At 36.5% G+C, this 144,179-nt stretch overlaps 1 protein-coding gene across 1 annotated transcript; it reads right to left on the reverse strand.

Annotated features, from left to right (window-relative positions):
• Nucleotides 1-3,343: 3,343 nt before the first annotated feature.
• Nucleotides 3,344-111,789, reverse strand: LOC149531237 (protein ESMERALDA 1-like). Its single transcript, XM_089811811.1, has 10 exons — nucleotides 110,681-111,789; nucleotides 74,684-74,759; nucleotides 57,248-57,315; nucleotides 57,028-57,116; nucleotides 40,140-40,337; nucleotides 31,929-32,133; nucleotides 31,597-31,764; nucleotides 23,952-24,119; nucleotides 23,583-23,773; nucleotides 3,344-4,366 (listed from the first exon to the last, which is right to left on the reverse strand). The coding sequence occupies exons 1-10, from the start codon at nucleotides 111,083-111,085 to the stop codon at nucleotides 4,234-4,236; spliced, it is 1,701 nt and encodes a 566-aa protein (XP_089667937.1). The 5' UTR covers nucleotides 111,086-111,789; the 3' UTR covers nucleotides 3,344-4,233.
• Nucleotides 111,790-144,179: the final 32,390 nt, after the last annotated feature.

Below are 144,179 nucleotides of genomic sequence, written 5' to 3' on the forward strand. Positions count from 1 at the left end.
TCATTGGCTATCTCTTCCAACCAACCATTATATATGGTCATACAAGGAACAACATGAATTGATAAATCCATGTCATCATTTGCATAAGAAGTAGACTACAGAGACAAGGACAAAAAGAAGTAAACAGACTCCTTGTTCTTTCTCCAATAGCAATAGTTGTGTTTAATACAGAAGCCTCAACAATACAGGAAACCCTAAATATTCCAATCAGATACATGCAACCTCTACAAGCACAACCATTAACAGCTCTCCAAGAAAAGATGAAATATATAAGATAAGTTCCCACTGATAAGGTGAGCCTTCATTGGGCCAGTGATGCTTCTACAACAACTAGAAGACTCTATTAAGTAATACCCCAAAATCAACATCTTTGCTTCAGGGGCATTAGTATCATACTTGTAGGTGACTTTGCAGAACTATCGCATGTGATGGAAAAACCTATATATGCATCTCATACTGCAAAAAATCTATGGTTCAAATTTAATATGGTTATAACATTACAAAAAATGTACAGACAAGAGGGTGGCAATCAAATGTAAGTACAATTTTGAGAAACCTTACAAAATATGTGCAATGCAAAACCAAAACAACCATATTATGAATTGTTAATGATACACATCAAAAAGAACCTAACAAAAATTGAACAAGAAGATTTTGACCTATCCATACACTTCTTCGCAACAAATGAACTTGTAAAAATAAGCAATAGAAAAAGGTTGCAACAACTAAATGTACCTATTGCACTGAGCCTTGCAACAAACACACAACGTAAATCATGTAATACTGATAATGACAAGAAAGTACCCCCAAAAGTATTACTAAGAAAATCGCAATGTGTAATGTAACGACAAACATTTGGATCCAAGATGACCTTGTAAATGGTTCACTTAGAGAAGTCAACGATATTGTCTACTACACAAGATCAAAACCACCAGAATTGCCAACATGTGTGACTATAACATTTGACAACTATAATGGTCCACCATGGGATGGAAAAAATACATACAATTAATAACACGAGGTAACTGTAGGTACATTCCTCTATCAATAACATGTACTATCAGTATATACAAATCAAAAGACTCGACACTCGAGAAGGCAATGATTGATATTGGTAAAGTCAAACACTAAGGCCTCATCTTTACTACAATATCTCTAATTAAAAAAACATACAAGGGATTCAGATTCAACCGTCATTCTCTTTTAATCGCTATTCCAAAATTAAAAAGGATAATACAATTACTAAAATGGATTACTTTGATAAGTTGATAATTCTAAAAATTGTGACATACAAAGTTGCCTATCAACTATTCCCTTGCACCTTCTATGGCGCAAGTGCTAGTATAATTTATAGACCTAATAATGTTACTCTTTCTAAATTGAAAATCTAAAATAATACTTTTAAGTTATCTGGCTAATAAGGAGAATTAAATGTTATGTTATAAAATAATGTTATAAATTTGTTAATTTTAATATTGATTTAATTATTTATTAAGTGAAAAAGGGGTAATTTCACTGGTCACCTTAGATCTTCTTTTTTTTAAACTAAAGTTGTGAATTATTAATCCATGATTAATAAAGTAAGAGTAGCAAAATTTAGATTGAATCCTAAAATTATAAACTGCAATATTATTAATTAAAAGTATTCTATATTTTGATATAGATAAAATTAAGATTCACAATTATCAAATAAGATAATCTAAGAATGTGGTTGAATTAAAACCATTTTCATTAGGTTGTCTATTTTTGTTATCATCATTAAAAAGTTGGTGTCTCTTGTTATTTTTTAGCACAAAGTTTTCTCAATATAACCCTATTATTCGTATTGTTAAAATTAGATATTCAAACATGATGTTATATGTATTGCTAGAATGTTTTATTTTACTTATCTACTTTAATAATTCACTATGTACATTGTAAGGTATATAACATCATGGAACATGGTTATCATCATTGGTGTTGTTCTATCATTATTTTCACCATAGTTCTTATTAGTGTAAAAGGTTAACATCATCTAGATAAATTGGTTTACCTTCCTTTATGGTAAAATCTCTATTTCATGGTTTTCCTATATTTAATTGTCTTGTAAAGTGAAACCAAATTTTAAATACTCATGTATTAGAATCAGTGTTACTTTTTATCTTAAATCGACATTGATGAACTAAAACTCTATTTTGAGTTGATAAATTGGTATCAAATTATTAGTTGAAGTCTACAACTTCTCCCTTTGGGTGACAATAGACAAAGAATTGTTTGGAGAATCAAATCTTAGAAAGGGTTGCATACCTTCTTTTCTATAGTTGAGATCTCTAATCTTATTTTTTTAATTTTTTTAAGCAATCATAAGTAATTCAGTTTTCTTAGTAAACTTCAATAATGTGTTTTTATTGGGTATTGATCAACATCATCTGCCCTCAATTTATCAATACAAAGCCATCAATCACTTCACAATTTTTCATTAGGTCTTCAAGAAAACTAACACCAATATACGTATTATATATGACTGGTATATTGAACTAATGATTACCCTATCTTGTAAGATTTTAACTTAATTGTCCTATTGCATTAAATTAAGATTACTCACTGTATCTATTCATTACGCCTGGTTGGAGTGCACTTGCTCGTTTTATTTACAATTTTTCATTAGGTCTTCAAGGAAACGAACAGCAATATATATATTATATTTGACTGGTGATTACCCTATCTTTTAAGATTTAAGATAATTGTCCTATTGCATTAAATTAAGATTACTCACAATTCTCTCTGTATCTTCCTATCGGTGTATTGGATACGCCAGGTTGGAGTGCACTTGCTACTTTTATTTGGATAAAAAGCTATACAGGAAGCGCAAAAGTAGTCCGTTGTATAGAAATTACAATTTGGTGGTATCTCTTTCAAAAGGTTAATAGATGCTTGCGATTCCTTTTCATGTTGTTTCAAGGAAGAACTTAGAATATCGAAAAACTCAAAAGATCTTTAGGCTAATTATGCATGGCACTAATATAGCCTCATAATTATTGTAAAATGAGAACACAAGAATAAAAGATCTTCAACATCCATAAGGGACAGCTAACCTAATTATTTTAGTTTTTTCCTTGTTAGATACTTCCAATTTATTTTGATAATTAGCTCTCTTGTTTCTCAATTTCTCTTTGAAAGATCTTGAAAAAATTGTAGCAACATAGCTGCCCTGAACTTCATTTAGCTTTTATATTGATTTTTTTTAATTATTTTATTTTTTATAATCAGTTTTTCTTGTTTTCTGAGCTTTCTTCTATTTGAAAAATCTGGAAAATATTGCAACTGAAGAAGCAACATAATTGACCTTAATGTCATTGGACGCTTTGCACACTAAAAATAGTGTTCTCAGATTCAACTCTTAGCTGTACACAAGAAAAACGAGAAAACCTCCGCCTCTTCCACAACTGATTTAAAACCTTCTTTGCATTGTGCTGTTCCTTCGAAAAACAAGAAAGCCTCCGCCTCTTCCACGACTGATTTAAAACCTTCTTGGCATCGTGCTGTTCCTTCTCTAACTGATCACGAACTCCCTGTGACTGTTCAACACTTTGAGTTCAATCGAATCATAAGATTATGATCGTCCCTACCCTTTGGATTCATTATAATCAAATTTTAGTTTTAAATCAAAAAATTATAAATATACAGAAAAGTAATGCCATTTAAACCACTTGGCAAAAGAATCTAAGTCAAGCAGTCACGAAAATCTGCCGACAAAAATATTACAATCTCCCATATGTATGGGCATTATTGGAAAATTTTGATTCTTGTACAAGGACAAAGCACTGCATGCTCTTGTTCTGCTGCATGCACAATAGGGGGCAAGCCAATCTTGTAATTTGGCGCCAAATGAAGGTTCTTTCCCTGGAGGACTCGTAAAAGTACAAATATCACAAGTGTTGCCTTCATCCTGATAAGTAACATGTGACGCTTCTCTGGCAGTATCATCATGTCATGTATCACTGCAAAACCTAAATTCAAATTAGAGCCAATGTGCTCCACAATCTAGTGCTGATGTATATAACCTTGGTCCATGTCGACTTCCCTTCTCGAAATCAATATATCCAATAAAAGAATTTGTGAAGATCCAAACAAATGCTTTTGTGTAAAAACAAAGAATCCCTCTGAGCAGCACCTGTGGGATGTATTACCGAAGATACAAATGTGCCTAAACAAACATCCTCCATTATGTACCATGTGTGCCACATCCATTTCCTAGGTTTTTTCACGGCACATACAATCTGGTGTAGGAAAGGTATATATTGACGCATTAGCCTTCCGAATTTCAACTCCTTTAACATCACTGTGACGTCGCATGGCTTGCAAATGTCGTTGGAAATTGTCCCATCTGCAAGAAAACCACTAAGCTTTGATCAATAATTTTGAGACACATTAACTGAAGAAATACGAAACAGAAATGTGATTTCCTTTTTATCCAACCATTAGAAATAATATTGTGAGTTTGGATTTACAAACTACAACAAACGAGAAAAATAAAATTTAAATTGAGTTTGTAGCTGATCCTCCCGTCCCTTAAAATTCACAAGGATTGCGCACTATTTTTTCAGCTACCCCAATCAATGATGCTCGGAAATTTAACTTTAGAGAGCACGGAATCTTTAAATGTTAGTCTGTAAACAAAAGCACTTTGGATTACCATACTAATTATCTCCTTGTCTTTCCACAGAAATTCTTTGGACTGACATTAAATCAGCTGGTCTTTGCACGGAAATCCTTTAACTGCCACATTAATTATCTCTTTTCAATATATTCTAATGTTTGGGGTTGTTAAGCATCAGTTAGAGGCTACAATCGCCAATACAAATGGTAATACTAGTGAATGACATCCTCCTCCACTAGTCATTACAGGAGATCCAAAGGAGCATTCATTGCTAAGATTCTCTAGGAAATGTTCTTTGCATGTTTCCAGTCTTTGCTCAGTCAAGCTCAAAGTCCAGATCTATCTACTATGGGCATAAACTTATCTTGCTTTGACACCTTCATGATGATTGGTGAAGACATGGGTCCTTTTCTTCTTTAAACATGTGCAATTAAGTCAACCTTTGACCCCCAAGTTATGATCTTCATATCTTCTTTTGATGAGTACCAATATCTCCTGTTATTCGTAATACTTAGTACATAGTGTTACTTATGCATGGGATTTCAAGCCCTGGCTATCACTTGTTCTACAGCTTCTAGTGTCTTAATTTATATGTGGTACATAAAACATTAACCTACAAATCACTACAAATTGGTTGTGCTGAATATAAGAAAGCAAGCATGATGAGTTTATATAGTGAACAATTATCACCAAACCTGTGCTTAGAAGAATGTTCATTACCAATCCGGTTGGAATTGTATTTCAACAATTGAGGCTCAATCAAGTACTTATCATCATTACCAATATTGTTGGGATTACAGCTCCCTAATTAAAAACTCCAACAAACTCATCATTCTTGGGCCCTGACTACAACAAATAGGTAATTAAATAGAGTTGAGCCTGATCCAGAGGTCCATGCACATCTACATCAAATGCTTGTGGGCTTAAATGTATAGTCAGGTGCCCGTAGCACATTAATATTGAACCAGTACTATGATCTTCTGCATAGATAAACATACACACATGTATGACACTTATTGCCCATAGGTTTAAGTTATAATGAGAACAGTATCCTATGGTACAAGCAAGAGCAAGGTATGACTTTTACGGACTAAGCCTTCATGATTTCTTTCTCATAAACATACACATTCTTGTAGTTTTTAAAAAAAAATTGAGGGCATTATTCATGAATTGTTTTTCATAAGCTTACAGATTTCTTGTAGTTTTTATTTTTTGGTGCGCATGTACCATGAGGAGAAAACTTGTCAGTTGTATAAAAACAAGTGAAAAATAGTACCGTCTCTGATCCCAGCCCTCTAGACCAGGACAAACTGACAAAATGGTGCAAATGATGCATACATTGTAAAGAGAAACAAATCTTCAAACAATAATTGTGAAGTTCACATAAACAAGCCATATAATACAAATCAAAACTAATTATAGAGTACATGAATAGAATAAACAAAGCCCTATTTGAGTTATGAAAACAATATGAAGATTGAGAAAATTCTCATTTCTACCCTCCCATGTTGAAGGGATTATGAAACCAAACCCACAGAAATAGAAACAAAAAAGTATCCCATCAATCACGGCTTGCATCAGTCATTTCTTTTGTGAAAAACAAGATTAAGTTTCAACGATCATTGTAAACCTCAAGCAAGCAGGTTCTTGAATGGTACAATAATATTAAAACCAAAGAAGTTAGTGAAAAAGTGAAAGAAGTTGTGGATATAGAAGGTACCCTACCAAATGACCTCCCAGAAGATCTTAAACCTTTGCAAACACTGCTCAATTTCCATAACACTCTAAACAATTATCTATCCCAAAACTCTAAAAAGTTAATAACAAAAACACAATCTGACTTGTATACAAAAATAAAAACCACCACCACAGGAACCATGAAAAGAATTTCAATCAGATTATTCAAGAATAAGAATGGCAATGATGTCAATAATCGGTTGTATGAAGCACACAGGAACTGGGAGTGATGGAGTTGAATGTAAGCAGTATTAAGGAAATGGAATCAAACAAATGGAACTTGACGAAAGAAACTCCCACAAGTGGTGAATGATTTTCTAGACATCATATTCGAACAATAAAAGCAAATACTCCAGAGTCACGACCATCTGTTATGAGGCGGGCATATACAATTACATGCATTGATACTTAGCATGAGAAGATAGTGATAAACAACACTTACGAATTTCAGTGGCATGAATATCCATGATTAGCAATATGTCATCGCACAGGCATTGAAGAAGAGCACAAAATGACAACCCCCACAGAAGAGACGAAAATATGAGTAAAGAAAGAATAAATAAAACATTTCATTGTCCCCTAATAAAACTTGGTGACGGAACACCTCTCACCATTATGAAAGAATAAAGAAATAAAAAAGGAATGACCATAGAATCGACGATAACATGGAATAGAGAAGAGAGCCATGTTATCATAGAAAAGTGATAAAATAAGCTAGATAAAGTATGGCTCAAACAAGCTGAAAAATGGAACTCACAAACCGACATGAGAAAAACACACGACCAGCTGAAACCATATTATCCGCAAACCAATATATTGACTAAACATATAAAGACATCAAAATGAAGAGAGGCATCAAAGAGAAAATGAATAATAACAAGAAGGCATAAAAGCTCTCGCAGAGATAGACGACAATGAATTTCTGAGTCAGCATAGAGAAAAGTATATCAACAAACTTCAGAAGGGTAAGATCTCAAACACAGCAACCAAATTCGAACATTTACAGATAGCCTGAAACAATTTTTGAAATCTACAGCAGAAAATATGAACTAGAGGAAAAGAAATGTTCCTTAAATGTTGTTATCAATCCTGGCTCTGAGACCATGTTTAAGTTTTGTGCAGAGAATAAAGATAAACAGCAATAAAAGATATAATAAAATGGCACAAGAGATTATTCTTGAGAAAACCCTTCCACTTGAAGGGAAAAACCTAGCCACACCAGAAAAATCTCTCTATTATCGATAATAAATGTTCCAGTACAATGCTTTTCACTTGATACCATTGTATGTACACACAAGGCAATCACACGTATATACAGAATTGGGACTCTTCACATCACAACTGAAGGTATCTTCAATTTCTAAAAAATCAAGTCTTTTCATATTTCCAAACACGACTCATGTTTCTCCAATTAATATATTATCATAAATATATTCTCCAGTTGTTTACACAATATTATCCCTATTGCAACATATTGAGACGAAGATTTCCATCGCAGCTACAATCTTCAACATGCCTCATTGCAAATGGGAACCCCCCTCTTTTTGCTTTAGCAGCAGTGGTGGTGGTCTTGGGTGGTTTTAGTTGTCAACATTTTCAAGTCTCCAAATCGAGGAACTGAGTTTGGGCAATTTTCAATTTGACCTTAGAAAGTCAAGAAAAGTTGAGGGAGTTAACATTGTTGAAGGCATGTTGAATCCTGAAATTTGGCCATGTCTGGAATTTTTCAAAAACCCCTGAAATCTAGATTCTTTATTATAACCACTATGAAATTGAAACCTATCTCAAACATCTGGACTCTATTTATACAAATGTAACTTAAAAGTATAAGAAAGGAAATCAATGTAACTTATACTGTTGAATCACAGTGTTAACATTAAGCAAATTGCCCAAAACAAGTCATAATCCATCTTTCTTTGGGCATTATTTCCCACGATGGGCGAAATTTGCCCACTTCAATCACACTACTTAGGCGTAAAATGATGAAAACTTGCAAGATTTGACTGAAGAGAAGAAGAAAGGGCATGTTTAAAAGCTCCAATACTTGGGTTTTTTTTTTAAATCCCTGGGAATGCCCAGAACAAGTCAGAATCCAACCTTTTCCAGAAATTAATGCCCAAAACAATGCAATTTCCAATTATCAAACTTCAAAATGTGAAAAACATAACAAATTTGGTTAAGGAGATGGCTTGAAAGAGTGGAAATTTAGTGTGTTTGTGGACTTGGTTTTTTCTGATACAGGACTGAGAATGCCCAAACATGGTCAGAGTCTGTCCTAATTTGGACATCCAAAGAACCCGAGATTTCCAACCTTCCTTTCTAGCCCAAAATATAAATATCTTTTGAAAACTACCTTATTATTGGCGAATCTGATGAGAAAATAGCTTGGAGAATGAACTTTTTGGCAGCTTAACACATACAAAATTTTGAGTTTGGCTAGGATTGCACAAAACAGGTTGAAATCCGATCTATGGGCATTTTTGCCCAAAATCATGAGAATTATGACCTCCCCTTCTAGCTCAATTTCGTTGATGGCAGCTTAGAATCAAGAAAAGTTGGTAAATTTGATGGAAAAGTCACTTGAAATTGTGGAAATTTGGTGGGTTTGTGGATAGCTAGGATTACTCAAAACATGTCGGAATCCGACCTTTTTTTAGCATTAATACCCAAAAACCCAAGATTTCCAACCTCCCACTTTGAACAATTCTTTGCCTAAAGCCAAGAAACATTGAATATCTAACAAATCTAATTGAAAAATGATTTGGAAGGCAAGAAATTTTAGGGGAGATTAATCAAGTTTTATGAGGATTGTCCCAATAGGATCGGGATCTGAACCTTCTCCAAAATTTCCAATTTCCTAATTTGACTCCAATTGGGGGCTTGGATCGGATTGATGTAAATGAGCGAGGATTTGAGCAAAAAATTGATCAATCAGGATATGCAGATTGAAGCTTAATTTTAAAGTATTGTCAAAGAAGGGTCATCCTTGGGCATCTTTCCCAAAATGTTGCAATTTATGACCTCTAAAAATCTGACCTCATTAGGCAAAGAGCCTACAAGACAACAGTAAATTGTGAACCTCTTATCTCGGAGGTCTTGGGTTCGAGTCCATTTGAGCTTAACACATACTTATAATTAATCTCAACAAAAAATAGTAAATAGAAAATAAATAATCTAGGCTTCGGCCCATTACCTATAAAAAAATGGCCTAATTCCTTCTTTAATAGTATTTTTGTTGTGAAGTTGAGGAGTCAACTTTAAGGGGAAATTTTCAGATTTGAATTTCGGATTTGGAAAGAAAAATCCAAATATTAAAGGCAATTTATTTAGGTCGGCCTTCTTGTAGTCATGCCTCCTTACCCCACTCCCAAACACATATATAAAGGGGCCAGATCAATTTCATTTTAATCATGCCACAAAACATATTTGTTCTTTGCTCTGCAACCAGTGAATCTGGAAGGAAATGGCAGCAAAATTTTATCATTTTCTGGGCAGTGACTTTCTTTGAAAGTTGACAGCGATTTTCTTCCTCCATTGACAGTGATTTGCTTCCTCCATTGACAGTGAATTATCTCCCTTCAAAGGCAGCATGTTACATTTTTGGGGCAGCTATATGATCATCTTCTGTGATTCTTTCCATGAGTTAGAGGTTGATGGGGAAATAGAAAGCTAAACCTGGACATGTTCTTTCAGCCCAAGATCCATCTAAAGTTCAGAATTTAGCTAACTAATTTCAGAATTGCAATAGGATTAAATTCTAGGAGATTCTATTTTGGGAAAGAGAATTTGATCTCAAGTTAAAAAAGTTTCACAATGGAATTAAAGGAATCATAGGGGCCATTAAAAGAAAATAAAATCTAAAAGAAGCTTTAATTCAAAAAAACAAATCTTAGATTTCTTTCATTTTATTTGTTTGTTCATCAACTCCACAACTTAATGCCCTCTTCTCTCTTTCACGTTACAAGGCAAACTGCTCAAGGGGAAAGCTAAAAGAGACTTCAAGAAATTCAATCAAGGCTACAAATCCAAAATGCAAAACCAAGTTTTGAAATGATGATTAGAAGGTTCAGGTTTGCAAATCCAAATCAAGGCATGAGAAATTTCAAAGGGATGTAAAAGACTTGAAAGATGTAACAGTTCAGGAATATGAGCCATCACAATTATTCTCAAGGATTGAAGGGTCACTCAAGGTTGCTTTCTGACTATCGAACGAGAAATATTTGCAGTTTTAAGAGATGTATTTCACAAGCCAAGATTCAAAGCACATGATTAAATAGATCTCCAAGGGTGATGAGGTAGCACTAAGTTGTCTCCTCCAATCAGAGAATTCAAGACTCAGGCACAAGCAATCAAACCGTGCCAAGTGTCCTATTTTTCTCATTGGTTTTAAAAAAAACATTATAATTGTCTTATTGGTCCATGATTTGGTGCCCTCTTGTGTTGTCAGGTAATTACGAATTGTTAGTAATTGTTAGTTAGTTCAAAGGGGTAGATAGTTGGGATGGTTGTGATGTTTGGCTTTAGAACCCTTCAACCTTTATATATGTTACGTAATTACCTCTGGGAGAGAGAAGGACAAAGAAGTGGTTATTGACATTATCATAACTGTAATTGTAGACGTTGTAAGCATTTGATGAATCAATAAAGAAGCTTGTCTGTTCTTTTAAGCATTGTGTTCTTGGTTCTTCTTTTACATTACTGGTTCTTGTATGCATTAACTGAGTCCCTCTAGTGCAAACATTTGGCGGCATTGTCAATATGGATTTGGGAGTGATGGACAATAGTACATGGCAAAGGGAGAATAATGGAGCAACCAATAAGCAAGGGTAGTAACAATGAAGACGATGTGTTTCAAGAGTTATTCGAAGGAGAGAGAGTATTGACGTCAAACTTCATATCAATATTGCAAGCATCAATTGAGACCCAAATCTATAAGGAAGTGGCACATGAAGTTCCTAAGAGTTTAGTGTTGAATTGCCTCAAAGTGATCCTTGCAGTTGACTGGTTGGTGAGTCGTCTCCCACATCCCTTGATACAAACGTTCTTGGCGGCCCTACAAAACTTAAGGGAAGAGATTAATAGGGAGAACAAACACCAACAAATCCTTTGAAGGTTCGAGGAAAATAGACAAAGGGAGGTAGAGGAGTGTGAGGAGAATAGATGAAGGAAACACACTCTAAACCCTTAGAAAAAATAATTTATTGTAAATCTTCTAAACAAAGACAAAAACCATAAGGAGTGGACAGTTAACTTTGAGGTCGTCCAGATGGCCTTGAGACTAAAACAAGCCAAGCGAAGAAGGATAAGAAGACTTGTCAAGGGACAGATGAAAAGAGTGTTTACCGGGAGGAACCAAGGAGGTGTCGAGGTAAGTAAACCTACAAAAGGTGAAGAGTATGTGAAAGGTACAGAAGAAGGATATCGTGCAGAAGCAAATGATGATAAACTAATTGAAGAATCTAGAAGCCTAACCCCTACACTATGTACAAAAGCAAGAGAAGCTCGAAGGGAAGCAGAGGAGACCAAGGACAAGGACGTAGAGGATATTGGTGCAGCCAAGAATGTCAAAGGGATACTGGGGCACAATGGTCAAAACATCCCATCTAATTCTAATACACCCAATTCAAGAACTCAAGCAACACCAGCGACAAACAAAACCATACTAATTTCGTAGAAGTAAAAGTTGCCTAAATTCATAGTAGATGGGAAGGAGGATCTCGTACGATCCTACCGAAGGTGTGAAACAATTTGGTCAGGGTGACCGACCACGATGAATGGGCTTGACAGTTTCCACCAACTTCGTAGCCATAGATTGGTACTTTGACATTGATAAAACAAAAGTAGGTATGTGGGATGATTTGAGGAAACAATTTTAGGGAAATTACAATTGCTTTGGGATGACAACAAAATTATGGCGAAGATCTAGAGTACAAAGCAAGGAAAGAATAAGACCATCAAAGCACACAGTTGGCAACTAAAAGAACTGCTAGGGAAGATGAACAACCAGCCAGCAAACGGCTTGAAGAATAGGTGGTTCATAGGACTAAAACCCTCCCTCAAGAAGAAGATGAAAATTGTTCCCCCCACATCGCATGCAAATGCATACAACTAGGCCATGGATCTTGAAAGTGAAAACAAAACCTCAAGAGAAAAAGAAAAAGTCATTGGATGGTGATGACTCCTCAAATGAAAGTAGCAGCAACGAGGAGTTCATTAAGGTATAAGTCCTTCAAAAAGACATGCATAGGATGATGAAAGAGTTCAAGGAAATGAAGGAGAGCACTAGTAAGAATGACGAAGGGGAATTATGGTACACTGATTGCAAGGAGGGTGGTCATGCAAAGAGGACATACCCGAAGAAAACATTTTGTGGCATTTGCCAACCCGTGGGACATTCCACCAAGAAATGCCAATATAATATAAAAACATGATGTCAAGAATTGCTTTTCACATAGGAGTAGTCGTCCACATCCATAGCCACGGGCACCTCTTAGCAAACACACCAACATATCTGTAGTGAACACTAAAACAGCCAACACAGAGAGAAAAGAAACAATTGTAATAACAATAATTATAACCAAAGTTAGATCCAATATGATGCAAAGGGTCGGTCAATTATCAATGTCGCACCTGTAAACAATGGGAGCACTTTGCATGTGACTTCACAAAGGATGAAAGCCCACAACATTTGTATGGGTCTTGTAGTTTGGGTGACCAAAAAGATGCCAACTGTCTAAAGCTTGGAGTGTAACCATTGAGAAAATTGGTGTGCATAAAGGAGTGTTGGCAATCACTTGGGTACATGGAATAAGGCGACATCCCCTGACCCTTGTACGAAGAAGCAAAGAGTATGGGAAGCTAAGGCAGACATTGAAAAGGAAACGATGAACCTGTGGAGGGAGACGCATGAGACTACAACCACCTCATCTCGGATAGAAGCAAAATGAAACAGTCTAAGGCAAATATTGGGAATGGAAGTACCAATAAAGATCAAAGACCTCTTTAAGACCATGCCATAGTTAAGAATCACCTTCTTGAGCACCGTACCCATACCAACCCATACAACAGAGTGCATGGTGTTCCTATCGATCCTTAGGTGGATCCAATGTTACTAGCAGTAAATAGTGGTTGTCACCCCGCAGTTGTCAAGATGGGCATCCTCAAAACCACCCTTATGGATACCATCATCGACAGAGGGTCGAGGGTGAATGTACTACCAGAGGAGACACAAAAAAAATTGGGGAAGTCGATACTGTGGCCACCAACCTTTAACCTAGTGGATGTCAATCAACACTACATCAAGTCAATTGGGACACTGATGATGCACTAGGTGACAATTGGTACCCAACCCTTCGTCTTGGACTTTGTTGTAATCCCCCTAAAGAAGAACGGATATGATGTCATCTTGGGAAGATGGTAGCTTGTCACAACATGCATAACCATAACTAGAAGAACACTCTATCAATGGAGAGCGAAGGAGAGAAATATGTCATTGACCTAAAAACCCAGATGGCGAGTGAGGAACTCCCATCTTTGGAGTCAAAGTTTGAAAGTGAAATGAGTAGGGTAGACGAAGGAAAGCATTGAATGGAGCCGAATGAAGAAAGCATACAGAAACTTGAGGGATGCTCGGAAGATAGCAGTGATTCCATGAATACTATTAATAGAAGAAGAGACGGAGAAGAACTTGTTACCGTTGGAGTAGGAGGAATACAAGGAAGGAGAGGCTAGATTGAATGAGACTCTGGCGCATAAGTTTGACAGGGAGAGACCAATGTAGTACGAAAAGCCCTCACTACAAATCACAAACCTTGCAGATGAGGTAAACCATGAAAACATATCGATAGGGAACAATTGGAGTCTAGAGTTAAAGGCAGCGACATTCAAGTTTTCCATCGAGTACAAGGATGTCTTCACACGGATGTGCATGAACCAAAAGGGAGAACCTCCAAAGTTTTGTATACACTGCATTCTATTGGTGCCTAGAGTTGTGTTGGTACAAAAGATATTGTACCGGATGAATAAGAATTATGTTGTGAAGGTCAATGAAGAAATAAAACGAATGTTGGAGGAAAGCATCATCTTCAAGGTCCTGCTGAGCAAATGGGTATCCCCCATGTCATATCACTGAAGGAGGCAAATAAAATCTGCATTTGTGTGGAATTCAAGTGCTTGAATGTCGTCACCATTAAAGACCCCTTCCCCATAACATTTACAAATGGCATTCTGGACACTGCCAAACATGAAATGTATTTATTTATGGATGGGTTTTCAAGGTACAATCAAATGTCCATCGCCGAAGAGGATAGACTAGGGTAAAATCGCTCCTTGGAAACATTGGGTACCACAGAAAACTTATCAAGAGCTTCGCCCAAGTCTAGTACCCATGGGATAAACTCACGCAAAAAGGTGAGCCATATGCCTGGGGGACGATGCAAGAAGCTTTCGAAGAGTTGATGACAAGGCTCATGGATACGTCAATATTCATGTACCTGAATTGACATAAGGAATTCCACATCCATGTGGATGCTTCAAATTTTGCTAAAGGTACTACACTCGCTCAAGTGGGTGACCATGGGTTGGTCCATCCCATCTACTTCGCAAGTAGATTGTTATCAAATATTGAAAAGGACTACAACACAACAAAGAGGAAGGCTCTCGAGATGGTATATGAATCCAAGAAGTTCAGGCACTACTTACTAATGACACCATTCACATTCTACGTGGACCACCAAGCACTAATGTACCTACTAAATAAACATATCATCCAGGAGTCAGTAGGTGGTCACTCTTTTTGCAGGAATTCACTTTCACTAATATCATAAGGGAAGTACCTAGCGATTTTTAGACTAGTTATCAAGGAGAAGGTTCGAAAAACTGCCATAAGGGGTCAACAGCAACTTTCTCGATGCCCATTTGTTCCACATTGCAGTACTATCATCATGGTATACAAGCATCAGTGAGTATCTATCGATGTCCCAATTCCCAAGGGATGTGCCACTAGGTGAAAGATGAATGCTTGTCCTCAAGAGAAGAACATTTTAGTTAATTAAGGGACTACTATACAAAATGGGGCCTGACTAGTACTATGGAGTTGTGTGATGGAGGAAGAAGTTCCAAGTGTAATAAGGGAAGCACATGAAGGCCCAACAAGTGGACACATGGGACCAAACACAACAACACAAAGGTGTTGCTTGCAAAATTGTGGTGGCCCACGTTGTACAACGACTAGGGAATGGGTTGTCGTTTATGTTACATGCCAGAGGGTCAGCAAACCGCTAAAGAGGGACTTAATGCCTCTGAACCCTCCCACGCCCAAGAATTGTTTGAATGGTGGGGGTTGGATTTTATCAAACCATTGAAGGCGAATCATGCTTGGAGGTGTCGACATATTGTTTGTAAATTTGGAAACCTTAGGGTTTGTGGGGATGAATCTCAACCCTTGCTCTCCAATCAGTCTTGCCCCTTCATTGTAACTGGACATCTACAAAAGGCCAAGGCCTTCTCATTTGTAAAGTTAGTAGTGATGGAGTTAGAAGGTAGAGAGCTATTAAAATAAGAGTAGATTAGGCTAGTTAAGGGAGAGACTTGATCAAATTGTTGCTATGATGCTTTTGAAGTAAAGGATAACTCATTGTTGGCTTTTAATGGTGGATTATTTAAAATATTAATTTGAATGTTGCATGGTTTCCTCAATCTTTCGCTTGGAGTAGTTTTCATTTCATGTTAAAGTAGTTTAATTGGATGAAAGTTATTGTCGATGTTTGCTTGCTTGACTCGAACAAATCTGACCCACTAGCTTCTTATTGATGGTAAGAGTGGCTTGTGAGGTGAGTTGGTGATTGAAAGAACTTAATTTCAATTGATATTAAATCTTTAGTTTGCATCTATTTGGTGGGATTAAAGAGGAGATCTCAGTATGAAAACCATTCAAGTGTTCCTTAGAAGCTTGCACTAGTTGGGTGAAGTCATTGATTAAGCTATATCTAGTAAAGTCCAAGTGCATCTATGAATCCTTGCATTCATAATTAAGAGAAGTAGAAGTCTAAGTTGAAGTGGAAATTTGAAGACCAAAGCTATATTTTTGTTGCACATTGTGAAGCTAAAGTTTTGAAAGTGCAAGTCGTTGATATCCATTGAAAGAATAGCTTATGCTGTCCTACATTTTGTCGCCACAAAATGTAGGTAACAGTACAAAACTTTTTCAACTTACTTTCACATTTCTCTAAAACAGTTCGTTATTTGATTGGCCAACGTTTATCAACCAATCACCCCAATTTGCATAATGAATCCTTTTACTAAGGCTTCCCTCAAGTCCTTTTCATTTTTCATTTTATTAAGCTTATGCTTGATATATGAAGCCTTCAATGTCCTCTTTTGCGTTTTTGAGTGTGTTTGATTGCTTTTGGTCTTTTTGTTTTGTTCAATCCCTTGCTTTTAATTTTCCCTTCGATTCGGTATATCTTAGGACTTAATCAGACCTAGCAATCAAAAGATATGATCATTTAAGTGCCCAAAAGGTGGACTCTCTAGATGCAATTGCATATTTAAAATATCATGTTATATTTTAATGTTGACATTCGTTTTTTTTGTATTAAATAGCATAAATTGACTTTATGCTATGTTTTTAAGTTACTTTATCATTTAAATTTATCACTTAAGTGACTAAAGAGCACTTTATGTTATATTTTCATGTTGAGTTGCTTTTTAAATTTTTCACTTAAGTGACTTTATTAACTATATAGTTTAATTTATTTTTTTTAGCTACTTCATGTATTATTTTAAAACATCTAAGTTAATATTGCTTTTTGATTAATATTTGCACATGATATCTTAAACTATATAGTGTAAATACTATTTTGACCCAATTAAGTGAATAGATTGACCGGCTTTTCTATATGACATGGCTAGTGGGAATGACAATGCAACAAGTTCTAGTTCAAATTAAATTGACTATATGTTGACTATTGATGAAGAGGAATATCAATTATTTTTTATGGGTACTCAAAATTATTAAATATTGATTGTAATTTTTATTTTGTATTTACATTTGAAAAATCATTGAATTATCATACTATGAATTCAATATTTATGACTATTTTCATTTTTGCAAATTATAAGGTATTTAAATATTTTGTTTATTAGCAGTGTGAGTATTACTCTTTATATAGTTTTAAATTCTTAATATATATATATATACCAAAATCCCCAAACTCGTTGCGAGTTGGGCAAGTTGTCGAAGTTGGTGAGCTTGGTCAACCCAGCTAAGTTATGCCAACTCGACTCACCGAATTTTGGGCCATGACTTGCGCAACTCGGCAAGTGGACATAACTTGCCCAACTCATCAAGTCCCAACACACAACTCAGTCGACGACAATGCCAAAATTGGCACTTTAAAAAAAACATATTTTAATAGTTCTTTTTGCGCATTTCTTATGGCTTTAACTATAAAAGGTCTTCTAATTGCTTGGTATGGGAAGAAGAGAGGAAGAAAAAAGAGAACCATAGGTTTGAAACCAACAAAGAAGAAGAGCATCAAGTAGACCAAAAATCACTTTGGGGAGTTCATAGGCTTGCATTGGGAGCATTAAAAAGTCAATACCAATGCTTCTCAACTCATTTGATTTGAAAGAGGTAAGTGTTAAAATTTGTAGATTTTGTTCATTTTGTTTCGTATGTTAATGTATTTTTCATTAATTTCTTTTTGAAGTTAAAATCTCTAAATCTTGAATTTTTTTATTAAATTGCATAAGAGAAATAGAATAATAGCAAAGTGCAAAGTGCAAACCCTCCAATGTTTTTAGAACAAATTTGTAAACATGTATTTACATTTTTTTCTCAAAAAAACTGTAGGGTTTTCTGTTTCTTTATTAGTTTATTACTTTCTAAAATTTTGAATTTTCTTATTGCAGCTGCCTTAACATTCATTTTTCACAATGCCTCCAAAGGATCTGGCTTGGAAATATACTAAGGAATTTCCTGGCAGCAAAAATAATCAAACAAAAAAAATTTTGGTAAAAAAATCAATTATGGTGGCATCAATAGATTAAAATACCATGTTGTCAGCATACCTGGTATTGCTGTATACAGTGAAAAAACTGCCTGAGGCAAAAATTTCTTGTTATGTCCTCTTAGAAACATATGAAATTCCAGGCTTCTAAATTTTATTCTATAAGTAAATCCCAAGAATTTTTCCACAATTGCCAATTCTGACTATAGGTTAAAAGTTATTCCAAATAAATTCTGAATACTGATTCCTTTAGCCAGTGCAACATTTATACTGAATTGAGTCACTAGATTGAAATGCATATAACACTGAAACATTTATTTTGAATTCAAAGACATTTATTTTGAATTCAAAGATATGCACCTGAAAGATATAATGATATTAATCCTTCACAAGGAGTATGCGAAATTTGTGAGTATGCACCTGTGTCGTTGAACAGAATATAGACGGAACCCGATAATCCTCTTGTTAAAATACTCGTTCTATTCAATCAGGAAATAGGAATAGTGCTAGTAACCATCCGCACCCCAGTACTAGTATTACTCTGGCCACAATGAATTTTATTGATGAATTAATCTGACTGCTTAAGCACGCCCATACAAGATATTTGCCAGCATACAAATGGTAGTGCCCTTAGATACAAACCATATAATCTGCCTGGTCTCTACCTCCAGTTACACATGTCATCAGATTAGGAGTCGTAAAGTTCCTCGTCTTTTTCCAGAGTATGCCTGCCACCGCACAAGGTTTCTCGTCTTTTTTCAGAATATATTTGCCACCGAGAAAAGACAACACAATATTATTGACTTTTTCTCAAGATGAATTCTTCCACATGAAAGACTCCTTCGATTTCTTCAGAGATGAGACCACCGTATGAGAAGCTGTTGCAATGGCAATGCATTCACAATGTCAATACTTGGCACAATATATCGTATGGTTGACATCAACTTCCTTGTCGTTCCTCCACTAAGTCAATTCTGGTGTTGACGAAAGGAGCACATAACCCATATTTCTTTACCTGAAACCAGGATCAATTTGATTTCAAAACCTTCGATAATAATGCAATTCATACCACTTCCACTAGATCAGAGGATATCTAACGAAAGGAATGTTCTTCTACCACCCTGGCTATAACACCACTTCACCACCCTGGCTATAACACCACTTCAACTTCATTCATCCAATAAAATATGCTTCCTTGATCTTCACAAACAATTATTTCAATTGTGAAATTCCCGCAGGAATTTCATTCCTTCAACTCTTCAATTGACTCGTAACAAGGTGATTAGGAAATACATAATTAAAATTCAATGTTTTATTTTAAATAGATTAAATAATTTATATTAGTTTATGGATATTGAAACTAATATAAATAATTAATATATAAGAGTGTGTGTGTGTGTGTGTCTGTGTCTGTGTCTGTGTTTGTGTCTGTGTCTGTGTCTGTGTCTGTGTGTGTCTGTGTCTGTGTGTGTGTGTCTGTGCGTGTGTCTATGTGTCTGTGTCTGTGTGTGTCTGTGTGTGTCTGTGTGTCTGTGTCTGTGTCTGTGTGTGTCTGTGTCTATGTCTGTGTTTGTGTCTTTGTGTTTGTGTCTGTGTGTGTGTGTGTGTCTGTGTGTGTGTGTGTGTGTGTGTCTGTGTCTGTGTGTGTCTATGTCTATGTCTGTGTCTGTGTCTGTGTTTGTGTCTATGTGTGCCTATGTGTGTGTGTGTGTGTCTGTGTCTGTGTCTGTGTCTGTGTCTGTCTCTGTCTCTGTGTCTGTCTGTGTGTGTGTATTTCTTTTATAAAAACAATTCTTCTGGGACAATACAACATTCTTGTTATGTCCTCTTAGAAACACATGAACAAGAAAAGTTAGCTAAGAAGAAGCAATTGGAAGAGTTAAGTGTTATTGGCTCTCATGCTTCCACGCCTGCATTCGCATCCACAGGTTGTGTTCGAGAGGGTTCTACTAGGCCTCCCTTTCATCCTAGTGCTAGTGCTAGTGCTAGTGCTAGTGCTAGTGCTTCTGCTCCTGATAGTGGCACTATTACCTTTTGTCCTAGAGTGCAGAAGTCGAGATTGGATAGTTATTTTGTATCGTGCACTACTCTTGGCACACAACCCTTGCTTGAGAGCATGCATTGAAACAAAGAGATTCATGATGCTACTGAAAAACAAATTTGCAATTTCTAGTACTTTTGCAACATTCCATTTATTGCGGTCAAATAATTCTTTTTTATTTGTTTGTTTTAAGTTTAAAATTAATTTTTTTTCAATGTATAGTTTGAATTTGAGCTTGTGAAGTTGATGTTTACTTTGTCTAATCATAATGATTTATCATCTAACCATAATCTATTTGTAATCATAATCTATTTGTAACAGGTCTCCTTGTTAGCAAAGCATCACAGATGTCATAACTATTTGTGGAGTGGGGTTGAAAGTCCCTACTTATGTTGAGTCGAGTGGCCCTCTCTTAGTAGAAATGGTTGAGGATATGAAACTTGAGCTAGAGGACCATCAATAGTCATGGAGCCAAATGAGTTGCACCATCATGACAGATGGTTGGACGGATAAGAGGAATAGAACACTCCTAAATTTTCTTATTCTCCATGGAGGTGGTTGATCATTCTACTTCCTTACATGCATTGAATAATTTAAATTTTGATTTGTTGATTGATCCATGATAATTAGTTATTTTGCTCTATTTAAATTTAGTAGGATCCACCATGTTCTTAAAGCCTATTAATGCTTCCACATGTTTAAAAGGCCACATACTTATGTGAAGCTATTGAGGAAGTCATACAAGACGTTGGGAAAGAAAATGTGGTGCAAGTGGTGATAAATGATGCAGCAATATATGTTGTTGCAAGTAAACTTTTAAGATTTAACTTTTCAAGTTTTCAAAATTTGATGGAGAGACATCTATAAATTTATTTAAAATCTTCTTAACATATCTAAATTTCTAATTAATTTAAAATTGTTGTAAGTAAACTTTTGATGGAGAGCCACCCCAAAAAAAATTTGGTTTTCATTTGCAACCCATTGCCTTGACCTCATGTTGGAGGATTCATGTGAGGTTGATGGGTCAAATCACGCATTGAAAGGGCCAAGAATATCTGCAAGTTTATCTACAATCACGCATTAGTATTTAGCATAATGAGTAAATACACGGGGCAAAAGGAGTTGGCTCAACCTGGTATCAAGTGGTTTGCCTCAAATTTCCTCACACTAAAACCTTTGTTGATATCAAAGGGAGTTTTGAGGTGCATGTGTTTTGTGGTGGAGTGGACTTCCTCATCCTATGCTACAATGACTACAAGGATAGATGTGGGAAATTGCATTTTTTATGAGGCGGGCTTTTGGACCCCTTCTCAAGAAATTTTATAGGTAATTTTATTACAATTTAACATTTTGTATTTGTTAAATAATTTAGTTTTACTTTTAATTCATATGCATATTTTTATTTATTTTGCAACCTTGCAATTTTACTTTTTTTTATTTAAATTGTGAATTAACCTTTTTTTCCTTCACATTATATGCAAGTCACTGAGCCCCACGTAGGTTTTCCTACAAATTGTTGATGGCGAGAAGCCCTCTATGAGCTACATGTATGATGGCATGGATGGGGCCAAGAAGGCCATTAGATCCAGGTATGTAGGAGTGGAGGATAAATATGGCCCTATTCCGAAGATCATTGACAAGAGATGGCAAAACCAATTTCATAGGCTCATCCATGCAGTTGCTTATTACCTCAATCTGTCATTTTGTTTTTGTCCTAACTTCAAGGCAGCTGAGGACGTTCTACTGGCCGATATACAGTGGTGCATAAGATGTGTAGTGATGGCACAACCTCAACTACAAAGATTGAGCTAGATAGATATAATAATCAAGAAGGGGTGATTTTCTCAAGCAAGATGTGCATGGATGCTAGGAAAAAATTACTCCTATGGCTTACAGGTTATGCTATTTTTATTTTATTTTGTAATTCAGCCTTAAAGTTGTACTTGTAAATGAGACTTTTTCTTTTTGTTTTCCTTTTTTCAGATAGATGGTGGCAAATGTTTGGGCCCTCAACCCCAAATCTTCAAAAAAATTCCATGTGAATTTTGTGTTAGCCAGGCAAGGCTTGTGGATGTGGGCGCAATTGGTCCATGTTCAAGCACATCCACTCAAAGAGGCGTAATAGAATGTTTGTGGAGAGGTTGAATGATCATGTCTTTGTTTATTACAACCCCCATCTTAGGACCAAACAAATTTTGGACACTGATTCCTCTTTGGTCACTCTAAAGGAGAGTGATCCAAAGTCTAAGTGGCTTACTAAGGCTACCAATCCAGACTTCACTGAGGACCATGAGTGGGTTAACCAAGCAGACATAGAGGTTGAGGTTGTAGCTATGGAAGAGGAGGATAGAGCACATTCTAGCGCATGCACATGCACTATTGATGTTGATCATGACACCTCACAAGCGGGAGTCATGGCTTCTCAGCCCTCAAGGACCTACCTTAGACACCTTTGTAGAAGGCAGAACAGCTACTCTGAGGCTGAGGCTGAGGCTGAGGCTTGAGCTAGAGCCTAAGTGGATAGACTTATTTTTTGTTTACAATTACAATTTTCACTTACACGTGCGTGTTTCATGGAACATTTGATGTCATCGGTTTCATGGATTTTACATACATTTGACAACATTTATAATTCTTTATATCTATGTCATATGATTCTACGTTTTCTATTTCCTTCAGCTACAGTTTACATTTAACATATGTGATGGATTTATCATTTATGGTCCTTGTTTATATATGTGATGACAAATTAGCTTTTGTTTGATGATATTATAGTGTCTTTAAGTTTTATTCAATAAAGGGTGAATAAAACAAGTTTTAAATTGTTAAAAATCTCTAAATTTCAAGGATTTTTTCAGTTTGCCGAGTCATGGCCAAGTCATGAGTTGAGTCCACATTGCCGAGTCCGAGTCCGGGTCCAAGTTTGGAAACTATAATATATACACAAAGCCGTATCCATATCGAAGGAAAAAAATTGTTAGTTCTTCACATTTATTTTGGGACAGAGATAAGATCAGATTTATCATCAACAATCATCTTCTATTGTTCGTCTGCAAAGTTGACAATTTTACACAACTCACATATGACATAAAATAGAAACCAGGACATTTTTTATATTTTGATTTTATAATGAGAGAAAGTGGTAAAAATTAACCTGATATCTGGATTATCTAACAGAATAGCCAGTTTGCGTTTGTCTGGCTTGATTGTCTTAGAATGTCCTTTATAAAGATATCTTCTGTGACCCATCAGAAAATGAGGAAAGTTGCCTCCTTGAGTGGTAACAAATACTTCACTGTGCAGGCAAACAGTGTAGTCTAATGCAGCCATCCTTGATGAATAATCCTGTAGCCACGGGCACTCATTTAGTTACTTCTTTAGATCTAGACAAGCCAATTTCAGAATTTCTTGGGCGAATTGAAATAACTTTTTTCAAAAGACAAGAAGAATCAAAGTACTGAAATTTGTTGGTTTGCATTGTTGATAGTAGTAGGTGGTGTTGAATAGAATCAAAGTGCACCACCTTAAAGAGTGCAAGTTCTTCTGCAGAAGCAAGTGTCTCTTTGGTCTGTAATAGTGGAAACATCCGTAAAAGTGGCACCATGTATTTTTCTGCCTTATAAATTTTCCCAGATGCTAAGTAGATTGATGTATTATTGTCAAAACCCATGCCTCTTAGCATCAAACCAACCTGCAAATTCAACAAGATATTCCAAAAGATGAGTTTTCAGCAAAAAAACAAAGATTCATCTGTGCATAAAAATCTAGGAATCAGAATGATAATCAAAATAAACTTTTAAGACTGCTTCTCCTGGATTGAAAACATTAAAACCACTGCATTATGAGAATTCTATCATTAGCCATTGAAATCATTGTAAAGTTGCTAATCACTGATAGTTACAGACAAAAAAGAAGAAATCACCGATCTGGGAGTATTTTTCCAGATTTGAAATGTTGATTTCAGTTCCTTAACCTGACCATACTAACTCAAACATCTTTTCATCCAAAGAAAGCCTGTGGCATATTTCTGCCGTGTAGACATAGAATTGCTTGCAGTATTTTTACTGTCATTAATCATGAATAGGACAATTTTGTTCTCATATTGATTTCTGTTCAGCGCAGATCTACATTCATGTTTGACAAATTCATAGTTATGAATTCCAATCTAGCATTTTCACGTTTAAATAGTGCATAATTCTGATATTCTTTGTCTTATAATTCTAGGAATTTTGAATTTTATGTTTAGTATATTGGTACATACTGTTGTTAAAGTTTTGCACAGAAAATAATGATAAACAGCAATAAGAAAACTATAATAAAATAGCACAAAAGACACAAGATATAATCCTAGGAAAACCCTTCCATAAAATAAACACCAGAAAAATGTCTCTTTTACTGATAAGAATATTCAAGTAAGATGTTTTCCACTTGATACCATTGTCACAATGAAATCACATATACAGAATTGAGATTCATATCACAACCGAAGTTCTCTTCAATTTCCAAATAAAAATTTTTTTATATTTCCAAACTCATGACTCTTTGCATGACACATGTCTCTTCATATAATATTATCTCAAATATTATCATGAATATCTTCTCCAGCTATTGACACAATATAGAGGTATTTTCTCAATAGCAAAATCAGAGATGAAGATCTCTATCGCAACTACAATATTCGACACTCTCTCTTAGCAAGAGAAAGATCTTTAACATGGCAGGCACACATAGCTGCCACCAAAAATGTTAATGATAAATTCTTATCGCATAGATTCTCATTAAAACATGTTATCTCAACATAACATAAATCACCATATAAGCACATAAAATTAAAGGCATGGAGTCGCACACATGACTTCCACTAGGCATTCTCGTAGAGGGTGGCCCACCATACGTACTTGCAGAGGGTGGAATGAGGGCTTTCACCTCAAACTCCTCCTAGAGAAGAATGCATTTCTGCCATGCCTACTCACTGAGGGTGGTCCACCATACCTACTCGCAAAGGGTGGAATGAGGGTGTTCACCTCAAGACTTCTCCACAAGCATAATGCATTCCACCATGCCTCATCACAGATAGTGGATCCACCATACCTATTCGCAGATGGTGGAACAATGTATTTTACCTCAAATTTCTCTTACAGAAAAGAACTCATTAGCATCGTGTATAAGAATGACTGAGTTTCTCTCTAAATAGAGATTCCCTCTCATCAGGGACCACTTTGATCATTACAAAAAGATAGTTGATTCCAATTTCATCAAATAAGCTTGCAAAGAAATTAGAAATCACCCTCTATTATATAAGCTCCCTTGAAAGCTAAAAATACTTCCTCTAAATATCACTTTATATATCATCAAATCTGTCCTAAGCAACATTCTCATCTGTGTACATTCCCTCATCAACCCATTGCATCTTTGTCCTATATGTATAAGAATGACTAAGATTCTCTCTCAACAGAGATTCCCTCTTAGTAGGGACATGTTTTGATCACCACAATAATAACTGATTTCAATTTGACAAAATGGAGCCTCAGCAATTACACTGCCACATAAGCTTGCAAAGAATTAGATGTCTCCCTGTGTTACCTAACCTCCCTCTAAAGCTAAAAAGTCTTCCTCTGAATATCTATATGTCATCTCTCGTGTATGATATGCATCATCAATCGAGTCCCATGACTACATGCAACATCCTAATGTTCATGAATCTCTCATCATCTCATTGGTGCATCGTGCAATGAATAGAAATTAATAATAATTCAAAACATCAAATCTATCATGAAGAGATATATAGAGAATAATGCTCAAAGAAAACACTATTCCCAATGTTATAGTAGAAATTCAATATTCAAGATATAATCATAGGATGCTTATCTCTTTGTAGTCAAATCTTCCTTGAGAAGGATCTTAGCAATCACACAAATTATGGTAAAATACACAATAATCTCATAGATAATTCAGCTTTGCTGACACTGTCTTCATTCAACTGGCACTTGAATAAAGCAAGGCAAAGCTCAGATAGAAGATACAAACCCCTATTTTTAACTAAAGAATTGAGTGAATCCAAGCCAGAAGACACTTTGATGGAAAAACATATCACACCAAATTACGTTCATCAATTGCAAGCATCAAACAAAACAAAGGATAGGAAGACAACAAAAGATCCACAAGACCACTAGTAGAGTAATCGCATGTCTAGGCAATCCAACCACCACCAACATAGTGTTGAGATAAATCTTTGAATCTGAAGATTTTTTGAAGCAAGGCAGGAAAACAAACCACATAGAATTGATGACAATGGTCTGCATTATGCCTCTAAATAAACAATTCCATGGTGTGGCACAACTTTTGAATGTTATCCGGTTAAGAGATGCTCAACAACAAAGTGTTTAATTCCTTTTGATGTTGCCACTTTGATTCATCATAACTCCAACTCAAATGCTTCATCATGCACTCCATATATGAATTTGTTTTTGCAATTGATACACGAGCTAGAGAAAAGAGACTTCCTTAATTGTTGTTGACCTAGCTCTGATACCATGTTAAAGTTTTAACTCTAACTCAAATGTTTCATCTTTTGCTTCATCATGCACTCCATATATGAATTTGTTTTTGCAATTGATACATGAGCTAGAGAAAAGAGACTTCCTTAATTGTTGTTGACCTAGCTCTAATACCATACCTATTCGCAGATCGTGAAACAATGTATTTTACGTCGAATTTCTCTTACAAAGAAGAACCCATTAGCAACATTTATAAGAATGACTGAGTTTCTCTCTAAATAGAGATTCCCTCTCATCAGGAGCCACTTTGATCATTACAAAAAGATAGTTGATTCCAATTTCATCAAATAAGCTTGCAAAGAAATTAGAAATCACCCTCTCTCATATAAGCTCCCTCGAAAGCTAAAAATACTTCCTCTGAATATCGCTTTCTATATCATCAAATCTGTCCTAAGCAAAGTTCTCATCTGTGTACATTCCCTCATCAACCCATTGCATCTTTGTCCTGCAACATGTATAAGAATGACTAAGATTCTCTCTCAACAGAGATTCCCTCTTAGTAGGGACATGTCTTGATCACCACAATAATAACTGATTGCAATTTGACAAAAGGGAGCCTTAGCAATTACACTACCACATAAGCTTGCAAAGAATGAGACGTCTCCCTATGTTACCTAACCTCCCTCTAAAGCTAAAAAGTCTCCCTCTGAATATCTATATGTCATTTCTCGTGTATGATATGCATTATCAATTGAGTCCCGTGACTACATGCAACATCCTAAACTTCATGAATCTCTCATCATCTCATTGGTGTGTCGTGCAACGAATAGAGATTAATAATAATTCAAAACATCAAATCTATCATGAAGAGATATATAGAGAATAATGCTCAAAGCAAACACTATTCCCAGTGTTATAGTAGAAATTCAATATTCAAGATATTATCATAGGATGCTTATCTTTTTGTAGTCAAATCTTCCTTGAGAAGGATCTTAGCAATCACACAAATTATGGATCAATACACAATAATCTCATAGGTAATTCAGCTTTGCTGACACCTCTTTATTCAACCGACACTTCAATAAAGCAAGGCAAAGCTCAAATAGAACATACAAACCCCTGTTTCTAACTAAAGAATTGAGTGAATCCAAGCCAGAAGACACTTTGATGGAAAAACATATCGCACCAAATTATGTTCATCAATTGCAAGCATCAAACAAAACAAAGGATAGGAAGGCAAAAAAAGATTCACAAGACCACTGGCAAAGTAATCACATGTCTAGGCAATCCAACCACCACCAACATCGTGTTGAGATAAATCTTTGAATCTGAAGATTTTTTGAATTAAGGCAGGAAAACAAACCACATAGAATTGACAACAATGGTCTGCATTATGCCTCTAAATAAACAATTCCACGGTGTGGCACAACTTTTGAATGTCATCTGGTGAAGAGATGCTCAACAACAAAGTGCTTAATTCCTTTTGATATTGCCACTTTGATTCATCATAACTCCAACTCAAATGCTTCATCTTTTGCTTCATCATGCTCTCCATATATGAATTTGTTTTTGCAATTGATACACGAGCTAGAGAAAAGGGACTTCCTTAATTGTTGTTGACATAGCTCTGATACCATGTTAAAGTTTTGCATAGAAAATAATGGTACACAGCAATAAGTATAATAAAATAGTATAAGACACGATATTATCCTCGGAAAACCCTTCCACGTGGAAGTAATAACATATATTGTGGCATAAATTTTATATAATATATCAAGATATAAATGCAGGTAAAGGCACACAACTATATTATCATTAATATGATATTTATTTATATTTTCAATATGTTTCATTAAAGGCATTTCCAGGGTTTGACATCTATTTGTTGGCATGGTCCACATACCAACAAAGGATCCAAAGACTCCGGAGATGGACATTTTGAACAATAGATTGTACAGAAAAATAGGTTTGAGCAGAATCGGTAACCATACAAAGGGATGAGGACAAATCTGATCAACTAGAAACCAAACATATGCACTAGGATTTGGATATATAAAACAAATTAGTAGGAACTACACAAAAAGGGAAGCAGTCAATTAGCTTTTCAGCTTCTAGCTTACTTGGCACAGCTGTATACCAGGCTACACCAATTGCAAATTCTCTAGATTTTCCAAAGGGTGGCATGCAGAAAAGCAACTTGCACTAAATCCAGCATTACAGTAACAAGATTTTTAGCATCACAATGCTTTCGTCAAAAAACTTAAATGTCACTTGAAACCTTCTTCTTCGCTTTGTAAATCATACGTGAAGTGATTTATACCACTTTCTTAAGATTTGTAAGCATGGGTCAGGGTAGAATGTACCTGCTGATGCGAGTTTTATATTACTACAACATGCAGAATGAAACACTTAGTATTTCAGGATATGACACCAAATATCAAATCCTGTCTTGAATAAGGAAAGTCATATGCTAAACTAAATAAGGAAACTCACATACTAAACAATGTATATAAATTGTGTGATCAAATGAGACAACCCCAAGGTTCCATTTCTAATTATGGACTTTCACTCAGTTATAATGATATGACATGTTGGATATCACAAAAGGACTTACATTGTTCAATCAATTGGCATCAACTACTTCAGCTTATTTCCAACCAAACAAATTGCAAAGGATAAGGATTTAGAAATCTATTCTACTCCTACAATGTAAGAAATGATGATAACTTTGTGACTTTACTAGAGTTAGTTCAGCCATTAACATTAACCAAGCTATGCAACTGCCAGGTTCTTTAAATATGTTGTCCGATAAGGTATAGTAATATGAATGAGAATCATTGGCCAACCATCCATGGTCTTCTTCTCGATAATAATTACATGAGCAAATAAAGACATATTTTACTCTTGCATCTAGTACACAATGCTATCTTTATTCTTATTTCATGTATGTATTTATCAGATATAGCAGTAAACACTCCTCATACTGTCCAATATACACAAGGGTTCTCCATGTACATTACTTACATTCTCATTGCAAATGATTTGTGCTAATTTTTAAAAAATGCATTTTTTGACAATCCCTGTGCAATGGAACTTGATGCATTGTAAAAAGCACAAAGTTATTAAGTGCCAAATTCTGAAGGGGTCACCAAATATTACATCAAGGGGGGGTTTGTCAGTGCTTATAACTTCCTTCTATCTTCCAAATTTTGCAATCACACACCAACATTCAGATTGTGTACGTATTTATTCCCAATACTTCTAATTAGGCCTTGAAAACACCCATTAGGAAGGTCTGAACTAAATAACACCCCTTGAAGCATTTGCAAAGTTCTGCGGAAAGGTTGAACAACTAAGAAGTCAAAAGGTAAAAGATAAATCATCAATTGCAACATTTCAAAAAGGAAAAGTTATTAATGGCAACCACACTACATGAAGATGAACAATGTAGTCTATCGACATGCATTGTTATCTCAACACTTGTGGAAGGGAACATACATTGTTATCTCAATACATGCATTGTTATTCTGCATAGTCTCTCATTTCTCTCTTATAGAAGGGAACATTCATTGTACCAATGGATAGAAGAAGTCCTTGGGGGGGTGTCGTGAGTCCTTTCTTCTATGACCTATCTTCTTCACTTGCACATTCATCATTGTATAATTTCTCTTTTGGAGAGAACTTTTGTTCCCTTTATGAGAAATTTGTATGCGAGTACCTAACATGGCCTACTAGCCCAAATGCATAATCATGCATATATTATTCCCCAAGATGCACTTGAGGGAGGTGTTGGTGTAAATAGTGACTTTATCAAACTAGTTAGCTATTAGCACGTCTAGAGATCGTTCTAATCAAATCACCTAAGTATCCAGTTAGGGAGTTTTTGCATTTTCTCTCAACTCATCTAGCCAAGACGTGTTTTCACTTAGTGGGACACCTAACACATATACACTTGTCACTTGCACATACAGTTGTCAAGTGACCTTACAAGTGTTTTATGCTTAGAGGGTTAGACGATTGGTGCATCCAAGTGTCTACCTTGTCATCCTTACCCATATATGCAAGGCTAGCCATGTACATTATCTACACTCTCATTGTAAATGATAGACGTTATGTGTGCTGATTTATTTTCTCTTGGAAAGGTTGTTGTGCATTCTGATTTTGGTAAATTCCAGCATTCACCTCATTCTTGTGCTTTTCTGTTCTGTGATAAGTTTTTCTTCTTTTTCCCCTTCCTTTACGCTCTCCTGGTTGAGGTTGGTAGTAGTCTTCCTCTTGTTTTACTATATTCATTTTTTTAAACCAAAAGAATAGTATTGCACTAGAATATTTAAAAATAGGAACTCCAAGTTCCTCAAACGGTTGAATTTCAATTATACCATTTTACAATACTTTTGAAGTATTGCACAAAAATCCTTGTAAGCACCATGGTTTGCCATTTTTATTTATATACAAGTGATTTATTAATAGAAATATATTTCGTATAGTAATTCCCAACACCAGTGTTTAGATAGGTAGGATTTGTTTAACTACTTGTACACCTAAGTTGGCTAGCAAATTACAAATGCATCTTTAAATCAAAGAAATATAGAATTAGAGTTCAATGGCTTCAACAAAAAAATGAGTAACATCCAAAGAATAAAAAAGGAAATGGTGCCTTCAGTAAGAAACCTCTAATGGAGTAAGAGGGCATTTTCCATCCATCCTGATTGCACCAGGCCTAATAACTCGCCCAGTTCTGTTAAATTTGCCTCTCCAACCTCTTTCACGTGCATCATCCATTTCTTGTTTTTCTTCCTTCCCTCCATCATAGACACAGCAAGAGAATGCTACCATATCCTGCAGTGTATACTCAAATCAGAACTGTCCAACTGCTTAGAAAACTGACATTAACATAACATATTCAAGCAAAAAAAATTCAAACTAGCTACTGTTGATTATAAGTTAAACTTTTAATTATTGCTCAACCTAAGAAAAAATTATTGCAGAAAAAGTGTAAAAACCTCTTCAAACCGAAGGTGCACAGAAATGTACTTTCCACGACTGTTGGAGCTGTGCTCAATCATACGGTCCACTAATTTACTGGCAAAAGAAGAAATGGGCTCAGAAAACCTTAAAGCTTCATAATCAGCTAGGCACCTTAAACGTTGAACCCTCAGTGGAACATCAGGAGACAATCGATTTGCAAATGGAGCGATACGTATGACTCTGCTCATGAACATCACACCTTTTAGAACCAAAGAAATTAGATTGCAATGGCTTCTTGTTATACAATATGAATAAGCAAAAAAACCATTAAAATACAGAGCATTATTGTAGGACTTCCTTTTAAAATTTACATAAAAACTCACAATTTTAAAACATCCTATGGTTCCTTTTTATCAAGTTTGAATTTGCCACCAAAAAATGTTCAGCATAACTAATAAATTAAGAGTGAAATATTATATAGCCACTCCATTTGAGAAAGATTGAAAAGGGCTATCTATATTACTTCCCAAGAGAAGGAAAATTTGCAAACATAATTATAATGTGTTTTTACAGAGAATTATACTACTCTCAGTTTTTTGTAACTGAAGCATGCTAGCAGGTTCCTTTCGCACTAAGGAAGCCCCAGTATTTTAAGCAAGAGTTGGGTAGATGCCAGAGTTAAAATTCAACTGTTCATGTGAAGAGGATAAAATTGTGAATTCTTGCCCCTTTTGGCCATCTCAAATTATATCATTTTAAACATAGATATAAGACTTGGATTGCTGTGGTTTGATAATGCTGACCCAACTTGGTACTCGGCAAAAAATTCGCAGGACTCAGCAAAATACCAGTTTCTAGCAGGTCTCACCTAGAGCGAGTTCCTAGAGAGTCACAAGCCCCTGGGACTTGGCAAGGGTCACTTGACTTCAGACTTGCTCGAACTTGGAGAGTCCTAGAAAGTCCTGGAACTGTATTTCAAGCTTTTCTAGGAGATGAAATAATAAAATGTCTGTTCCTTGAAGTAATACAAATTATATTTTTTTTAAATAAAATATAACACAGATATGATAACTACAGTATCCTTTAATTTGATATATGAAAAATTGTTCCTTAAAGCTATGGGTTTACTTTTCTCACATAGAGGTTTCCGCATAAATCTTGTGCTCCTCTTGTGTTGCATAATTGTTAGATCTTGTGTGATTGATATTGTTATGGTTGTTTTGAAAGGGCCCGCACAAGGGTTTGCCATATTTTTCACAAAATCACAATTTCCAGTTTCGGCAACTAATTCAGAGGGATAGCTTTGTTACCCAACGTCAGGTTGGATGAATTCTTGTTCATTAACATTTTGCAGATCCAAGGAGGGCCTCAGCAGCAGCAAAATGTTCTCATGAGAAGGGAGAAGCCTTCTTTCTATTTGTGACCAAAAGACATTGTCTCTTTTGCAAGATAGTAAAATGACCATTAAGAGCATTAAAATAATCTCCTTAGTATTTCTATCTTAATGGTCACTTCTAAATTGTATATATCCTATATAAGAGATTCTTTCTACTATTTGTATGCTTCTTTTTAGAAACATCTTGATTCCAAACTCTACAAGAACAATTTTTTCTTTCATTATTTTTATTTTTATTTTTATTTTTGGATAGGTAAACGGCCGAAGCCTAGGTTATTTATTATTATTATTATTAAGATTAATTATTATTATGTGTTAAACGTGAGTAGATTCGAACCCAAGACCTCCCTGATGAGAGGCTCGCAATTTACCGATGCGTTGTAGGCTCTTGCCTAATTTTTTCTTTCATTATTAATCATCCAATATTTTACTACTATTCGTCTAATATGGTCTCAGAGTTGGAGCCAATATTATTCGAAAAAAGAATAGTTTCTTTCAGAAATTATTTGTCTTAAATTTTTCAAAATTTAATGGGTAGGTACTATTTTGCAGTTTTCCAAACCATCCTAAGCCATTTGCACTTGTGTCTATATCAACCATATCCTTGGAGCCAAGTTTTTTGAAGTTTTTTTCTGGTCTTTTCTTCACACGAGTTTTTCGTTAGACATTTTTGTGGCTTTTTTCGTCAACCAGCATTATTCATATCTACTATTCATGTCTAGATTTAGGACGATTCTACAAACTCTATATCTGTTAAACAGCCCCAGATCTTTCTTTTGACCCTTTGTGAGTTGGTTACCTGCAAATTGAGAGTAATTTTTTCTAGCTCAAGCTTAGGATCAGTTTTTGTTGCAAAAAGAATTTTGTGATCATGGAAGGATTTTTTCGGTCCATTTTTTTATTTGTTTGGCTAAGATATTATCTCCGAAGGCCTTCAACCTGGATCAGATGAGATTTTCTGGCATTTTTCTGCTGCTATACTTTTTCTTATTCGCTTCAAATTCCAACTATAGATTCCTGGGAGACTTTTGGAGATCTCAACAGGGTTGCTTATAGATTTTTTGGGGTGCCTAATTTTCTGTAACTCTAAAATCGTACCAGCCAGAATTTTATTTCGTTCACTGATAACTGGTAAGTTGGTGGGTTTTTTTGAGATCTCAATCAGGTTGTCTTCAAAAACAATTGGGTGTCTCAGTTTTTGTTCCTTGAATTTTATGCTCATGGATTCACGTTGAAGTATCCATACCTGCCTCTGTAAACATACATTCAAAGTTGTGCATCCAACCATCCAGTCTTCTTGGTTTTTGTGCCTCGAAAAATGTGCAATGGCTTTAACCAACATTCTGTTAGAAGGCACTCAAAAATTCAATGGCAAGAAGTTTTTTGTGATCATGAAAGGATTTTTTCGGTCCATTTTTTAATTTGTTTGGCTAAGATATTATCTCCAAAGGCCTTCGACCTGGATCAGTTGAGATTTTCTGCCATTTTTCTGCTGCTATACTTTTTCTTATTTGCTTCAAATTCCAACTATAGATTCCTGGGAGACTTTTGGAGATCTCAACAGGGCTGCTTACAGATTTTTTGGGGTGCCTAATTTTCTGTAACTCTAAAATCATACCAGCCGGAATTTTGTTTCATTTACTGATAATTGGTAAGTTGGTGGGTTTTTTTGAGATCTCAATCAGGTTATCTTTAAAAAAAAATTGGGTGTCTCAGTTTTTGTTCCTTGAATTTTATGCTCATGGATTCACGTTGAAGTGTGTGTCCGTACCTGCCTCCGTAAACATACATTCAAAGTTGTGCATCCAACCATCCAGTCTTCTTGGTTTTTGTGCCTCTAAAAATGTGCGATGGCTTTAACCAACATTCTGTTGGAAGGCACTCAAAAATTCAATGGCAAGAAATTTTTGTTGCAAAAAGTTTTTTGTGATCATGGAAAGATTTTTTTGGTCCATTTTTTTATTTGTTTGACTAAGATATTATCTCTGAAGGCCTTCGACCTGGATCAGATGAGATTTTCTGCCATTTTTCTGCTGCTATACTTTTTCTTGTTCACTTCAAATTCCAACTATAGATTCCTGGGAGACTTTTGAAGATCTCAACAGGGCTGCTTATAGATTTTTTGGGGTGCCTAATTTTCTGCAACTCTAAAATCGTACCAGCCAGAATTTTATTTCGTTTACTGATAATTGGTAAGTTGGTGGGTTTTTTTGAGATCTCAATCAAGTTGTCTTCAAAACAAATTGGGTGTCTCAGTTTTTGTTACATGAATTTTATGCTCGTGGATTCACGTTGAAGTCAGTGTCCGTACCTGCCTCTGTAAACATACATTCAAAGTTGTGCATCCAACCATCCAGTCATCTTGGTTTTTGTGCCTCAGAAAATGTGCAATGGCTTTAACCAACATTCTGTTGAAAGGCACTCAAAAATTCAATGGCAAGAACTGCAGTACCTAGAAGCCGTGCATGCTGACAATTTTTTAGTACATATGTCTTGACAAAATTGTGTTGGGCACAACTAAACATCTCAAGGAAGCAACCACAGAGCAAGATAATTTGATGAACACAATTGAGAAGCTATCATGCTCATCAAACTTTCCGTTACTAATGATCAGATCCCGCAAATTCCTTCTGGTAAAACAACTGCAGAAATTTGGAGGCATCTGAGATGTTTGCATGAAAACAACGACAAAAATCGTGCATTCTTTCTAAAGAGCATGCTCTTCTCAATCATTATGGATGATCAGGTATCTCTACAAGAGCATCTCAATAAAATCAAGGACATTTGTGATCAATTGGAAGCCATTAGACACAAAATGGAAGAAGACATGGTGGTAATCACTCTGAAAAGTCTCCCTTCCTATGAGCATTGCTTTCGAACTATCAACGTTACTTCCACTCATTTTGATATTTTGTTTTCCAATCTATGTCTAATGCTTCCTCAACAAGATTGCTGGAAACAACGTTTTGGCGGTGATATCAGCTCACCTTCTAACAGTCAAGCCTTCTCAGTTATATCCTCATGCCACTATAAGTTTTCTCAGTCTTCTCAGCAAAACTTTTTGCTCAATCTTCAGAAAGTCTAAAGAAGAAAAATGTTTGATGCACTTACTACCATAAGTTTAGTCATATGAAGTTGGAGTGCTGGAAACGCTTAGCTGCTCAAGCAAAGCAATCTAGTCCACAGCCTCCACTGTATGTTGCACAGCACACTGAGCCATGTTAATCTACCTTCATGACTAAAAGAATTGCAAATCATGTAAAATTCTCTGCCTGGAATATTGATTTAGGTGTTGTTCTCAAATTTTGAAATTCAAAAATTTCCAGCCATTCTCAGATTCAACTATTTTTAGAGGAGAAGAATTCACCGTTGCTGAAAGTGTCACTGTCTAGATTAGATCTAGAGGAAAGAACCTAATTTTCCTAGATGTGTACGATGTTCTAGGCATGGAACTCCATCTTCTCTCCATTAGTCAGATTCTGAGACCTTCTCCCAGGCTTGACGTGACCTTCAGTTCACATAAGTGCAAGCTTGACACGACCTTCAGTTCACATAAGTGCAAGCTTGACGTGACCTTCAGTTCACATCAGTTCAGTATCACTGATCGCAAAACTCAGTTGACACTAGTTGTTGGTATTGAAGATCATGGTTTTTTCAGGCTTGTTTACTAGGGGGATTCTCAAGAGCTCGCTATGGCAGCCCATCGGTCCTCTATTAGTACACTCTGACATCAGTAGTATGGGCCCTTGAATGTACACTACCTATCTTAGCTTGTTCAATAAGATCTTGACATTGGACTACTTAAGTTTCAAACCCAAAATCTTGGAGTTTTGCGGAGCATGTCAGACTGAGAAGCAACATCACACTCCTTTTTCCAGTAGCAACTCCAAGAGAGCTTCTAAGGTACTACAACTAGTTCATGCTGATGTTTGTGGACTTATGTCCAATTGTTACTAGGTCCAGGTATTTTTTACTTATTGTTGATGATTTCAGCCATTAAATATGGGTGTATTTTCTTCATCAAAACCAGAGGTGTTTGTTGTATTTCAAAAATTCAAATCATTTGTAGAGAAAGAGTTTGATCTGGTCAACATATTAGTACTCTCAGAACTGACAAAGGGGGTGTATTCTCCCATTTCTGTGATCAACATGGCATAATGCACCAATTCACAACACCCTACACCCCTCAACAAAACGGTGTGATTTGGCGAACTTCACTCAAGACAAAGCTTTGGAATTCTTCATCTCTATATATCTCTCTAAATGCAGCCAACAGCAACCTCCCCATCTCCATATGGTGCCACCCCCTTTGGCAATGAAAGTACCTCTCTAATAGAATACTTTAGTTACAAAGCAAACGCTAAGACATGTGAAAGGGTAGTCCACAATAATCTTTTGCACAATTCTGAAAAAATGTTTTCGTTGAGTCATGTCCTTGGCCTCTTTTATTGCTCTTATTTTCCCCACCATGGCGTCCCTGTCGTCATAAATTCTACACAAGCATGGCTGATCAATATCAGCATACCTAATCATGCTCATAATGGACTAAGTGAAATTCAAAACATATTCCAAACACTCTTCATCTAGGATCAATGCCTTTACCTTTTGGATTCTTTGTGTGTTTGACTACCTCCACATACTCCACAGGTTGTTGACCATAGAATCCATGGTATAAAACAATACACGTTACATATCAACAATAAAATAAAATATTAAAAATATAATTTAATTACCTTCAACACCTCCAACTTGGAGAAATTCCTGATTATGGCTTGTGAAATATGATGACTACTCACAAACATTTAAATTTCTTCAGTCGTTATGTAGACTTGTTTGACCCATTCAGTTTGTGTGCCCATCTTTTTCAATATCCAATTGAGTGAGTGGACTACATGTGGAATCAAAAAATATGACCATGTCACCTCCACTAGAAACCTAGTTGCCCTACATGTTTTAGCATTGTTTGTTATGACAGAATATTTTCAAGCCTCACCATTCAATGGATTCTCTAAGATAATGACAATGAAACTTACATCTTTTACTTGGCCCTCACAATCCACGCCTTTAGTCAACATTGCTTTAACATTGGTCAATGGTCTATTTTGCAATCTTCCCATTCATCAAAAATGATGGGCACACATGTTTCAAGCCATGAATTGTTGATCCCTCTCAATGATGTCTCTACCAAAGCTTTCTCCTTGTCCATTAAATTGGCTCACAACTTTTCATACCTAGGACTAACATAATCGGAAGGTGTACTGCAAAGGATATTCACCATGTCCCACCAATAATTTGATCTAACAATCTTGAAAATAAGCCCACTGATCTAATACTTATTGAAAGCTTTGTCCAATGGGCCACTATTTTGTGAAATCGAAACACTCTTTTTCAAAAGATAGTCTCATTGGTATGGAAGGGTGTGAATTAGTTAGTTTTGTGTAGCCACCAAGACGTTTTTACAAGATTTTCTTGGCGAGAGGATGTGCAAGAGTCTTTGATATATTACTTCTCATATTGGAACCCTCTTGTACTTTAACATAGGCCAATAGTATATCCGTTACAACCCTTTTTAATTGGTCCCAATACTAATTTTTTTGTTCCTTGTAAAGAGATGATGCATAATTGAGCTTTCACTTGAAAATATGAGCTCTTATACCATTTTTGACAATGGCCACACTACAAAGTAAACCCCCTCCATCAAGGATTTGTTGAACTCTTGTCATATGGCACCAAAGAGGTGACACTTCAACAAATTTATAAGGAAATCTCTTAATTTCAAGAAATTAAACTAGCATTTCCAGCCATTCTATTTGAACCTAAAACAAAAATCATTTCAAATTAACAACACCACAATTGAAAAAAAATAAGAATAATTTGCATTATAACCCATTATTATGCATAAGAAGTACAAATGAAAAAAATTAAAACTTACTAATAAAAAGTTTCAAAATCTTTGAAATTTTCTTAAAAATTGAAAAATCTTGAGAACTAATGATTCCTAAGCTTTTAGTATACATCTTTCTCCTTTGTACCTTTCACCTTTGATTTCACCTTTGAAATAAAAAAGTAACCTTGAAAAGCCAACAATGGAAGCTTGAAGGGGAATTTTGGTTTTCTTGTTGTTCTGTGTTTGTGAAATGGCTTCCAAACACTAAATAGCTAAAGTTTAGGGAAAATTTATGCTTTGAGGGGTATGAATGAATTAAAAGAATGGTTTTTGTTTGAAAACTCCTCATTTGGGGGTCTCTTTACTATGGGAATAGTACGCTAAAATGCATTTTGGGTACCCAAGTGTCTGGGCAGTACCCTGGTCAAACCTGAGATGTACCCAATACTGGACCACTGACCAAGATTTTTTCAAACACTGACAAACACTTACAAACATCAAGTTTTTTCAAGTTGCCACATTTTGTAAACGTTTGTCAAGTTTTTTCAAGTCGCCAAGTTCGAGTCATTATTAAGTTTGGCAAAGTCTTGCAAAAACACAAGTAAAACTATCCTTCCTAGCAATACAAAAGAATAAATACCATGCCTCACAGAATAAAGTGCTCTTATTACGAGATTTTTTGTCAAAAATGGTTAACTTCTACAACCACATATAAATCATTGTTGTCTATAAAGCGTAGATTTATGCATCAACATTTAAGTTATAGTTTACTTGCAACTAAAAAACTGAAAAAGATTTCCACAACACGAAACTATGGAGTTCCAATGCCATACTACATAGATTTTAAGTTATTAAATATTTCAAACCTGCAGCTCAAATTCAATATAATCAGCAACCAGTAATTATTCTCAAAATTAAACTGCAAAAATAAAGAACAGACAAATATAAAAGCATATTGCATACCCATTCTCAATCAATTTTGGAAGAACTTTTTCCGAATAGTAACTAACAGGAGACCAGGCTTTAACCCTGAGGTTAAGGACAGTGCTCATATTGTAGTTGAACCTCTCCATTACAGCATCTGGAAGCTTCCTCACCACCCTCACATCATTTCTAAGAGTATTAATAAAATGCTCCTCATCAAATATATCTCTAAACTTGCTGCAGTGCACCAGTAAGATGAGAGAATTAATGACCATAAATTTTTAATTGACACAACCAAAACAAGAAAGCTTGCATATATAAATACCTAATGCATGTATTTTCTTTTAAAACTATCTTTGTGTTTAGATCACAGTTCTTTATAGACAATCTAGTAAGATTTGTTACTGCACAAACTAGATTGAAAGATTTCTCTAGTTCTATCACATAATATGAAACACAAACTTAACCTCCAGCAAAGAACATAAAGAAAGAAATGTCCTTCAAGAAATTGCATTGGACAACAAACAATGCAGCACCATACATATTATCAAAATCACAATAAGTGAGCCCCACAAATTTGGCAATAATGGTGAGTACTTAAGAGTTTTAACACTATAGACCCAAGATCAAAGCCCACTAGACAGACCACCCCTTAGAATGTCTATGGGCCCGCCTAGAGGTATGGGTCACACTTATGGAAATGCATAGAACAAAGCCCATACCTATGCTTCGTGGTGGGGGACCTTGAGTTACATTGAGTCTAACCATATCATGAAATCAAGCCCACTTCCATGTCTACAATGAGATGCGCCACAATTTGTTAAAACATGTACTGGAAACCATAAAACATCGAATTTATCCTGGGAAAAACCCTCTGAAATGAGGGAAACAACCCAGCCCCACCAGACGAATTTCTTTTATTAAAGATGAAAGAAAAATACAGTGATGCAGAGACACAGCTCTTAGGTTCTGAAAATCAAATTGCTAATTTGCAATATATCATCATAATAACTGATAATTGCTACAGCATTTAGCAATTTGAATATAACAAAACTTAATACACATATAATGAAAATCCTAAATACTTAATCCCTTGGACAGTAATCTCACATAGCTAAACACGATACTGATATACAAGTATCAAAGCTTGTATGATTTTACAAGAATGACTAACGCAGCACATATATAAGTTGTCATACAGAAACATGGATAACTAAATGCAAATCCTTCAAGCATATACGAACAGCCCGAACCGTCCAAGATTATATGAAAGAAACGACACATGGAACCATGAATTCCTGAGCGATAACAGCAATCTTTGATAATCTTTGAATAATATATATATCATGTGAATGGTTACCAAGGAATGAATAGACGTGAGACTTCCAGAAAAACACCACAAGGAAATCACTCGTCTTCAATGAGTGGTGAAGAAAGAATGCCCAGAGATGACAGTTATGAAACATGGGACCCAGACAAAAGACACCTGTACACACATAAATAAAGGATTTCTTCACAAAAAACATTAGCTCCTGTTATAATACATTTTAATGCTTATTAATAATGATTTCCATAATTTCATATGACGCTAAATATTTAACACTCCCTCTTAGCTAATATGAAATTTGAAAATTAAATAAGTATACATACTCATACTTAACACAGTAACTCAAATATTGACAATCATAGAATTGCACAATATAAAATTTTCATAACTAATAACCATGGAGTTTCTCAACATAAAAATTTGTAAGACTCACAGCTAATCCTTCCACACGGAATCTCTCAATGTGAGTAGTCATGAATCTCTCAACATGACATTCAACTCTTATGACGGAATTACTCAACATGATAATATCATGGACTCTCTAAACATGATATTCACTATCGCATAGTGAAAGAGTTGTCATAGCTGATCTTACATTATTTATTAGTTCGCACATCGAAAATGATAATAGATAAATCTTACAAAAAACTAGACTTTATTCCATTTAAATCTTAAGATTTATCCTACCAAGTTTATTTCTAAAATAAAAAAATTTCACCTTAGAAAGAGGCTTTGTGAAAATATCTATAGTCTGTCTGATCATCAGTGCTAATATACTTCAGCTCCACAACCTTTCGAAGTACCATGTCTCTTAGGAAATGATACTTGATTTCTATATGTTTTGATTTGTCATGAAAAATTGGATTTATAGAAATCTTTACGCAGCTCTGGTTATCACAGAAAATTGTAGTAGGTTCAACAGAATTTCCAAACAATCCATTTAGAAGTTTTCGAAGCCAAACCGCTTCTCGAGCTGCTGAACAAGCTGCTACATATTCAGCTTCAGCAGTAATTTGAGCTACGCATTTTTGCTTCCTACTGCACCAAGCAATCATGGCTGAACCAAGACTAAATAAAAAAACCTGATGTCCTTTTTCTATCCGTAATACAACCAGCCCAATCAAAATCTGAGAAACCATGAAGTTGCAGATCATTAGAGCAAGAGAAACTTAATCCAAACTGTAGAGTTCCCTTTACATATCTCAGAATATGCTTAGCTGCAATGAAATGGTATTTTCTTGGTTCACTCATAAACTGACTCAAGGTATTTACAGCAAAACAAATATCAGGCCTTGTATTAACAAATGAGAGAACCAATGAGCTGCCTATAAGGAGTGCAATCAATTAATTCTGAATCAGCCGAAGTTCCTTGAAATTTCTTCAAATTTGCTTCCATAGGAGTTACATTTGGCTTGCAATCAAGCATACCAAATCTCTTAAGAATCTCTACAGCATATTTACCTTGACTGATAATAATCTCATCAGATTGTTGCCAAATTTCTAGACCAAGAAAGTAGTGCATTAATCCCAAATCTTTCATCTCAAATTCAGAAGTTAAATCATTTTTGCATTTATCAATCATTTCATCATCTCCTATGATAAAAAGATCAACATAGAGTACTAGAATCAACATAGGAGTTTTATACATTTTGAGATAAATATTTGAATCAGCCTCATTTTTTGTATATCCTAGACTCAAGAGATAGCCATCAATGCACTCATACCAGGCTCGAGGTGCTTGTTTAAGGCCATACAATGCCTTATTTAGTTTACATACATGAGATTCTTTTGAATAAACAATTAAACCATCAGGTTGCTCTACATAGACTTCTTCATTAATTACACCATTGAGAAAAGCTGTCTTAACATCCATATGATGAAGCTTCCACCTTTTATTAGCGGCATTAACAATAATGGTTCTAATAGAGGTGTACTTTGCTACCGGAGCAAAAATTTCATCATAATCTATACCTTCTTTTTAGCTGAAACCTCTAGCTACAGATCTGGCTTTGAATTTGTCCACACTTCCATCAGCAGCATGCTTTATCTTTTATAACCATTTAGATGAGATGACAGATTTATCTTTAGGACGAGTAACTATATCCCATACTTTATTTTTTAGAATAGACTCATATTCTTCCGGCATGGCATCTTTCCAAACTTGCTGAACTATTGCTGATTCAAAACAAGAAGGTTCAACATCAATAAGATTGCACAATAGAACAGAATAATTATCAAAAGTTGAAGGTCTTTTACTTTCCCGAAAGGTTCCTTTAGGAGCTGCAAAATTTTCAGCTTCTTGCATAATGTTTCTTGCCCACAAAGGTCACTTCTTCTCATTAACAGGAACATTAGGACCAGCTTCAGAGTTGTCAAGAATCTTAGGAGAGGAGGGAGATTCTTCCCTCTCAGGAGAGGAGAAAGCAGAAGGAGCAACAAAAGGGGAATTTTGAGAAACCAAGGGAACATCCAAATCAGAATCAACAGAAGAATCAGCAGATTTGCAACTGTCAAGATTTTCTTCAGAAGTAACATCTCTACTTAGCTCAATAGATTTTTTACCTGGAATGTATATCCTATAAGCTTTTCATGAATCGCTATAGCCAACAAAGATTCCCTTCTTACTTGAAGGATCTAATTTGGATCTTTTGTCTTTGGGGATATGAACATAAATTGAAGAACCAAACACTCTCAAGTGACTTACATCCAATTTAATGTTGGAGAAAGCTTCTTTCGGAGTCATATTATTGAGAATATGATGAGGGCTTCTATTTTGAACGTAGACAGCTGTCCTGCAAGCCTCTGCCCAAAGGAAAATCTGCAAATGTTGATCATGAATCATAGCTTTACCAACCTCAACAATAGTTTTGTTTTTTTTTTCAGCAACCTCATTCTGCTAAGGATTGTAGGGGACACAGAACTCCCTCTTAATTCCTGATTCAATACAAAAAGATTGGAAAGATCCTGAAATAAATTCTCCTCCATTGTCAGATCTAAGAGTCTTAATTTTCTTTTCCGAAAAGTTCAAAACTAAAGCTTTAAATTCCTTAAATTTGGATAGAACTTCATCAAACTCTTTAGATCTAAGAAAGTAAATCCATGTCTTACGAGAACAATCATCAACAAAGGTGACATAGTACCAAAAGCCACTTAAAGAAGCTGATGATATTGGTCTGCATAGATCTAAATGAATAAGTTCTAATACATGCTTAGATCTACTATCACTTGAATAAAAAGGACTCTTAGAAAATTTTCCCAGAGAACATCCTTTGCAAACACCATCATGAGAGGGATTGAGAAGAGGAAGACCTTCAACAAACTTCCCTAGGGAAGAAAGTGACTTAAAATTGAGGTGACCAAATCTCTTATGCCATAACAGATTATTATTAGAATCAGCATGATTTAGAACAAGAACTTGATTAGCTGAGAGCTTATAAAGACTTCCATGACGTTCTCCAATAGTTTGAGCAGTACGGAAATCAAAATCTTTCTTCCAAGCCATCACACTTCCATTAGAAAAGGCAATATTAAAACCTTTATCTTCTAAAGCTGAAATGGAAATTAAATTCCTTTTAATACCATAAACAAATAATACATCATTGAGATGAAGGGGAATACCAGATTTTAATTTTAAAAAAGAGTTGTCTGCCCCTTTGACAGAGTAAGATGTATCATCACCTATAACTTGAAGATGAGAATCCGATTCAATCAGATTCGAAATATGTTGCTTGAAACCAAAGATGTGACGAGAAGCACCACTACCAATTAACCAAGTATTGCGATCAGCTTGAACATGACTAGATAAAGCTGAGATAAGTACAAGACCTTTTGAATAATCATAAGAATCCTTTGATGGAGAAGAGTCTTTTGAATCAGACATAGTCACATCGTGAAGATTAAGTTTCACAATGCAATGCTTAGCAAAGTGACCAAGTTTTTCCCACCTAAAACATTTAATTTTGGAGAAATCCTTTTTTCTTTTAAAATCAGAAGATGAGGCAGGATACTTATCTTCAAACCTTTTGAAATACTTCTTTCTTCCTCTCTTCCTTGACGTCTGAGATGTAAGTACTTGATCTTCTACATTGTGAGATTTGCGAGAGCATCCTCTTGCCTCCAACCGACATTCCTCTTGAATACAATCAGTCCTCAATCTTTCAAAGGATGGAAAATCACTTCTACTGTTAATACCTTGAATGAATGATTCCCAAGGAGGAGGAAGACCATTCATAGCAAGCAAAATCAGTTCTTTGTCATTGACAGACTCTCCAATTGTATTTAACTGATCCTTTAACTCAGAAATCTTTGAAAAGAAAGATACAATGGAATCACTTTTACTCATCTTAATGTGCAGAAGCTACATGTGAAGTGCCAATGTTCTGCTAGTGTTATTTATCTCATATACACTATGCAGAGAATCAAACATTTCCTTGGCTGAGTTTAGCTTGGAGATGGTAGGAAATAAATAATCCTTCATGGAATCAATAATAATTCTTTTGGCCAAAATTTTGTTCTTTTTCCAAGTAACTTTTTCTCCAGGATCAGTAGGTTCTTGAACTTCTGATTCCACAAAAGTAAGAAGATCATTTTCCTCAAGAACTAATAGAATTCTAGATTTCCAAGAAATAAAATTAGATGCTCCTTCTAATCTATCTTCAACCTTCAAACCAGGCACCATGATGGAAATGAGAAGGCAAGATTTAAGGGCCCGTTTGGTGAGCGGAATAGGAATACGTATTCCTGTTCTCCGTTTGGTTCAGCCAATATTTGATGGGAATTCCCGAACCCAAAAATTTATGTTTTCTAAAATTTAAAAAAATGGAATAGGAATACGTATTCCAATAATACCTATTTGGATGGAATTGAAAAACCCCATTTTTGGGCCAAAATTGGAATACGTATTCCTATTTTACCTCGTATTCCAATCCCGTTTTGGTGCATCCAAACAAGGAATTCAAAATTTATTCCAGAATACGTATTCCTATTCTGCTCACCAAATGGGCCCTAAAGAAGAATATAAGCCCAACTTGAAGGATCAAAAACACTGCTCTGATACCATGTTAAAACATGAACTGGAAACCATAAAACATCTAATTTATCCTGGGAAAAACCCTCTGAAATGAGGGAAACAACCCAGCCCCACCAAACGAATTTCTTTTATTAAAGATGAAAGAAAACTACAGTGATGCAGAGACACAGCTCTTAGGTTCTGAAAATCAAATTGCTAATTTGCAATATATCATCATAATAACTGATAATTGCTACAGCATTTAGCAATTTGAATATAACAAAACTTAATACACATATAATGAAAAATCTAAATACTTAATCCCTTGGACAGTAATCGGATAGCTAAACATGATACTGATATACATGTATCAAAGCTTGTATGTTTTTACAAGAATGACTAACACAGCACATATATACGTTGTCATTCAGAAACATGGATAACTAAATGCGAATCCTTCAAGCATATAAGAACAGCCCGAACCGTCCAAGATTATGTGAAAGAAAGAACACATGGAACCACGAATTCCTGAGCGATAACAGCGATCTTTGATAATCTTTGAATAATATATATATCATGCGAACGGTTACCAAGGAATGAATAGCCGTGAGACTTCCAGAAAAACACCACAAGGAAATCACTCATCTTCAATGAGCGGTGAAGAAAGAATGCCCAGAGATGACAGTTATGAAACGCGGGACCCAGACAAAAGACACCTGTACACATGTAAATAAAGGATTTCTTCACAAAAGGTTAGCTCCTGTTATAATACAGTTTAATGCTTATTAATAATGATTTCCAGAATTTCATATGACGCTAAATATTTAACACAATTTACCCCAAAGTTTAATGGGAAGATTACTTCATTGATTTAGTGATTATAATCAAATGTGATTCAGAATAAACGGCAAAGTGTATGAACGGGCAAGCAGAGCACCAAAAATCTTGATGGGGACTAGGAAGTTGTCCAATTTAGACTAACTTGCAGTGTCTTATTAATCAGCTTAAGTGATGTTAACCATATTAAAGAACCAAGCCCAATTTTATGTCCACTATGAGACCCGAAAGTATAATGAGAAAATTGCTTCACTGATTTAACAATTATAATGAAATGTGATAGGGAATCTGATTTTCCAGATGATGGAGCATATGAACAGGCAAACAGGGTACCAAGAATCTTGATGAGAGCAGGGAAATAGTTCAATTTGGCCAAACTGGTGGGGCTTTATGAACAGCCGAACTCAGCAAACTTGGGTAATGAGCAGGAGGGGTGCCACAAGAACCACAGAAGAAAATAGGTAATGGTTGGTAGATTTGGTGGGCAAAATGAATGGAGAAGAAATGGTTGCAACCATGAGTGAGCTGGAGAAGAGCAAGGTGAGTCAAAAGGGCAGGAATCAGGCTAGGCATAACCACCTGCATTGCATAAGTGTAAGTAGCACCAGAAGGTAGAAACTTAGAATGATTGCAGGGATAGTATTTCACTCTACAACTTCAACTGCCAGTGACAACTGGAGCAGACTCAATACTCATGGTAAATGGAATTAATATCTCCCTTGATTTTTCATAACCTGAAGTAGAGGCACTCAATATCTACTTAGACTTGGCAATGCCTTCTCACGCAGTGATTAAAACTTTGATATGCAAATCATAGAAGGCAAGGAGCAATGCCCTACATTGGGTCTCCAAAAGTTAGGAAGACTCCATCAAAATTTCTTTCTTCCAAAAGGGTTTTTCATGGAAAAATATTCAGATTGTGGATGTAAAAAGAAGATGCCTTTTATTGAGTTGTATATTATCATGGCTCGGGCTTGTTCCTACAACCGAATATGAAACCTTTGGAAGGAAGGATGAAGATGGTTCTCATATGGATCAGACATCACATTTCCCCGTTAAACACTGTGAGAAGTCAATACAAAAGAAGACTAGGACCTATCTTTGCAACTCTCAAATGTTGAGGAAGCAAACACCATTTTCACTCTGATTCATTTCAAAACTGATGTCTCACTCTCATTTCTCACCTTTTTTATCACGAGTCAAAACTTGGATCCTGATAACAAAACATTCAAATTCAAGACCCAACCACAGTGTGTTATCTAAGTAATAACATCAATCCAATCAGGAATTTTTGCTCTAACTTTGTTAAGGGGAGAGGGGATATAAAAACTCTCTTCAAAGGACAAGGTTGTGAATACTTACCCTACTTTCAAGCCCCAAAAACAATTAATAGCCCCAATAATTTCTCCTATGTTTGCCCACTCAGCATTAGAATGACAAGAAACCATACCTTGAGGTAGTGACATTGAAGCTTACCCCTGATTTGGTGTATTAAATTCTTAACTCAATGATTCAAGGCATTTTTGAGGCAAGGGGGGAAGGATTCTTAGAAGAAGAAAGAATGAAATTCGAAAAATAAACAAAGACTTCATCGAATCTACCAGGCTAATCATCTCTCAGTCAAACTCGCATAGGCTAAAATAAGAAAAGAAGCAAAGCAGCAAACAAAGACAAAACACTAGAGGGATGTTGATGCAAATAACAAGCTATCCTTGACAAACTAAACAAAAGGAGAGCACGTTTCTTTCCTAGAGGGCCATGTTGATCATCTCATGGAAGGCCAAGGGCATTAGATTACCTAAAAAAATACACTAGGTCAAGTGTCAATTAAATATCAAAACAGTAAAAAAAAACCTTTTATAGAAAACAAAAGTTGAGCACTTAGGAATCTTCATATTTGTTGTATGGATGGCATAGTTCAAGAATTAAAATAGCAATTCCCATGTAGGATGTGGTATTTGTATATGCTTTAGTAGCTTGTGGTGGATTAAGCATCCTTTGTCCCCTTATGAAATTAGGGTTGTGACCCATGACTCATGACAACTAGGGTTCATATCATTCAACATCTATGGCTTATCGGGGATCATCCCCAAAGATCATCCACGGAGCAAGCTAGAGTTGATCATGATTAACTTCCCCAATGCCCAATTTGTCTTGGGTGGTGGCTTCAACGCCCTTCTCGAGGAGAAATATGGAGGTGTGAGGCATGTGACTAAATCTCAAGTAGTCTTCAATAAATTTGTCAACAATAGCAATTTGTTTGACACCCCTCCGAGAAATGGTAAATTCACTTGGTCCAGGCAGTCGTCTAATTATAGTTTCATTACAAAGAGACTAGACCATTTTCTCCTCACCCAGACAAGCTGGACCATTGAATTTGTCAACAATAGCAATTTGTTTGACACCCCTCCGAGCAATGGTAAATTCAGTTGGTCCAGGCAGTTGTCTGATTATAGTTTCATTACAAAGAGACTGGACCATTTTCTCCTCACCCAAACAAGCTGAAACAAGATCTAATTGAAATCAGGTAAGTCCCTTCGACTTTAGATTTTGATCATTTTCCCTTTGAGTACAATGCCCATAATAAATCTCCTTTCAAATGTGAAAGCATGTGAATTACAAATGAGAATTTCTTATCCTTTCAAAGGTTGGTGGTTGTGGGCACCTAAATCTTTTGGGTCAAAAATGTTCAAAATTTCTACAAAGTTGATCCAAATCAATAATTGTATCAAGCAGTAGAATAAGGATTCCTTCAAGAATATTTTTGGAAGACTCAAAATTGAACAAGGGCAAAGCAACCTCAATGAAGTGGTTATGAATATTAAGATGGTTCAAGTCCTATGCAAGATAACTATTTAGGTTGAGCTTCGAGAAATCCAACTCAGGGAAGAGAGGTTTTCTAGAAATAGGAATCCCAAAGCGTTATGGTTACATGAATGGGATCAAATCTAAAGTTATTCCATACTTCTACCAAAGCTAGAACACCTTGCAGTTGAATCTTCTCTATTTCCTCTGTAATGACCCTCCTCAAATCTGCTCTCAAAAATGTTGATGAAAGCTCAAGGAATTTCATCAAACAATTCACATGCAAGGGACGTACGACTGATATAGTATTTCAGCTGGCTTTAAATGACTCTTTCTTCAATTTGCATCAATGAGAATCTTGTGCTAGAAGACTCCAAATGGACTACACAATGATCTAACATGAGTGTGCTACTAATTTTGACAATATTCAATGCATATATATGATCTAAGCATGAGAAATGAACACCTACAGCCAACTGGCATTTTTACAAACAGTTGGTGTGCAAACTAACTAACTGATAAATAATGATATTAAATTGCTTAAATGACACCAGCAACTATTATCTTCTTAATTGCAATGAAAAATACAATGCTCATGAAATATGGCCAAGACTTTTGGCATTTACATGGATTACAAAATGATAATGCTGGTATAATGCACACTTACAGCTGAACTTATAACACCTAAAAAAAACAATACTAACAAAAGAACCTAGTTATAGATGGCTGTAATAATTTCCTTCAATGCTGCCCCTTCTGCTTTGCTTTTCCGTTTTGCTTTTTCGAACTGCTTTTTTCGGATCTTCTTTTTGAGCCTGCTTTTTCGGTTCCGCTTTTTTGGATTGCTTTTTCAGCCTGCTTTTTCGGTTACGCTTTTTTGGACTGCTTTTTCGTATCTGTTTTTTCGGACTACTACCATGTTAAATCTCAAGACCATATCTTTCAATGGCGTCAAGATTTCTAGCTTGAAGGGATTTCGTCCTACAAACTATTGAGACATAATCTCCAGAAAATTTCTCAATTTCTTTGATATTCCCAAGCATGCATAAAAGAAGCTCTTCCATTTCTTTTATAGTGTTCTCACAAGAGCTCCATCCTTCGTTTTCTCAATGTGGGATAAAAATAACTTCCTTTATGTAACTTATGTCTCCAATGTGTTAGAAAATAAAGGGGACTCTTTTAATTAAAATATTTCCCACAAACTATAGTCTATGCATTAATAAAGTTAAATATTTAAATTTAACTTTATAAAATAGTTTTATCAATGCATAACAAATCTTATCAATAATAAACAAGTCTTCTTGTCGATTTTAAACAATTACCATCGACATACCGTTGCCACTGGATGTCCGCCCATGTCCAAGATGACTTACTATAAATAGTAAGTATGCCCAAAGTTGCCTCAAAACCCCTCAGAAAGACCTGCAACTGAAACTATCTAGGCCAAATGGCCTCCAAGCCCCTTTAATGTCCTAGTTAACCTACGGGACCGTGGGGAAATAGGCTAACGACAACATCATGCTATGAATGTTAAAAAGGGGACATTACATCCTCCAAATAAGTGGAGGTTGGGAAGCGAAGAGAAGATAAGCCAATAAAATATATCAAAGAATTGTTAGGTGGAAATTGAGCTATTGATGTCACATTCTAGTACTCCTTCAAAACATCATGGACTTGTCACTTAAGTTTAGGATTAATGTAATAACATATTGTTGATGTTGGTTTTGTACCACTACATAACATATAGCAATTGAACACTTGATAGGGGATATCAAACGCTCAATTCCTCTCTTGAAAAGTTAATATTCATGAAGACATGAGAATAACTCCAATGTTCCTTACACTTGTGGATACTAACTCAGTTATCAATGTGATTTGCTAGTAATCACGTAGGCAGGCTTACATTATTCATTCGAAGATAACTTGGTGGTACTTCACTTGCTTGACTTGTTCTTTTCTCCTTGATCACTTTCACTTTCAACTACTCCTACCATTAAATGCTTATTGCTCTACTACTACTCCTGTGGATGGAGAAATTAGGAAATGGACGAGGACCTAACCAAATGAAAGCTTGCCAGCGGCACTACCTCCATTGGTGCGATGATTCTAAGGGATACTCTTAGGATTTTCACACTGACACCTATCTTCCAACCCAACTTGAAGTACAAGCAGAAAGATGATATGCAAGTAGAACTTAGAAGTGATTGGACTAGATTACCACACAAGGCTTCCTAACAAGCCGTTAGGATGCTAGTGGCCTAGTATATAAGTCCCTATCAAACATTCACTAACATCACCATACAATTAGCCATCTACTTCTACTCTAGCAACATGAAATGAAATCCTACTTTTAATTTGAGAGATGAAAAGAACCATGCAATACATCAAAATGATCATGTATATCCACCATGCAAGCCACAACAATGAATAGAGAACAATTTTGATAGTATTTTGGCAACAATTCTCCAACATAACTCCCTTACAAATGAGAGCAAAATGGCCTAAGAGGCAAAATCAAGGGCCAAGATTATATCTTACAAACCCTAATTAGGGTTACCATTATTCAACCAATTACACGAGGGCACCAACTTTGTGGGCCAATGAGAAAATTACAATAATTTGTCAACCAATGAGAACACAGGACACTTGGCATGATTTGATTGCATGCACATAAAAGTGCCACCTCATCAACCTTATAAATTTATTCAATCCTTGAGATAAGGTGAAGCCTTGGATGCTTGAGCTTGTCCTTAGAAACTTCCTCATCACCACTCAAACTTGCTTGTACTTGATGTCCTGACCCTGAAAGGATGAGGTCTTCATGCACTTGGGGTAATCTTGCCTTGGCCTCAATGGCTTCCCTAGATGTTAACTTCTTTGCAACTTGAGAGCCTTGCTCTTGGCCACTACCTTGAAATCGAACTTAACCTCTCCCATTATCCTTGCCTTCCTTAACCTTCCTAGTTTTCCAACCTTCCCATTCAAATCCAACCAAGCTAGCTTGTACGAATAGCCAAGCCTTGCCTAGCCTCAAATATTTTCAAATCTCTTCTACTAATCCGCTCTTTCTTGAAATTACGAGGCTTCTTGAATCTCAATGTTCAATCAAATTCGCCCTTCACCCAATTTCATTCTTCACCAAAGCTCGTATTTCAACCTTGGCCAGCTTGCAATCAAATAGAAGGGCAAGGACCCCATGTGGAATTGCTTCTAGTTTTGCACTACCCTAAGTTGTAATTCTAGATTATCACTTATAATTCTAGCCCAATCAAATTTGCCCTTTCCATTTGAAATTTCATCAATAAAGTAATACATCCAATTCTCGAATTGCATACCCTATGCGACGCCCATGACTCAATTGAGCAGCACAATGAGGTCGCCATACTCTGATTTGAAGTCTGATCAGATGAACCTTGACGCCCTGGTGACTCCCTTCTTGCCTTCATGTATCCAATTTTGTTTTAGGAGAGTCAAGTAGGCATCTTGATTATCCTAGTGGAACTTGGTAGCCTGATCCATCATTTGGTAGCCTGATCCATCATTTGTCTCTCAACTTTATCATGTTTACTGTACTGATATTGGTATCGATAATTCACCTCATTTTTTAGAAGGTGGTTTTGGGCATCATATCCTCTTTGTCTTTCTTAGTATTTGTTCCCTTAAGGTCCTTGCTTGCACTAACATCTACCATCCTAAACACTTATTTTTGCCCCTTCGTTCTAAGTGATATGGACTACCCTTATCGATCTCCAACCTTCTTTCTATCGATGGATTCTAACTTATTTCTGCCTCGCCAAGTCCTATCACTACACTTATCAATCTTCAATCTTCAACCTAGGGGTGGGACTACCACTTATTTCTACCTCTACATGCCTTATGATGGACTACACTTATGACTCCCTCTCCAATACTTAGGGTGGTCTAGCTTATTTCTGCCTCGCCAAATGTCCTATCATGGATTCTACACTTATCTTTCCAATCTTCAACCTATAGATGGAATGATGAACTGGTGAATGATGAATGCAAGAAGAACCAAGAGAAACAAAACCAGATAAGAACAAGGAGCGAAATCTGCTTAAGGACCACCTTTCAACTCTAGAATGAATTGAATTCACCTTTACCAATAGCTGGGTCTTCTTTAAAGTTCGGATCAAACCTGAGAATTTCAAGCCCTTTGCAAATAATGATGCCCTAGCTGAAAAAATCAGAATTCTGTCCTCTTGAGATTGCCCATGCATGTGCCAAAAATCAAGGCCTTGATCATGTACTTCTTCACCAACAAAATTCATCCAACTCCTAGGAAAATCAGACCTCTACAAATTTCAGCTAGGGCAAAAATCGCAACTCTCATTGGAAGAAAAAATCAGACCTCAAATATGAAAATCTGCTCCTTGCAAAAATCGCCCAAGCAAAGAAAAATCACCCAAGGAAGGAAAATCGCCAAACACAAGGGAATTTTGCCCCTAAAAAAATCGCCAAGGCCCTGAAATTTGCTTCAAGCACACAAATCTGCTCCCAAAATTTGCTAAGTAGAAGCCTGCTCCAAAATCGCCAAGTAGAAGAGACCTACTTGTGAAATGAGAAATGATGAAAGGAGGAAGCCTTCTTATACCCAACTCTACACACTCCTCCTAGCTGGCCGACTAGCCCTAGGAGAGAGAAAATTTAATTAGTGCACAATTCTGGCCCAGATCAAATGCCAAGCTAAAAATTAATTTTGCCATAGTGAAATTTGCATTTTTAATTGCCGGTTAAGACAAAAATTGCAAAACTAAAATTAATAAAGCCTTGGAGACGCTAAACATTTTCCTTTAATGACGTTTTAGTAATTAAAATATCATTTAATATCAGATTTGGCAAGCCAAAATCGATTTTTCAATTTTAATTTACCAATTTCTTAAAAGATTTTAAAATCTTCAAGGCAAGTTTAACCTATTTAACACCAATTTTTGCAATTTAATCCAAAATCAATTTTGCAATGCAATTTTAATTTTTTTAACAAAAATAAATCATTTCTCTAGAATCTAAAATCGATTTTCCTAATTCAATTTCACCATTACAAAATCAATTTTTTCACCAAAAATTAAAATTTCCGAAACAACTAAATCTAAAAAAATTATTTTGAAAGTGTTCAAGTCTATACAATTATATCCAATCTTCAAAATAAAACCGTCTGAGTCCAAAATTTTATAAATTTATCCTACCAAGTATAGTCCAAATTATTGAGAAAATGTTGTCTTTGAAATTTGTTCTACCGAAGGATAAAATTGCCAGTTCCGGAAAATCAAGTTAAAGTCGGCTGAAAAACAAATCTAACCTCCTCCTTCCTGGCCTGAAGGCGTCCAAGGCATAAAATTTTCTAAATCTAAAATTTTTGGACATCTTCAAAAAATTATTGCCAAGGCAATCAAAAAAGGGGGTCCCCAAAAATTTTGGGACGATGATGTGAAAACTTCACAACACATATTAACAGCATCCTTCTCTTTGCAGGAAATAAACACAGTCGTCTTCTCTTTGTAAGGGATCAAAGCATCGAGCCCAAATGGTTTCTTAGCAATTTTCTTTTAAATGTTGGGACTTTGTGGACAACCATGTGTCACTAGAAGAGGAGGAAGCAAGGTAATAGAGGAAGATCCTTAAAGATATTAACTCCACTTCCATTTCTTTTATTCAAAAGGCGCAATACTAATTCCTTCCTCCTTTGCTGACTTCCAGCACATATCTCTGTGCAACATCATATATAAGATTCTTTCAAAGGTGAGACATTTCAGGCTTAAGAGCATCCATCATTGTGTTGTTTCATAGGTACAAGAGAGTTTTGCACTAAAAAATGGGGATTTGGTGGAAGGTATCCTAATCAAATATGAAGTTGTGGGATTGGTGATCTAGGCAAAGGTGAAAGCCATAGGGGCAACTACCTATTTATTTCTCCCCAACCTATAAGAGCAAATTCATATTACAAGTTTCTTTTCCACTACAAATATTTCACTAGCCTTGCATGTTAGAGAAGTACCTAGAAGAGTATTTTGCTTCCTCTTAGGATCACCTAGCTTGGCCTATCTAACCTTGGATACTCCCCACCAAGCATTATCAGATTTATTTAAGTGACCAATAACAGCTAAAATGATGACTTGAATTATAACACAAACAAAGATATTTGATCAGATTTCATTCCAATCTTCATTTACTCATACCTCTGCTGATCTTGTTCGCCCTTCATTGTTATTTGTCAATGGCACAAAGTTTTATGTTTCTTATGTACTTATATCAATTTACTTATAGGGTTAGGCAAGAGCTTACAACACAATGGTAAATTGTGAGCCTCTTATCAGAGAGGTCTTGGGTTCGACCCTACACAAGCTTAATAAATAATAATAATTAATCATATCATATAATAATAACCAATCTTGGCTTCGGCCTCTTACCCATCAAAAAAAAAAAATGACTTATAGGGTTCTCCCTTCCTAGAACATTCTGTTGTTAACTGATGTATCCTCTAGTCACACTGAACTACATTTCATCTTCTATGGATATTAATATAATTTGATTTTTCCTTTGTACATGGAATAGGAACAACAAATATTTCGTTCAAACTGGAACACGGCAATCTATCCACCTATAACTATAGAAGCTCACTCTCAAGTAACCAAGGATGAACTAAATTGTCTTAACCTCTGCGAATAGTCAAAATTGAACTCACAAGGTACCAGCAGTTACAAAAGAGACCTAAACATAACACACAAAATTATAATAAATAAGTAGGAAGGATAAAACAGTCATTTTAAATTTTTTAATGCCTGCAGAATGCGTTCTCACAAAAACTTTCTAAGTGTTCACAACCAAGAGTTTGAACACATGGATATATATTAGCGATGAATAAGATGATTTAACCACCATAAAAATATAACTCAACAAAGAGGGCATAATCAAATAAAAAATCACCAACTTACCTATGATCTTTCCACACACTATTTAAATGGAAGCTAGGAATGACAAGGGTTGCATTTAAAACACCAGCAACAGCTACTGCATTGCAAATCTACAAGAGAAGAAGAACCAATAAGTGGGGAAAGCAACAGTAAACAGTATGATATATGCATTCAAGGTACTAACAGCAATCCACTGATTCTCTGATTTGAAGATCTTATATAAAGTGAACAAGCAACATACTGAATTACGCTGCTGATTCAGACCACCATTTGCTTCAATCACTAAATAACCATTTGAAATAGGTAGTCCTGTCAATCCAAAAAGTATATATCAGTAGACATTGCAATAGTATTTCTTTGCTTTGATGGGAGTATTTGAATTTAACTATGTAAATGATGTTGACCCCTATGTTCTGTTTATCTGTCGAAATTCCATTCACAGTTACAGAGATTATTGTGTTTTCTTGTATATGCAACCACTATTAATCCATAAGCAAATGTGGTCCTAGTAAGGACACATAAATGATCCCAAGCTAAACAATATGTGCACTAATTATATTTCCTTCAAGTAATAAGAGGTAAAAGTATTTATTCTTAAAGAAACCAACCCATATTAGCAAATTACATCAATGTTCACTGCTACAACCAATATAACTTCTAAATTTCAAACTAGATAAACCCTAATTAAAAGAAACTAGCAGTGCTATAGGATTGCATGCACTTCTGACCACAAAGAGAACATTAAATGAAACGTTTTCATTTCTATGCTATCAAGCTCTGCAGACAATATAAGTCTTGGTGATGTCAATTTATGTTTCATGGAACATCCAGCATTTGAATGTTCCATACTTAACCAATGATGATCTTTATCTAGATCCTTTTGATAACTGATTAAGATAGAAGACAATTGTTATTTTTTATTGTCAATTTTGTAGTAGTAATTATTTTCTTTTGAATCATGATGTTGAGCATATATGATATATGTTAGATTGATATGAAATAATATTGAAATTCTGAACTATCAATTGGCATTTGGCATTGATTGATGATTAAGTATCATACTATAAAATGTATTTTGTTTCACAATTATGTATATTTCTTTAATATTTTTGCATATAACGGGTGTGTGTACACACACACACATGTATAGACATACCCAAACCCATGCACCGCAGGGCAAAACCAATTTGCCCATAACCATGTACTGAGTTTTTGTACCTGTACCCCTAGCAGCAACTTAGTATAAATAAAACCTAGCAGCATGTATCACTTCTACCTTATAGTAATGATATCTGTACAGCAACTCAAGTTGAACTGGACTTGATAACTTTCAATTCAAGTAATGAATGAAATCACTTCTACTAATTCATTTTATTTTTTTCTAAATGCATGGGAACTTAATCTCTTGGAATCAGAATTCACTCTTTCAGAAAACTCTTGTTTCTTCCAGATGCACAGTGAAGCATATAAATAATGATAGATGTGTCAAATCCAGACCAGAATTATGCATTAAAGTGTTGCTTCACAATATTCTTTTTTTTTTCAACTTTCCAATTCTTGAAGTTGAATTGTTCCCTTTCAAATCCAAATTTCAAACTTCTGGAAGAATAATAACAAATCCTACTTTGCAGAAAAAATAGTAAATATGTACATTTTTTTCTAAAAAATGTAGGGTTTGTTAATTTCCCTTGAACTTTGAGGTTTGACTTTGACTTTTAAAAGGAAAAGAATCAAGATTGAAGAATTGAGAAGTTTTAAAAACCCTACATTTTTATTTTTTTAATTAATTTATAAAACACAATATACAAATGGTAATTTTTTCCTAAAATTGTCTTATTGCATCATCTGACATTTTGAAAACCACATTTTTAATTTTTCCCAATGTCTACTCCTACTCCACCTCAACCTAGGGCTAAGAAAGTAGGTCAAAAGGATGTAACATGGAAATATACCAAACAATTTCCTGGTAGAACAAGAGGGCAAGTGAAATGTAAATATTGTAAAGAAATTAATACTAGTTGTCAATGGTCCTCCTGGAGCAGAGAATGCAGGTGCGGATGCCTGCAGAGGCTTGTGCAGGTGTGGGTGCCCTGTGGATGCCCAGGGTGAGCTTCTGGCAGGCACCCACAAGGCACCAGGCCCATCCAGACTCCAATATAATGAATGCATGCCTCAGCTCTATGACAATGATTTCATGGCCATAAATGATATATTTTCATACATATTTGTGACACTAGCTAGAAACTAACTACAGACTTCACTTTTTAAATATAAATTTTTCATGATTAATCATTGCATTATTCATGGTATTAACATTACTAATATAAACTAATACATTATTAAATTGTCAATGATGTATTTTGAATTTTCAAATGGCCCAAAATTAAAGAATAACTATCGTGCAAAGCATCCACCCATGCATATAAAACACCTGGAACTGTATTCAGAGATTTCTCTTGAAAAAAAAATCTTTCGTAATTATTATATAATTGAGAAAAGATTGATGGGAGGATTAGACACTTCCTAAAATATTGAAGAAATCCAAACCTAAGGTTTTGCCTCCACAAATAGATTTCTTCATTGTCACATAAAAGGAAATAAAATTGGGGTCCTTCTGCATGATCTGGGAATTAATTTGGAGTATAATCATTTGGCAAGTAGAGTCGCCAAGCCTTTCTAGCATTTCATACCATTTTCAACAGATTTCATCGGAAAGGCAAAAGCTATTTTTTGTTTGATAAATTTGGTCTGCGGAAGTGGCTTCTATGTCTGTTAGAGTATATTATATTTTGTTTTAATTATACCTGATTCTAAGTGTTTAATACAAAGAAACTAACCAATCTATACATTTACATAGTTTCATAAAAAACACCCTAGACATTAATTCATAGCTATTTCAACCATTGAAGAACTGTGGAAACATTATTATATAAGTCTTTAGCATAATAAAGGGAGGTCACAACAATCCTCAACAAACAGCTTATATTTAATAACAGAACAAAGCTTTGAATGGGATGACGACATGCATAAAATAAAATTGGGGAATGGTATAAGAACTTTCAAGCAAATGCAAATAAATTTAAACTACATCCCAAAAGAGATATATATCTTGAATCTTGATCAATGATTAAGTATCATACTATCAAATGATCTAATTTTGTATATTTAATGCCTTTCTTCACATAATATATATAAACAGATCCAAAAACCAAAAAAATATTGTGCATTTGTGCACCCCATTCTTGCACCACTACTGCACCTGAAGCGGTAACTAATCATGGTGGCCTCAATACATTTAAATACCATATTGTCAAGATATGTGGCCAAGACATTGAGTCATGTCTTAAAGCATCTCTCGAGATTGTTTGTGCATGCTATGTGGCACTAGAAATATTTGACGAATTAAAAGAAACAAAGAAGGCAAAAGCAGGAGTCAGCTAGTATTGTTTCCCATTCCGGGGCAGCCCCATTTGTAGGTTATGTTGGAGAGGGTTCTTCTTTGCCTCCATTTTGTCCTAGAACTTCTACTAGCGTTAGTGCTTCTGCTTTCGATCCTGGTGGCATTGTTAGCTTTGATCCCAGAGTTTGAAAATCTGGGTTCAACAATTATTTGGTGCCACACACAACTCCTGGTTCCAAGCTCTCACTTGAGGGTATGAGTTGGACCAAGTAGGTCCATAATACTGCAAAGAAAGTAATTGGCAAGATTTGGTACTTTTGCAACATTTCATTTGTTGCAGCTAGGAAATTTTTTGTTATTTTATTGTTTTAAATTTAAAATTTAAAGTTGACTATTGAATTTTTACTATTTTATTGCAGATTTAATCTATTTTTGATAGGCCTCCTTACTAGCAAGGCATGATAGATGTTGTAACCGTTTGTAGAGCGGGGTTTAAAGCCCCTAGTGATGTTAGTTAAGTGGCCCCTATTGTAAGAAATGGTTGAAGATATAAAAGACAAATTAGAGGACGAGCAAGTGTTTTGAAGCAAAAAGGGTTGCGCCATCATGACAGATAGTTGGACTGGTAGGAAGAATAGGACACTCTATATTTTCTTGTTTCCTACAAAGGAAATTCATCATTCTACTTCTGTAATGTCCCCTAGTGAGTCAACTATGAGTAGTTCCCTTATGTATATCAAGCTATTTCAATTATATTACTGAATTAGGAAGAATGTTGAGATATAGTGGATCCTGTGAAATCAACATCAATAACCTTCCTCATGGTTTTTGGGGACCCAGCCCCTTAATCCCATCTCGGAATGACCTATCAATTGGATTAAACAGTCCTACACTATATCCTTGTTCTTCTAATTCAGAATTATAATGAGTATGATGTTATTCATCAAATTAATATTATTGATAGAGGGTGTGTGGGACACTTACATTAATATTTCCAAGTCAAATTGGTGAATTGGAGCATTTACTATGTATATTTATGTTCTTACGTTGGTCTGGTTATATCAGACGTAGATACTTATTGGTATGGAAATTTCCTTAAAGGCTATTGATGTCAAACTCACCGAACTACACCACAACAAATTCTACTTGAATTCTGCAAAATAGTATCAGTCACTCTTTTAACTGTGCTTTAGCTTCGTTTTCCACTCTTGGATGTTCTTCTAATATCAGCATTCCTTATTATATATACTTGTAGTTCATTCCAAACATCGCTATGGAATTGTTCCAAGTGGACGCACCTTTTTGTTAGTGTCAGTTTATTATCTAGGCTACAATTACACCTTTGTCGGGGACTGTTATGAGTCTAATGTTTCAACTATACTCCTGACGTGTGTGGGTTCCAATTCAGCGGATGCCCATGTGAGGGATGACGTGCAACATGTCTTCCATCAGTACTGTTCAATGGTTGTTTATTGATATGCCTATGTTGGCTATTGTTAATCACCATTTGATTATTTATTAATTGTTTAATAATTTGAATATTACTAAATATAAAATTCATTTGTTTATTTAAAAACTTATTTACTTATTAATAAATATGAAATTTATTTAATCAGTTAAATATTAAGGAACAATTTATTTGTTTTATTCATCAAATAATGAGATTCGTTTATTAATTTACTTATCTAAATGAGTAATGAAATATATTTATTCATCAAAGAGAAATCTTATTACAAGTAGGGGAGGTCACAAGTTCCCTAAATACACTGAATAATTTGAATTTAATTTAGTGATTGATATTCAATTTTTTAATTTATGATTTATTGATTGATCATTATTTTGCTTCACTTTTAGGATCCACTATGTTTCTTAAATCCATTGATGCTCCTTCACATCACAAAAATGCAACATGCTTATGTAAGGCTATTGAGGAAATCATACGTGAGGTGGGAGAAGAAAGTGTGGTTCAAGTGGTGATGAACAATGTGGCAAGTTATGTTGTTGTAGGTAGACTTTTCATGGAGAGGCACCCAAACTATTTTTGGTCTCCACATGCGACCCATTGCCTTGACCTTGTATTGGAGGATATTAGCAAGCTTGAATGGATGACAAGGTTAATAGTATTTGCAAGTTTATCTACAATCATGAGTTGGTCCTTAGCATTATGAGGCAATATGCAAGGCAAAAGGAGTTGGCCAATCCTAGTTTAACAAAACTCACTTCAAATTGTATCACATTAAAATCCTTGATATAGTCAAATGCAACTTTCAGGCAAATGCTTACTGGTGAGGAGTAGACTTCTTCAGCCTATGCTACAATCATTGTAGGGATGGACGTGGGAGATTGCATTTTCGTTGAGACAAGTTTTTGGACCCCTTGTATTGAGATTGTGTAGGTAAAAAAATTTATAAATTCTATATTATGTTTTAGTATTTAGCATTTACTCCTAAATTATATGCATAATTTTCTTTTGTTTGCGATTTCACTTATTTTCATTCACACTTAATTGTTATCATTTCACAATATTTGTAGGTCATTGAACCCTTGATAGTTCTACAAGTTGGTGATGGGGAGAAGCCTGATATGGACTACCTATATTAGGGCATGGCTAAGGCCAAGGAGGCCATTAGATCTGTATATGGAGGAGATTAGAATAAGTATCATCCCATTTGGGTAATAACTGATAGGAGATGGCACATCTAGCTTCACAAACCCATCCATGCAGCCGTTTATTAGTTCAATCTTGCATACCACTTCTGCCTTGATTTCAAGGTACATGGGGAAGTTTTTATTGGGCTCTATTAAGTGGTACAAAGGATGATTACTATTAGAACTGCGCGAGATAGAGGCATTTGATAACGCAACAAGGGAGTTGTTTAGTAGTCAAATGTGCAAGGTTGCTTGCACAAAATTGTAACCAAGCAAAAATATATGTTAATTGCATAATTTGATTTTATAATTTAGTCTTATAAGTTGGAAATGAGGCAAATTTTGTTTTCTTTTTCCTATTTCAAATAGATGGTGGCAAATGTTTAGGCCTAATGCCCCAAATGTTCAAAGAATTATTTCACTTGCATATTGAGCCAACCATGCACTGCTTCTTGTTTTGTGCGCAACTAGAGCATATTCAAGCACATTCACTTAAAAAGACGCAATAAATTGTTCGTGGAGAGGTTGAATGATCAAATATTTGTTCATTACAACCTTCATCCTAGAACAAGGGAGATTATGGACAATGACTCCAGCCCGGTCAAGCTAGAGGAGATTGATCCAAAATCCGAGTGGGTCACTGAGTCTACCAATCTTGTCTTTATTGAGGAGGACCTTAAGTGGATTGACTAGGTTGATATAGAGGCTGATGTTGTGGCCATGGCAGAGTAGGATATTGGTCAGACCGTTAGAGTAGTGTCTCACAGGCACAAACTATGGTTGTTTAACCATTCAAAACACACCTTTGATTATGATATTATGGATTTCATATTCCATGAGTTTTATATACATTTGACAATATTTACAATTTTATATATCTACGTTTGCTACTTCCTTCAACCATGATTTGTGTTTGTACTTGCGATTGATGTATATTTATGTATGCAATCGCATCAGCTTCTATTCAATGATGTTATTGTGTCTTTAAGCTTTATTGAATAAAGGGTGCATCAAACAAGTTTTAAATCATTAAAAATCTCTGAATTTCTAGGGATTTTTCAGTTTGTCAAGTTTTGTTGAGATTTTGCCAAGTCATGAGTCCCAAATCGAGTTATCCTTGTCAAGTCTAATAAGCTGAGTACGAGTTGGGGAGCTTTGACTTAAATATTTAACTAATTGCATAATTTTAATAAGGGGACATGACAGTCCACGCTTCCAAAAAATTGCTTGTTGTGATCACAAAATTGAAAGTTGACACCTCTAACATGTAATATTAAAGTCCTCTAGAAAACTAACAAACTAGAAACAACAAACTAACACACCAAAAAATAACAATACAGGAAAAGTTGAGTTTTTTCCAAAAACCAAACAAGAAACCCACAATCCAATATCTGAACTAGGTTTTCTTCACACAACACCAAACTGAAATTGGATGCATGTAGTACTGTAGTGATCTATGGATGAAACCACTCAAATGGCTAAGAAAGTTTCATCCCTAAAACCATATTGCCAAAAGATTTTCATCCTCAAATAGGGTAAGTCATATTAATTCTCTGTGAAGGAAATTTAAAGGGCAAGCAATCTCATTTTGAGCTCATACCATCCTTTTATAGACATTATTGATTTTTGGTAAAATCAAATTTTGTTTTTTATTTTCTTCTTTTCCTTCAAAAAGAATAATTTAAAATGTAATTTTTAAATCTTTAGAAAATAGAATTGCTGTATGGACCCCCATCCCTATGCCACTTTATAAAGCCACATTTTTTGCCTTCTTTTCAAAACAATCTTTTAATGATGAAATAGAAGTAGCTTTAATAAAATAAAGTCACTTTTAGCACCATAAACTATAAACTATGGGATGTATGGCAATACATAACTTCACTCCAACTTATGATATTAACTGATGTCTGTAACTTCACACAACTTACAATATGTATTGCACTATATAACTTCACCCAACTTACGATATGTGCTACAATATATAGCTTCACTCCAACTTTATAGTATGTACTAAAATATGTACATCCACACCAAAAGGCTGGAAAAAGGATGTCATAATGACTTTTTCAGATGGCCAAACTCTTTTTTTTCACTCTAAAAAATAACATAGGTAATCTCTTTTGATGATAGCTTCAGTTTTGCAATACTATCTCATTGCCAAGCATTTATGCTATTAGAATTCTGCTAATTAGTCAGTGCTATTGAAATTCTTGGAGTGTATAGTTAACAACCAATTAGAATTCAATAGTAGTACTGAAAGAAAGACACATAAACATATATTGTTTGTCATCAATCATTCATTGATTACATGCATTGAACATAAGTTTCCTCCCTGCTACACTTGATAGCCTTAACTTTTTTCAAGTGATACAAATTATGTAATATGGTCTTCATTTTGCTAGACTTTAGTCTTCTTTCCTATATTTACACCAAAGGCATACTATACTGAGATGTTTCAATTCACTTTCCAATCAACAGTTCTCATCCTCTTATAGACAGTGCAAGACGATGGCATTGATTATGACCATTTATTTTTCTTTATTGTGATTCATTTGTCGTTTTTATTGATCAGCCACATAAGGTAGTTCCCGTATTTATAGACCAACTTGTCCCGCATAATAATTGGACACGAGATCAAATATTTTTCCCCAAACCAAAGCGACCTGTATAGAAGGAAGGTGTCCTCTGATGATGCGGTGCCACGCAGGCGGCTGTGAACTGTTGATCGTCTTCTTGTTTCCTTGAAACTCACAAGACTCCCTTGCCACATCTTCAACTATACATGTTTTACTCTACGAGCGTGTGTCTTTTGATCTGGCTATTTCAAAAGTCTAGAATGAGATATTTTGCTCTAAATATCAAATCATTTTGATCTGCATTGACAGATATATACATATTTTTCCGTTATATTGATGAGACAAAAAATGTTGGAATATAATTTTTGAAGTATATTTCTAAATGCTTTTGTTATATGCTTGTAGAACTATTGAATCTAGGTGGAAGTTGATTTAGTTACGTTCAATTGAAAATTTATGCCTAACAAATGTTTCAATTTTTGCATATCTTTGATAACTTTTAAGATTTATTTGCTCATAATTAATATTTTTCTTTTCTAATTTAATTGATATAGTAATATTGTATTGATGCTAAACAATATAGAATGGTTGATAAAAGTAGTAAATATTATTAATATTTATAATCATTTTTAAAATTGTGTTTAAAAATATTAATAGGAAAGAATTAGTAAAAGTTTCATAAAAAATCTATAAAAAAATCTTTGGTAATGTTATTTTCAATTGTGTGACTCATTTGCTTCCATAAAAATATATTGTTTGGTATTTATATAACGTATGATAAGTTTTGTATCTATTTTAATTTAACTTATATTTATTTATATTTTATTTTATATATACATTATAGTGTTAAATGTAATTTAAATATATATTGATTAAGATATTTAAATAATAAATATAATATATCATTATTTTTGTATTCATTTTTTAAATGCTAATTTTAACTTATAGTTGCATTTAATTTAACTATTTATATATTTTTATCAAACAATAAATAATACTTATGAAAATTAATTTAATTTCAAGTTAGATTGTAACTATTCTAATTTATATAATATTATTGATATCTTGATTTTCATAAGTTTTAATAAAATATTTTTTTTAATTTATACTAAAAGAGAGGTAAAATTTTATTAAGACAAAAAGAGAAACAAAAAGGACAGCTCAACAAGGAGCTCTATCCTAAGCAACAATGTCCTCTAACTCACGAGATAGATCCAAGGGTAGCTGCCCCTTATCCACAATATTCCAATCTTGAACATGATCAGAAGCCCATTTGGCCAAACAATCAGCGGCTATGTTCCATTCTCGAGGAATGTAATCAAAACTAACGGACTCTAGACAAGTACAAAAGAGGAGTTTGTTTAACAACTGAAGCCAATTGCCAACTAACATCCTCAAGCAACTGCGAAGTAAGCAAATTCACCACCACTTGAGAGTCAAATTCACAGATAAGCTTGTGTCATCCCCACAGCATATAAAATGCCCAGGGCCTCATGAGATTGTTAGTATGCCAACCCTAATGCACTAAGAAATGTTTTTTTTAATTTGGCATGCTTCATAATTTTATAATTTTATAATTTTGTTTTAAACTTAAGCAAATCTCTCAAATATTAAACTTTACATCAAAGTTATTATTATGGTTCAACTTCAAGTTTTAATTAGGGTTATAAGCTTCAAAGTTGAGATTAGGAGTTTTTAAGTTCAAAGTTGAGATTACGAGTGTTTTTTAGGGTTTAGATTTAAAATTGTTGCTAGGATCATAGTTGGGGTTAAGGTTTCCACATCACTACTATTATCAATTATGATTTAAAGATTTAGAACTATAGATATGGTTAGATTTATTGTTTATATTGTGGTTGTAATTATGACTAAGATTAATATTAATATTTAAAATTACGATTAGGATACTAGTTTGGGCTAGGTTTGGTTTTAGATTATGGGTTATGCTTTTTTTAAGGATTGGAATTTAATATTTAAGTTTGGGTTGGAGTTGTAATAGTGTTTATTGTAAATGTATTTGAGGTAAGGGGTTACATCATAGTTACTATTACGATCAAGTTTATCATTTTAATTAGTGTTAGGATTAAAGTTGAGATTGAGAATTTAGAAATATGGTTAATTTTATGGTCAAAGTTAAAAGTTTTCTTTCAAAGGTTAAGACTCTGAAAATAATTTTTGTGATGATTAAGGTTAGGATTGTGTTTACAATTTAGGTTATGATTTAGTTTAGGAATAGCATTATGACCCAATGCTTATGATACTATTTAATATTAAGGTTTATGGTAATGGATCATGATTATCTTTTTGATTAAGAGACTATTTCAATTTTATATATAAGTATCACTTTTATATTTAGAAAAGATATACCAAATTTATTTTTTAATTATCTTCAATATCTCTTCAGCATACCTATTGCACCCTAAGGTGCGATTGCTAGTTATTCTCTACATACAATATACTGAAAAACTTGTAAAGCTAGATTTATTGGGTGACTGAATATTAGTATTAGTCGAAGAATCCAAAACATGCCTACAGTACAGCCCCTGCATATTATTCGTTTAGCAAGGAGTAGTTCCAATTCAGATTTATTAGCATGTTTCAGCAAACCCTGCTACGAATAATGCATCTCAATTCCTAAAGATAAGATGGTTCTTTTTATTGACTCGGTGGTGTCCATGTTCCTAGGAACGTAATCCTTAAATCCATCCTATTTTAATGCTTATTAAATAATTGTTAATATGGTCTGCAATTTAGGCTAAATTAAGCATTATTTAAATTGGCTTTATAAAACCTTTATATAAGTTACCACCTCGACCATGGGGAAATAACCCACACAAAACTAATATAAAGTACACCCTAATAACCTGAAACCTTACATCACATCAAACAACAAAAGAAATGCCAATAACAAAATGTCAACCAAGAGATTAGGATACACATATAACTGACCAAGTATCACCAACCAAGACACACTAGAGAACAAATGCCATTAAAACACAAAGGAAAATATCCCAACTCAAGAAGACAACTCGCTCCTTCCAAAGAATAAACCCACCTTCAATGCACAATGAGAGAACATCCCTCCTCTAAAAGTACAAATGCCTCCTTGAGTGCACAAAAGATAACAAATATCCCCCAAGTGTACAAGAAAAGAAAACAAAACTTTGCCCAAAAACCACCAAGCCACACATAACCAAGAAAAGGGCACAAAATAAATAGTATTGACTCTCAAGCATTATATCATCCCAAGTAATAAGTTAACTAGAGATAGAAATAATCCTCCATCTTGCTAGTCCTCTAACCTCCTTTTTGACATGTTTAAGTTGTCCATGCCAAACATGATAATCAAGGCACAAGCATAGTGAAAGTACCGAATGTGTTGTCATGGTATGCACATGTATCGTTGTACCAACAAGGTGGTGTTTACTTTGCTTACTAATGCACTCCTTAATCGCCAATTCAGGATTGGGCTCAGGTTTGCAGGTTTCAACAAAAAAATTGGGGTTGGGTTCGTTTTGGGTTAAACAATACAAAAACATATAAAAATAAAGCATATATACATAGTTACAGCAGTATCCAAGTTCCAGATGCACCACTACACTAGCAGTCAAATCACATACCAAAATACACCACCGTATTAATACCCAAATATTAGTCAAACTTGAATGTCATGATATAGATTAAAACCAAAGATTATAATGTCAATGCCAACAATCAGCAATCATTAATCAAATTTCAGTAAATTAATCATCAAAAATATCATCCTACAAAGGCAAGAGCCTACAACACAACGGTAAATTGTGAGCCTCTTATCTAGTAGGTCTTGGGTTCAAGTCTGCTCGAGCTTAATAAATAATAAATATTTATTCACAACACGTAATAATAATAATTAATCTTGGCTTTGGCCTCTTACCGATCAAAAAAATATATATATCCTAGGAGATAACTCGTTGTATGCTAATTGAAGTTATTTAAGATTTAAAAAAATTAATTTATTAATTAAATGTTAAACAATCCTAAATACTTTGGGATCATTTAAATTTGATTAATTCAAAGTTGGACATGTTTAATTTTATAAAGTCAATGACAAATTATAATGTAAAGTTGCTTTTGAAGGGAAAAGGTAAATTCAACGAGAAATAAAATAAAGTATTACTTTCAAAAAGAAAAAGCATATAAAAGGAGAAAAAGGTGAAATGAGCATTCATTCTTGACTTGTTATTTTCAAAGAAACATTTCCTTGAGAGCTTGAAAGCTTCAGTTTGCAGGTTCAGCAAATCCTAGGACGGAAAACCTAGAGGTTTTCATGTAGTTGATCTATCTTGAAGAGCTTCAAAAGGTTTTTTATCTTATGTATGGAGCAATGGAGAAAAATGTTTTTGATTTTCATTCACAAGTCCGGCAATGGAGCAAATTGTTTTTTATTTTCATTCACAACAGTAAAAATGAGATAGGCTTTTCCTTTTACCTATTATGGGATAATTTAAGGTTGGGGAAAAGACTATCCACCTGGGTTCAACTGCTGCAAGTATTCTACCCAAACCCACAGTGGATGAGCCCTGGACCCAAGACCTAGTTCGAACATACCAGGATGTGGAACTTTCCGGTAATAAACCAGTGTCCTAGATGCACCTATATAAATGTTATTATTATCATATGAAAATACTTTTGCAGAAGTTATCGCTTGACGAAATTTCCCTATTTCTCCTAACATTATTAAGATATGGTCTTTATCAAACTTAAACTAATTATGAATATTTACATCTCCAACACAATATTTGAAGTTCATTTTAAGCACTTCCCTATTTAATTACATAATTGGCCTCTTTTAACTTTTTTATAGATAAATTTAACAAAGCTTTAAGATAACCACCCTCCTTTTTCAAAATCTTACTAAATTTTTAAACTTGACATCTTTTAATTTACACACCATCAAGTATGAAAAACTTCAAAACCTTGTTCTCAGTGAAATCTGTCCCTGACCATTATGAAATGTAATTTTAAAATTCTCTGTCAGTAGTCATTGACTTGGTGACTTTCAAAACACTGTTTTTGGCAGAATTCATGGCAAGGAAGGTCTATGACAATTTTTATCCTCACACAATCCTTGCAGAAACCAGGTTAAGGCAGGAATCAATTTGAGACATACTAGACCAAAAATGTGTGTAAAGGCACATTATATGGCACAGATTCAATCTTCCACATAAGCAGATGATAGAGAAAACTCCATTACAACACTTGCTTAAGGTTTTGCAAATGGGGTTGAAATAAAGTGAATTTAACCATGAAGGATACTCCATGGTTAAGTACGCTTGAACTGGAGTAGTACTATCATGGGTGACCTCCCAAGTAGTCCCAATGCTTCATTTGTATGAGCATCACCTAGATCCAATGAGTGCTAGGCATTCCATCCATTCTCATCAGAGATGGGTTCTTGTGAACCTTTACTCATGAAACATGGGTCAATGAGTTTGACTCGAGAACTAGACTCTTGAATCATGATAGTAATATCACAATTATTAGGATCCATTATATCCCTCTGATTTTAATTTTAATTTACTAATGGATAATGTAGCACATAAGTTAGGATAAATAAGAATTATTTCAGGCTAAGTAAGGTGTACCAAAGATACAATTAAGAGGAAAAGCATGTGTGAAAAGTAAAACATAAAAAGGTCTTAGAGCTTTTTAAGACCTTTTAAAGCCTCTTATAACTATGTTCTAGATGATCAAGGCTTCGTCTGATACATCCCAATTTTTGACCTAACTTCAAATATAGCCGTTGGGGTTCGCATGTAGTCAGTTGGCAATTTAATTTGTTATAATCTGGCAAAATGGTAAGATAGTTAGTCGTTGTGATTATTTAAATAATTTATTATGATGATAATATAATTTAACGATGGAGAATTTCCTTCTAAGGAGCATATCAGTGGGGTGGAAGCATTGTCAGAAAAGAATTAGGCAAGAGCATCACCATCACTGAGCAGATGGGTAGAGGACCTAGCAACTTGGAACAGAATACACCTGCGGGACCCACATGAGTTATTTAATAAATAATTTAATTAAAATAATTGAGTTAAAATATAAAATGTATCTTAAAGGATTTTAATTTATCTTTCGTCATATTGTTTTTAATAATTACTTAATACATACATTTAAATATAAAAATGATTTGGCATCATTATAATTTAATAATTTAATAAAGTGATGTTTATAAATACATATAAGATTTTAATAATATTCGAGTTATAATAACATTAGAATTATTATAATATTCGAATTGCAACCTTCCAACTTTATTCTTTTCAATTTAATATTCTTTGCTTTTAAATGATAACATTTGGCAAGATTAATCAATTAATATTTGGCAATTCAAATTGTCTTTCCAACTTCTCTTCAACTCTTTATTCTTTTTCCTCCTTGTTTCTTTTTCATATATTTTTATATTTGTGATGCATTCGAATGGGCAATTAATCTTCTTGTAACCGGTGGGAGCCTAGGAGTCATGTTTGCTCTTCTTTTAAAGGAAGCCATGAGAGGAGCCGGACTGATTATTATTCCATTCTTTACACTTTTCCGAATTTCTTTTCTTCTTTTCTTAATCTAAAATGTTCTCATCTTAAGCCGAGCAACTTCTTTCTCTCCTGGATTGATATGTTTTTCTTTAAAGCCGTGGCAATCATACCAAGCCGTGACGTTTTTCCAGCTGAGCCATTGCATTCCATTTTGCACATACCAGAGCCATATCAAGTTTTTACCTAGCAGGGAATTAAGTACACCAATTGGCGAAGAGAGAGAAATCTGAATTGGGAATCAGGTTATGCATATCTTGTTTTATTTTTAGTCGGCATTTTATTTTGATATACTCCCAATCTGAAAAAAACTATCAGAGTCGTATAGAATTCGCTTTTGCCATTCCAAAAACCTTGAAAGCTGTACAGGTTATCGAGCCGGATGAGTAATGGGGAGAATAGTCAAATTTGAAAGTCGTATTCTTATTTTACAATGATAAATCAAAGAACCTAAATACAGAATATTGAGACTCCAATTGATCAATAAATCATTATTTAATCTCATGCATAATCCAACTAATACTTTTTAGCTTTTCTTCCTCTATCTAAAATGAATTAATCTTCTTAGATGGTTAAGACTGAAGTGTTAAGATTAATCTTTTATGCCATCTGCTGATATATGAAATATGTATAATTTCTTTTCAACTTAATAATAATACTCTAAGATCTCATCAATAAATCAGCCCATCGAACAGAGATAATCATGTATATTGGAAGGTACCCAAATGATGCAAAGCTTAAACATATTACCAAGCATGAATCAGAACATATTGACACCAAGGAATTCTTTGGCAAGAATGCCATCAATGGTAAAGAGGTGGAGTTAAAGGGAAATCAGTTATGATTAATTTAATATTCAAATTTGAAAGAACTTAATTATGTAATCACAGAATGTGAAATGATGGATGTATGTAATCTTCTTGAATAATTAACAGAGTCGTCTGCTCTGAGAATCTACACCTAGGACTCACTTGGTTGTGAAGCCAAGGAAATGGGTGATGAGGTGAAAGAAAGGAATCAGCAATAATATGAATCAGTATCAAATATGACCGAACAACGTTTATCACTTTTTAATATGAATAAAATAATAGCTCATGCATATTCCTGTTATTGCGATCTCCTGCTACCAAGTCGTATGGTGAGTTAATTACCAAGAAGCCCAACGGATAGAAAGATGTCCCCTGTCTATTCCAGGTAGGGAGGGCCTTTCTCGTTAGAGATCGTGTGGGGACAAGTTGTGGCCCGAGGTTGGGTGGTTAAGCCCCTAACAATGTTTCACCTCTCCCCAAGATGTCAGTCGTGCGTCAAACAAAGATAACTATGCATTCAATTGTTTATCGGAAAACAGGTATTATCACATTTATTTAGAAGGAGGTAAGATTAAATTGAGTTATTTCATTGTTACCGTTATTTTACACCTAGATGCAAGAAATGGATTTATGGATTGTTTATCAATTATATGAATAACGAATACAAGTGTATTTTCTAATCTTGGGTTACTGTCACAGTTAAGTAATTGGAAGGAAAGAAATCTGATGCCCTAATTGATTGAGAGATGATTGGAACCCTAAATGATTCAGTGGTATCGAAAGCCCTATTTGAATCAGTGGTATCGGAAGCCCTAATTGAATCCATGGTAGTGAAAGCCCTAAATGATATAGCAATATCAAAAGCCCTAAATGAACCGATGGTAAATGATGCCCTAATTAATACAATAATATGTGATGCCCTAATTTAAAATATAGTGGTATTTAATTGAAATTATCATTTGATTTTAAGATAGTGGTTTTTAGATGATAGTCGTCATGTGAAATTGTTATAGTGTATTTGTGGACTAACCCGGGTGGTTGCAGAAGCATCCTTGGTTTGATTTCGATCTCAATTTTTCCAAGCTATGTGGTTTTCAATTTCTATAGTAAATTCATTTGATGGTATTTCAAGTTTTTAGTTAAGAAATTTTGTCTAACTGATTTTTAACGATAAATCTTATTCACATGAACATGAATGATATAACTATCTTCCTATGAAACGAAGTAGTCACTGTATTCTTTGAGTATGTTAGATGTTAATTTAGACCCGAGAAAACCAGATGTTACATCGTCAATAAATAGCTGGTCTCTAAATCTAATAATGTTACATGTCCTTTGATTTATTTGTAGAACTTCATCCACTTTTTTGATAAAATAATTTCAAATTTCATCAAATAAAAAATAAATAAAGACTTAAGATCATATAACCATGATGGTTATGGCATCTATGGCATCAATTCAAAGGGATATGGGAACTAATTCAGGAAGGAAACAGCCATTCACAATTAATTTTAGATCCAACGGAATTACAATAAATTAATCAAAAAGTTAAATAAGATGTAAATTTATATTTACAAACAGCTACTTGAACATCTTTGAAAGTCTAACAGGTAAAAAGTGAAAATAAAATCCAGAAAGAAATCAAATTGTAGGCTTACAAAAAATTCAAACCTGTATCAAGTGATGTCTGATCAAGACAAGGTCTCCATCCTTCACCTTCCCTTGGGTATTGCCATGCTGACAATAGCTACAAACCCCAATAATTCCGCAAAATCAACAACCACAAAATAGTGATTCAACTCATACAATTTCATGTTAAAAGCCAAAACCAATCTAAGAAAAAAGAGCATCCTTCAAAGATGCATGCACTGAAATTAAAGTTTCTAGTCTTCACCTATAAAGCATAGCCAGACATTTCATTTTTATTATGCAAACCCAAAAAAATTCTAAACCATGTGGACATTTGGAAGATATCAATTTGTACATCCTAATATTCAAAAACAGGGAAATGGTCATTAAATAAGCAGAAATTGCACCATAGACAAGAATCAAGCATCGTATGTGTTACTCAAACACAAAAGAATAGTAGAAGTAAAATTTGCAATACTATTAGAAATATCACAAATCATAAACATCAAAAAATGCAATGTTTTATAAGATTCATTTCAATGCTTGTTTCAATCAGTTCTTTATTATTTTATATCCTAAATTTCTTCAACATGGAATTTTCCCTTTCCCTATAAATACCTCTAAATAACAAATAAGTTCATAAACGACAATAGCATTTGACTACTTTCCAATAATCTTCACTACTAAAGCAATGATAAACAGTTCATGACATTTGAAAATATTAGAATATTGTAATGTTTTTTTAATGGTCAACTTACATAGTATTTAGTTTATTAGTTAGTTTATATTTTTGGTCTTAGTTACTAATTGTTTTGTTTAGAAACTTTGTCATTGTAAAGCTATGTAAGGAGACTTTGTCTGGTCTTAGTGTAATGTTCTGAATCCCTACTGGAGGTTGGACTCGGCGTAATGCCTTTTCCCCGTGTCTGTTGTACCCAGATTTGGGTTGTACGGTGTCAGGAGGCAAGCACACGATATGAGGAATGATTGTATAGTTTGTTAGATTGGGAGGCCATACAGAGATGTTGGTTGTACGATGGGTTTGTTGGGGGTCGTACGAAATGTCAAGAACGTATGAATGAAGTGCTTGGAGGTCGTACAGATGCTAGTCGTACGATGGGAGTGTTGGGGGTCGTACGGGGTGTCAGGACTGTACGGAGGGAGTATTTGGAGGTCGTACGGGATGTTTGCGGGTGTGAGTTGGAGGCGTTAACTTCCTTCTATGCCTAAGCAACAATGTTATTAATCCGGAAGGATTTGAATGTAATCTTGTCAAATACACAGAATGAATTGATAGATATAATTGCAATTCCAATCACCAATATATTCCAACAAGATGGAGCCCCAAATGTGCCAGATCCGAAGCAAAGTAGAACACAACAAAATAGGGTATGCATTGAATCCCATCGAAACCGAAAAGCCAAGTAGGGAAAATATTTCACTTCTAAAATGGTGAACAATATTGAACTCTAGCACGAATTTGCAGTATAAAAGAAATAATCCAAAATTGCATAACTACTCCCTACATGTCGTACTTAAATACCCTACGGAAGAACTCCCGAGGGTTTACAAAGATAGTCGATGGCAACACCTAAGGAAACATAAATAAAAATGGGTCCAAGATATACTAAATCAATTGGCCCATAAACAAAGCTTTGATTCTTTATTTATTTTATGACAATAACATTACACTTAGTTACTGATTGTTTTATTTAGAAACTTTGTCATTGTAAAGCTATATAAAGAGACTTCATCTCCATTGTTTATATATCAAACTATTAATTTTTATAACATGGTATCAAGTCAAACTATTAATTTTTGTAACATAGTATAAAAGTCAATGGGGTTTTCCAAAATTTGGTGAATTTTCTAATAAAAAATTTGTGACTCTCATCTGATCTGGAACTTTTCTAGAAATTTAGTTTTCATTTTTTTATTATTGGAGGTTTTTCTGAGAATCATGGTTTTTAATCCTCTAAACATCAAGGGTTTTAAATCTTGCATTCATGTTTTCCTATGGATTTCACAAATTTCTTTGAAAATCATGGGTCTAATTAAAAAACCCTGAACTTTGTTTCTGCTCGAGTTCAAACTCTTTATGCCTGTGCATTGTACTTTACCCAATTTCTGAAATTGTCAGCCCTTACGACCATCTCCCTAGTCATGTTTTCCACTCGATGGTTGTGTTTGTGCCAGCTAGTGATTTGAAGTTTCCACACAAGGGTCTTTTAATGTCTGTACTGCCAAGTTACTGCTCAAATGACTAGAATTTTGCATTTCCTCTGCAGCTGACTAGTGTATTTTTCCAAGCCCTAATCTTTCGTTGAAAGCTTTGCAGTGTCTTCTTTCTTATTGTATCTATCGACACCTCTCCTCTGCTTGCCATCCAAAATCATTTTTTCTAGATATTCAAACCCGCAAGTTCGCTTAGTGTTGTTTTCAGATCCACAAACTCAAGTTTTAGCATTTTTTGTTCGACTAAGGACTTTGGTAGATGTTCAATTTTTTTGAAGATCACTGCAAGGATTTGTTTTGCAACTAGTCTACATTGGTTTCCCTAAGAATCTTGGACCTAGGATTTTGTACAAATCCTTTGTTGTTGACTATCATCGATAAAAATTTGCTTTTCATTTTTTTTATTGTTGGAGGTTCTTCTTAGAATCATGGTTTTTAATCCTGCATTCATGTTTTCCTATGGGCTTCTACACAAATTTCTTTGAAAATCGTGGTTCTATTTAAAAAAACCTCAAATTTGTTTATGCTCGAGTTCAAACTCTTTATGCCCATGCATTGTATTTTACCCAATTGTTGAAATTGTCAGCCCTTACGACCATCTCCCTAGCCGTGTTTTCCACTCGACGGTTGTGTTTGTGCTAGCTAGTGATTTGAAGTTTCCACACAAGGTTCTTTTAATGTCTATGTTGTCATGTTACTACTCACATGACTAGAATTCTGCATTTCCTCTATAGTCGACTAGTGTATTTTTCCAAGCCCTAATCTTTGTTTGAAAGCTTTGTAGTGTCTTCTTTCTTGTTGTGAGTATCTATCGACACCTCTCGTCTTCTTGCCATCCAAAATCATTTTTTCTAGATATTCAAACCCATAGGTTCGCTTAGTGTCCTTTTCAGATCTGAAAACTCAAGTTTTAGCATTTTTTGTTTGACTAAGGGTTTTTGGCAAATGTTCAACTTTTCTGAAGATCACTGCAAGGATTTGTTTTGCAACTAGTCTACATTGGTTTCCCTGAGGATCTTGGACCTAGGATTTTGTAAAAATCCTTTATTGTTGACTGTCATCGATAGAAATAATTTGATCGAAGATACAATTCATTAACACTCTTTCTTAACTAGGGAGGATGATTATTATTCTCATGTAAACACAATAGATTCATATATTGTGTGAGAGGGATATCATCTCAATATGATATAAGAAGCTATGGCATATCCACTAATATCAAGTCTAATGATATCCACCATAAATGATGTCACCTCACATTGACATCAAGGGTGATTGTATGTCCACGAATATCAAGTCACGTGGTATTCACCATACTCGCAATATCCTTTTTGGTGTGTCCACTAGCATAAATCACATGATGCCCACCAAAAGAATATTTGCTCATGGAATATCCGCGGATATCATGTTACATAATATCCACCATTGAATATCTCAGTAATATAACTCATCGTGGTTACTCACCACTCAATTAATATCACTTAGGAGATAAGAACTAGCATAACATGTCCACGGATATCAAATCACATGATATCCATCATGATAGTAAGGTTAAACTATTGTAACAGCATCACCTTACAACAGTAACAATAATAACAAGTGTACATCATTGAAGGATTGTCATCTCTCAATGATATTCACAAAGGACCATTAATCATTGAACAAATGAAGTCATGGAGTTATACTCATGGCATCCACCATGAAACATATCAAAGAGTGGATCCACCATGGCTCATCCCAGAGGGTGGAAACAATGGCTTTCACCTCAAACTTCTCACTCAAAGGGAAGAATGTGTAAGGATACAAATAATAGATCAGTGATGTTGAAACTCCTTTTCAACTCAGGCTTGAATCTCCAATGTACCAAGCTTATCCCAAAAGTACTTAACCTTGGCTTGGTGAGAATTTTGGCCATTTGTTCTTCAATGATAATGTACCTCAACTGAATACTAGAGAAACCATCTCGTCATTACTTCCTATGAATCAATATCGCCCTCCAAACCTTCTTGTCTAAGATTACTAATGATGGATTGTCAAATCCCCCTTTGAATGTTAATTTGTTTTCCAAGAAACTGATTTAGATATGTGTCATCGACTTAGCCTCATGGCAGCAAGTTGTGTCTTCATTCTTTAGCCTACACAACTTTCACAAAGGATGCATCCAACTCTCTTGAATACTCCTCAATCAAAAAAATATCCAACAATATCATGACCCAAATGTCTACAAAGAGGCCTTCCAACCTACACATGTGAAACTTCATTCCGTGAGTCAAAGTTCTTTGACTGCTACAATTCCTTGATCACTAAAGAAGCCATCTCTACATGTAGTATCCACTGCTCAAACTTAAATATTTCTTTGCTAAGCTATTTGCAGACTAACTTCATATAAATTCTTCGTCTTTCCCAATTTCTAAATGAAGATTTCTCAAAGCTTTTGATGTGTATGCGTGTGTGTGTGTGTGTATTCTAAAAGTCATGTCTTTTCATAACAATCATAATAATTATATTATATTGATTATAGAATTATAATAATAATAACATATATTATAATGCAGGGAGAACACTGATGATTAAATCAGTTCTAACATCAATTGCCATTTAACAAATGTCCATTCTACCCATGCCTACAAGTATATGTAAGGAAACTGAATCCGATATTAACTACTTTTATTGGCAAGGAACCTTAGATAAAAAGAAATTACTATTGATAAAATGGGAAAACATTTGTAAACCCAAGGAATCAAGGGGTCTAGGCATAAAAAAACTAGCCGCACAAAATTATGCTTTAGGAGCCAAACTATGTTGGAATATGATGATGGAACCCCATAGGAAATGTACTTGTATTCTTCTAGACAAATATGTGTTAAATGCAAACCCCATCAATATCTTTCAGTGTAGAAACCACCCTAATGGATCAAGGATTTAGAATTTCATACTATCTTGTACAAAAATTACTAACAATAAATTAACTTGGGATATTGGAGATGGAAGGGATGCTTTGGGAAGATTCGTGGGGAGGGTATGCCGCTCTAATTTTAGAGCAAATTGACCCATGTATTCGAAATACATTAAAACAAGTTTGGGGTAATGAATTAATACATTATATTGAAAAGGATGACAATTCTCCAACATTAGGATGGAAATGGAGATTTGTGGATGGTATCAATTTGACGGATGAACAAAAAAGAAAATATCATGTTTATATCAACAACAGGGCCTTTGCAATAAAAGAAAGGAAGGACAAAATCATCTGGTGTGGATCTAACAATGGTAATTACAAGGTCAAAGACAGGTATAATCAGGCTATCAATTTAATAGATCAACATAATTTGGATTATCTGCTTCATTTATGTTGGCATACGGCATGTTCACCAAAAGTAGGCAACTTCCTATGGGCCGCCATGCAAAAACGTTTGCTAATAGCAAGAAGGTTTCGAAAAGCTGGTTATGAGGGTCCCTCAAGATGTGTATTGTGTGAACAAGATTCAAAATCGGTAGATCATATATTACTCAATTGCCCTTATCCATATAATTGTTTGGAAAACATTTGTCAAAAGTTAAATTGGTGTACATCTTTTCCCCAAGATTTTAAGGAGTTCTTATAGTAGTGGCCATCTAAATCTGCAAACTCGCTATATAAGGACATTTGGGTATTAGCTCCATCAATAGTCGCATGGGAGTTATGGAAAGAAAGAAATAAAAGGATATTCCAAAACAAATCAATGACTTTAGAATCTCTAGGGAACAAGATCGAAACAACCATTGTTGAAACTTAAACAGAAAACTAAGGAAACTTAATCATTGTAAAGGTTCACTTTCATTATGGGATAGCCTTTTATGTAAAAATTGGATGGATTAATTATTCCACCTCAATATGGTAAAGGTGGGCAGTCTAGTAAATAAAATAGATCAAAATGTAAATGAGAACCTCCTAGAATAGGATGGCATAAACTAAACTTTGATGGGGCTTCAAGGGGTAATCCGAGCGTTGCAAGAATGGGTTGTGTTATTCATGATAGTAAGAGTCGAATTTTAGGTAAGCTTGCCAAATGCTTAAGCAATACTACTAACAACATAGCAGAAATATTAGCATTATTAGGACTCCAACTTAGCAAGAACCTCAGTGTAAAACAATTAATAGTATAAGGAGACTCTCAAATAATCATTAACGCAACAAGGATGGGTAAAACTCCAAATTTGAAACTATATTCAATATTAGAGAGAACCCTTCAATTGAGTATGCATTTCTCGGAAGTTGAATTTAAACACATTTAAAGAGAAGGTAATAAACAAGTCAATGAACTAGCTATGCAGGTGTAGATGGAATAATAATAATAGAATGGCAACAATATCATATTTTTCTATTGGGTTTGAAGATGACTTCAAAAATAAGTATGATTAAAATCATCTTCTTTCTTTTGATTAAATTACTTTAACATACTAAATTCACAAAATTTCTTATAAACAACTCATTGTAGCCGCTATAGAAATGGGTTCATTTGCATTTGATGTAGGAAAGATGAGGAAATACACTAAAAAGGACAAAAATAAATATTATATAACTTTATGATGTGAGCACAGGAAAACTATGGATTTAGTGGATATGAAGTAGGAATAAGATCAATAAGAGTTAATTTATGAATAAAATAAAATAAAGTATTTATCATTCTTTCTAAACAATACTAATAAATAAATCTTAAACAAGGCTTGAATCTTGCAGGTAGCATTAAAAGGACATACAGAGTCAAACACCTAAAGCAATAATGGATGAAGAAGATAATAAAGAACAAAGAACACAAACTGCTTCTCTTTAAAATGAAGATCACTGTAAAACTATTTCTCCAACAAGTCTTTTACCTATTAAAAAATAATAATAAAGATTATATCAATTATATTAATAATATCATTTTTAATATTAATAATATTATTCCATAATATATTTGCTTTATATGTTATTGATCTAAATATTATGTTATATTTAATTGTCATATTTTAGGAGTAATATATTGTGCAATAAGTGATGATTGGTATATGTGTATGTATAAGTTTCAAGAAAATGTGAGTCAAGATAATTTATTCCAAGCCAATCCCATGCTTCCCCATGAGATGGGCTACTTAGGGGGATGCTTGTTCTGTTTTGCGCTTATTATCATTCTTCAGTCAAGAAGAACACTTAGTATGTAAACAGATTGCTTAGGCACCAAATTCAATGATCTTCCTCAAGGTTTCTGTGGATCTAAGCCCACGATCCCATCTTGGAATGACCTCAAGGCAACTTGATCCCATCTTGGTCAAACCTCAAGGCAACTATAGGGACGGTAATCCTACCCATCTTAGAATAACCAATTGGATGGACTAGCCTCAATACACCTTTGTTCTCTCTATTGAGACTACCTTTATAGGTAAGTAATAAACTATATACGAATTAAAAAAGGTCACATTATTTTTATTATGCCTTTAGTCTAGAAGGAACGCTAAGATGCAATAGGTCACTTTGACACCAAACTCAACAATCTTCCTTAAGGTTTTTGTGGATCTAAGCCCATGATCCCATCTTGGAATGACCTCAAGGCAACTTGATCCCATTTTACCGAAACCTTAAGGCAACTATAGGGACGTTGATCTGAACCCATTCAGAATAACCAATTGGTTGGAATTACACAGGACTTTCCCATATTGTGTCCCTATTCTTTTCTTCCAGCTTAGAATTCATATGGTCTAAGCATGGTGCTATTGAAATAAATAGACAATAGATGATAGGGAAGGTACTTACCTCAATGATACATAAATCTAAATTGTTGACAGAATATCTATTGTGTTGTTGTATATGTGCTTATAAATTTGTCTAGTTGTATCTATTACAAGGTAATTGGTAAATACTTGCTTGATATTAACAGAGACCGAAAGGTCAATATATACAAAGGAATGAGACAATGTTTCCTTAGGAAATGATCGTAAAGAATAGAAACATTCTATTCTAGAGAAAGCAAAAAATGAAAGCAAACTAAAGCTTAAGATATTTACAATAGATAACCATTAACTAATAATAAACGACTTATCTATTATTGTAATACCCTCCCTTAATGGTTAATCTATCAAACACACCAAGCTGTCCTCTAAATTTGACAAACTTATGAAGACCAAGAGGCTTGGTGAGAATGTCTGCAGTCTAACCTATGGTAGGAACATACTGCAAATCTATAGTCTCGCCTTCAACCAGCTGTCGTATGTAATGACAATGAACATCCACATGCTCGGTTCGTTCATGGAAGACTGGATTCCATACTAACTTGATATTGCCTTCGTTATCAACAAACAAAGTAGTCGGTCCTGTTGGTGACATCTGCATATCCCCAAGCATCTAATAAAGCCAAACAGCTTCACATCCTGCCTTAATAGTCCCTCTATATTCAGCCTCTGTAGATGAGAGAGAAACTGCTTGCTGCTTCTTACTGGTCCTGGATCCCAAACTGAACACGTACCCAAATGTTGACTTTTTATCATCAACAAAACCTACCCAATCTGAATCTGTGAACCCACTGAGTTTAGGAATAGAACTTCGAGAGTACAGAAGTCCATAATCTAAAGTGCCCTTCACATAACGAAGTACACGCTTTGCTGCCATCCAATGATCAGCCTTAAGAGCTATCATTAAGCGTGAAATATAGCTGATTGCGAAGCTAATATCAGGCCTAGTAGCAAAGAGGTGGATGAGGCTGCCTACTAGTTGCCTGTATGTAGCATCATCAACGGAAGGAGAATCAAACTTTGCTGATAACTTGAGACCTTTCTCCATAGATGTAGATGCAGGTTTGCAATCCTGCATTCGGAATTTGTCTAAAAGGGCCCTGGCATATTTGGACTGAGAGATGAATATACCAAAAGACTGTTGTCAAACTTCAACACCTAAGCAATAATGCATGAGCCCAAGGTCAGTCATATCAAAAGACTGGCATAAGTTCTATTTGATTCCCTGAATCAAAGATGTCAAACTGCCAATGATGATCAGATCCACATAAATAACCAAAAAGATGATGTCACTGTCAGTAGTCTTAATGTACAGATTTGAGTCTGAAGAACTCCTTTTGAAGCCTTGATCACTGAGGTACTTATCAATCTTGATGTACCATGCCCGAGGGGCCTGCTTCAAGCCATAGAGAGCTTTTACCAATCGGAGAACCTAATGGTCTTTACCAATAACCTTGAAACCAAGAGGTTGCGTTATGCAGACCTGTTTATGGAGATCACCATTCAGGAAAGCACTCTTAACATCCATCTGATAGACCTTCCAACCAAACTATGCTGCCATGGCTAAGACTAATCTGATGGTGCTCATCTTTGTAGCAGGAGCAAAGGTCTCCTCATAATCAATGCCCTGACGCTGAGAAAAGCCCTTCGCCACTAAACGAACTTTGTACTTGTCCAAAGTACCATCTAATTTGTATTTGATTTTGTAAACCCATTTGTAGCCAATGGATTTCTTCCCTGGTGAAAGATCAGAAAGGACCCAGGTGTTGTTCTTCAGCAGGCTCTGGTATTCAGATGTCATGGCCTGTTCCCACTCTGGAATTCCTTTAGCCTCTGAATATATTTAAGGTTCAAACACACTGTGAATTTTAGCCATAAGAGCAAAGTTAACAGAATCTGTAGTTTTGCTCTTTTTCCAAGCAGTTCTTCCATCAATGAGCTCATCATCACGAAGATCAGCAAGTGTCTTAGCCCACCACTTAGACCGGATAGGAGAATGACCAACAGTAGTACTAGAAGATGCTTGAGCAGCAAGATCCTCATCAGAAGAATCAGGATCAAACTTAGGTGAAGCATCTACAAAGCGAGGTGATCTTGTAGGAGACACCGGAGGTGTCTGTACAGGTATCACTAGAATAACTGGTGCTATAGGAGCTACTAGAGCCCTCCCATCAGGTGGACCTAATGGAAGCCGAACTCCCAAATCATGAGCCATCATAGGCTAGTCTGCTAGATCAGGAACAGGAGAAACAGGCATGAATGGTCCTCGCTGCTCATCAAAGACTACATAACGACTATAGATGAGATGAGATGTCTCAACATCGATAAGGCAGTAGGCTTTGAGAAGACTGCTATATCCAGCAAGCATGAGTTTCTAACTCTTGGCATCCAACTTGGTGCGTGAAGCATCAGGGATCCAAACAAAAGCAAGAGAGCCAAAAACCTTCAAGTGACTAATTCTGGGCTTGCGACCTGACCAGGCCTCTTCCGAAGTTTTATCTTTGACCGCCACTATGGGTGACCAGTTCAACAGATAAACAACAGTGTTAACTGCTTCTGCCCAAAACTGCTTTGAAACATGTCTGTGTTCGAGCATGGAACGAGCCATCTCGATGATCGTCCAATTTCAACATTCAACTACATTGTTATGTTGTGGTGTGTGGGGTGTGGTTAATTGGCGTTTGATGCCATGTGTATCTAAGAAGATGGAAAAAGCATTAGAACAAAATTCCCCCTTGTCTGATCTAAGAGTAATAATAGATTTCCCAAACTCTTTTTCAACTAAGGGTTTAAACTTCTGAAATACATGAAATGCATCTGATTTCTTTTGAAGGAAATATACTCACATTTTTCTACTGAAGTCATCAACAAACAAGAGAAAATACCTAGACCCAAGAACAGAAGGAGTGGCCATTGGGCCGCAAATATCAACATAAACAAGTTGAAGTACCTGAGAAGCTCGCCAAGAATCGCCACTGGTGAAAGATGTGCGATGTTGCTTCCCAGCCTGGCATGCGTCACAAACTCCAAGATGTTGAGTCTAAATCTCTGGCAAGCCAAGAATTGCCACTGGTGAAAGGTGTGCGATGTTGCTTCCTAGCCTAGCATACGTCACAAACTCCAAGGTGTTGAGTCTGAATCTCTGGCAAGCCAAGAACAAGCTCATCCCAAGCAAGTTGTAAGAGATAATGCACATTTAAGTGCCCACATCGTTGATGCCAAAGTGTGCTGACAGAAGATCGCTGAGCAGCCATAGCTAAGCCCTGAGAATCACCAGAATCAGAAAGTCTAGAAAGACCATGATCCTCAAGACCCACTGCAACTATACACTTAGTTGCCCGATCAGCGATGGTGCACTGATGTGAACTGAAGGTGACTGCCAAGTGTGGAGAATGTCGCAACAACTGACTAAGAGTAGATTTAGTTCCATCAAGGAATATGAGATTCCTCCCAACAAACTGAATCTGAATGTTTCCTTTATCGACAACTGTGTACTCTTCTCTGCCACCAAAAAAAAAAGTCTGAATAAGGTTGGTAGTCAATAAACCAGTCTCCCCGGTGAGTGAAATGACGAGAGGCACCTAAATCAATGTACCAGGCAGATGACTTCACATGATCTGCAGGTCTTTTAGCCATGAAGGCGTAAAAGACAAATTCTACCTACTTAGTGTGCTCTACACTGTTCACCTTGGGTTGCGAACCTGACTGCTTAAACTGTGCAGCTAAGCGCTTCTAATATTCAACCTTCATGTGACCAAACTTATGGCAGTAGTTGCATTGAATGTTCTTTCTATAACCATATGATGTTGGAGCAGAAGACTTCTGCTGAGATGGTTGCTAAAACTTGCCCTTATCCTTTTGAAAGGATTTCGCAGCAAAGGCTTGCTTTGTGGAGGTGGAACTAGAGCTACTACCAAATTGTTGTTTCCACCGATCTTGCTGAAGCAGCATGGTGCAGAGATCAGTGAACTTCAAATCAACACCAATAGATGTGATGTTGAGAGTCTCGATAAAATGCTCATAGGATTTTGGTAAACTCTAAAGAGTGATAACCACAATATCTTTTTCCTCCATTTTGTGACTGATGGCAAGTTACTGATCACAGATTTCTTGAGTCCGATTCAGGTGTGCTTAGAGCGAGGTGCAGTCATCCATGACAATAGAAAATAGAGTGTTTTTCAGAAAGAAGGCTCTACTCTTGTCGGAAGTCTCGTGAAGACCTTTGAGATGTGTCCAAATTTCAGTAGCTGTCTCGCCAAATGGAATTTGAGAAAGCTGATCACCAGCCACGGATAATTTGAGAAGCATTACTGCCTCTCGATTATTCAAATCCCACATATCTTGTTCAGGACCCAAAGAAGTCGAACACTTCGTAACACCCAGAACAAGTTGATCAGTGTTCCGATATTCAAAAATTGCGATGATGCACTGCTTACAAGTTCCATAATTGTGACCATTGAATTTGGAATTATGCTCGAGTAGAATATTAGTCAGAGATGCCATGGCACGTTTTTCAATGAAAATCTGTGAAGGCACATTCTTCGAGGCAAAAATTCAAAAGACCCAAAAGAATCAGAGTGACCCAGAAGAGAGCTCAAAAAACTTAGAAGGAATATGTTGTCAATTTCTAGATCCGCTAGCTTGAAAATCAAGGCAGAAAAATCGACACCCAAAAAAAAAACCCAATTGAGCTCTCGAAAAACCCATCGAGAATCTGCAAACAAAAAAAAATTCCGACCCCAAAAATTAGGGTTTCGAGCAAAACCCTAGTCGGTCACTTGGAAGGTCGAAATTGCAACAAAAAAATGGCAAATTTCTTGAAAAAATGACCAATTTGCCTCCTAGAGCATGATTAGAGACTGAGACAGTGTTGGAAAATAGTGGGCTCCTTCCAAATAAGGGTAGTCGTGGCTAGAGCAGGCGTTTTTCTATAAAACGTTGAGCCGTGAGACATTTTTTTTTGTGTTCAGTCGTGGGTAGTAGTGGCCGAAACTGAGCACTTACAAACCACAAACCAGGCAGAACGCAGGCCGACTATAGAAAAAACGTAGATTGTCCAATTGGAGAGCCGCGATTTGCAAAGAAGTTCGGCCCCCCCAAAAAAAAGACCATTAATGCCACTCGACCAAGAGAAACAGAGCTGCAGAAAAACGTGTATTTAAAAAACACTGGAGTTGCAGAAGAACCAAGGTAGGGTTTGCGAAAAATGCCAAGAAAAATCTGCCTGCAATTTTCAGACCCTGCACGTGAAAACTCCAAAATCTCCCCGTAACTGCGATTTTTTACAGATGAATTTCACAAAAAAATCAAAAACCCTATACGGGCTGTTTGAGAAAAACCTTAGAAATTAGTTCAAAAAATTTTAGCAAATAATTTCGAATGAAATTATAAATTTTTCAAAAGAATTCAAGTATTGGCTCTGATACTACCATATTACGAGGTAATTGGTAAATACTTGCTTGATATTAACAGAGACTGAAATGTCAATATATACAAAAGAATGAGACAATGTTTCCTTAGGAAACAATCGTAAAGAATAGAAACATTCTATTCTAGAGAAAGCAAAAAACGAAAGAAAACTAAAGCTTAAGATATTTACAATAGATAACCATTAACTAATAATAGACAACTTATTTATTATTGTAATAGTATCAGATGTAGATGGGTTGGCTTTGTTTACTATTATCCTTGTGGCATTTACTCTATCCGCTAGTTATCAACGATATCAGCCATTGTCCTACAGTAGTAAAAACTTCCTTCACTTTCTATTTATTTCCACTGGTGATGATCAATACCTGATTATGACAGCTACATTGACTGTAATATTTATTTCTATTTAACTACTCTATATTGTCGTTTCCAATATTCGGTTGTATAAGTCATTTGCTCTTTTCGTATATCTTATTTATGCTGGCATTTAACTCTGTGAATGTGATTGTCTAATTTCATCACTAATATTATTGTTTTTCCTTCCAAAGTAGACTCTCCTTCAAACATGACACTTCACATGGTTTGACCCAACTCACATAAATTTGAATGTCTACAAAATAAATACTTCTATTCACGTACACACTTTTATTATTAAAGACTCAACCCAAGCAAGGGATTATTAGAGCATGTAGTAGACAGAGGTGTGAAGAAGAATATTCGTATGATTGTCTGAAAAACAATTCCAAAACCAAGCAGACAAGAATGAGCATTCTAGACATCACAATTACAGGAATTATATCTGATCTTGTGCTACAATAATGCAAACACCCGACACTACTACTCAGCAAAGTATTTCTTTCACGACAAGACTGAATATATTTTAATTCTAGGTTCAATATTTCATTCCAATGAAATATTAAATCCTCAAGTTTATAGATATGTGCTAATAAATGCAAGTAACAACAACATGCTTCCGTTCACAACCGTGTGTAGAACCCTATGTGCAGCTACTAGGCACAAAAACGATGATAGTTACAAGAACGAGCATCCAAATTTGTGATTATATGTCATTTTAATGTTTGCATATTCAACGACAATGGAGCAACTTCTTAATATTATTATCTCCTTTTGTGTAGTTTCTAGGGCATTTTCCTAATAGGCAGCCACCTGACAATGAATTGGACTTGTACGTGTTATTCTTTAATCTTTCCAAGGTTGATATCACACAAAAAAATGAAGTTCACCTTATTCTTCAAGAAAAAGATATTATCTCTAAATACTACTATTTCCACCACAATTCACATAAGGCACTTTGAATTTAGGAATAATTTTTTTCCTCATGTAACCTCACAGGTTGGCAAGAAAACCAGCTCTGATACCAATTGTAATGTCCCTTGCTAGGACTTTACTTGAATATTTCTCTGCTAAGCTATTTGCAGACTTGCTTCATATAAATTCTCTGTCTTTCCCAATTTCTGAATAATGATTTCTCAAAGTTTTTATTCTATATATATATATATATATATATATTTATTTTTTTTTTTCATTCTAAAAGTCACACCTTTTCATAACAATCATAATAATTATATTATATTGATTATATGATTATATTACTAATAACATGTATTATAATAATAATATAGATTATATCAATTATATTTATTGCTATTATTAATAATATTTTTTAAATTAATAATATCATTTTAAATATTAATAATATTATTGCATAATATATTTACTCTATATATCATTGATCTAAATATTATGTTATATTTAATTGTCATATTTTAGGACTAATATATTATGCAATATTATAGTATGATCATAGTAAATCATAATTATATTATTATTTTATTGATTTATTATTTATCTATATTATATGGTACTAATATTGACGCAAATATCACACAACATGGTCTACTCCCTCTAAACCAATATGAGCAAGATCTCTAGAAATCAAATGAAGAAGATCCTCTAATTGCTTCCTTTGAAGCTCAAGTTCTACATCAACCTCCATATATACCTTGCTTTGAAGGACGTGCCTTTTTAAAAAATAGACACCTCAAGGACTAGTCATATCTAATCAAAAATAATATTTTGTTTATGCACATTAATCCTGAAAAGTTGTGCCATTTGAAAAGAAAATTATAGAATTGTCTCATAATAATAAGTCAAATCATGTAGTGCCTCTCGTGTTTGCACTCTGTACCTTGTGTATTTTGATTCGAGAAATACTTGATACTCTTTTTATTTGTACCTTGAGTTGACCTGAGGGTCGAATGTTCTACTTTGATTCCGTACCATAGATGCTTTACTGCTATACTGTTCAATTTATCATATTTGCATGTTGATGCTATTTTCAGATGACAGTAGATCTATGATGATATCTGGTTATATGTTTATTGGACATATTTGTTGATTATCTTATGAGATGGATTTTATGCTAGGGTTATTTACTTCATTCTTGTTCTTTATGCTTTATGCGAACGTGAGTGGTGTAAATGGATTAATTTTTTATTTAATGCATTAATTGCTTCGGCTTTTAGATTATATGCAATTGCACTTGATCGTGTGTTTTAGTGTGCAGGATTTATATCCCTGGCAGTGGCACATGGAGTTAGTGATTCAATTATTCATATTTTACCAATGTCGTCCCTATATGGTCAACGTATCCTTATTTAATTGTTTAGATTAGAACCTTTAGGTGATTATTAAATCCGAAATCATCTACATTACGTGATTAGACCAATGAGCGTGTTTGTGCATTTAGAGGTTTGCATTGTCGCAAAAGTTGTTTAGTGATTTTTGCGTTTTTGGGTTTTCAGGCTTTTAATCTTCTCGAATTTAACTTCTGGCCACTTTGCCTTAGGTGAATTCTCGTTACAAGGAATAACTTCTTTTCGTTTGGGTTGATTCGGAGTCTAGCTGCTCTAGTTGGCTATTGGTCCTAATCAACTATTCACTCAAAAAGTGAATAAGTATTGAAAAAGTGATTTTATTATTCACTTCTCACCTTTTGAAAAAGAAAAATTTGAGAGCTCTTTTGAGAATCCTCTTCTGAAGGATTCGATTTCTGTTTGTTCTGGGAGCTGAGTGTGCGTTTTTCGCGAGATCAGTCTCGTTGGATCTGGCTCGGGGAGTTCTTGCTTTGCTGTCACTTTCAATTGTTTCAGCAGATTGTTTGTTTTATTTTGTGGGTTTTGGTTTCTGCCCCTTTTGCTGTCAAGTAGGGCCTTCCCGTTTTGTTGTTTTGCTCCGTTTCAACTTTTGTTTCTTGCAGCAGTACGTTAGGATGCTGAGAACTAGTGTTCCCCTCTGTTTTTGTTTGCTAGTTCTGCCCGGTTGGTGGGGTATGAACATTTTCCTTGTTTCCGGGATGGGAGTTTTGGAGTTTTGAGCCGTTTTTGCATATGATGTCCGAACTCATTAATTATTGGATTTTCGAAGGTTTTGTACCCAAAGGTCAAATGGGTTTTAATTTCAAAAATTTTCCAGTTTTGGGGTTTTTACCTCATTTTGTGTACCGCCCGATTTTCTCGAGTTTTCTTGGCATGAGTTTGGTTGCGGGCTTGGACAATTCATTTGGATGTCGGTTGGACCTTTATTGCACTTTTGTATTGCATTGGGATGCATGTCGCATCCGTCATCCCGAATCTGTTTTTGGTATAGTGACTTTCTGCTTTGTGTTCTCATCCAGTCCTTGTGTTATGATCTTCGTGATGGTGGTGCGCCACACATGAGTATGTGCGCGTACATATCTGTCCGGTGACCTACGGGGCCCGCCCTTTCGTGGACTTGCCGGAAGTTATGATCATTGGGGTTGGGTTGGGAATTCGCACGCCTACAGGCACTCATCATTGGATGAGCATGAGTAGGGTAGGGTAGCATATGGAGGGGGCTTCTATCTCGCAGCTCAACAATCATGGCACCGAAGGTTGGCAGAGGGAGCTTTATATAAGTGATAACTAAATTAAACACTAGGTGGTAATAAAACTTAAGATAATGAAAAAAATGTTCTGTGCTAGAGCCTTTCTGTTGAGGAAGTTGAATCTACACGATCCAAGCTTGGGCTTTTGGATGCCAAGTGACTCTCCATGATGTCAGCCCCTACTTAGTAGTCCATTGATAGTTTGACCAAGACCTGTAGTTTATGCATTGTTTATGTCTTGGTTTCAGTCATCATATTGCCTGGCGTGTGTGTTAGCCATGGATGTTTGTTTTGTGTGCTTTGTGGTTGGATCATTATCTCCATCAACACGGCGGGTCTAGACCTACGGGTGCCATTTGGATGTCGGTTGGACCTTTATTGCACTTTTGTATTGCATTGGGATGCATGTCGCATCTGTCATCCCGATTTTGGTTTTGGTAGAGTGACTTTCTGCTTTGTGTTCTCATCCAGTCCTTGTGCTATGATCTTCGTGATGGTGGTGTGCCACACATGAGTATGTGCACGTACATATCTGTCCAGTGACCTACAGGGCCCGCCCTTCCGTGAACTTGCCGGAAGTTATGATCATTGGGGTTGGGTTGGGAATTCGCACGCCTACAAGCACTCATCATTGGATGAGCATGAGTAGGGTAGGGTAGCATATGGAGGGGGCTTCTATCTCGTAGCTCAGCGATCATGGCGCCGGAGGTTGGCAGAGGGAGCTTTATATAAGTGATAACTAAATTAAACACTAGGTGGTAATAAAACTTAAGATAATGAAAAAAATGTTCTGTGCTAGAGCCTTTCAGTTGAGGAAGTTGAATCTACACGATCAAAGCTTGGGCTTTTGGATGCCAAGCGACTCTCCATGATGTCAGCCCCTACTTAGGAGCCCATTGATAGTTTGACCAAGACCTGTAGTTTATGCATTGTTTATGTCTTGGTTTCAGTCATCATACTGCCTAGCGTGTGTGTCAGCCATGGATGTTTGTTTTGTGTGCTTTGTGGTTGGATCATTATCTCCATCAACACGGCGGGTCTAGACCTACGGGTGCCACGTGGTTGGGAGGCGTAGCTACCTATACCACTACTAGGGATCGGTGTACAGAGACGGTCTTTTGTTCTAGTGTGACCGTTGTTGGATGTCTTCAGTGGGTACTTCAGGTTCCGGAGTATGCTCTCTTGTGATTTATGCTTTCATTGGTTTGCTTGTATATCACGTTTATATGATGTTAGATTTGACCTATTTCCTTATTATGATGATTAGCATGTAATAGGTGACATTATCTACTTGTAGGATTATCTTAAGCTTTACTTCTAACATGTTAGATTTCCTTATGCTTATGTTGTAGCATGTTTTAGTAGTGACGTCCCTATTGCGATAGTACCAACGATCTGATCGATGGCTTGGGATTTTACGCGCGAGGGATGGCTAGGGCCTATGATGGTCTTATGATGCTATTGATGGTTGGGAGGAACCGCGTACTTAGTTTGTTTTGTATTGCTCATTGCGATGTTGCTTTCAGTACTCTGCAATGTTTCCCTTCTGTTCTTTTCCTTCGTTGTATGATTAGATGGTTAGATATTATATCCAGCTTTCCGTCTTTCAGATAAGGTTCGAGTGTTCTTGCCTCGAAATGTGGATCTGGTACTCCACAGTGTAGAGGAACTTCGTTAGTTAGTTTTCTTAGCTTCCTTCTCTGTTTTTTGTTTTTGTTTTCTAGCGTGTTGACTTGAGATCTCGCACAAAATTGCACTTTCTCGCTCAAGACTGCAAGACTTCGCGCGGCGTGTTGGGTTTCTTCACATGGCTTGGCACTTTCTCGTGCAAAACCCTACACCAGTTCTGGGGTGTCTTGGTTGTACGACCAAACACTTACTTGCACCTTTGAGCACATCCTCGCATGAAAAGACACATCTTCACATGGCATGTGGGACATCTTCGTGCGAGAATCTGGCACTCTGCTGGCCTCGCGCGAAAAACAGGGGCTATCTAGGCTTGTCGGAGAAAAGTTTGGAAGTTGGTTTTCGATACCCTTTTAGGTTTTACACCTTCCTAGTTCAAAACAAATTTCCTATGGGGTTTAAAATATATCGTTTAAGTATACTTGAGATATATTTTAATATATGCGATGAGTTTTGAGATAGGTTCCAAACCTCTGCGAGCTAAGATAAAGATTCTAGGAAATTTCATGGGTTCAAAAATTCAGACTTAGCCAATTTTCAGGAGTTAGCACTTGTCTTTCAGCTTGATTGATCTCTTATGTTTTCTTGTTTATGTTTTAGTCAGTGGTGACGCTTGGAGATCTTTGGTCGATGGTTGTTGGTTAGTCTTCCGTTGTGATCTTTATGATCCACGTATGTTGGTTGTCTTGTGCTTTCATACTTGTTTAAAAAAAAAAAAAGATTGTCTTGCTTGTATTTCATCCTTGTTTCCAAGGATCTCTGGGCGGGGCATTACAAATCACGCCACTTGACTTATATCTCCTCAGATATTAAGTAAACTCCTCTTTTGCAGTCCAGAACTTGATTATCTTTGTTCTAAACAAATTATTGTTTATTAGTTCGATAGTAACAACCATTTTATCACATCCCAAGGAAATTTCACACCCAAGTTTTATCTGAGTATTTTATTTGCTGCCCTGAATGCATACTTTTCTCATTAAAAAAGTCATACTACTGCAGGATTTGATCTGTGTAATGGATGTCATTGTGTAAACCACTCCATTATAATTCTGAACGGCTATACTTGCCCCATGTCAATTAGTGGCCATAAAACTTCTAATAACTATGCTGTTTGTTTCAACACCGTATTCCACATCACAGAATATATCTGCCGTATTTAATCATGTCTTTATTGCTGATTCTTATTACTCAAGCAAAATGTCACTAATCTATATATTGCCATTTTTTATCATTGTTAATTTCTGTAATCAGTGTTTGTAATATTTTCATTGATATCACCGTGGATGTCCTTTGTTCAGCAGTTTCATACCAAGTAATCAACTTGTACAAATTTCTCTAACTGTTGATATGTCTGAAAAGAGATATTTAAGATGCTTGGTGAATATGACAATAAATCGACTCAACAATTGTGTATGCAGAAAATTATCCATCTCATATGATATATTGGCCATTTGCAGTCTACGGAGTCGAACAATCCCAATAATTAACGACCTGGTATTTGCAGCAATTTCATGTTTTATCAGTTTCCTTCTTAACCACAGCAGACTTAGATGATGCCTTCGTATCTTATTTTGTTCATTGTATTCAGGAACTTCAATCACTCCAAATGTTCATTCAAGAAATGATTACTACAAAATCTTTATCAACAAAAGGAATTTTATGACAAAAATGTGAAAGTTGATCAGGTTCATCATTGTTCTAATTTTCAAGAAAACTATTCCACGTGATTATATCTGCTAGAGGCATTTCCTCATAAAACCTCGCAGCCTTTTCAAGCTCACCATCACATTTCATGACAAGACATCTCATTCTCTAATGTCATCGAAAACGTTGTGAAAATGCATTGCTGGGAATGCAGCTGTGCAATAGTTGAAGATATGCATTGTCATCTTCAGGGGGATTGTGCCTTCCAAGTAATCTATGAGCACCTCCTTTAATCGACTACCATCTCTACACAATTCCGTTCGACTCGGATGGGTAATTGATGGTATTGTCTGCTTGTAATGTTATATGCTTGTACGATCATGGCGGCTCCAATCTTTAATAACTGTTGAGATAATAAATGATTCTTGTATAAATAAAAATAGTTGCAGAACTATTTTCAAATGTTAAGTATCAGGAAGTCAGGGGAACACAACTCTCGCACTATGTTGGTTTGCATAATAGTCAATCTGCCAATATTTTGTGTGGACTTTACCATCGATAAAGTTTCATTCTAAAGCAGATCTTCGATAGTTTTGAAAATGTCATTCACTTCACTTGCCAGGGATGATTAACTTGCTGTGCTAACCGATTTTCATCGCACAACCAAAAAATTGATCACTTATCTAGCATACCTTTCATAGCATCTATACAGGACGATGAACATGAAGTCCAAGTTCTCTGGAAGCTTCGTGGTAGAATCTATACCTTAGATCATTCTGTTATTTAGGGCTATCAGAATGGATTGGACAACCATTTTACTGTAATTCATGTCTGGATTGCAGCCATAGGCTCTTCCAGCAGATTGTCTAGTAATTTGGGAATGCCTTCCAAAAAGTTTAGAAGAGATTGAATGAAATCACGATCCACTTCAATTTCACCTGACCCCTCACTCCATTGAAGATCCCATTCCCTCTAGTAATTGTGACATATGATTCCAGCCCCCTGCACATGTATATGGTCATAATCTCCGAAGTAAAAGTTACAGATAGCTTTATATCGATCTCCTTATTTGTCAAGTAAGTTCCAGATTAGAACATAGATCCCGACTATTATCTATACATGCTTCTGCACCAGCAAGTGTAAAGCTTGATTCAGCCATGGCTCTGATACCATGTTAAAGTTCAATCAGATTATAGAGGTCATAGTATTTGAATTTTTCTATATAATATGTTGCTGAGACCTTTTTGGCACTTATTGATTTCGGTACCTCCCAGGCCATATTGGATCCAATATATATAATTGAGTGGAGACATGTCTACATAGGGACATGTCTCTATGGAGGCATGTCATTCCACCAATCACAAACTAATGTTAATTCACGTGTTGGTTACTAATTACTATTGATATTAATATCAACAATGTAATTAGTGTTAACAGCATGATTAACATTAACGGTATTAACAGCATGATTAATATCATTAACATGATTAATAATAGTTATTTCAATTTTAAATTTCAAATATGCATATATGTATATCTAATTATATATACATATATAGCATCAACAATGTAATTAGTATTAACAGCATGATTAATATCATTAACATGATTAATACTCGTTATTTCAATATGTGACCCTGGAATGGCTCACCCACATTGGAATTTGGAGTCCCATGCAGACCCTGCATTTCAAAAAAGATTTTCGGCGGGAATATAACAATTTCAAAAAACCACCTCATACTCAGGAGCAGAATTTCAGAGGCCCGAATCGCTTTAAAAAGAGCAGGAAAACTGGTCGATCCACTAACCATCTTCATCAAGACAGCTAAAAGCAACCCATCTTTGATATTTGCGAGGGCACTCCGCCTGGGTCCCCGGTACATGTTATAGAGAGAGACAGATTTCCCATCCACCGAGGAAAACTGCATTAATACAGGATCAAATCCAGAGCAAGTCTCTAATGCCCCTAATTCTGAAGCAAATTCATCAGATCTCTCTAGGGCCCCATTAAACAAAGGAAGACTTCTCAAATTTGGCAAAAGAAAATGCCTTCAGTTTCAGCTTTGAAGGCCTCGGATCAGCTGACTGTTACACTTCCAGGTCATCTGTTGCAGCACTCTATTGGCCTTCTCCTTCAATCTGCTCTCATCCGTAAGTTTGCTTGCCCCTCATTGTCATTTTCTAGTATCAAAGATTGGGCATGCTCTTTGTGGCCAGGGTTAAAAGACATCTTTTTCTTAGACCCGGATTCCAAATTCTTTGTTGCCAATTTTAAATCTAAAGAGGACAGAGACTCTATCAATAGGCAAAAAGGATGGTTCTGCTAGGGTTCAGGGCTTTTCACCATGATTTGGATTCCAAATTTTCAGCCACAGCCTTCAGTTGTTCACTTTCTCCCTCACTGGGTTTCGTTTCCCCTCTTGCCACTTGAATACAGCAACCCTGAAATTATTGAAATTTTGGCTAATCAGCTTGGTAATTTTCTCAAGCATGATCTTATCCCTTTTGACTGTCCACATTTGGTGGTCAGAGTATGCTTGCTTCTTGATATGCGTAAACCACTCCCTAGTCAAATTTCTATCAATTTCCAATGGGGATCATGGATGCAGCCATCAGAATTCAAGATGAAACCACAGTTCACAAATTTCAACATAGACTTGGTCATCTTAATACCTAATGCAAAGCCAGTTTTCAGGATTCTCCCGAGGTTTGTTCAGATCACAACTCTGATATGGCTTTATGCACACTCAAAATGTCAATTCTCGTATTCAAACTGCTTGTAACGGCCTAGTGCATTCTGAGAAATGGGCTCAATGCCCTCAGGTGGTGCACACCAATTTGTCCTCAATTACAATGTTCTCACAACTTTTCAAACTGGTAATGTTTTGCATTCGGAGCTTTTCACCTAGAGCACATTTGAGTTTGCCATCAGCTCTAGAGTCCAATTCACCTTTGTTACCATTGCAATCACTTCGGGTTCTAATGTCAAGTCTTCGATCCATCTTCTCAGGAGAGTTAACTTTCTGCCCTCTATTCTAGAGGATTTGTTTATCAATATTTCACATATTGAGTGGAAGCTCCAGCAGATTGGGGATCAGATTACTTCAGAGATTGCTTCCAATATCATTTTTGGAATTGCAAGGGAAGGTGGTGTGTTTTGGGAGGAACAGAAATCCTCGACACTTGATGATTTGCTTCAAGAATTCCAATTTTGGAACAATCAGGTTTCTCCAAACCCCTCATCTGCATGCAGAATATCAGAATTTAGGAATGTTAGTACAGATAATATCTAGGAAGACTCTACAAATATTATTGACAACCACAGGGTGTGTCATGATATCCAAGCTTTACCGGATTCTTTCTCTATTGAGGACTCACTGAATGTAGAGACCTATATACATCAACAGGTGCAAAAAATGACTGACAACTTAGATACTTTTTGGTCGGTCGTTTCTTCAATTGAGAGTGAGCATACATCTCCGCATTCTTCCATGGACTATGAGAACAATACCTCTTTGGGGTTTTTTGACCATCGTCAAATCTTGTCAATAGTGCAATCTCCTGCCCAAAGCATGAATGTCACCAAGACACCAAAATTTAGAGGTAGGCCAAAAGGCTCTAAGACTAAGATAGAAATATCAGCTGGCATTCAGACTACCTTGGATGGCAGATTTGGTGTCGCCAAAAGATTGACAAGGAGAACGACTCAACAATGAACATTATTTCATGGAATGTCAGAGGCATTAATGCCTCTGACAAAAGGTATAGGATCAAACAAATTATTGATTCTATGAAGGCGGATATAATCATGCTTCAGGAAACCAAGCTCTCCCAAGAAAAATTTGATAAGACTATCACAAAATGGGCAAAGTGGTCCTCTTTTCACTCCTCGGGGATAGGAGCCTCAGGAGGAGGTCTTGTTGTTCTTTAGAATCCTCATACTATTCAGGGACAACTCATTCAGCAACATAATAATTGGCAGATGATGATGATGTTAGAGTTTGATATTTATTTTCTCTTGGTTAATGTGTATGGCCTCACCTCAACACAAGATAAATCTAGAGTTTGGGAAAGTCTTACTCATATGATTCAGTCGCAAGACTCCCAGAATGTCATCCTTGGTGGTGACTTTAATTCAATTTTTGTCAATCAGAGAAAACAGGGGGTATTAGCACACCTCTAAAAACTATTCAAGACTTTTTTCAGTTTGTGGATAATAACAATCTCATGGATATTCAGCCTACTCAAGGGTCTTTCACTTGGACTAATGAGCAGGCTGGTTTTGCACAAATTGCTGTTCGGTTGGACAGATTCCTTTTATCAAATGAGTGGAAACTTCAAAATTTGGATATATGCTCTGAGATCCTATCCCTTCCTGGATCTGATCACTTCCCAATTTCACTTAGTATCTCCAACCTGATCATGATGAAACTATTCAATTTCATTCATCTTTCAAATTTGAAAGAATGTGGCTCCGGCATCCTCACTTTTTGAATCTTCTAAAACAATGGTGGATAAATGCACCTTATGTAAATGGATCTAAGATGCACCAATTTGTTACGAAATTGAAGCATATTAAAAGCCTTTTCAGAGAATGGAATCAGCAAGTTCTCAAGAATGTCTTTTCACAAAAAGAATGTCAAATTGCAATTAGATGAAGTCTTTAATAACATCATTCAAATTGGCATGAATGAAGAGACCTATGCAAAACAGAAGGCTCTTCAGCAAGAATGGGAAGAACTGTGCTGCAGAGAGGAAGTTTATTGGAGACAAAAATCAAGAGAATTGTGGCTTCAAAAAGGCGATAAAAGAACAATATATGTTCATGCTTTAGCTAAACAGAAGAGAGTTGCTAAGACAATCTTTGATATCAAGGATGCAGCTATGAGGAATCTCATTTCAAATGCACATTTGATCGCAATGAAGGGGTTAAGTTTTTTAAGGACCTCCTCGCCCCAGCCACACACCCTTCACCTTCAAATTCTCGGGTGAATGAGATCTTAGCATCCATTCCAAAACTGGTGTCTCCTCATGAGAATGCCATGCTTATGACCCCATTTACTATCCAAGAAATTCAAAATGTGGTTTTTCTCTTTCCCCCTAGATAAAGCCCCGGGCCCTGACAAATTTACTGCTCCATTTTTTCAAAGTTGTTGGGATACTATTGGTTGGGATTTATTAGCTACAGCTGAGGAGTCAAGGAAAAATAAGAATATGCTCAAGTACATCAACACCACGAATATTACATTAATACCAAAAGCTAAAGATCCTAAAACATTTGCTGACTTCAGGCCAATTTCCTTGTGCAATTTAACATACAAGATCATTACCAAGGCTATTTATTGAAGAATGCAGCACCTAATCCCTTATATTATATCAACTAAACAAGGAGGCTTTGTCCTAGGTCACGAAACCATGGACGGGGCTTTGGTGGCTCATGTGGTCCTTCACTCTATCAATATCAACCAAACCTCAAATTTTGTCATCAAAATAGACATGATGAAAGCCTATGAGAAAGTTTGCTGGAAGTTTTTATTTCAAGTTCTACTTAAAATGGGTTTCTCAAAAGGCTGGTGTAGCTGGGTTAAAGCATGTATTTCAGGAGCTTGGTTTTCGGTTATAGTTAATGGTAAGCCACTAGGATTCTTTTCCCCAACGCAAGGACTTAGACAGTGGGATCCTTTATCTCCGGCTTTGTTCATCATCACGGCTAAAGCATTCAGCAAAACTATTAAATTTCAGCATGCATTAAGAAAGTGGCAAGGTGCACGCATCATTGGTACAAATATCTCTATCACACATTCCTTATTTGCTGATGACACCCTATTATTTGGTTTATCGCAAGTCCAAGAGGCTCAACAAATAAAGCAATCTCTACAAGTTTATTCGAATGTATCACAGCAGAAAATTAATGCGCAAAAGTCAAAAATATATTTGCTTAGCACTAACAAAGTCATATCTGATAAGATAGTTCGGATTTTGGGATTTTCAGCGAACTTCTTACCTTCTACTTATCTGGGTATACCATTTTTCATTGGCTAAAATAAAACAAGTTTTTGGTCCTCAGTCCTTCAACGTATTCAGAGCAGAGTTGTGGCTTGGAAAGCTAGATGGTTATCACTATCAGAAAGAATCCTTCTCGTCAAATTGATGCTCTCAGCAATTCCAAATTATTATCTAGTTGTTCTGAAAGCCCCTCCATCAATTTTGTTACAAATCCAAAAGTTAATCAGAGGCTTCCTTTGGACAGGAAACATGGATGAGGTTAAAAAAATTCCCCTCATATCTCTTCAAGATATGGCACACACTCCTGCAGTTGAAGAAGCGGGTGTACATGATTTAACACAAAGAAATAAGGCTTTCGGTGGCAAATTAGTTTGGCAAATGTATAGCAAACCTCAATCCTCATGGTGTTAGATTATGCAGCAGAAGTATTTGGATAATAATGACCCGTCTAGGATCCTGTCAATGCTGGATCCCCCTAAGGGTTCGGCCATATGGGATTTTATGATTTCTTCAAGAAACATTGTGCTTAAATATGTCACTTGGGAAGTTAATAATAGGAGTATGATTAAATTCTGGAGAGACTCATGGCATGGTTAACCTCCTTTACCTACTTGCCAGACTTTTGATGATATCATAGCAATTTCAAAAGCTCATTGGGGAACACAAGTTAGTCACTTTGTTTCAGCAGTCAGTATTCATTATGGGAAAGTCATTTGGAAGGACCCGGATCAATTACTATTGTCACAACAGGATAGAGATTCTCTTCGCAACATCATGGCAAATAAACATGTCTTTTTCTCCAATGGTGAAGACAAATTATTATGGGCCCCAGCTAAAGATGGTACCTATTCAATAAAAGAGTGTTACAAATTATTACAGCAAATAGGTTCGGATAAAGTACCATCTAGAGCGTTTTCATTTTGTTGGAATCACGCTGTTCTACCAAAGGCAGGTTGCTTTGCATGGCTCGCAATTAAACATAGAATTTTGACAAGTAATAGATTGGTTAGACTGAATATTGCCCCACCATTCAATTGCCTATTCTATAATGCATACTAGGAATAGGTGATGCAGAGCCACACCTTGGAAAACTCAGGAGGAATCAGACACTCAACTGAGTTGCATCAAGGGGCATCTACAACCTTCAGGATCACACACTAAAATCCAACATCACAATGTATTAATTGAGTTTCTTCATACACATTAAAAATGCATATACTCTCTAAATACATTCTATATACTTTTCCATCCACTTAATCCATTAAACAAAAGTTTTAAAACAAATTGCCCAGAAAATACATTCTTGCTGCCTCCTGGATAGACCTGCACTCAGACATGAATAACTTTCGAACCAAAAAAGATTTACTCAATCCAACCATTGAGATTTGGCATAACTAGGTTTCAAACAACATATAAAAATTTGAGAGAAATCTAACGGTTCAAACTTGAGATATTGACCACGCATCAGAGCACATTTTTCTGCAAAATATTGCTTCTTGCTGTCTCTAGATAGACTTGCACTCAGACATGAATAACTTTTGAACCAGATCAAAACTCTTCGATCACTCTGGTGAAGATGGGCGTAATTAGGCCTATAACAACATATCCAAAGCTCATCAAAATCCAACGGTGCATTTGGGAGATATTACAAACGCACTGAGACTGATTTCTGCAAACATACCGAATTCAACCCAAAAATAAAAACTTGTCTTCTTCCTCTCTCTTCCTCTCTAAAAACTGACTCCCTAAATAAGGAATATGAAACGTCCCTATCCAAGAATAGGAGACTGTTTCAAAAATTATGAATATTCCTGCTGCCAACTATCTGTCCTTTTTTAGGATATGATTAGATTCTTAAATCATTGCACCCTACTAACTCCACTAAAACAAACACACATGGTCCTAAGTGGCTATATTTGGAGAGTTTATCATTTCACTCCTCCATTTATGCCACCACATCATAGGACATTATTTTAAAACATAAAACTCTAAACTCACACACACAAACATTTCAAAATTTAGATTTTAAAATCAAAACTTTCTGATATTTGCTTTGTACCCTGCATTTTAGTCATATTGCAAGTTGTCTTCCTGTCGCCATCAAACTTCCTATCGCAGACGTGCTCGTGCACCAATAGGTAGATCATCTTCTCGTGACTTGCCCTTTTGCTCATCTGTGCTGGACATTTGTCTTGGACAAATTAAATTATAGTACTCCACTTCAGGATAATTTATGGGACCTTTTTCAAGCATAGTCGGATCTTTACCTGAACTCTCTTTGCTAACTTATGGAAGTGTATCCTGGCTTTAGTCATATGGGCCATCTCGTGGGAAAGAAATAAATGTATTTTTAGGCAGCAATCTTCTCCTATTGCCAAGGTCTTAGATAGCATTGAAAGATCAATCTCAGAAGTGACTAATGCGAGCTTTAGCAGATGCAAATTTAACCCTATTGTTATTCCATGGGATGGTAGGACGATGCAGGAATGGAAAAAGTTATGTATCCCATCTGGTTGGGGCGCAAGCAAGTCTGCCCCAACGCCAGCAGATCAGTCTATTGTCCACTGGCATCCACCTTAAAGGGTTTTATGAAGCTCAATTTTGATGGAGCCTCACGAGGCAATCCAGGAATATCAAGTTTGGGGGCATGTATCCGTGACTACCAAGGTAATGTATTTGCTCTTACTACCTCCCCTCTACTTGTTGACACTAATAACATCACTAAAGCACAGGCTCTCTTCGCAGGTCTAATTCTAGCTAAACAGGGGAATCATTGTCATTTGCATATTGAAGGAGATTCCTTAGTCATCATTAATGATTGCATCAATAGACAGACACACTCTTGGCATCTTAAATACATAATCAAATTTGACAGCTCTTAGATTCGTTCCAAGAAGTGTGTATTTCTCACATGTTACGGGAAGGGAATAAAGTTGCAGCCTTTCTTTCAAATTTGGGATGTGATGGATTCATTTCTTCTAGACATCCGATGTTAATAATCGAACAACGTGATGATCTCAAAAGTTTGATTGTGGAAGATATGGAGGCTTGCCTTCATGAAATCCACTAACTCATACACGATGAAGTAATGATGCACATTCAACTTGGTTTCCTCTTTGCCCACATCATTTCCTTGTGCAGTCTGTGATAATACTGACACATGGTATTTCAAGTACACATTGTAGAGTATAAAGGACAGTCGTTACACAATTTTCACATGGCTTCTCATGTGTCAAACTGCCCACTTTGTGCCACTTCAGTATCTGTAATTAATGGCAATGATTTTGCATATCACAACATATTATTGCTTAAATGCCCAAGTACGCCTCTCGTTTATAAAAAAATCTGGTGATTTCAGCTTGGTATCATTCTCTGTAAATGGCGACTTCAGTGGATGTTTGTGCTATGTGCGAGACTTGCCATAGATTGCACAGGTTGATACTACCAAAAAACTATCGTATTTAGATCCCTCCAAGCCCCGACAAAAATGCGCTACCAATGCAAATAGATGATGCGGCCCTGGATTTGATGTTTGTTATTCATTCTCCTTCCATCCGTCGGGCGATTAAACAGGTAATTGGGGGAAAAATTCTCTGCCCAACAACGAAGCATTTCCTTTATCCTTTGAACATGGTGTCTTTCCCTTAAAAATGATGTTTTGTATGTCAATCCATGTCTCAAATGTTGTGCCAGCTATCTATTTGGTTTTTTATTTTATCCTTAAAAATCATTTATGGGTTTTGTAATTTACAAAATTGTGTAGGATTCCTGTGTGGTTTTTTTCTCAAAAAATCATACCTTTTTGCAGTCATTTTTGAGGCATCGTGGTCATCTGGAAAAGCTTGGAGGGCAACTTTACCTCAAAATCGTGGCAGTTGTTTTCAGTGTATGTTATCCAACATCAAATTGGGTATTTTGTGATGATTTCTGGTCAAAAGTTTTGCAGATTTTGGAAGGCTTACTGGCAGACTCATCTAAGTGGAAAAGTCAGTGGCAGGCTCTTGTCTCTTGTTGCAAAGCATTCCAAAGAAGGGGGCAACCTTCTCTATATTTTCAAGACGAATTTTGGCTACTCTTGATCATTGACATTCTATAGATCTAAGGAGGGTCTCAAAAGCAACTGAATGCTCTAACGAATTTATCACCACAAGACATGTATCGTCTTCTGCAGAGTACTTAGATGATGACCATTAAGAGAGAATATTAGAATATTGTATTGTTGCTTTAATGGCCAGCTTAATTAGTCTTCAGTTTATTATTTAGTTTCTATTTCTGATCTTAGTTACCGATTGTTTTGTTTAGAAACTTTGTCATTGTAAATCAATCCAAGGAAACTTCATCTCCATTGTTTAATATATCAAACTATTAAGTTTTGTAACAAAAAAACCACAGATCATGTTAAGCATAATAAGTTACAATTGTAAGCAGCACAATATTTGAATGGTAACATAAAAGGCATTCAAAACAAATGCCAATGAACATCCTAGATGTGTCTAAAAAATTACCTATGAACTTCATAAATGTAAATTTGAAAGGTCCTAGGGCATAGAAAAAGAATAATTATTTTGACAGCATCGTGGCATCTTATGCCAAGGAAAAGAACTTTATCCTATATTGAATTGAGATAATTATGTAAGATAATTATGTATAGCAGTTTTTCTGTGCATGATGGGTTACATTATTCAATTGGATCAATCCTGAACCTCAGCTACTTATGTTAGAAAATGCAATCATTAGAAGAGGGGCATGACAGCAGGGTTCTTCCAAATGTTGTGTCTTCTCACAAATTTCTTAGCATTAAATAGTTAATCCCACATTAGTTCTTGGGGACTTCTTACCAAGCTAGCTGATATTTTCACATTTAAACTCTCCCCACAAAGTTTAGAACTCTCCTACATTGCTTGGAATGCACAAAAGAATCCAAGTTTTGGTTACAAAGTAGCAGCAATCTAGTCCAAAAACCAAGGCTGTTAAGTTAACAATCTATCTATTTTGTCCCTTTACCTTTCTGTATCAACATCTGGTACTAAGTTCTCAAATATTTTGAACCATTTTTAAAGCTTCACAATATTATTTCTGATGATTTCATGTTTGATATAGATAGTTTCAATGTTTTTCAATTATTCTACAACATAAAGGGTTTACATCTTTCTTAATTTGTTAATCATAAAATATAATAACTTAGGTGGAGACAAAAAGATTCAAGAGGTGGTCTTCACCAATCCCATGCCTTGATTCAGGGTTCTACAGCTACATCCAGATTTCCTGAAAAAGATACACGAGCATAATGCATCTTTTGAAACATTTTTGTATGGCGTTTCCATTGGCATCTCTGTTGATAAACTACCTTCTTATGTGTATTGCTTCGAATGTCCTCCTTGACTACTTCAAGTAAGACAATCACAGCACTGCTAGAAGGGACACCTACAAGCAGCACATCCAAGTCCCTTTGACTTCCACTCCTATGCAGCTCAGTGCAAAGGTTGCTCTTTATGCCAAGCATTTCTTACAGATGGAGAATGGTATTTATGCCATCCTCACCATCTCCAACATCATTGGTCACATGGCTCGAGAGATCCCCCTGACCAGACCAAGGTGTGTTGCCACTAGCTTTAGATTAAGTTTTACCACCATATTCCTCAACCTGATCTGATCTGCCATAGTTGCTCCCTCTGGAAGGTAAAGAGTGGGAAACATTTCATCTGCCCCATTTACCATGAGATCCAAAAGAAATACTGCTACCAATCAAGGACTTCGGCAGGATTCTCTCTATTTTCTTGACATGTCTCGACCAACAACATTTAGCCCTTAATCTGCAGGAAGGCATCATCCTTCAGTGCAAATCCTCACATGAATTCTCTTGAGATCCTAGAGCCCCCAAGTAGAGAGATTGGTAGCCTTAAAACACCTTTGGATGCCAATACCTGCGGAAAAACCTGTGAAACATCATCTCTCACAATTCTACCTCATCGTGTTCCTCCTTTGTATCATAGTCCTGTTTCTTCCTAGAAATGTAGTTTAGCTTCTCCTTGTTGAAAGCTCTACTCTTCTCCAGCCAGCCCCCTAGCCACAAGAGCACATTCTTGTACAGATCCAAACTGATTGCCTTCTTGTCTATACTTAACTCTGCTAGAGCTTGAGAGAAAAGGTGCAATAGTATGCAGTGTCACATTACTGAACCTAAATGGTCATTTTAAATGTTGTCAGTATTAAAGAGCTCACTGACCTTGCTAAAACTATTTTTGCTTGTTGTTCCTTTATTATATCTTACAGACATGAATACTCTTCGTGGTTAGTTTAGTTGTAAAAGAAGCTCTAATTGGCAGGTGAAAACTTTGGTCAAATAATGAATTTAATGAAGGATTCCAAGTGAATTCATGGAATATCTTCTACCAAAGAAAACCATCAACATAGCAACTTGCATTTTTCTGACACTAATCTCCTTTGCTCAAATTTCATGTTGGTTGAAATAAAGAATATCTCTCACTCTATTATAAAACCTCAAGACAACAAATCAAATAAATCTAGTATTCTGTCTTTCAACATCCACAGCCAAAGAAGATGCCAAATAAGATTCACCATTTAAACCTTAAGATGCATCCCTGTTAGACAAACTTAATCATGTAAAATGTTTCTGTAAGTTGGATCTGAAGTCAAATCATCTTCAAGTGCATATGAAAAAAGACTACATTAGAAACTAAACAGATATTTTATGAGTTGTTAGTTTATCCTTTTGCCGCAAGTAACATGGCAGCTACTTTTATCAGATTGAAAAATGATGAGTTGAGGGATATCGTAGATAGTTGTCCAATTGCCTATTCTAGATGATATCTGAATTTTCAATGCTGGTAGAGAAGAACATCTCATCCACGTTAAACAAGTCTTGCAACAATTAAAAGATTGGCAATTGCTATGTAATATGAAAAAGTGTAAATTTGGTAAAGAAACATAGGTTATCTAGGACATATGATAGGAGAAGGAGAATTATGAATAGATCCCTCAAAAGCTGCAGCAATTTTAAATTGGCATGAACTAAAGAATGATACAGAAAATTGGAGTTTTGTATGCATTGGACCACACACGAGGAAATTTGTATCCTCGTTTTCCTCCACACCATCTCCTTCGCATCAGATTTCAGCTAAGGGAAGGGATATTCATATGGGTGTTGAGTGTTTGCACTTTGAGTAGGTTGAGGATGTTGTTGGGCATCGGTGGAGGTGGTCAGTTTCCAGTGGGCTAGATCCCACAAAGGAGACAAAGTAGAGGACTTCTGGTGGGAGAGAACAGTCTATGATGAACAAGAGTCCACGAGTAGAAGAGAGATCAGAGAACTATTAGTAGAGGTCGGACTACGGCAGGCATGAGTCAAAGGTTGGACACACTTGGTGGAGTTCCGCAAGTGTCCTAGCTAAATGTTGGAAGAGGCAGAGGAAGAAGTTATCTCTATGTATAGCAGCAATCGAGTTTGTTGCAAGTTGTTTTCAACCTAAAAGGGTAGTTTAGCTACCTAACACTAATTTGTGAGTTCTAGTTATAAGTTTTTCCCTACTCAACGTGTCTGATGCAGGAGCATCCCGGGTGAATTAATCAATGGCATCAACCAAAAATATTTTCCCATTTGATTGCTTCAAAGTAGGCAAGCTTTGGAGCAGAGAATGGCCATCCATCAACAAGGAATTTGCTAGATGTTGTGATTGCCACTACCACGGTTGATATGTATGCAAGTAACAAAATATGGAGCTTTGAAACAGGACTTGAACATCCAACAACTCGTGCATGGATTCTCTTTTTGATAATCCTGCTACCAACATGTTTGTTGATTTCAACCCCAAGAGCTCCTCTCATGATATTACATATGATTCCAGTGCAGCCATGGCAGAACTTGTGGACATAACCTTGTAGATGCTGTCGTAGGCCATGAACTTCACATACTACCTTGTGGAAAAGTAGACAACAAACTTTAATTTTTTTTAAAGAAATGCCCACACATGGATAGAATGATTCCAGGCTATCCACCAAAATGGAAATGTTGAAGAAGCCTTTGCACAGGAACATGGCAGGTGTAAACCACAAGCTTACCTAGAATCCATGTATGCAAAATGTGAACAGTAAACTGTTTGACAGTGCGGTATATGCCCAAGCGGATTTGTGGGAAAAGCTAAACACACTTTCAAGAAATTGGCAGGTATAACAGAAAATTTCCAAACCTTGCCAGCATTCTTTGAAACGAAAAAAAAAAAAAGAACTTGAGAGATTGTGGATAGAGGAAGAAGCGCTGCATGGAGAAAAAGGAAGAGGGAAGGTAACACCACAAGGCCTAAGGAAAAATGGCAGCAGATTATAAAAAGAAGGTATCTAAATTGCAAGGAGTGGCTGCAGAGTAGGATGGGCTGCATAGTGAAGAGAAGACAGTGAAGCATCGTACCAAAAGGAGAGGTGGCGAAGGTGAAATGAAGGACATAAATCAGCATAATTGTTGTTATAAAACAGAGCAATAGCATAGCAGAATGGAGAAGGGGCCTCCTGGGCCCCATAGGTTGTGCATAGAGGAAGTTGCGTAAGAGGATTGTGAATGAAGTTGTAGGGATTAGCAAAGGAATGCATTGAACTGCAGATGAGGATTGTGCAGATTTGTGTTTAAACAGAGAAGTTGTTAAAGAGGAAGAGAGGCCATTGGTGGGCCCATATTGTCTCTGCTTGTATTTTGGTGTTTGTGTTTCTCAGTTATTACTGCACAAGAGAGGGAGTGGCCTCTTACATCGAAAAGCATAAAGATCGACAGGATGCAATGTCCTATCTAGTTATTGTTGACGTTTTTATTTTTGTTGACGTTTTTATTTTTGTCTTCAACGCTTTAATTTCTTTAAGGAAAATAGATTTCTTTTGTCCTAACATATCTATTCTAAATGAGTGCAATTCTAAAGCTGAAACGACCAAACCTACTTATAGTGGCTCGACTTGTACGCTTTTCCAAATTCGCTGGAGTCTAACAAACTCTATAGAGCTACTTAACTTTTTGCCACATTTTTATGTCTTTCTTTCAATCTTGTTTATGTTTATCGATTCCCAGATTCCAATTGCAGGCCTAAAGAAGTTTATCGAAGAAGGTTTCTGAACCATAAATGTTCGATGTTAACACAATTTCTTTGCTTCTTACGTCACTTCCACCAGACCGCGATCTTTTCTTCAATCCTAGCTTTTGCTAACAAATTCACTCTACAGTCGCTCTGTAACAGTGGATCTACTTTCTTTAAGGCTTTAACAAAGGTCACTCGCAAAGGATTTTACAGCATCGGAAAAAACAATTGCATAATTCGTGAAAACATTTAATAATGAAACAGAATCCTAATAAGGATACAGACCGCATTGGCAGTAGAGTTGTCGGATTGCATAGCAGGCCAGAGTTTGTGGAAAAGCTGAGGACTGCGGTAGACTGATCCCGGCGGCGAGCGGTGAACGACACCGGGCACCTGGAAGGGCACCGTCCCCATATAGAGCAGCATCCCGGACATGTATATCAGCGGCAAGAAGAGCAAAACCCCCTGCTTCCTAAAAACAAACGACATCGCCCAATACAGCACCCTCTGCGTCAATGACGTCCCGGGTGCAAACGGCTGCACCCGCCCGCCACTCCTACTCCGGCCAGGGCGCCGCGACTGGGGGCCGTATCGACGCGGTGAGCGGGGCGATGAGGGAGGAGACGGAGACGGGGAGCTGTTCAGCCGTGTGTAGGGGTAAATTTTCGCCTTCGCCCCGCCCTCCACCATTGCTGCAATGCTGTTTTTCTTCTCGCCCTACGTCCACAACCCCACTTCGCCGCAGCCTCTACTCTATTCTCCCTCTTTATTGTAGTCCTCTGTGTACTTGAGACCACCCAACACTAAGAGCCCAACATGGCACGAACGCGCACCACGTAAGCATCAAATACCCAGAGTGTCCTTAGCTTCTGACGTGGCTTCTGGTGACGTGGTAAAACGCCGTATGTCCTTTGTCTTTCTGGCTGTCTCTGGCTTTGGATTATACAAAGATCGCCATTTTTGCTCTTAATCAGCATATTTTTAAATCAAAATTCGAGTTTGAGTAAACTGCCATGAGTAAATGAATTGAATCTATCAAAATCACTCGAAAGTCGAAGCTGATTTAACTGTACTTCCAAACACTTCTTTAAAGATCGAAAAAGAAAAACCTAATAGCTTTCAAACATTCATTGGCCTCACTTTTTGAAATTTCTTCCGCAAAATTTCTCCACAATTTGTTCACTGTGGCCCGCTGATCATTTAAAATCTGTGATCCATGCCAATAATTATTCTGCCAGACTTGAAAGATGAGCTTTTGCTACAACTGCGGAAGCCGAAAATTAACGGGGATGTAACGAAACGTGCCTTTTCACTGTGTTCAATCAATTACTTCCACCACATTAGCCGACCAACGCATCTTTGTTTACTCGTAACTCGTAAGCCGAGTTGCTGATCTGTAATAATTTTCTACTCGACTTTCCAATATTCCAGAAGTGGTAGTCATTTTTTTTTTTCAACTCGTTACTCCAAAATTCTTGGATATCCGTTTTTTTATTCATTTTTATTTGCAAAGACGATTTTTCTTGAGATTTAAAAAGAACTTTCTAGTTATTATTAAAAAAGAAAAAAGCATTTTCCTCCTGTTTTTCCGGTCGAGATATTCGTACTTTCAGCTTCCCGGTATAAAGCAAACGTTCCCAAGAAGAAAATTAAAAATAATAATAATAATAACAACGAGAATTAAATTACAAATTTAGTTTTTGAACAATTTTTTTTTTTTTTTTAAAGGATGATTTGAATGTGGGGAACCTTTAATTTTAAGTTGATATGGTGTTATGATTTGAATGAAGGTCGGTGTTATAATGATGTTAAAGGTTTCAAGATATATTAAAGTAATCTGTTTTTTTTTTTTTGTTTTTTTTATTATGTTAGTTTATCGTATAAATTTTAAGTATAAAATATGTTTATTAATTTATTTATAAATTTTATTTAGTTGTAAAATTAACAATATGCAAGAAGAAAATTTAAAATTAGGAATTGCATCTTGGTAAGATGTGCGAGAGAAAATTAAGGAAGATTAAATATTAAAAAAAAAATTCAAGATGATTTGATTGTGGTGGAAACTTTAATTTTAAGTTAATGTGGTGATTTGATTTTAAGTGCAAGGAGAAAATTAAGGAAGACTAAATTTTTTTAAAAAAATTCAAGATGATTTGATTGTGATGGAAACTTTAATTTTAAGTTAATCTGGTGATTTGATTTGAAGTGCAAGGAGAAAATTAAGGAAGATTAAATAAAATTATTTTTTCAAGATGATTTGATTATGGTGGTAACTTTAATTTTAAGTTAATGTGGTAATTTGATTTGAATGAAGGTAAGTGTTTTAATGATGTTAAGATCAAGATATGTCAAATTAATGTGTTTTTAAATTTATTTAATGTTAGTTTTTCTCTACAAAATAAGTTTATTTATAAATTTAACTTGATTTAACAATTGCATCTTAGTGTAAAATAGGTATAGAAGACATGGAAGGAAAGTATACATATGATTTCGAACTCGTGAAGACATAGAGAGGAGAGTATGAATGTAAATTTTCAAATGAATGTAAAGAAGTTGCATGCTTATTAATGTAAGGCAAAAATATTTATTCTTCTTAAGGTTGGAGTATCATTTTAAATTATCTTTAGTAAGATAATACATGTAAAGCATGTTGATTTGAATGAAGGTAGGTATTTTAATGTTGTTAAGGATTAAGATATATGAAATTAGTGAGTTTTTTTTAATGTTAGTTTTTCTCTTATAATTATCAAGTACAAAATATATTTATTACTTTATTTATAAATTTAACTTGATTTTAGAATTAAAACAATTGCATTTTGGTGTCAAATAGGTACAAGAGACATGTTGAAAGAGGGTATAACTGTGAATTTCCAAATGAATGTAAAACATGTGCACATGTGTAAATATTGTGATCTAAAAGTGCTCATATCTATTAAAATAATTGAAGTTTTATTTTTAAAATACATGTTTGAAAAACAAGATTTTTACTTTAATAGTTTTTTAAGATCTAGAATTATAAATAATTAAATAACTAATTTGATCACAAAATAAAAATTTCTTAATTCTTTGTATAATAAAATAAAAATATTGTGTGTGTGTGTGTGTGTGTGTGTGTGTGTGTGTGTGTGTGTGTGTGTGTGTGTGTGTGTGTGTGTGTGTGTGTGTGTGTGTTAGTTTTTCTCTTATAATTATAGTTTTTCTCTTATAATTATCAAGTACAAAATATATTGATTACTCTATTTATAAATTTAACTTGATTTCAGAACTAAAATAGCAATTGCATCTTGGTGTCCAATAGGTACAAAAGAAATGTTGAAAGAGGGTATAAATGTGAATTTCCAAATGAATGTAAAACATGTGCACGTGTGTAAATATTGTGATCTAAAAGTGCTCATATCTATTAAAATAATTGAAAAAATATTTTTAAAATACATGTTTGAAAAACAAGGTTTTTAGTTTAATAGTTTTTTAAGATCTAGAATTATAAATAATTAAATAACTAATTTGATGGCAAAAGAAAAAAAAAATTATTTGTATAATAAAATTAAAATATAATATATATTATAAAATTAAAAAGTGCAAAATAAAATAAACAAATAAAACTCAAAGGACAAATCACTTTGCTTTACTTATATTTTTTATTGATTCTAAATTTATAAAATTAATATTGTATAAAATTTATCTATTGTATGTATATATGTATTGTAGAAACTTATATAAATAATAAATATAATTATAATAGGTTGATCATGCAGTGTGACAGAAATTTATGAGCCCTTATCATCGTAGGAAATTGGAGACTACAGTGGATGTTGACTAAACAACTATTAAAAGTCACTTTCCTGGTGCTTTCTTAAACTCATCCTAGTAATGGATCATGGAGTGAGATTCAAAATGTTGATGCAAAATGTTATCACATAATCAAATCCATTGTGTAAATCTCTTCTCTTTGACTATTTAATAGTATCAACAAAGTTGTTTAGACACCTAAATTTGATTACATTACCAAGTAATCGTATTTAGTCATCTTCTAGGACATTATTGATTAAATATTTTATATTTAATTAATTAATCATCATCCCCTAGTTAATTAATTCATTTAATTAACTATAGTCCAATTGATAAAATCAAAATGACAACCCAAAGTCAAAATATCAATTAAATCTCTATTCCTCTATTAAATTAAATTAATGCATAAATCTATTTAATATAATCCCACGTCTTCTTTTATTAAATAAATCATTTAATAAATCAATTCATAACCCCTAACCATACCTGAAACCCTATCATTATCTGAATCCAACCCATTCACCCATGCTAACCCCACTTAGTCAACTAATTAACCTATCTCATTAATGGTAAGCCACTTACATCATAATCCCTTCCTAAGCTAAGCCTAATCCCCCTCCTAAACATGTGCACAACTTTAAACAAGGGTTAAGACTTTCTAACCCAAGCCAAATTCAAAGTCCTCCCCATCCTCTTGCATTCATATCCAAGAGCATTAATGGCTCTTATAGAGCATTTATGGCTCTTTAATGCCTCTTACATCCCTCTTCCACACTCTTCCCTCATAACTCCCTTTGAATACCCATTTTGACCCTCTTCCCCTATCCAATCCCCTTATGACACTTGTCACAAAGCTATGGCTTTGAAGAAGCACAATACATGTGCTTCCCCTTCCTTGCATCCTAGCCCTTCCTCATCAAACCTCCATCTTTACATTTTGGCCCCCATTGGCTTATAAATTGGACCCCTCCCCTCTCACAAGCCATCCAACTCTCATACAAACTTATAATGTTCCTTTGAAGAACAAACCACCAAAACTCACCCTTACCATGCAAGAATCCATACTCACCCCATACACCATGTTTTACCCTTTTAAAGGCTCCCATCCATCGAAGGCTTCAAGCATGTTTGAGCATACATCCATCATCACTTGGACACATCGAAACATCAAGGTCGAACTTGGGGAGCTCACCATTCTCAGTTTGCCTTCCTCTATATTGTTTCCTTTGTCTTATCAAATGTATTGTTGTTTAATATAGTTTGTGAATGTTAGAATATATTTTTTTATGTTCTTTGTACACTAATTCATAACATACACCCATAAGTGCCACTTGTAATACCCCAAAATTGGCTCATTGCCATTATACCAATTCTAGTCTATTTCTGATAATTTCAAAGCCCTATTCTAATAGGCAATTCTCATTCTGCTATTCACTACTTGACTTAATTGTCAGATGCAGAAAAACCCTAATCTGCATTCATCATATTTCTTATTTAATTCCTATAGTACTACTCATATTAGTTGCATTAAACCTACTTGATTAATATTTAATTTAATTATTGAGTATTTATACTTTAATTAAATTAAATTATATCCTAAGACTAATGTATTATGGAATTAAATTTATTTAATTTAATAAATACGCCTATCTTAATTAATTAAATGTAATTATTTAATTAAATGAGAAAGGTATTTCTAATTAATAAAAAGAAATTATTTAATTAAATGGAGTACTTACTTTTAAATAATTAAACAAAGTTATTTAATTAAATGGGAAGACATTCCTAATTAATTAAATGAAGTTATTTAATTAAACAAAAGTGTCTCTAATTAATTAAAGATTATTTGATTAAATAGAAAAAGTAATTATGAGAGCATATTTCATTTTATTAAATTAAATATCTCAACAAAAATCTCTCTTCAGTTCAAAAAAGGGGAATTTTCAGTTCACTATTGATCAAAAATGAGTTAACACAGTTAACTCCTTTTTCTACTCAAATTTAAAACAGTTAACTCCTTATTTATCTCAAATCAAGTCTGTTAACTCCCTTTAACTTGGGGATCTCCCTTTATGACTGAAACTCATCTTCAATCCTGACCGTTGATCTGAATCAATCTCAACCGTTGATAGATTACAAGAAACTCTATTTAAGAGACCCTCATCTCTTCATTTGGGAGAGGATGAATTGATTTGCTATCGAATTGCTGTTGAAATTCATGCTCATATTTACTTACATTTCTTACATACATTCTCATTTTTTAGTTTAATCATGCATATGCTTAATCTAGTTTGCTTCATTTTGTTCTTAGATTACATTGCATCTTTCATTTTCTTAGATTAATCTGTATACTCATTTTTAGCTTAATTCCATTGTCAAATCCTTCGTTCTTAGAGGGTTTGGTTGCCTACACCTCGATTCTGAGGATATTAACAAGCAAAATCCCTTTAGATAGAAGGCAACAGGTCGCTTTGCAGGGCAATTTTTGGATGTACAATTCAATGTTCATTCCGCGATGAATCCGCAAATAAGGACCGTGTTGAAGTGTGTGTGTTAGCATAGGCCGCATTTTCACGCATACATTTCTGGCGCCCACCGTGGGGCAGGGAAAATCAATTTTTCTGGCCTCTTTTTGTATTTTTTTAATCATTTTTTTGTTCTCTGTCCGTACTGTTTCGTACAGGTTCGAATCTTCGCGCGAAACTGTTCATTTTCGCGCTAGGATCTAGAATCTTCGCGCTAAGATTCTTTTCGCATCGCGCGAGAAAGTTCTTTGGCGCACGAATCTTCGCGCGAGACTTTGTTTTTTCGCACGAGCTAAATTTAATCTTGCACAAGCCGGATTTGATTTCGCGCGGTCCGTAAAACTTCTTCGCGCGAGACTTTATTTTTTCACGCGAGCTAAATTTAATCTCGCGCGAGCCGGATTTGATTTTGCGCGGGCTGTAAAACTTCTTCGCGTGGACTGTCAGGAATTTCGCACGAAACTCTGCTGACAGAGGAAAAAAAATTTGCACTGATTTGCGTGTTTTTTGATTTTTTTGTTGACTGTTAGCAGTTTCTAGTGTTCCTGTGTTTTGTCTTGATTTTTTTGAACAGCATAGTAGCGATTTCTGGAATAATGGGAAAAGCGTGCTAAAGTTGTCAGGAACAGGTAAGAATCTACTAAGCGCGTTGCGAGGATCACCAGGTAATCTTCATCAGCTGATAACATTTCATTTGGATCTAAAACAAACATCTTTCGTGCCGAGCTTGTGTGTTTCCTTTTGTACTTCCATTTTACAACACATGCATAAACTCATACTAGGGTGTAATCTCTGTTAGTATTCATTTAGCAGGCTTAGTCTTTAGTGATAGATCTGATTAACTATCTTGGGTTATTGGACTCGCTAATCCGCCGGCCCCTCGTTCCACCCTGTGGTTGCAAGCTCAGCGCCACGTTAAATAGGGGAGGGGTCTACAGGACATAAGCGTTAAAGGCTCCACAAGGCAACCCTTTTGTGCTTTTTAGAACTCACTAATTTATGAGTTGTGGACTCGTTTTGGCTTGTGTGAGGGGTTAAATGTTCCACATCTTTGGACTCACCTCACATTAGTTAAAGCGTTAAGTTTACCACCTTGTGCTTTTTTATTACTTTTAGATAGATTTGCTTTCAGGAATTAACATCTGTACACACATAGTAATTAAGCCCCCATGAACACTATTCGTGGATCTTGAGGGAGTGGGTTCCTAGTGAAGCTCCTCTCTAAGACGGATTCCTTATGGGTGGGGAGGATACTTTGAGCATCTCGTAGATAGATGAATCTTTGACTTGTTGATTAAGGCATCCTTTCTCCGGAGAGGTTGATAGATCACAAGAAGATGATATCATAGATCTTTAAGGGATAATCTTAGTCTAGCGTGTCGGATTAATCTGTTTTCTTTGATTGAGCTAAAGGTGAAAAGGTGTCAGAACCTTGAATCTGGAAGCTAAGTCCCCTTGTGGTATACTATTGTGAGTTGGTCACCTTTAAAGAGGGTTAACCATAGCAGACAATCCCTCTACAGGGAAAACTATGATGACGGAACCTCAAGTGGTAATAGCCATTTTCGCCATGGTAGTGACAACCGCTATATAAATGTCCTTGTGGAATAAATCTCCACGGGTGTGGTTCATTGTGGGTTGTCAGATCTCCCTAGCAGCTCTTGAAGATTAAGTTCTCAAACTGTGTCAAAACCTCGGTGCGTCGGGATTGGAGGTCAACCCTGTGAGCCATAAAAGTTACAGAGTCAAACCATTATTAAATACCTTAGAGAAGCCAACTTTTATTTTTCTAAGGAATGTGTGCGATGATTGCAAAATTCTTTGAAAATGTACACAAATAGCTCTCTTATGGATTAAACACAAACTAAGTCACTTGATTGTTCATGCGCAAGGTTGCTTTTGCCCTTGCTCATTGTTTTCGAACGTGCTTGAAATCACTTGCTTGCTGTTCTACATGCCTGTTTATCTGTCTGGTTATTGGATCGATCAAAAATTTTGTCAAAATTAGTCGCTGTTGTGAAACTGTTCTGTCCATTCGTGCGAAATCATTTTGGTTTCACGCGAAATCATTTTTCTCTCGCGCGAAATCATTTTTCTCTCGCGCAAAATCATTTGGATCTCACGCGAAGCCATTTTGCCCTCGCGCGAAATTAAAGCTCTGTTGCGCATCTTCGCGCGATACAAAAACATTCTCGCGCGAAATTAAAAACTGTTACTGATCTTCGCGCGAGACATAAACATCTTCGCGCGGGCCGTAAAAATTCTTTGCACGACCCGTAAAGGTTTTTCGCGCGAAGTTTTGTATCAGCATTTACAATTTGGGTCTGTTTTAGCTATCTGCAGCCTGCACACTGTCCTTTTTTGCATCCATTTATCGCTCTATGTTTGCAAACAGTCCTGGAACAGCGACACTTTGCTTAATTGAAAACTTGTGTCTTATACCTTGACTAGTCTCGTCTCATACATCCTCGTCTTAATGCTTGCCATACTTTGTGCTGCAGTGGTCATAATCTCTGGCTGTTCTAGCCTTTAAATCAGACCATTTGTGCCTTAGCGAACAGCATTCTTGTTACTATCTTGTCCTTTTTGAGACTCAGTCTTAGTATAGTCCTTGTCTAGGTTCTAGCTTCTTGTCCTTGCCTATGACTGTCACAACCAGAAGTGACAACGTGTTTTATCCTGATAACATTAGACGTGGTCGTGCAAGGGGTCCTAATCCCAGTAGAGGTAGCTTACCTTTCGCTACGCAATCCATATCTAGTTTGGCTAGTGAGGCGTCTTCACAGTCTTCCTCACCTGCAAGGTCATCTCAAGATCAACGAACATTTCCCAATTTGCAACAAATTGGGAATCTTTTTTACCAAAAGGATATTGAGACAGGTAGGAGTCCTGCATTCTCAAACACAATGTATGACCCTTTCTCCACGGACCCTTTTCAAACACAACATACGGAAACTGAACAAGTTCCTATAATGCCTGATCGTGAACCTGAACGGGGTAGCCATAGTCGATATCAAGAACAACCTAGGGATGACAAGGAGAAAGAGAAAGAAAATGACACTGATGAAGAATAAGAAGAGGTGGAAATCCTTCCTGAACACATAGCAAGATGTCGACGAGACAAAAACTTTCAGAAGGTCATGGGAATCCTAATCAATGAAGAGAAAGAAAAGTACTTTCTCAAACTCGCCCAAGAGGGAGCTAAACTACCCACACATTTCGATGTGGAGAGCATTATCACACGTGAAGAAGAAACCGAGACCACTAAACTCCAAAAACAACTGAAAATTATGCAAGACCAATTGGCTCAGATGATGCATGAGAAAGAGAAACCTAAAAAGACATACACATTGGACACTCTTTGTTCATTTCCATTTGACAAAAGTATAAACATGCCGCCTTTCCCAAGAGGTGTAGAACTACCCAAATATGACAAGTACTTTGGTACTACTGATCCCCAAGATCACTTGCGGGAATTTGGTGCTTTATCTATGGAGTTTATACACAATCAAACGTACCTCATGCGTTTATTCCCTAGAAGCCTAGGTGGTCAAGCTTTGGAGTGGTTTTCACATTTACCTCCTGGCATCAAGACATTTGACGAAATTGCTAATTCATTTGTTCAGCAATATTCTCATAACATTCAACACCCTGTAAATATTCGAGATCTATGCAACCTTAAACAAAAGGTGGGTGAGCCTTTTCTCACTTTCCTCCAACGGTGGAGACAGCTTTATACCAAGTACTCCCGTAAAATCCCAGAAACGGAGAAGCTTGACATTTTCACTGATAACCTCTTACCTGATTTCGAGTATAGAGTCCAACTACAAGGTCCGCGTACCTTTGAAGACATGATTACACAGGCTATCTGTATCAAAGAATTTATGGTCAAGAAGGGTGAGCTCACTCTTCAGAGAGACTCAAAACAAGGTTCCACTTCCAACAAGGATAAAATCAAACATGTCAACAAGAATCAAGAAATTGTACATGATGGGGTTGTTGATAATGTCACACCAAAACCTGCTAAAGCAGCATTTAATCTCACAGATTGCTTCAAAGCGGCCAAAAGTGCTGAGAAGCCTCCTCCTGACAATAAAATGTCTGGGAATAAACCGAGAAACTCATGGGCAACACGACCCAAGCGAGAGTATACGCCTTTAGGAGAACCTTTGGATATGGTTTACAAAACATTTCTACAACACAAGCTTATCTCACCAATGGATAACCCTCGTCCCTATGATCCACAACCACATCCACCATGGTGGAATGAGACCTCATTTTGTGAGTATCACCAAAACAAGGGTCATAAAACCATCAACTGTATAAACTTACGTCATAAAGTCCAGGACATGATTGATGCTGGTGAACTTGTGGTAGATGGACATAACAAAAACTCGAACCACAAGGCGTTCAAAGAGCCTTTCCCACCTTACGAAAAAGGAGAGACTTTGAAACCAGAACCCTACAATAAGGTCAACTATACGTATTCCAATGATGACAATGTCATTCACATGGTTGAACCTGTAGATTTTGAATACTGCGACGTTATTACCATAAAGGGGAAGCAAGATAACGATAAACCCAAGACACCATTCGTCTTGAGAGGCCCTACTTCCAATAACATGGATAATACGTCTTCACAACACTGTGCTAACGCTGTTACTTGCTCTCATGTGAAATTGGTGCTCAAAGGCCCTACATCTCCTACTTCAAATCTCGAACAACACAAGGACAAAGCCCTTGCTGGTCCATCCGATAAAGGCGCAAAACACACGACGAACTTGACTGCAACCAGTTATAGTGTTCTAGATCAATTGAAATGAACCAATGCTCACATTTCTATATTTGAGCTGCTTAAAATCTCGCCCGCTCATAGGCAAATTCTGGACAGAGCCCTCACTGAGACAAACGTTCCTCAGGATCTTGATCTTGAACGATTTCAATCCATGGTAGGTCACCTCACCTCACCTCATCTTATGACCTTCTCCGAGGAGGATGACAACTCACTGAATCACCCACACAATCAGCCTGTACACATTGAGGTTATGATCCACCAGACACGTGTTCGTCGGGTACTCATTGACAATGGCGCTAGCCTAAATATTGTTTCTGCGGCTCTACTTAGACAATTGGGTTATTCTGAGGACTCTATCGATCCTCGACGAAAGATCACTATTAAAGCATACGATGAAGTAGAACGAAAGTCACTAGGTCTTGTGACTTTACCAATTCGTGTCGGTCCTGTTGAAAGGGATGTCACCTGTCAGGTGCTCGACATTCCCTTAGCCTACAACATTCTATTAGGATGGCCATGGATACATGAGATGCGCGCTGTGCCATCCACATACCACCAATGCATTAAATTCCCATTTCATGGCTCTGAAGTTACTATTCCAGCAACTACTAGCTACACTTGCAATATGCTCAAAGCTGTTGAATCTTTCGTCCCTGCTAACCATGAGTCTACTGATTGTCACAACAATAAGCTGAAACAAATTGAGCTGTCATTTAAATTGAAAGAAACTGGTATGGGAGAGTACCACATGGAACCAGTGTTATCATTAACATCAATTCCAGAATCCCCTCGACATTTTGGGAGACCCTCACTAGAAAAGAAGCCATTCGTATTGACACCTCATACCAAGTTTAATGGTTCTTTTGTCAAAGCTACAGTTCCCTTAGAAGATGAAAGCGAAAACAGAGCCATTGCTGCATGGCTTTACAAAGAAGAGTCTCTAGTAGACCTAACAGAACAAGTTCGAGAAATCACTCCTAAGAAGTATGGACCTGGTCTTAAGCTTATGAAGCGTTTTGGCTACAAGGGAACTGGCCCTATTGGGTGCAATAACAATGGTTTAATAGATCCTGTCAAAGCAACAGCTCGAAGCAACAGTGACACAACTGGCCTAGGGTTCAAGAAGGTCCCTTTCCATTTGGTATCCAATAAATTCATACCTGTACCTGAGAGTTCATCTGAAAATGAGTCACAATCTGAATCAGGAACTCAAAAGGAAGAATCTGAGGATGAGGATTCTTACCCTCATCCTATTCCTTATGATCTTGCTAAATTCTTTGCTGAGCCAGATGACTTTGTGCCACGTGTTAGCACTCTGGATGATACTAGTGATTCTTCTGAGGACAATGCTGAGCAACTTGAATATCATTCAGAAAAGGGAGAATCTAGTCAGTCATGTCATGTTGAGTATTTGTGTAAGAATCCAGAGGCTAAAGGAGAGTATGTCCCTATCACTGTTGGGGAGTTCTATAGTCTCTCATCATGTAGCACTTATTCTCATGAATATGAATTTGACAATCTTTCAGAAGCGACTACTGATAAAGACATTGACCAAGTGCATGTCTATGAAAATCAAATCGAAGTGAGTGAAACGTCTAGGGATAGGTCACAGGGGCCTGGTCCAACTAGTGTCTTAGATTCATCAATTACTAACATTCGTACTCTGAGACGTTTGAATACACCTGTGGGTGAGGTCGCCGTAGGTCTCGAATTGTTGGTCCACGCATTTAATAACTATACTGTGAACGCAATTGAACCAGCCACTACTCTCTCACTCGTACATCCCGAGCTTATATACTGGAACTCCAATGCATCTAACGAAGTCCCCACATTCCAGAATGACTATACTCTTGCCTATTACCCAAACGCTATCGAACCTGTAACGTCTTCCACCAATGAGCAGAGCATCAACATGACTGAGGCCGACATCAAATATCTTAGTCACATAATTAAAAAGAAAAATTGCAAGAGGTCCAATGGTGAAAACCACATTGTGGCAGTGTCGAATCCAAAAATAGTAAAAACAAAAGATGTATCCAAGGGTGAAAACCTCTCTGAGGTGCTCGCAGATGAGATATTTGATGTCCTTCCCAGTCACTTTCTGGAGAGATCATCAGTGTTAATAGAGCCAACACAGCCAATTAACCTAGGCACAGAAGAACATCCTCATGTGATACATTTGGCTCAGTCATTGTCAACTGAAGAAAAGGAACAATTCATTGCTTTTTTCAAGGGGAAGAAAATAAATTTTGCCTGGACATATTCTGACATGCCATGATTAGATCCTGATCTTATTATGCATCACTTGTCCATAATGCCAGGCATAAAACCAGTTAAACAGAAGCTCTGCAAAATGCATCCTCATGTTGCATTGCTAGTCAAAGCCGAATTGGAGAAACTTCTGAAGGTTGGTTTCATTCATGCAATTGATTATGTTGAATGGATATCCAATATTGTCCCTGTGTCCAAGCATGATAAGTCTATCAGAGTTTATACAGATTTTCGTGATCTTAACTTGGCATGTCCTAAAGATGACTTTCCACTCCCTAATATTGATATGATTGTGGACATGACAGCTAGCTATGAGATGTACTCACTTATGGATGGTTTTTCTGGATACAATCAGATAAAAATTGCACCAGAAGATCAAGAGAAAACAGCCTTCACATGTGCATGGGGAACCTTTTGTTGGAATGTGATGCCATTTGGTTTAAAGAATGCTGGAGCTACATATCAGCGGGCTGTTACTACGATTTTCTATGACATGATGCATAGAACTATGGAGGACTATGTTGATGATACTTTGGTCAAAAGCGCTAAACGCAATACCCATTTGCACGATTTGGGACCAATCCTAGATCGTATGGAAAAGTTTAGTCTTCGGCTCAATCCTAAGAAGTGTGCATTTGGTGTCACATCAGGAAAACTGTTATGATATATTGTTTCTACAAATGGAATTGAAGTAGATCCAGAAAAAGTACAGGCAATAATGGACATGCCACTACCTCGAAACATCAGTCAGATGAGAGGACTACAGGGAAGGCTTCAATCTATTCACAGATTTATTTCACAATTGGCGGATAAATCAAAACCCTTCACAAAGACTTTACATAAGGGTGTGAAATTCAATTGGAGCCAGGATTGTGAGCAAAGCTTAACACAGATTAAACAATATCTTGTCAATCCACCAATCCTGATGCCTCCTATGCATGGCAAACCTTTTCTTTTATACATTTCAGCTACTGAAACATCTTTGGGAATCCTGTTGGCTCAGGAAGACAATGATAACAAAGAAAGAGTTATTTATTACTTGAGCCGAACATTGGTCTCTTATGAGAAAAACTACAGTATTATTGAGAAAGCTTGCTTGGCAGTTGTCTTTGCTTCCCAAAAGTTGAGACACTACATGCTTGCCCACACTACACGGCTTGTGGCTAAAATAGATCCTTTAAAGTATTTGCTCAGTAAGGCAGCTCTCACAGGAAGATTGGCTAAATGGGTCATGATACTAAGTGAGTTTGACATCCAATATGTTGAACGCAAAGCTATAAAGTGACAGGCAATTGCAGACCAGCTAGCTGAGGCACCCATACTGAGTCTCCTACCAATAAACATTGATTTTCCAGATTAGTCAATTCTAACACTCACTCACCATACATGGGTTATGTTCTTCGATGGATCCTTCACACAACAAGGATTAGGTGCTGGATTACTTTTCATCACACCACAAAAATACTCATTGCCCAAAGCATACAAGATTTTGTTTCCTTGTACAAATAACATTGCTGAATATGAAGCTTTGATCAATGGTATGAAAATCGCAGCTGAATGGAGAGTAGATCAATTGGATATCTTCGGTGACTCTCAGCTTGTCATCAACCAAGTAAATGATGTGTATCAAACAAAGGATGAAAAACTAATTCCTTATAAGCGCATGGTTGATGACTTGACAAAATATTTTGCACATATCACCTTCCAACAGGTTCCACGTGCAGATAATAAAGCGGCTGATGCCATGGCCACTCTGGCTTCCCTTCTACAAATGCCAGAAAATGATCTCCGACACGAGTTCTTGGTGGAAGCGTTACACTACCCAGCCTATGACACACCTGATTCTAAGATGATCTGTTCTATTATAGGACAAGAATCATCCCGCTACCATCACATCTATTCCTACCTTCGTAATCAAACCATTTTGGAAGGTCTAACCCGGAATGAGAAACGTTACCTAATCCGTAACGCTTCACATTATGTCATTATTGCTGACGATCTATATAGGAGAGGTCTCGACGGAACACTCCTTAGGTGTTTAGAACCCAACGAGTCCAAACATGCACTAATTGATGTTCACGAAGGCATTTGCGGATCTCATTCCAATGGCCTAACACTAGCTCGTAAACTCCTTCGTGCTGGTTACTACTGGCCTAAAATGGAGCAAGAAGCTATTAAATATGCTAGGTCCTGCAAACAGTGTCAACTACACGGGAATCTCATTCATGCTCCAGCTAGAGAGTTGATTCCCTCTACTTCAACATGGCCATTTCAACAATGGGCCTTTTACTTGGTAGGATAGATTCACCCAACCTCTTCTAATGGACATAAGTTCATTATCACCGCTACAGATTATTTCACGAAATGGGTAGAGGCAGTCCCTCTCGCAATTGCTGATGGCAAAACTATAGCACTTTTTATCATAAACTACATCATCTGTAGATATGGTATACCGTCCTCAATCATTACTGATAATGGAGGACAATTCAAAAATAAAGACCTTAAGGAACTATGCAAGAAATTTAAAATTACACAACATTGGTCTTCCATTTATTACCCCCAGGGTAATGGGCAAGCTGAGGCATCAAATAAGGCAATCCTCAAAATTCTTCATCGCACAGTCAGTAAGTCAGGGCGAGATTGGCATCTCCAAATCAATCTAGCCCTGTGGGCATATAGAACAAGCATTAGAACTCCAACGGGCACGACTCCTTTTGCGTTGGTATATGGGGCAGATGCTGTGCTCCCGATAGAGATTGAGATTCCTACCTTGAGAATCTCTATGAAAGGCCTTATCACAGATGATGATTGTAGGATAGCCCGGCTTCAAGAACTTGTGTTGCTGGATGAACGACGACAAGTGGCCTGTGATTATCTACAAGCATATCAACAAAGAATGGCACGAAGCTACAATAGGAGGATTAGGCCACGTGACTTCTAGCTGGGTGATCTCGTCCTAAGAGAGAATCCTAAGAATCAACAACAACGAATGCAAAAGGGAAAGTTTGAACCAAACTGGCTAGGTCCTTACATCATTACTGCAGTATACGGATCTGGCGCCTATCAACTTTCTACAACTGAAGGAGAAGTGCTTAAAGAGCCTATGAACACTCTCCACCTGAAGCAGTTTTTCAGTTGATTCAATCTCAGCAAGCTCTCTGTACATATCTGAATGTCCTGAAAAAAATCCTAAAAATCAGAAAAAGTCCTGAAAAAAAAAAAAAAAAAAAAGATCTAAGAAGGTGAGAACCTGGTAAACAGGCGCCTCTTGTTAGTCACTTTCATGCTTTTGCTTTCCTGCTTGTCCTGCTCATGTATCCATGGATTGAGTTTTGTCATAGGTCGAGGGCATTCCCCTCTAGTGTCACTCTTTTCGAGATTTCCCTCATAGAATCTCCTTCGTGACAGTCACCAGTTGTTCTGACTGCGTCTGCCTACTATCACCAGTGTCACTCTTTTCAAAATTTTCCTCATAGAATCTCCTTCGTGACAGTCACTAGTTGTTTTGACTGCGTCTGCCTACTGTCACCAGTGTCACTCTTTTCGAGATTTTCCTCATAGAATCTCCTTTGTGACAGTCACCAGTTGTTCTGACTGCGTCTTCCTACTGTCATCAGTGTCACTCTTTTCGAGATTTTCCTCATAGAATCTCCTTCGTGATAGTCACCAGTTGTTCTGACTGCATCTGCCTACTGTTGTCACCCTACCGAAGAGATTTCTTTCTTACATATTCTGGACATTGACACTTGACATCATCTCGAAAACATTAAACTCAATGATATACTTGTTTGGATCTTCTGAGCATTTTCTCTTATTGCTTTGTTTTGCTTTATCATATCTCCTCGAGCAACATCGATGATGTCATCTTCGACTAGAGAAGTAATGACTGGGGGCATGATCTTTTCTTATGTTTTCTGTTTGCGGTTTAGTTCCAATAAGTTGATACATTCCTATAAGAGGGGTGTCCACTATAAGAGCCTCCATTCCGTATTGGATGGTCGTGTGTACCTCGACTCCTTTTATACTGATATATCAATGATATTGGTTCTTCTCCTTGTTTGTTAGAGTGAACTCTTCATGCTATAGTACATACTGATACTCGTCCTATTAAGTGAACGTACGGGTCACTGCGAGTATATTTAGCACACTTCTGTCTCAGGTTACGAATGCAAGGGTCGTTGCAGACAGCATGAATATTGAATACTTTGCATAAGAGGAATCTCCCGTGTGTTTGGTGTGCCTGTCATACAAGCAACATTCACGTCATCCTAGCATTCATGCTTTGATGCTTATGTTAACTTGTTACATTAAAAGGGACAAATGTTCTGGTCATTCTGGCTTCTTGTGTCTCGAATGCTTACATTTAATCCCGACATTCCAATAACGTATGTTACATTCATATTTTCATGATTGCAATGTCAGTGGAAGTTGTGTAACATACGAGCTTTGTTTTATATCCAATGATGATAAATCATCAAGGCTTGGTGACCAGACCTAAGGCTGCATTTAACATAGTCTTGCATACTTCATTGGCATTAGCATGCAATTCGATGGTAATCCTATTCATACTCCACATGCATCAGATTCCTCCACGGCTGCACAAGCGTTTGGTTCATCGATTCTCGTTCCTCCATGGAATACTTGTGACTGTCCAATAAAAAATGCACAAAACTATGTCAGATGTCAGTTCATACATATGCATTCTATCTAAACATACATCTCATGAATATCAGAGCAAAACAAAACAGATAATGACATGTACACACGAATACTCGACTCAAAATCTCGTATATATATATATATATATATATATATATATATATCAAAGAATGGGTCAGTACAAATACAATGGGCACTACTCGAGCGCAATCGATCAAAAATGATACATCTGGTGCTGGCACACCAATCGATACATAGCCAGAGATCAAAATAAAAGTCAGGGACAGAGCATCTAACTCTGTCCCGAACCCTCACCTCCAGGAGGAATAGGGGCAACAGGTGGTGGAGGCAGTGGTGGCATATCTGACCTGACAGGAGGTCGTGCACCTCCGAACTTTCGTGCGTACTGAGAGAATCGCTGCACCTACAATGTCTCATCAGGTACTGCACTAGTGTATGCAGCATAATAATATGCGGCTCGAGCAGATTGGAAGCGAATCTCATCCTGTGCCAACTCTAGCCTCCGCTCTGCAGCCTCCGCGCACTCTCTCTGGCGATCTTTCTCTCTCTGTCTCTCTACCAGCTGCGCATCCCTGACTGCCACTGCAATTTGCAACTCTCCCAACTGTCGGGAGGCTGCACGAACTCGCTCTCGGTACCACCGTACCGCATCCTGTACTCCACCTACCGGCTGATCTGGCATATCCTCATCGACCATCTCTGGTGCCTGCTCCTGTGGGACGTCCTACTGAAGAACCTGCTCCTTTGTCCTCTGCCTCCTCCGCCGACTGTGTCCTGCTCCACTACCCCCAGCACCTGGGTCTGATCCCATCTGCCGTGGGGGAATAGGCATCTGCTATACCCGGTGCTGGACCTGTGGTGGCACCTGTGGATGTGCCTGCTGTTGCTGTGATACCTGTCCCTGCCCTTGTACCTGCCCTGCCATCCCTAATGGATCTGTGAAGCGTGGGAATGGATGGCTCATCAAAAATGCCTAATATGCAGGCGTCATCCCGGCATCTACTACCTCTGGTAGGTAGTCCCACTAAACTGCAACTAGGCTACGAATATCTATCATGGATCGTCCTGGATCCATCCATGGAGGCCATCCCAGCTGTATATCCTTCTGTACCCTGGCATAGGCACAGTACTCAGCCGAAATGTCCTGTGGTCTACCATACTGTCGCCACACTCGTGAGATGACAAATCTCTCTATGACTGATGTCGTCCTGCCTGCCAGTGGTCGAGAACTAAACATCGAGGGCAGCTCTCTCGGGGCATCATCCCAGTCCTCTGTCTCTCTCCAGGGTCGCCATATAATAGACACCAGGTCATCGAGATGTGCCCGCCAATGCTCAGTCTTACCCAGGTGGGCCTGGGTAATATGCCCTCGATATCTGCAAATGTAAGGCTCCATGGGCTCTCGAGAATCCTCAAAAATCGGTCTACATATAGGGAGATGTTCCCAAGCCCAGATCTGTAGCACATAAACACCTGCTGCCATGGTCTTCTTCTCGTAGAAGACGACCTCATGCATCTCATGAAAAGGATGGGCCAACATACACTGACCCCACCCAAAGATCTCAGGTGCCTCAACCATCCTACGGAGCATGACACCCCATCCACACTCCAACCCATGCTGTCCCCTGTCAGGACATAGGAAGCAGCTCAAGAAAATACCCAACACAGATGCTAACCTGTGTGTAGGTCCATAAGTATGCATCAGCTCATCCCAGCTGATGGCCCTGCCCCTCGGTAGCTCTCTCTCAAAAACAATGGATAGTGCCTTTGTCCCTAATCGAGGCACTGTATCATATACAACCCGGGTACCGTGAAAGGGAATCCTCAAGATCCTCCATATGTCCTCTGGTGTGATGGTCATCTCACCCATCGGCAAATGAAATGTGTTTGTCTCCGAATGGAAACGCTCTACCAATGCAGTCAGTAAACCGTGATTCACCATCACGGCTGGAATCCGGCATAGTGAAGACAAACCCAATCGGGCAATGTGTGCCCGATCTGCGTCATCCAAACTCCGCAATAACTCTCCATAAGGTGGATAATGAGATCTAAATGATATGTCTCCAAATACCTCCTGCACGCGCAACCAAAAAAAAAAAATGATAAACAAACGATCAGTATCAAGTTGAATCGAAGCATCAAAACAAAATACAATGCGATTTCTAAATGCAAAAAATCACAAAACTGGCACAGAATTTCGCGCGAGATTCTGCAATCTCGCGCGAATACATATGGTTTCGCGTGAAATCGTTCTCTCTTCGCGCGAAGAAACTCTCCTTCGCGCAAAAATAGATCTCCTCGCGCGAAGAAACTCTCCTTCGCGCGAAAATAGATCTCCTCGCGTGAAGATAGATCATCTCACGCGAGAAAAGAGGTCCTCACGCGAAACAGGATTTGCCACGCGCGAAGAACCTTCATCTTCGCGCGAAACCAAAATTGCCTCGTGCGAAGATATTCCGACCGCGCACGAAGAAACAACACATCTTGTTTCTTCGCGCGAAGAAAGAATATCTTTGCGCGAGAAGAGATCGGTCTCGCGCGAAGAAAGAATTGAACATCCTAAAACATGCTAAAAACGTGCATAAATGATCTCAAAATGCTTGTAATTGAAAGTATGAAGATGAGAGATCGATGACTCACCGGTGGTCCGTAGTCTGCTGGCCGGCTGTGTTGTCTGGAGCGCTCAAAACGATGATATCTCAAGTTCACTGCCATGTCTATATCAGAGCTCAAAATCACTAAAAGACAAAAGCACAAATGAATTGAAAATGACCCTTCAAGCCATTATATAGGTGTTGACCAAATTTTTCAAAGTGCTCGGATTCGCGCAAAAATCACACCCTTGGCTAATTGGACCATTTTGGATCCATTTTCGGGATCAAATTCAAAATCTGACACACCCAAAAGCCTTAAAAATGCATTTTAAAATTTTAGGGACCGATGTGATCGAATGCTTGTGCAGTCAAATCTTTCTGATACTTTATAATTCTTGGAATCTTTTCAACTTTACATTCTCCATATTTTCAAAATTCATTTTGAAAATAGTCAACTTAAGTCAACTTTACATGATATACTGCTTCAAATCATATTTCTGGTGTGTCATCTTTCGATTTTGCTCCCGAGGGGGCATGATGATTACATCATTAAATACTTATTGCTCGGGGCATTTAGTTCCAATCTTATGTTCTAGTCACTTGGGTCATCTCGTCACTTGGGGCATCTCGTCACTTGGGGCATCTCATCACTTGGGGCTTTTTGTTCCCTTCTATCTGACATTTCTGCCATCTATCTTATCTTTTCATCAATTGATCAACCTTATAACAACTCTTCTTAGAGTTCGATGGACAGGTATTGGGACAGTCTAAACCTCGACTCCTGAGGATCAAACCTCGTTCTGGGGATGATTATATGACTCTAATGAGACCTTGTTATCTTTTATCAATTTCAGGTATCTAGGTGTTCTATCTGGATCCTTGAAGGTTAAGCTTCGTTCTAGAGATAACTTTCTAAATGCTATTAATTTCAGGTATCTAGGTGTTCTATCTGGATCCTTGAAGGTTAAGCTTCGTCCTGGAGATAACTTTCTAAATGCTTATCAATTTCAGGTATCTAGGTGTTCTATCTGGATCCTTAAAGGTTAAACTTCATTATGAAGAAACTTTTTAAATGCTTATCAATTTCAGGTATCTAGGTGTTCTATCTAGATCCTTAAAGATTACGCTTCGTTCTAAAGATAGTCTTTTAAATGCTATTGATCTTAGGTATCTAAGTGCTCTGCTTGAGTTCCTTAGGATTAAGCTTTGCTCTAGAGAAGGTCCTTAAAAAGCTTATTAATTGGTCTCCGTGTCATCACCTTCGGAACCAATCTCATGTTCACATCATGCTTTCTGATTATCTTTGAATTGAACGCGTTGCTCGCACATTCATTCAAAGAGGGGCAAAATGTAATACCCCAAAATTGGCTCATTGCCATTATACCAATTCTAGTCTATTTCTGATACTTTCAAAGCCCTATTCTAATAGGCAATTCTCATTCTGCTATTCACTACTTGACTTAATTGTCAGATGCAGAAAAACCCTAATCTGCATTCATCATATTTCTTATTTAATTCCTATAGTACTACTCATATTAGTTGCATTAAACCTACTTGATTAATATTTAATTTAATTATTGAGTATTTATACTTTAATTAAATTAAATTATATCCTAAGACTAATGTATTATGGAATTAAATTTATTTAATTTAATAAATACGCCTATCTTAATTAATTAAATGTAATTATTTAATTAAATGAGAAAGGTATTTCTAATTAATAAAAAGAAATTATTTAATTAAATGGAGTACTTACTTTTAAATAATTAAACAAAGTTATTTAATTAAATGGGAAGACATTCCTAATTAATTAAATGAAGTTATTTAATTAAACAAAAGTGTCTCTAATTAATTAAAGATTATTTGATTAAATAGAAAAAGTAATTATGAGAGCATATTTCATTTTATTAAATTAAATATCTCAACAAAAATCTCTCTTCAGTTCAAAAAAGGGGAATTTTCAGTTCACTATTGATCAAAAATGAGTTAACACAGTTAACTCCTTTTTCTACTCAAATTTAAAACAGTTAACTCCTTATTTATCTCAAATCAAGTCTGTTAACTCCCTTTAACTTGGGGATCTCCCTTTATGACTGAAACTCATCTTCAATCCTGACCGTTGATCTGAATCAATCTCAACCGTTGATAGATTACAAGAAACTCTATTTAAGAGACCCTCATCTCTTCATTTGGGAGAGGATGAATTGATTTGCTATCGAATTGCTGTTGAAATTCATGCTCATATTTACTTACATTTCTTACATACATTCTCATTTTTTAGTTTAATCATGCATATGCTTAATCTAGTTTGCTTCATTTTGTTCTTAGATTACATTGCATCTTTCATTTTCTTAGATTAATCTGTATACTCATTTTTAGCTTAATTCCATTGTCAAATCCTTCGTTCTTAGAGGGTCTGGTTGCCTACACCTCGATTCTGAGGATATTAACAGGCAAAATCCCTTTAGATAGAAGGCAACAGGTCGCTTTGCAGGGCAATTTTTGGATGTACAATTCAATGTTCATTCCGCGATGAATCCGCAAATAAGGACTGTGTTGAAGTGTGTGTGTGTGTTAGCATAGGCCACATTTTCATGCATACACCACTATGGAATTTGTTATTGTTGGTGGTTTGTTAGGAGTCATAAGGAGATGTGTCTGATAAGCATGATAAAGGAGGTGTAAGGTGTTCTATTGTGCTTCCATTACATAAACATAATGGAGACATATTCAATGGGAGTCATAAGGTAATTAGAATGTGAGACATAAGGGGATTCTCATCTATAGGGAGATATAAGGAATTTGGCACGTAAGATATTAGGGAGGACATGGAGTGGTGAAGAAATGAAGAGTTGATTTGGATGTTGAGAGCTAAGGATAGTTTCAGGGTAGTATAACTAGAAAATGTAAAATTCTAGGTGTTAATGCTTTGCAAGCTCACAAATATCACCTAGGAGATGGGGTCTCCCATATGTGACCCCACTAGTTCAAAGTGTAGACACCTAAATTTGATTACACCGCTTTGGTAATCCTATTTAGTTATCTCTAAAGGCATCATTAATTAAATTCCTATTTAATTAATCCTTTGGCATCCCCTAGCTGATTAATTTAATTAATCATCTATAGTCCTAATTGATAAATCAAATAACCTATTATTTATCAATTAATCCTATTCTTCTATCTAATTCCAAAATCCTCATTTATTAAAGAAATCTATTTGATAAATAAAGCCCTCAAATCTAATAACCCCTAAACTATCCTAAACCCCTTTTTTAGCCTAATCCACCCCATCCACCCATACTAACCAAGCTTAGCCACTAACTCACCCACCCTCATTGGATGTCATCCACTTGCATATCTCTAACAAGCTTAGTCTAATCCTAAATCACCTCTAATCCCCCCCCTCCCTAACCTTGTCACATTTCCTAAGTAAACTTAAGACTTTCCTAAGACAAGCAAAGTCAACAATCTCAACTCCCTCCAAAATATCTCAACCACTAAGCTTTGAATGCTCTTACAAAGGCCATAAAGACTCTTATAAGCCCATTCATTGCTCTTACAAGCCATTATGAAGGGTCTTTATGAAGATATTATCCCTTGAGCCTCCTTTGTTGACTCATCCATCCCCTTGCCTCCATCCACTCACTCTGTGACATGTGTCACTCCCTGGTTGGTGCTAAACAAGCACAATCTATATGCTCCCCTTTGAGTGCATCCTAGCCCTCCTTAAGCTTTCATTTCTCCTTGCATCTTAACCCTCCATCTCTCAAGCCCTTAGCCTATAAATTGAATCCCCTCCCAAGCCATTTCATCACAACTTTTAAGCCAAAGTTATAATGCTAGTTTGAGAACCAAAAGCCATCAACCATACTCTTATAATGCCAAATTGAGAGCTCACAAAGCTACCAATTTGCCATTTACTCATCCCCACCATTGAAGCATAGAGCAAGTTTGAGCATACATACCAATCCTTTACTTAGACTCATCCCTAAATCAAGTGACCATCCTCATTGGGAGAGCCATTCTATGGCTCATATTCTGATTTGAGGGTTTCACTTTGTCTCTCATATATGTTATAATTTTTATGCTAGTTAATGCTTTATTCTTTTAATAGATTATTATTTCTTGCTAGCATATTTCTCATATACATTTTGGCATGCCCGGTGGGACCCCACTATGGGTCATTTAATCATCTATTTCTATCTATATGTTGTTTTTTCTAATAATCTAATGTTTCTTGTTATTTGAGTGAGTTGTAGGGTGTTTCACTTGTTTTTGTAGGTTGAAGGGCGCACTTGGGAAGAAGACATACCCTCTAAAATTTGAAAATAACCAAAAAGTTAAAAAAAATTGCGCATTTCAGTTCTTTTCACGCAATGTCGTCTCCGCAGATTAGCGTCTGCGCCTGCAAACTGTCGTCTCCGTCAACTATGCTGTCGTCTCTGCAAACAAACTGACGTCTCCGCAGTATGGCATCTCTGCCTAGTCTTCTGCTGTCGACACCACCACTAGACTATCGTCTCTGCATCCTTAACTGTCGTCTCCGTAGATCAGCGCCTCTGCCAGATACTTTGTCGTCTCCATCGTTGCCTCTAAGTCTTTTATCGTCTCCGTCGTCGCCAACTTAAACAGTCGTCTCTGCAACTTAAACTATCATCTCCGCTGCCACCAACCTAAACTGTCGTCTCTGCAGATCAGCGTCTCTACCCAATTTTCTGTTTTTTGCGCCACCAACCTAAACTGTTGTCTCCACAGTTCAACGTCTCTGCCTCTTTCTTTGTCGTCTCCGTAGATCAGCATCTCCGCGGTTTGGCATCTGCACTTGATGAACTGTCGTCTCCACTTGTCTTTGTTGCATTTCTATTTTAACATCTTTGTTTCTGCACTTTGTAGTTTTTTTAAAAAAAGAGTATAAATCAAATTTTAACTTTTGGTGGTTCCATAGAGTAGAGGTTTTTTTAAGCATTTTTACGCATAGGAAAAAGAACAAAAAAAGTTGATTTTATTTTCCTCATAGTTAAGCTTCAAATTTTTGAGATTTTTGGGTTACTAATCAAATTGGCTTTTGTAGCTTTGCAGGTTGGAGCATCAAGTTGGCTTTTGTTACTAATCATGTTTCTTGCAGGTTCGCCTTACGTGGTTTAATGCTCTTGAAAAATGAACTTGCATGCTTAAACACTTTTTTTTTTTGAATAAATGTTGCTCAAACACAATCTTGAATGCCATGGGTTAAAATCAAAGTTTTTCTTGGAATGCATGATTAAAACAAACAAACACAATCTTGAATGCAAAAGATCAATTAACCATTGCAATATCTCACACTTCAATTTTTGGGCATAAAAAAAATCTAACTCCACATTCTAAAATTTTTCTAAGTTATAAAAACTATTAAAAATGCTTTGAGTGAGTTTGTAGTTGGACTCACCATCTTTAATCACCCATCAATTTAACTATTGGTTGCAATCTCAACACCATCTATGGGGATGGGTCTACCTAAGAAGGTGTTAAGTGCTCCATGCAAATCAAACTCCACTCACTTAGGTTTTTCGTGGTTTTTCTAAGTTAAAAAATCTCTTGAATGAAAGTTAGTCTTGCTAACACTTCATTTGGGCATTAAAATTGGACAACTCTTGACGTGGAGGGCATTCAAGCACGCGCTTGACAATCAAGTTTTACACATCTTTGTTTTGGGTTTAAAATGAACAAACACTCAATCTTGAATGCCTTAAAGAAAATCAAGCGACACTTGACGTGGAGGGCCTCCGGTCGCGCGGGTTTACTTTCTTGTTGACCCTAACTCTTCTTCTTGTTCACATTCTTCGATCTATTTTTCTTTGTTGGTGCATTTCAAAGTTGGAATTGAACATTTGCATCTTAAACATGAGTGCTTGCAAAGTCTAGATCAGCACACATAAGAGTCAGTTGGAAAAGGAACAAGTGTGTTTTTTAGCCCAAGGTCATCCAAGTCTTCTCTCCCCTTGTTGTCTTTCAAGGCCATCTTGGGTGCATAAGATTAGGATCCAAAACCTTGTTTTTCTTTTTAGGAGGCCTGCTTGGGGATTTCATCACCTCTTGGGACGACCTCAACTCCAACATTCCGGCGGAGTATAAAAATCGGGAGGTGAATCCAAAGACACCTCTCTTGGAATCAAGATTTTGTCACTCGGGCTAAGCCTCAAGGAACTTTATACCCTTGAGAAGTGAAAGAGGAGAAGTGGGTTACCGCTCCTCTCGGCTGTGTGACATCTTTTTGGTTCCATCTACGGATTTGGGCCTCACATACCTTGGGTATATCGAGGACTCCCTAACTAAACCAACTGTCAGCCTTGTAGACAACCATCTAGGATGTTAATGTGTTTGAAGTGACTGATCAAAACATTTGTAAAACATATACACTCCTTGGCGCAAGTATCACATTCTGAGAATCAAAAAATTCTATCTGGTTGTTCCTATCTGTTGCTTGATTTTTTTATTTGTTGAATGAATATTCGCCAAACTTGGTCAATCCTAGCTTAGGGCCCACTTACTGTAGTCACTGCCTATTCCAGAAGTCGAACGAGTTGAAGAAAAACAACCAAGATCTCTCAAAGCTAAGAAGATTTAGGAATTGATGTCAGAGCAACCCAAACCCAAACAGAAGTTTCACAAAGCCAAACTCAAGCCATCTTAGGCATACCAAGAACTCTCAGCCAAGAGAAAGGAAATAACACCAAGCCCTCGAATTGTCAAACTCCACAAAGCAGAAGACAAAGCTGCCGACAAAGCCCTTCAAGACGCCTTGTTAGATCGCACCATCCAACTTAACCAACATCCAGGAGTTAACTCTGCTTATGCCTTACCAACTAGGCATGATTTCTATGATTAGACCCCCTTGTTTCTCCACATCTTCTTGTAGAAGCTTTACTTTAGAGTCATCTTTGTAGGTAAGCCAGTCATCCTTAGTCATCCCCTTAAGCATTTTAGCTCATCCATCTCATTTAGAACCAAACCATCTAGCCAACAATCCAAAAATATTCACATCCAAGCCTTCAAAATTGTTGTCACCTTGCTAAAAGTTTGCCATTCCTAACATCGTCCAAATCCACCAGCCTCACCAAGGTTATCCCTTTGACAGAGCGTTGTCTAGGTTAATCTAGCTTTGTCACTTGTTATCCCTCATCACCTTGAGCTAAAGGTTGGGATCCACAAGTGGTCAATCTCGTGTTCTTCCTAAAGGATCATTAGTCTATCTTTAAGTTGACACAATCACCACCAAGCTTGCAGATAGGAAAGTAGACCTTTCATAATTTGGCAACATATCTTTGAAGTTAGAATCCCCAACCCAATCCTCCTTAGGTTTTGTCATACAGCTTTGCCTCAACCTAGGAAATCATTCGCATAGAAAAGCCTTCCTCTCTTGCATCCATCAGCATTGTTGCATCTCATCCCTAGGAAACATTCTGCATTTTCATGCCACCTGTCACTCGCTTAGCCAAGAAGAAGGAAACAATGGAGCCCTATCATTTGGATCAAACAACATCACTCCCCTTGAGCAGTCAACCATCCCTCAGCCCAGAGAACACCATACCATCACCTACTGACATTGAAGCTTTCATGAACCAACCAAGAAATGCAGTATTGGTGAATGCCATTATAGACAAAAATAAGGAAACAATCATGGCTAACTTTCGAAGGGACAACATAGGAGCCTTCGACTTTGGAAGACCTCCTCCCTTATCAGATCCATCTCACCGGTTGTTTGGACAACTCCCACCACCCATAGGCTCTTATGATTCAAATTATCCTCAATATGTGCCAAAAGAAGAGCCTCAACCCACCCCATATGATCCAACAGACCCAAACATACCAGCCTCCACTCAAGTTGAAATCTCCCTTCCACAAGCCAATCCAACCACCACCACTCCAACATTGGTCCATACCACTCCATCCCAAACCCTCTTCACCCAAAACACCTCACCATTCACTCCCTTCACTATTGTTGCTGCTGCTCTCTAACCCAGCCTTCCAAATCCACCCATCTCCCAAATCAATGCTAGCATCTTTGGCCAACCTCAGCAATATACAACCGGGATGCCACCCATGGGGTCAAGTAATCAACCTTTCATCACCCCCAGCTTGTTTACCTCAGCTCAGAACACAATGCCATCATTTCCACTAGGTCCTTCGAGCTCAGTGCCATCAGCCACAAATCCACAAGCTACTACCCTCACTCCACAAAGCTATCAAACCCCACAAGCTACTACCAATGTTCTGCCAAGCTCTCAAGTGACCCAAGCTCCTTCCACCACTCTACCAAGCTTTCAAATCCAGCCACCAAGCTATCAAACCCCATCAGTTCCATTCCCAAGCTTTAAATTCCCACCACCTCCACCACCAACTAATCCATTACCTCCTATCACCAACTATTTTTCTATGCCACTTCTAGGAGGAAATCCACCACCACCAACCACCAATTACTTGGCCTCCTTTGCCATGCAGATACCTTCCCAAATGGGGGCACAACCCACCTATATTGGTCAAACTCCTCAAATCCAAAGTCAAGTTCCACAAGCTCCTCGATCCTTCCCCCAAGCTTCACAACCATCTTATACCTTACCTCCACAAAGCAATCCGTTTATCCCACAGCCAACCTATGTTCCTCAATCCCAACCTCAAATCCAATATCAACAGCAAGCCTCGCAACACATGCAGCAATATGTGCCACCTCCACCTCAGCAACCCATCATCCACCATTCAGTTGCCCAAGCCATGTACAATCCCTACCAGCCCATACCTCAAAGCCATCCATATTCCATTGCCCCATCTAGCACATACCTACCTTAGGGCACTCCTACATTGGGGGCACCCTAGCCATCACCCATTAATTCAGAATGGGAAGCCATGAAAATAGCTTTGAAGAACATCCAAGAGGGAAATGATCCAAAAACCTTCAAGTTTGAGAATGCGTGTCCTTACCCATTTGACAAAGCCATTACCATGAAACCATTTCCCAAGCATTTTGAGACACCCAAGTTTGACAAATTTAGAGAAAAAGGAGACCCTGTCACACATATCAAAGAATTTTACATGCACTGCCAAGAAGTGGCATACGATGACGTCTTCCTCTTGCGTCTCTTTCCCAAAAGCTTGGCCGGACCAGCTCTTGATGGTTTTATAGAATCCCCTATGGCACAATTAAATTTTTTGTTGAATTGTCTGAGGCATTTGTAGCCCAATATGCCCATCTTGTTGAAACAGAGCTATCAGTAGTCGATCTTGTCCACACTAAGCAAAAAGGTGGAGAAAGCCTTCCCGAATATCTGCAAAGATGGAAAACCCTTACCATCCGCATATCTTGCACCTTGCCAGAGCGCCAATTGGTGAAAATGTTTATTGATAATGCCCATCCTAGCTTGGCTCACCACATGACCATGAACTTTTTGCAGACCTACAAAGATATCAAAGAGAAAGGAATGATCCTTGAGCAAGGACTCATTAAAGATGGTGTGGTCAAGATTTACAAGGAAGCCAACCAAAATCAATCACATTCCAATGACAAGTCTAGGTATTGGAACAAAAACAAGCACGTTGCAACAGATGGCGTCACTGACACTAGACATGTGAATATTGTTGGTCCTTTTCAAAACCAGTCCAACCCACCATATCAACCAAACAATCAGCAAGCTATCAACTACTAATAGCAGAATAACCAAAGCTATCAAAACCACAACCCAAGACCCAACTTTCAAGTGTCTAGCAATCAAGCTAATGCCATCAATGTAGTTGCAGGACAAAAGCCCAGATTCCAACCTACACCTAGAAACTATACACCCCTTGGTGAGCCATTGGATGTCATTTTTGAGAAATTAGTCAAGGAAAACCTCATCAAATTTCCTCCTACCCAGCAAATTGACCCAAGCCAATCCAAAGCTGCATGGTACAAAGATAATGAGTACTGCAAATTTCATAGGGTAAAAGGTCACACTACCCTCAAATGCATGAAACTGAAAGATTATGTGCAGGACCTCATTGATCGAAAAGAAATCATCGTTGGTGCCCAAACCTCTCCCAATGCAGGCTTACAAATCTATCAAAATGCTTTTCCTCCTCACAACAACCAAAACCCTAGAAAAGCACCTATCCAAGCCAACAACAACAACACCAACAACCGCTAGCCAAACCAACAAAATGGGAAGAACAATGACTACACTTCATCCTATATAGACTATGGTAGCCTCATAGGTTGTATATCTGAGAAAGAGCCTTCTATCAATGTTATCAATATCCAAGGACCAAACAATGAGTGTGCAGTCACCACTCAAAGAGCGTGATTTAACATCGCAGGCCCACCAGTTTCACCAGTACCATCAACTCCATTAAAAAGCCAGTACAATATCTTGGAACACCTTGGGAACATGCCAACCCAAATCTCCATTTTAGACCTTCTTCGCACCAGTCCTGTGTACAAGAACATCCTTGACATTGCTCTTATAGAATCTCGTGTCCCTTCAGATATCAACGCTACTAATTTTCATAATCTTGTTGGACACCTATCCTCCTCATGTGCCCTATCATTCAAACCCACCGACATACCCGTGGTCGAGCCAGATCACACCCTTCTACTTCGCATAGCCATCATGGTATCCAATTTTGCCGTGAAAAGAGTAATGATAGATAATGGGTCAGCCTTGAATATTTGCAGCCTAAAATTCATAAAACAAGCTGGGTATACTGAGGTAGATATCATCAGTGAGGTTATCACCATCAAAGCTTATGAAAACTTGGAAAGAACCACAGAAGGAACTATTTTGTTGCCAATCAAGGTTGGGCCAGTCATCCAAGAGATACTCTGCCATGTTATTGATCTAAACCTACCATTTAACATCCTCCTCGATCGCCCATGGATTCATGCCATGAAAGCGGTTCTATCCACTTACCATCAGTGCCTCAAATTTTCGCATCAAGGCACTGAGGTAACCATCCATGCCGATCTAGAACCCTTTGCTTACTGCAATGCAATTGAAGCTTCATATACAAACCATTGCCCTGGAATTGATATCGAAACATCCATTGCCAGCTCATCCCACAATTGTAATGACCCAGAAACCATCCTTGCCTCCACCTTGTCGACCGTGAAGATCAATAACAAAGGTTGTGGAGAGTATAGTTTGTCAGATGCATTTGCTGTCGGGGCACTCCCACTTGATCCACATGCCCATGGATGACTGACATATCACAAAGCTAAGGAGATTCCACCTCCTCGATACAAACAGTTTGGCCCAACAACCTTTGTATCCTCGAAAATCCCTCTTCATGAGGAGCTCACTCCAAATATCAACAATTTGTTACATAAGGATGCACCTCAAAGAAATCAAGCACACCTTGATCACTTCAGCGAAAAATATGCCCAAGAACATAAGCTCATCACTAACAAATGGAACTATCAAGGTGGTGATCTAGGACTAGAAGAAAGAGGCATGTAGTGCCCCATCGATGCACACAAGTGGGAATTGAAGTCAGGTCTTGGCTTTGGCATACCCACAATTGGGGGCACCAATACAGATGGTCACGCTTTTTTGAACATTCACCACGACCTTGTCGAAATCGAAGACATTCCTAAGGAAGTTGAAAAGAGAGCCTACGACGATATCCTAGACCAAATCTCCCTCGGAGACTCTGTTCTCCAAGAACTATCCATCCACCTCATTGACCTACTACTTGCCCATCCAAAACTCATAGATTGGGACCAACCAAGCATCATACACAATGATGAGTTCACATCATAGGAAGCACTTCTGAGATTCATGGGAGCCGAAACTCCTCATAAGCAAACAAAGCCAGATTCTGCCTATATCTACAAGCTAGATCCTAAGGGGTATTTTGGAGAAAATCCCCAACCTAGTTTTGATACACCCAAAACTAGAACTAAGGTGAATCTGAGACTAGCTAAGGCAGTGAAGAGAACCCCTCAACAAGAACATCCAGAGCCACAAGCAGAACATAAGGATTCAGCATTACCTCCTCAAGATAATCGACTAGAGGTGTCTTCTATTCTAATTGAGGATACTAGAGAAGTCAACATCAGTTCTTCAGAGATCCCCAGACTTGTTCACATTGCTACATCCCTATCACAAGACCAAGCTGACCTCCTCTTTGAGGTCTTAAGAGAGAACATTGGTCGATTTGCATGGTCATATCAAGACATGCCAGGATTTGATCCAAAGCTTATAGTTCATCATCTTGCAATCGATCCAAAGATCAAGCCTGTCAAACAAAAGCTTAGAAAAATGCACCCCAAGGTGGCATTACTGGTCAAAGCTGAATTAGAAAGAATGTTAGCTACTAAGGTTATCCGACTTATCGACTACTCAGAGTGGATCTCCAACATGGTCCCCGTCACTAAACCTTCTGGTGACATCAGAATCTGCACTGATTTCAGAGATCTTAACAAAGCTTGTCCAAAAGATGATTTTCCCTTGCCCAACATAGATATGATTGTAGATCTTACAATTGGACATGAAATTTTGTCCCTCATGGATGGATTTTGTAGGTATAATCAAATCAAGATTGTAGAAGAGGATCAGCATAAGACAACATTCACTACCCCTTAGGGAAGGTCGACATTTGATGAAAAGAAAGATTGTTCAAGAAGTTTCGAAGATACAAATGAAGTTTATTATGAGATAAACAATTGGATAAATTCAAAGAAGATCTGATGAAGGATATTTAACAATTGGAAATGTAGCACAAAGTTTAAGGTGGAAGTACATTTACCGAGTATCTAGATTCAATGAACATGAACCTAAAGAAGATCTAACAATTGTCATTAAGAAGAAAAACTTGGAAGATTCTAGTGGAACAAAAAATGTTTTCTATTTAAAGGATGAACATAATGTTTATTGTTGTTGATTGAGCTTATTGAATTTGATTAATTTGATGAAGAAATAAGGTGAACCAAGTAGAATAGTATTGTGAAGACCAAGCAAAGGAAGTGCAAAGTTGATGTCCAATATCTAGCAATATGTCCAAAGTTATTGCACTTATAACACATGATTCCATTCCTTATAATATTGGTTCCCCCAATAGGTCTACTAGCTATAAGGTTAGAACCTTGATACATATTATTATTAAATCTAGGTTTCTTGCATTCA

This window comes from Cupressus sempervirens, chromosome 11 (assembly GCF_028749045.1).
Source record: "Cupressus sempervirens isolate cs-2001-9-10 chromosome 11, ASM2874904v1, whole genome shotgun sequence".
NCBI lineage: Eukaryota > Viridiplantae > Streptophyta > Pinopsida > Cupressales > Cupressaceae > Cupressus > Cupressus sempervirens.

Coding starts and splice junctions, on each gene's coding strand:
- LOC149531237 (XM_089811811.1), bottom strand. CDS start 111,085: ATGGTGGAGGGCGGGGCGAAGGCGAAAATTTACCCCTACACACGGCTG. Junction 31,765..31,928: donor TGCACCTTCGGTTTGAAGAG/GTTTTTACACTT, acceptor TATACACTGCAG/GATATGGTAGCATTCTCTTG. Junction 4,367..23,582: donor TTAGATAATCCAGATATCAG/GTTAATTTTTAC, acceptor GTTTTCTTGCAG/ATGGGACAATTTCCAACGAC.